Source organism: Accipiter gentilis, chromosome 11 (genome assembly GCF_929443795.1).
Source record: "Accipiter gentilis chromosome 11, bAccGen1.1, whole genome shotgun sequence".
NCBI classification, from domain to species: Eukaryota; Metazoa; Chordata; class Aves; order Accipitriformes; family Accipitridae; genus Astur; species Astur gentilis.
This window is the reverse complement of record NC_064890.1, coordinates 24,430,506-24,574,684: the sequence shown is the minus strand read 5'-3', so window position 1 is coordinate 24,574,684 and position 144,179 is coordinate 24,430,506. Positions and strand designations below refer to the sequence as shown.

Sequence of the window (144,179 nt, the reverse complement as noted above, 5' to 3'; positions counted from 1 at the left end):
GTGCCACCATCGGGGTCAAATGAAATTCTTGGTGGAGATAATTTCATCCACTTCTACTAACCATCTGCCTTTCTAGCTTTGTTCTCCAGCAGTTTTACTCTCATCACCTAAAGACCTCGTGAGAAGCACAGAATTCATTCACTCGGTTTCCTCCTCAGTCATGTGCACAGCATTCCTTATGCGAGCGTAGCCATGACATAGTTTTAAAAGGTAGTTAGAAGTGACCAAACTGTGATACAATATATGGCTGAAATGACTGCTTAATGTACTTGGTCACAGCTGATCTTTATTAGGTATGGGAAAACTGCCCTTTAAATTAAATACTGTGGAGACCTTCCGCTGCTGAAAGCTCAACATTTACCTATACAAATGTGCTTGAAGATACCATAAAACATTTTCCCCAGACTGTGTGCATATGTGTTATCGCTGGCAACAGATGCTTCGTTGAAATTCTGCACGATATCCATTAAACAGCACAAATAAAAAACAATTGGCCACAAGAGGCTAAACTAAGAAAACTCCAGGTTCCTCACTGGGATCACTTGAAACCTTCAAACACAATACAAAGCATGCCTGAGTTACGTTAAAATGCTGTGATCGCCATATCATTTGCTCTGGATAATCAGACATCCCCTGTTCCCTAGCTCAAAAAGTACAAGCTGGTATGACAGAGGGCTCAGTCCAATGGGGGTCTTTGATGCTTGAAAGTGAAGTATTTCTGGATTTACAGCTCTGGGTGAGACACGTAGCTCCCTGAACAGCACGTGAAGAGAACTGGCATGCAAAAAAAACCACAGATGCAAAGCATGGAACAAAGAGAAACTTAAAAGAACAAAACGCTGGGCTAACTTACAGAAAACACAGACAACAGCTTAAAATTTGTCCATCTTCAGGAAGATGCTGCTATTTGTATTCCAGGAAGGACTGAAAACCACCCCTGAAGATAGCTGTCTACAGCTTTCCTTGCAAGGAGCTAAGAAGACCTCACCCTTCGCTCATTGTGTGAGAAGGGGACGAGCCTGCCCACGTCAGCTACAAGGGAGAAGCCGGTGTCATTCAGCTGTCGGATGAGCGCACTGCTGTGAGCAATGCTTGGCAGAGCACAGAGCAGCAGCTGCTCACAGGGCAGATGTCGTGACATGCTCCACATCTGCATTGCTCCTGGTGGTGTCAGCGCCACCGTATAACACCGGGGAGGTCTGAACAACACTTGGAAAGTGGCAAAACTTTGCTCTAACTCCCTCCTCCGTCTCCGAGTGGGGTCGAATCCTGATCTCCAGGGCAGCGTCCTCCTCGCCAAGCTCGAGAGAAGCTGTGGAGAGGCACAATCCACTACTGGTGTTCAATATCCGCCACTCATGGATAGAGTTTACAAAGGAAGGGGAAATCCAGCCTGTTACTTACTGCTCCCTGCGTGATAACTACACTTTGCATACATGAGTATTAGACGTAATGACTACTGAATGAAAAATATACAATTCTGGGAGCAACACAGGACCCCAAGGCTATACTTTTTTAGATCTGTACCTTAGATGTAAATTAATTACATTTCCTCAGGGACAAGGAAAATGTTTGACTTTTGGACTCCTGTAATGACTAAGCCTAAGACAGGCACCGTGCTACTGCTCCATCATGACTGGATTGGTGCCAGGTCTTGAACAAGACCAACTCTAGACATCTACAGAACCTTAAAGTGAAAAAATAAGGTGTCATTAAAGTATAAAGGGGGGATAGCAGCAGCTGAACGTTTTTCAGGATTACAGTTTTGAATTTCAGCACCTACATTTCAGATAAGCTACTTCCGGTTTGACAAACTCTTCAGTGTCCAAAGCTGCACAGCATAAGCAACTAATTTTGAAGAACAGCACGGCCGTGCAAACAACTTCAATTACTGATCTTTAATTAGAATCAGCATTAGAAAGAGTAATATCTATTTTGTATGTGGATGCACCAAAAAAAGGTTAGGAAGCGTGAAAGGAAAGTCCTGAAAACACTCAAACTACACTAGCTACTTTAATTGAAACGATTACACTTTAACTGAAACGGTACTACTTATTTTACTGGTTAACACAGTAGCCCCAGAACCCAATTCAGAAATTTTGAAAGCTCCTAGTACTGTCAGTTTCTCAACAGATACCTATTTACTCCTTCATGCCTTGAAATACATGTTTACTCCTTCATGTCAGTAGTGCTATACTACTGGCCTTGACTTCATCTAAGCGTAGCACAGCTCCACCCTTTGTCCAATACCACCGGTAATAAAGCGTATCACATATGAAAGAAGTCATGGCAATTTAGTGGCCACACACACCATACACCTTTACAGGCACTTTCTTAAAAATACTGGTTGACCGTTGATTACGTATTACTGTGTACTGGTGCGCTCTCAAACCCGATACTCTGTGCATTAATAACAAGTTGGGGTTTCTTTTTTTCTTACTATCTCATTCTTAGGACAAGAGAATCAACAGTTATTTCCTCAGCTTTTGGTTGCAGAATAATGTTGAACATAAGGTTTTGGGAATACAGCAGAGCCAGCCAGAAGTACAAGCTACCACCCCACCAGCAAGCCTCCCTGTTCAGTTCCAGTAAATAAATAAAGCGGACAACCTGAACGATGCCGGCAGGACTCTGGCCAGCTGGCTGAGGGCTTCTTTGACAGAGCCTCTGAACAACTGCCAAGAAGCTGCGACTTCAATGGAGCTGGGGTCACTTTTTTTTTTTTTTTTTTAAAGATAAGCTAAATAAACGTGAGGTTTGAACGCTGAGGTATAAGTTAAGAGCTCGTACATCCCCTCGATGGTCCTTTTTACAATCGCCACCTCACAGCCTATCCCCAGTCACCCCCTCCACCCGCTTCCCTGACTCGCTCCACTTTAGGAAAACAACAAACATAACCCCAAGAGCTTGAAATCTCATTCTGAGAGGATTCTTCGCCTTTCAGGACCACGAGGAGCGAGGAAAGTTTGGCAGAACTCGCGCCAGTGGAAGGAAACCCCGGCGCTGCTGGACCTGGGCCGGCCAGAACCCCTGTCCCGTCCCGTCCCGTCCCTTCCCGGCGGGGCCGGGCCCCCCCCCTCCGCCCCCCGCCTCGGGGGTGCCCGGGAAACCCAGACCCCGCCGCGCCGGCAGCGACGAACGGCGGCAGCGTCGTCCCCGCTCGCAGCCGAGGCCGGCGGCGGAGGAGCGAAGGGGGGGAGTGGGGGGGGGGGGGGGGGGGGTGGCGGCCGCGTCCCCTCGGGCGGGGGCGGCCGGGCCGCTCGGGGGCTGCGCGGCGGCGGCGGCGCACGGGCCCGCGCATCCCGAGCCAGCGCCGTTACCTCGATGTACGGGACGATTTTGCAGGAGAAGTCTTCGAGGAGCCACTTCTTGGTGAGCTCCTGGAAGATGACCAGCGGCAGGCAGAAGAAGACGATGAGGAAGTCCCAGAAGGCCAGGTTGGCCAGCAGGGAGTTGGAGATGCTCCGCATGTAGTAGTTGTGGCAGACGATGCACATCACTGCCATGTTGCCCATGATGCCGATGCCGAAGATCACCACGGAGAGGCACATGACGGCGTAGGCGCCGTACGACTCCTCGGTCAGCGGGTAGAAGGGGTTGCGGAGGCGGGCGCGGCGCCCCGTGGCGTTGCCGCGGCCCCCGGCGCTGCCCTCGCCGCCGGCCGAGCCGTTCAGCGGCAGCCAGCGGGGGCCGCCCGCCGCCGCGCCGGCTGCTCCGCGCTCGCCGCTCCGCGCCCGCCGCCGCCGCCGCCGCCGCTGCTGCTGCTGCTGCCGCCCGGCCCCCGCCGCCCCGCGGGGCGCGCAGCTGCCGCCCGGCCCCGCCGCTCCGCCGCCGGGCGCGGCGTCGGCCCCGCGGGGGAGGGCTCCGCGCCCGGCGAGAGCCGCGGCCGCCCGCCGGCCCGGGGCGAGGGGCGTCGGGGCCGGCGGCGAGCGGGCGCGCTGCGGGGGCGCCGGCGGCCCGGCGGCCGCGGCGGGGGCCAGGGCGCAGGCGGCAGCCCAGGCGCCCAGCACCTGGCAGAGCAGGGCGAGGGGAGCGCGGAGGGGCCGCATGGCCGGGAGCCGGCGGGGCTCACCCGCTCCCCTTCAGAGGCAGAGGCGGCGGCGGCGGCCGCCCCGCTCGGCGGGGCTGGCAGCGGGAGGCATGCCCGCCCGGCTCCCGGGGACGGCCCGCCTCGCCGGGGCGGGGGGGGGGGGGGGGGGCAGCCGCGGTCCGCCGGGGTCCGCCGCGGGAAGCGGCCGGCGGGCGGAGCAGCGGGGAGGCTCTTCGTGCCGCCCGCCGGGCCAGAGCCGGAAAGTTGTGCCGCCGTCTCAGGCGCGCCGAGTTAATGTAGCAAGTGCAGCGCCGGGAGGACCCCCCCCCCGGCGCTCCGCCCTTTCCCGGGACCGCTGCCTCCTCGCCAGCCCTCGCACCGGCCCCGTGCCGCCTGTCGGCATCCTCCCGCCGCCGCGGGCAGTCGGCGGCTCTGTTGGCGAGGAGAGGTCCCTCGTGGAACACGCCTCCCCGGGGCTCCGGATAATCGCGAGCACTAATTCCTCCTCGCCGGCAGCCTCGCAGAAAACAGGTTGCTGCCCGCAGCTTAGGGTGTTTTCGAGGGCTTCGCGAAACTCTGCCCGGGGTCAGCCGCCGCGCCGCCTCAGCGCTCGCACGGCGGCCGGGAGCGGCGAGGACGGCCGGGGCGGCGAAGTTGCCGCCGGCGCCGGGCGGGCGCAGCCCCGGGACCCACACCGAGCCCTGGGGGCCGCTCCTGCCTCCCCGACCCGCGCGGCCGGCGGGAGAAGCGGGGGCGGCCAGCCGCGGCCCCCCCCCCCCGGGCGGGCGAGGGGGAGGGCTGGTCTGCGGCGGGCTCCGCCGCTGCCGCCGGCTCCCCGCGGCTCCGGCCCGCCTGGGCTCGGCCGGGCTCCGCCGCGGCTCCCGGGGGCGCGCCGGGGAGGCGGGCGAGCAGCGCGGCGGCCCGCAGTGCGCAAGCGCCGCCCGGCGGCGCTGCGGGGCCGGGGCCGGGGCGCCGGGGCGGCGGGAGCCGCTTCCCCGCTGCCGCTGCCCTCGCAGCCCCGGGGCCCGCCGCCCCCGGGCGTTCTCTGCAGCCTGCCGGCGCCCCGCTGCCGGGCTCCGGCCGCCCGCCTCGGCTCGCAGGTGGCGGCGGGGCCCGGGGAGGCGCCGGCGCGGGCAGTGCGGGACGGCGGCCCGCATGGCGGGCGGTGGGAGCCGAGGGGGGAAGCTGTCGGCATCTGGGTGGGAGACGAGCCCCTGAGGGCACCTTGTGAGGGCGCGAAGCGAAGCGCAGGGGTGCCGCTGAAGAAGGGGGGGCTGTCCCAAACCTCCCCCCCGCCGCCGCCGAAGGGCGGCAGGAGCGTCTCCACCTGTTTGCAGCGGCTGGAGAGGCAGGTTGAGGTTTCTTTCCTGGTCTGAACGCTTGTGTGTGGTTTTGTTCCGTGGCTTTGTACGCTCGGATAAGCTTCGCAGCTCTTCCTCCTTCTTTCTCTGATTTTTATTTAATTCGGGTGACTTCTTCGCTTGCCAAAGTTGGAGACGATAAATATTTCACTGTCGGCAGCCTGAGGGATGCTCTACCACCCTTGCTTCCTTTTTTGAGACTTTTAGTGTAGCTTACTCCCAGCAGGTTTAAAAGTTTCAAACGTTCCCCATAAAGCAGTTTGAGAAGCATTCTTCACCCCCCCCCCCTCGAACTTAACCCGTTTGATGTAAGGATCAGAAATTGAGTCAAAGCTACCAGAACTCCCCATTTTAGGGACTGAAATCAGGACTGTGGATCTAACGGCCCCCTAAATTCTTTTCTTGCAGGCCAGTTTTTAAAGTCTTGAGATGCCAAGTAGGTGGGATGTGCTTGCGGGTCAGGGCCCCATCTTTCTTCTGTTAATGATCAACAAAGAAAACCGTCTAAATCTACAGTGACAGAAAATACACATCACATACACGCATAAAACCGATCTATCAGCTGCAGTAACACAGACAAGATTAGTAGCACTTTTTCTCGATGGGTTGAATAAAGCTGAAGTGTTGAAAGGATCCTTTCGTATGAATTGATAATTATTGTTTTTATTTAAAAACACAGCTGCACAAATTCACCTAGCTGGCGGAAAAGTAGGCTTCACACGACGGGACTCGCTAGGCTGACCTTGCCGTCAACAGAGAGAGACAAGTGCCTTGCTGAGGTCATTTATCTGATATTAATGTCCAACGTGTGTGGTATAAATTGCTGCCTGGAGGTGCCGTTCGCGCACGTCTACCCTAGAAGGAGCTTAGAAAATTATTTTGGATGAAGAATGTGACCTTTCAACAGGTACAGCTAGCGAGTCCTCTCCCATTCAACTCTAGGTCTAGTGCCATTCCCCTGGCCGTGACCATTACCCAGAAAACACACAAACAGGACAAACGCAAAGCTTTTCCTTTTCCTGAAACCATTCTCTTGCATGCGTAGGTGAGGTGTAATTGTGGGAAACTTAAGGCGTTTCTAATCTTAAGAGAACAAGTGTAATAAATCAGGCACTGCTGTGCTGAATGTCCCCTAATATGTCAAGCCATTTTGTTCTTCCTTAGCAATCTAAGTGTCATCTCATGGAGTCAAATGATCAAGCTAATTTTAAGACTTCCTGATAGATAATGAGTTTTATCTAATAAAGGTATCTATGAATGGAAAAAAAAAAAAAAAAAAAACCAAACCAAAAAACAAAACAACCCAACAAAACCTACCAGGAAAAGAAGAGAATGGTAAATATGTTTAACCATTTTTTTCCTTCTATTTTTCTCGCATTTGTTTCTTCTGAGCTCAGCTGGTGTATAAAAGGAGTTAATGATGATAATGAGCTTACATTTACTGTGCCTTTCTTCCTGAAAAGTCCCAAAGGGCATTACAAACAGATATGATAAATTCACTGCTTGTTCTGAAAGGGTACTGAGGAATATTGCTTCTGGCTTTTATATGGAAGGAGCAGACAGCAGTTAGCAGACATATTGCCCTTCTGCATACTTCTGCAAGAGATATGGATCACAAAGAAGAAGGTTAAGCAGTGTTTGGTTTATGTCACTGATCCTTTAATGGTGAGATAAGAACTGAGCTGTACATAGGTTTTCCAGTGTCAGCATTCCACCTGCTTTATAATAGAGAAAATTGATTTCTAAACACAAAACAGTCTCATAAATTATTATTCTCTGCTTATATTTTGTCACATTTCTCTTACTTCAGTAAGTATTTGGCTCATTACAAAGAACACCACATGCAAAAAAAAAAGAGGATTTTTTTATCTTGTAGCCGTATAATCACCCTGCCTGGAATGGAGGAGCTGCTTGTATTTATATAGGTGCGATGGAAGTGTTCTTCTGGGCTTTTGTCTTGTTAAAACATTTACTTCAAAGGGAATCAGAGGAAAGATACTTCCTAGAGTTTTCTGACCTCATTGAGATGTAGTTTTGTGTAGTTAGGTGTATCTGCACCTCACCATAATTACCTAATTCTGGCAGTCTAAAAAAGTCCTCTTTTGCTGGCGTTAAAAATAGTTGATTTGCCATTATGGTAGTCCCCTGTTTACTATTGCTGCCCTGTTAGATGCTGAAAGTTAGTATCTGAAGATTGTGTTTTCCCAGTTTCTTTGGTCTCAAATATTTAATTGAAAATTTGCTGCAGTCCATATAATTTCTGAGTTGGTTTTCTTTTTTTTCTTTTTTTTTTTTTTTGGGGGGGGGGGTGGGGGTGTGGGGGGAATGTGCATATGTCCTGTGTCTTTCAAATAAATTTAGTACTTCTTATGATAAGATCTTCCTTTAGGATAAAGCTTCTACTCTGTCATATTCTGATACAGCCTCCAGTTCATTCAGGCTTTCACAACTCATAGTGTGCTTCTATTCTAAAGGAGTTGTACATGTTTTGACAGTCTTTCTACCAATTCATGCATCAGCCTAGAAATAGTCTCACAAACTGCAAGCAGACATTTATATTTATAACACTAAAAAAAAAAAAAGAGAGAGAGAAAAGCATTTTTCACTGTTAGCTGAGGGAACTAAAATTCAGAGATGTTTTTGCAGCCAAAATCTATAAAAGGAAAACCAATAAACATGTTCTTACATGAAAAAAATATAAAATTATGAAATTTGAGAGGTTTCCAAATACACTCATTCTTTTTTTGTTGGTGTTCTATGACATTTCAACTACGCTAAAGAAATCAATAGGCTTTCAATGCCTGCAGTGTTGGTTTTCTGACATCTCCAATATTCATTATCTCAATAAGTGATACTCTTAGCCTGAACATGTTACTGTGTTGCAGTAAGAAGGGATTATAGCTGTCCTTTTAACCTCTACTCAGGATTCATATTCAACAGTTCATCAATGAAGAAGAGTGTATTTCTCAAAACAACTTCTGTTCTTTGTTGGTTTTAAACTATGGTATTCTCGGCTACCCTGCACTCCACTCTGCTTCCTCATTTAGCCAAATGTAATAGGACAACTTTTTTCCTATAGAAAAAAAAGACTGATTTGTGTAGGCTGTCTTCTTACATCTCACTGGGTTTTGATACGTATTACCTTGTCACAAAAACTTGAGTTCAGAGAGAACATCATATCTGTGATATGGTATCGTTGGGATTTTTTTTTTTTCAGACGGACCAAAATCCCCTACTCAATGGAAAGACTTTTGTTGTTGAATTCAGTCACTTACGTGGCTGGGTCAGGCTCTGTAATAATAAATAAATATTGAAAAGTTTGAAATTGAAACCCAAAATGGAATCCAAAGTTTAATGATAATATTGGGATTTTCTTGTAATTACTGTTCTGATTCTGCATTTATTGACATCCATTAGGAAAGCTTATGATGGCTCCTGAGTATAGATTGCTATTCCTGTCTAGTTTCACAGTTTAAGTTACAATACTTTTCCTTTTAACCTTTCTCTTTTGCTGAAGTTTGAGTTCTGTTTTAAAGGGTCAGCATTAGTGCTCGTATCACATAGTCCAACTAGATTTGTTGTTTAAGTTATTCTTGTTTTGAAAGGTAAGTACCAGCAACCCTTCTATTACTATTAGTAATAAAAAGACCAGCGATCTGTATTATATGGAAGACTAAGATGTGGTTGGTAGTTGCATTGCTGCTTTTCTGTCCTATTTTATCCAAAAGGCAGAACGATATATAGACTATCTAACAACACTGATCGTTGGAGAGAGAAGTCATCAATTGTTTTTTTATGGTGAATTACTTGGGGAATAAGTTATATTTATATAATGTGGAGCTGTGGGAAAGAGTATCTGTTATTAGTGAGTATCCTTGACAGACCATAGAGTAAAACAATGGGGGTGAAGCCACGTGAGTCATGTCCATCCACATCAGATCATTCTATTTCAGTCTCTCGTGTTAGCATCATCCCTTCTACTTGTGATCATCTTCACAAGTTTCTGTGCAGAAAGTGCCCGAACAGATAAAAGGTTTCAATAATCTGCAATACTAGAGGTGAGATGCAAAAACTTTTTTTTTTTTCTTTGCCTGGCTGTGAAATTCAGATCAGGTTAAAAAAATAATAAAACCTTTCCTTTTTAAAAGTTTATCCAAGATTTTCACTCTGTAGGTCAGTAAGAAATGCAGAAAGGCAGTAAGAGTCTTATGGACGCAGGTTAAACCTTTACAGACTTTTAAAATGGTAGCTGGTGTCAGCTTTCAACCTAACAGCGATTTTTCTAAAGTGTCCACCATGGTGAAATTCTTTTGATCATTGCATTTCAGAAAACTCTTAGGTATTGTTTTGTTTGGTTGGGTTTTTTCGTTTTTGGTGTTGTTTGGGGTTTTTTTACTAGCTTCTTTATACAAAATATGTTTTCCTATATTTACCAGAGTCCCTTTGCTTTCCCCATGCAGAAAAAATGGCCGCGGTCCTTCTCAGTTTCTTGATCTCCAGGTGTGACTATTTCAACTCATTTGGATTGGAGCCATAAACCCTAAAAAGCACAAACTAGTATTCAGAGCTTCGAGTCAGACTGCCCTTGTGCCACAGATAATCACCAGGAACATCGCTCCAGTTAGTCACTACTTGCCCTGGTTTGTTATTTGGTGCAAAACTGAAGCTCAAGGGAAATTAAGACCCGAACTGTGGTGACTTCTAAGTTGTGGTCAATGAACTAAGGAAGATATGTGAGGCCATAGCAAAGGTTTCACAGCTGATGTGGAGAACCTGATGGAAGAATGAAAGCTCTGCCATTTCCATTTGAAACTGTGCTGAGAAATTCCAAAGAGTTGGCAGTAGTTCATAGACCCAAAAGGGTTTGGAAGCACTGCTGTCTTTGGGATGGCCCAGATTGCCCCGCGTAGCAGCACCTCCTCCAACCCCACCTGCAGTCCAGCCCAGACTGGGTGACAACACGGAGCTCAGAGTGGCAGAGGCAGTCAAGTGACATCTCAGTTGTTGGTTTGAAGCAGCCGGTACAGCTACAAAGAGAAATTAAGAAAATGAGGGGAGGGGGAGCTGAGAAGGACTCTGTGAAGGACAAAGAGGGAGACGGGTCAGGAAGGTTGGCAGAAAAAAAAAAGGTCATGAGTGAGGAAGAAGGGATTCTCTTGAAAGAATATGAGGAAAAGAGGCACAGCTTAAGGAATAAAATGGAGAGGGAGAGCCTACGGCGTAGAGGCTGCCTCATCCCTTGAAAGCATGGACCAGACAACTTTAGATTATTTGTCCCCAGCCCCTGTTGTTATCTCCCAGTGTTATGGTCTCCATCTCTCCCTCCTGTGTGCATCTCAAGATTTTTCTCTAGTTTGGAATGCTAAAATGTATTTAATTGTAAACACTTAAAACCTTACGTTTCCTCCATGCACAGAGGATTTTCTGCCTTCCTGTGCCGCATTAAACTAGCAAATATGCAGCCCAAACATACCTTAGCTTTTGTGTCCAGTGAAGTGCACTCCAAACCCTCTTACGTATGCTGCCCTTCGTTCCTAAGGGTAAGTGTAGGCCATTGCTTTGCCTATACAAGATGATAATGTGTTTTTCTACTGTAGGCTGTCCCTCCTCCAGTGCAGTAACTTGCTGCTGGTTTTTTACTTCTTTTTTTTTTTTTTTTTTTAATGTTAGGCCTTAGTTTGTTATTTTCTGCCACTTTATCATTACTTCAACTGTAGTTTCATCTGCAGAGCTCATTTACATGCTGTTTACCTTTTCTTCCAGCTTATTAATGAAGCTATTAAAACAAGAAACAACTTTATACCTTGCAATAGACCTACTGCTTACTTCCCCACAACTTAGTGCAATCCGCTGCCATTTCTCATCAGCCAGTGTTTGTGATCCTTCAACCTGCTTTCAATTTACATGGCAGTGCTTACGTCCAAAGCAATTTGAATTCATTTTGGGAGATTTAGTGAGACACTGTATTAAATCCTTTATTAAAATCATGCTGTGTATCTTTCATCCAGGATTTCTGCAGTTCTATCAAAAAAACAATCACGTTTCCTTGGCGCAACATGTTCCTTATGAACTCATGCTGCTTATTGCTTATCATCGTTCCATTTTCCTTTGAATGTTTAGAGGAGTGTTTTGGGGTTGTTTTTTTTCAGTTTACTTTCTTTTTCCCCTCAGCAATTGTTCTGTTCTTTTGCATTACAGAATACACTTGAAATTAGACTCCTTGTTTAATAAACCACTCTTCCCTTTATTGATGTTTGAGGCTATACTTGCTATGCTATATGACTTTTCAGAAATAATTTTTGAGGGCTTAGTATTTTCAGTGTGTACTCAGGGATGCCTTTAACCTGGACTAATTGGCTGGATACAACTGTTTTTCTTACTTGTGTGCTACCAATAGCAATTTTTTATTTCTTGTTCTCTGTCAAACCTTCTGCTTTCAATAAGAACAAGTAATAAATACATGTATCTGGGAATAATGAGTTTCACCCACCTCTCTCCTACTAAAGCAGCCCTACTTTTGGACTATATTTGCCTTTATTTTATATCTTTTAATGATCCCCTTTGGTATCATTGACTCGTTCTTGGCTTTATCCTGAAAGCCACTGAGCACTTTGACCATGGTCTAACTAAATTGTAAGAATGTATTTACTTTTCATCCCTGAAGTCATCATGCAGCTTTTGGGGGGAATTTTCATACATTCAGGTTAAGCACAAGTTTTGTTTTGCTCTTCCTCCTACAAGTAATCTTCTACAGTTCATCTTTTCCCTGAATACTAGCCCACTCTCTGTATTTTGTTTGCTTTCTTCTTCATAAGTAAATATATCACCCTGGGGAGAAGAGTTATTTAAAACTGTATGATATATTTCATACACATTCTCCCTTTCACATCATCCTTGTTCTCAGTTAAGCACAGATCCAGAGTGTGTTAAAGTTGGTGATAATATTCCAATTCACTGCAATGAATTTGTATCACACCCTTAGTTGTCCAATCTCATATTTTGTTTTAGTTTGGGGTCCTCTTTCCTATTTTTTTTGGTTTGTTTGTTTGGGTTCTTTTCCTTCTCTTTTATTTTTTTCCTCTCTCCCACTTTTATATCCCATGACAAATTGATAGCTTCTGAAGGTTAACAAGAGGGAGATCTACTAACTGCATCTCAGCAGCTGGAAGGTTATTCTTTTGTACATTTTCATGTTATGCTCTTGTGAGGGACATATCTGTTAGCTCTTTTAGATGTAGCTTGATTTTCTGTATTAACATAATTTTCCATAGTCGTTTTAAAGACTGAAATTCTTGCCTTCTATAGCGTTGTTTGAATTTGCCAGCATCTCTTAGTGAGGACATAGTATAAAGTCACTGGTAATGTCAGCAGGTCATTGAGGAGAAGAGGCAATCGGGGATGCCAGCTCTTCTGTCACTGGTCTTATGATGTCCTGGACCACACAAAACTTCTGATGGTGTTGGTAAAAGCTCCCTGTGATCATGTTATATTAGGTTGTGCTTTTTCTACCTAAATAGCATCAGCACTCATGTCTGTTTAGGTGGAAACCTCAGCTTGCTGAGGATTAAAGTCATCTGTGAATATCCTAATTTAAGCAAGCACCATTCTTACCAGAATGTCTCTGTCAAATGAAAAATCATCAGGAGGCACTTGTTAGCTATGCCCATTAATAAATTCCAATGCTTTTTACAAGACTGATGGTATCTTGACATTGAGAGTGAGGTCATTTCCCGTACCAGAAATGTCTTCACTTGAGTGGTGGGTGAATGACTTGAATAGTGGGACAAATTTTTTGCTGTGGCTGTTCTTTGCTAATCAGGCCAGCAAAGATACAGGAACAGAGTTAAAGTAAACTGTCTTTTAATTACTTTGATTCTAAAGGTTCTAAAATCTGCTTTGTGGTTCAGGGAAGCCCACAGAAATAGTGCTCTGGGCTGTTATCTGCAGGCCTCTTTCCTCCTGAGGGGTGTCACAGAGCCATCCTAGGTGGTGTTTGGCAATCAGCAATTTTCTTAAATCAGGAAAATCTCACTCGCCTTGTTTTAGCTGCTTTTTAATATGTGTACTTCATAGCATAAAGGGACCAGAAAAAAAGGTCAAGGATCCAGTCTGGTTGCTTTAAAGACCTTTAGAAATGTGTTATTGAATTCCAAAAGAACTTAATTCCGTGGGAGCCTGAACAACAGAGAAAGCTATATGTTTTCCAGGAGGAAAATATATTATTGGCTGGAAGAGGTGATTAAAATTGTTTTAAAAAATAATAATTCAAAATCCACCAAATCGTCTAGAATCCCCTCTTAAATAGCTATGGTCTGAAAGAAAGCTAATGGCATTTATTTTTCTCTCTAGTTTTACTTACAGGCTGTAAGTTAAGAGTTATTATAGCCTAATCATGAAATGAATGTTATCTGTTTTGATATGCTTATTTTTTTTGCTCCTAGCAGCCACTGTCAAACTGTATTTCGTTTGGGTGCTGGCAAAATGTTAGCTTACTGTAGAGTGAAACACATACACATTTCATGTGAAACATGCATGCATCCTACAGCCTGAGCCTGGCTGAGTTGTACCTCACTGTGAGCTAAGGCTTCTGTTGTGTCCCCTGCAACATTACAAAGGTAAGGGACAGTGGGAGTGCTTTATGTGAAGAATTTTTAAAATATATTTAATTAATATTTTAAAGAGGAAAGGACTCTGCTTTCATGTTCCTGAAGATGCTTCCTTCTGGTTTTGAGACTGAGCCTCTCCGAAAAGCACTCGTAGTTCAGCTCGAGCCAACCACCTGAGCATTGCTTAAAATGAGGGGCTGCTCTTTCTAACCTCTTGCAGGGAAGGCTTCAGCTGGAGCCAGGAAACAGAGCACAACCCAAGCTGCCAGCTTGTTAGCGTGAGAATCCGGCCTTCATTGAAGTCTTTGGATTAATGACTTCAGACAGACAGATGTGAGACTCGGAGGCCATGTGTGGGGGAAGGGGTTTCTCGTCGGAGGGCCCTGGAGTGTTCTTGGTGGCGAGAGTAGCCTTGTTCTCTGAAAAATACAGGGTGATGACTGAGCAACTGTGAAGAAAGGCTGGCAAAATGGAAGGAAAAACAGGAATGTTGCAGGTATCTTTGTGCTGGGAAGTAATGCACAGCAGCTACCCTGAGTCCATCCAAGAAAACCCCGTGCTCTCTTTATGTTCACTGTATAAATCTTGAGCTAAAATGAGTTCCAAACATCTGAATACAGTAATGTTACCAATGCATCGTTGCTAATGGAAGTGATCTGAGTCTCCCATGAGCCATCACTGCAGGAGAACTGATTTCTTTGGGGTGGAAGATTTTATAAAACACCAGATCTGTCATAGCAAATCCATCAAGATTATCCCCTGCACGCTAGCTTTCCTGCTATGCTATCAAAAATAAATAATATCAAATAAAATCTAAATGTCTTCATCAAGCACATATAAATTAGGGGATACCTTCTGGGGCACAAGTCACAGTACGTGCATTTAACAATAAAATATTTACATATTCTGTGACATCTGTATAGTACAAGAGAGTATAATCTCGAATAGTATTTGTAATGCAATTGTGCATGTAGAAGAGCAAATAGAAATGCTACACGGTATTTCATAGAGTGCTTATAAAATTATTATGGGAATATAAAAATGCATAACACTGATATCCTGAAATCCATGTAATAGATTTTTTTGTACAGATTGCATAGTCCAATTTAATATTAATTACATTTTCGTAATATATATGTCACAGTTTCTATTTTGTGTTGTATGTTACTGTTAAAACCAAGAAAGTAGGGGCATATTTTCAGTCTAAATTCATAACACTGGGAATGGATAAATGGGAACAGATGTGATATAGAAGGAATTTTATTCTGGAGGGCTGTCATAACAGAATTAAGCTATCCAGCTGACTTCATATTCAGTGGTAGAAACTTTCAGCAGTGGGTGGTGTATGAGCACAGAGGCACACCATTTTAGAGCTCAGCGAGTAGTTCTTAAATATAGCCAAAGTAAAGCCTGGCGAAAGATTTAGAAATAATAAGCAGCAGCTGATGCAAAAAATTTGCTGGGTGGACATAATGTGTCACAATAGCCCATCACATTGAGAAAATGTACAGCTGCAATGACGTCAACTGCCCTATCAAGAGTCCTGTGATGGCATCTTGGAATAATGCAACTGAATAAAAATAATAGAAAAGGTTCTGTTAGCATATGCAGTGTGATGATAGGCTGGGGACTTTTGAGTACCCTATTGAGGTGCGCGATGTCTGCCAAGAACATGGGTCTTCTTGGGGTTGGGGATGAATAACTCCTGACACATTCAGCTAACAGTATCTTTCAGAAGTTCGCATGGAGCAGGCCCTGCAGCTACAAGGCCAGGAAATATATATCTTGCATCATCAGCATAATGGTAATACCCTGTCCTGTGCTCAGTAATGATCTCACCAAGAGACTTCGTATTTACAGCATGGGAAATGGGAAAGGAAAAGAGCCTTGAAGGGTGCCACATTTCAAATTCCTTTAATCTGACACATAATTACCCAGCAGAGCCAGTTATCTCCCATTTTTTAGACAGCTGGAAAGGCAAGGATGCTCTTATGGGTAAGACCTTGGGAGATACAAGCTCAGTAGCTGGCTCTGAGAGAGCTCTTTTAGTGTGCCCTTGAGCAAGTGCTTCAACTGGCTGCTATTTGGTACCCCTTATTTACAAGAGGATCACTATTTCTGGGCTTCTAATTGTCTTGATATTTCTGGGCCCTTGGAGGTGTGACCGGGTTGCAGCAAAACACCTATAAAGTGTCAAACGCACAACGTTCCAATGCTATTTGGACCTGTGTGCACTACCAAGCTGCAAATAATGAACCGTGAATAAGACTACTGGAGAACAGCTTTAGAAACAGCAGCCATTTCCTCTTGTTGCTAAAATGAAATATTATGGATTAGAAGTGTTATTTAAAAATTCCAGGAAAATCTAAACAATACTAAACTTTTTTTAGGGACAGAACAGCCAATGACACCTATAATTGATGCTGCCCTTCAATTTAATTCCAGAGTTTTTCCATTTTCCTAGAAATCAGCAAAACAGTAGGATTATTTGCTTCAGGCTGAGTTTTTAGGCTATTTTCTTGGAAAGTTTCTGGGTAGAGTATTAAAGAAACATTCTATTGTTTTGATCACTATGAAATGCTGACACCTGTTTCGTTTGGAAGCTTTCAAGAAGCAGCTTGAAATGTATTGCAGAAGGGCAGAGAAAGAGGAGGTTCCCTTTCATTATTTCCCTGAAATGTTATTCCACTTCAGCTGCTTTTTCAGTCTGTAAGATGCCTGGTGTGCATCCTGTTTTCACTGCAGATGCTCCAGCACTCTGACCAAGCCATACACATGCCAGCACCAGTGTTTGTGCGCTGCACTGAACGCTCACCAACCCAAGGGAATAGCGTCAAATCAGGACTTTGTAATTGCTCATCCCAATTGCTGGTGCTATGGAGATGGATCTGGCTGCAGAGACAGTGAGCGAAAGGAAGGAAATACCTTCTTCTACCATTCAGGTTCTTACTAATCTCCCTGCTCTAACCAGAGATCAGAAAAGAATCAGAAAAGAATCTCAGCATCAGAAAAGAAAGGAAGCAAGACAGGAGTTTTGCAGGGGACGCACCTAGGGGCTGGGAAACTGGGCAGAAGGGGACAGGGGTGAGGATGAGGTTGAGGGAGTGACAAATCCTGTGTCTGGAAAAGGGGGAAGGGGGGCAGGAGACTGGGAGCTGACAGATGAAAGAGGAGGTAGGGAAGGCCTGGACAGGGTGGGAAGAGGCTGGGCAAAAAACCACTAAAATCTGGAGCTGAGCTCAGGAATCCTAAATTTCAGCAGCCTTTTGCTGTCCAAAACATTGCTTTTAACCCCCCTTTTAATGGAAAAGCTTTACAGAGGATAACGGCCTTCTCTTACTGCCACTCACCCATCAAACCCCAGAGAACTGTGCCACGAGCGTGGTTATCTCCCATCAAGGTTCTGTCAGTGGAATCCCCCCCTCCCCACTCCAAGGATTTTAGTGTCTTAAAAATACTGTGGACAATATTCAGAGAATTTGTAAGATGCATGCTCAGAAAATACTTGAATGAAGGCTACTTCCCCACTCTTAACCACCTACCGCCTGTGCATTATTGGGCAGCTTAATGTATTTACAGAATGGGGAGCAAAACTAACCTGGCTTATTTTGCCAGCAGCCTTCCACGTTTCTCAAACTCTCTGACCTAGAGGTTTGAAAAGACTCTTTCCAAACTGGATGTACACTTAAATGTGCACTTTCAGAAAGGGCAAACTACCTAAATGATGACTGCCCATCCATGGGTCTACCTGACCATATGTTCCAACAGCCCATTTCTTATGGTAGGTCACTTCTGGAGCTCAGAAGAAGAACCGTTCTAGAAGAGACTCACTTTGGATTTGAAGCTAGTTTATAGTACTCGCCTAGTCTTGCTAAAACTTACAAAACTTTGGCTGGCAGCAACCATACATGTTCATATGTTTCAGACTTTTGAAGCAGTATTTGAAGTGAACTTGTCTTTTAAGCATGAGCAAAATAGAGCTGAGTTTAGCATACCTAGCTTCAGCCACATTTCAGTCAGGCATTTCTGCTCAGGAAATGATGGGACCGTAGATTTTTAGGCTTGCTTGAATCAAAACCTATTCAACTGATTTTGCTTCAACTTTCCAGACTTTCTCATGGAGACAGACCATACAGATCTGAAATGCCAAGGGAGCTTGAGGTAAAGCTCTGAGCAATGCAGGGGACAAGCTTGAACAAAAGCCACATGTCATAGTTAACAATAAGAATTGTTACAACATACACAGTATGGTGTAGCACAAATGCAAAGTGTAGTGGAGGGGCAAACACACCTACGCTGAATGGGGATATGTTCAGAAGGAAGGCATAGTGGTATAATTCATCGTTTGTCTCTCACAGACAGGCAAAGCATCAGAAGATGGAAAAGAAGTGGGGCCTGGACATCACTTTTGGTCACCAATGCAGGAAAAGGGAGCTGGGACACCAGGCGTAAAGGAAAAGTAAGAAAAGAAAAGAAAAGAAAAAGAAAAGAAAAGAAAAAGAAAAGAAAAGAGAAAAAAAAAAGAAAAGAAAAGAAGAAAAGAAAAGAAGAAAAGAAAAAAGAAAAGAAAAGAAAAGAAAAGAAAAGAAAAGAAAAGAAAAGAAAAGAAAAGAAAAGAAAAGAAAAGAAAAGAAAAGAAAAGAAAAGAAAAGAGAAAAGAAAAGAAAAATCTACTGCAGTCCCATGCAAATCTTATACCAAACTGCAGGGGACAAATAGGACCTCCTAAGTCTTAACTCATCCTGTGCCTCTGTGGCAACTGCATCCTCACTCTCTATTCAGGGCTCTGAATTGCACAAGGAAGGCACAAGCATTTGTGTTAAAGAGGTTCACGCAGAAAATGCTCCACTTGGAAATTATTCCAGACAAAAATAGCAGCTGCAGCCCTCCACAGATACAGAAGTATTCCAGAGGCAAATCTCCTCCTGTTTTGGGTCGTTTACTATCAGTGTGTCAGTGGCAAGAGCGTGGTCTGGCTTTCCGCAGCGCAAGAGGGGAGAGAAGAGCAAGAAGAGTTCTTGACCCGAGAGCTTCTGGGCCACGAATACCTGCTGCGGGCAGGCAGCGACAGACCCCCCGGAGCGGCTGGCAGCTGCCTCCGAGCCCCAGCTACCCCTAGAGACCCCCGTCAGAGCCAGCCCGCGCCCTTCGCTCTTGCTGGTGTAAGGGCAGGACCTTGAGGCACTGCGGGCTCTCGGCAGGGCTGCGGCTGGAGTCCTCCCCTCGCGCGCACCCACGGGGACACGTGCTGTCTTGGGTGTCCTGCCCCGACGTACCCTGTCAGGAAATCACTCGGTGTGCCTGCTGGTAACGGCAGCAAAAGTAGCGGTCACCAAAGAGAGAGGAAGAGGGGGTGCAGGTGAAATCAGAAGAGGCGATGCCAGCGAGCACTGCAGCACCGGTAAGGGGTGGGCTGTTCTGTGCACCCTGCTGAAACTGCGAAGGCTCGACTGGCAGCTTCCCCCAGTGGGCCGGCAGCTCCTCTAACCCCGTACCTGCTGCATACAGCGAACACACGCTGAAATGGCTTGTGAGTCATGTGAAATATAAGATCTTGCCCCTTCCGAGCAAAATGCCTCTCCATCTCAGCCATATATGCTGCTAAAGGTCTTTTTCTTGAGTCTCTGTGATTGCTATTCACGGAGTGAAAGAGAAGGGAGTGGTCTTGGCTGCCAGCACGGAGGAGAAGCAGCAGGACCTTGGCTGCGGCGAGAGGTGTTTAAAAATCTGAATGCTAACGTCTCCTACAGCGCTTCCCTGAAACAATGCTCTGGATAAAATAATGGGAGCCCTGCTACTGTTTTACAGACCAGCCTGTTCAATGAGTGACCACCCTATCAATCTAATACATTATTGTGTCTGAGTATCTGTTTTTGATATATTTCTATCCACATATTCTAGACTGCCTTTGATATCAGACTGACATGGACTAACAGCATGGTAGATTCTCAGAGCAAGCAGACAACAATTGAGAAAATTGTTGGTGCCTATTAATACAAGAATGCTAACTATTACGATAATTGTGTGTTCACAAAAGAGCCAGAGGACAAATATATGGTACCTTCACGTAACAAAGTGTTTCAGCTGATGGTATTACTGATTACATTTGAATTCACAGTTTTCAGAGCACTTGTGCTTTTTTATTTATGTGCTTGACAGCAAATTTCTAAAAATATATTTGGTATGCATCCTGGTACCAACTCTACAGGGTCTGCAGTAATTTGTTATCCTAAAGAGTCACTGTCGTGTTGGACAACACAGCTCAGTGTGGCAGGACTTCTAGGAATGGTAATGTCACTTCATTAACACGTGCCCTAGTGCTTTATTTAAGGATACTGCTGACCACACACAAACACACACACACACACGGTCATGAATGCTGCATTGCCCCTGTAGAAATATGTCTATCATATTTCTGCTAACTGTGACATTTTGTGTCACTCTTCTGTGCTGGTACATGGCTCTGTATAACTGAGGCACCAAGTTCCTAGTTTTTCTTGCTGGTTTTCCCTGCTGCATATAATCACAAGTGTAAAAGCAGCTTTTTTTCTCTCCTGTCACCAGAATATTGCTGTTCCTGACATCTTAACATCTAGATGTTGTAAGGGAAGACTAGACAAAGCAGTCTTGTCCTAAGCTGCCATGGTGGGATACCAGTATAGCATCCTCTTCTCTAGAGCTGGGGACTGGAAAAAAGACCTTTTAAACCCCTCATTTTTCAGCGATGAGGTGAGTTAAATAATGACTGTATCCAGTAGATATTTGTGTAGCATGTTTCTAAAATTCTCCAGCAAAGACCTCCCAGCCTCTGTGGGAACAGCCTCAGAAAACACAGGATTTTTGCTTTACACTGAGATTTCAAAGAAGCCTGTTCTGGATTGTTTAAAGGTAAAGACCAAGTAGGGAGAGCAGCCCTGAGAGAACATAATGCTCCTGCAGAAAAGTCTTTCTACCGCACATGCATTTTTTTCTGAGGCTACAATAAGTTGAAAAAAGATGACCTCTCTTAACAAGCAATCAAGAATGTTCAAGGGCTACTGGAAGATGCTCCTACTTGCTGATCATATGCTGTTGACTTTTTTACCTGACATGATTTGGCATGATTGAAAAAAGAAGTAAAGAAAAGAAGTCTGACATAAAATCGCTATCAAAATGTGAAAGGGGGGGCAACACATTCTTCTCTTTCCCTGGGATCACAGCAATTAATTCACAAGGGTTTTTTAAATCCCACAGCAGCTTAGTCAGAATGATAGTGAGAGTTTTTAGCCGTTTCTGCTGAGATGTGCTTTAAAAAGAGAAATGATGTTTCATGGGATACCTTGGCAGTTCTAAAATATACACTCACCTCATTGCAAGACTGATGAAGTTTGAGTACCATTAGCAATAACCGTCTCTGAATATTCTCTAAGGATGCTACTGTTATTACCATTGAAAACTCCCCAATCCTGCTGTAGCAGCATAAAAATTAAACTGATGAGCTGCAAGTTAAGTATTTAACAATAAGATATCAAGTGAACTATTCAAATACGCCGCAGCTTAGCAATTCATAGCTGTAACTAACGGAGAAAGGAACAACAAGTATTAGAGAGATTAGTGAGAAGCATGCAGTGTGAATGCTGGGGAGAGCATAATGGATGGCAGAAGAAATGAAGCAGCAAAGATAGATAATTACTGAAGAGACAAGAGATTTTAGTAGCTCTGAAGTTGACAGGTAGTAAAGCATTAAATGTCTGATCCAAACCGATTGAAGTTGATGATACTGTAGTAGTAGCAGCCAATTTTTCTGTTAAATTCCAATGGTTAAGGTGCTTGGCCAGGAAGACGACTGTTTTCAGACCAGTGCAGCTCTTTTCTTCCTTTGAGTAGTCAGGAATGTAGGAGTTACAGGAACAAAAAGGAAGGAAGAGCGAGCGGCTCCAGAAATGAGGGCTTAGACGCTCATTTTTTGCATAACAGGTTAGTGAGTAGTACCTTCCGCGGGGAAATAACAACCTACGTTGGGTTCCCTCCTTGGGGTCGTTCAGACACCTATCTCCTGCCTACCTCACGTCCTAGGGCTAGGGCTTTCCTGAGATGGAAGGGACCACAGCCCCCGCCTCTGCTCCCCAGGGCATTTCTGCACCTTACATCGCCTACTCACTGAGAAGTAATGCTGAGCGGCCGGGTGAAAGCCTGCGCTGCAGGAGCCCGCTGGTGACCGAGCAGCAGCCGAGCAGCTCGCTGCCTGTCCATCCACTAGCAGGAGGAAGCGCTTCTTGAGCGCTATTGGCAACAGAAATCTTGATGTGGGTGGAAGAGGAAAATTATTTGGGATGGAGCGTCTGAGATGCTTTGTCAGCTGCAGTCCAAAATGGGGAGCTGCCATCCTGGCAGTCCAGAAACCCCAGGAATGACGGAGCTCTGCTGAGCTGCTGCTGTTCTCCTGAGGACCCGAAGGCTCCATTCAAAGACTCAGGTATTCGTTTCTGGCTTGAAGTCAGGCCACTACCTCTTCACTCTAAATGGGCATTTCCCAGAACCAGAAGAACACACAAAACCAAGAAAAGGATTTGACTGATCAGACACTTAATCTGATGCTTGTTTGTTGTTGATATTATTTTTCATTGCCTCCAGCCTGTTTTTCCTGTTTTCACTCAGGCAAATAACCGTAAGGGAAATCAGAGTCAAGCTGTTCAAATTTGGCCAAAAGGATGGGGTTTTGCAATCATATTTAATCATTTGTCCATCTTGTGGAAACCCAAAACTGATGCATGCATATGATTATTTATCATATTGCTGTTATTGCTTTGACCAACAGGAGGAACAAATAGCTCTTCGTACCCAGGTCAAAAAAAGAGGGTCCAGACATAGGTATTAGTTGGTTTTGAAGCTCCTGAAGCTCCTTTTTCTGAGCCAATAAAAACTACAATACAAAAGTGAAATGCAGAGGAATTTGTAACAGTGTATTTTTCATAAAACTGAGTGAATTACAGTAATGCTTGCAGAAAAATACTGTACCAAGGATGGCACATAAATACCACTTTTAAAATGCAAATACTGGTCATGAATCTGTCTTATAAGAATGTAACACGTTTGGGGTTTTTTTTACTCAGGAAAGGCCTTAAAATGTAAGGCTATATCAAAATTATTTCTATATAGGTAATAAACAGAATTAGGTGGTGAACAACATTAGTTCCAAGGCAGAAGCAAGGCATGGTTATTTCTATAGCCTGAAGAACCTCTCTGTGTAATAATAAGCACAATTCTCATGTTTTTTTTCAACATCAATATGTTCAATATAGACACAAACTGAGCTTTAAAGAGGATTTTGCAAGCAATTTATACTGCTGTTTGTAGATGTTTTTGTAGGAGGAGAATTTGCACAGAAATAAAAAGTCTATTAACATCTGTAAATACAATTGCCCAAGAGAGAAAAAGGAGAGAGAAGAGAAGGATGCCATTCAAAATTATGACAATCCCTGTAAAAATTGTTCTTTCTCTATGTTCCGTAACAACCATCGGTCAGTATGAAAGTGAATCTGTTCTTTATTACAATTCTTTTCCTCCAATTTACGTCCAAGCTGTCTTGCTGAGATAGACTGGTGGGCTTCTGGCACTCACATTTCCCCTTTGGAAGCTAAAGAGAAAAAAAAAAAAAAAAAGAATTTTAAAATTATGTTAACATTACAGAGCAAAAATGAGAACAGAGGAAGTTATATTTCAGCCCTACCAGTTTTAACAGCATCTCCCTAATTTGAAATTGCAGTGGTTCTGTGAACTTGAGTCACGTTTGTTTTTTGCTTGACCTTTTGTACGAAGAGGCAGGTGTGAGGGAATATTCAGTCCCCTATGAACATGTTATACTAATGAACACAGTCTTGGGGAGGGAAGGCAAGGGTGGGGGCATGCTATGAACCCTAAGAAGTTATTTTCCGTTCCCTTGTCTCCCACCCAGAGAGTGTTCAGTGTTTCTCAGAAAGTGTTTAGCCAATACAATCTATCCTATTGTGATTTTCAATTTACAGTGCAAGTGATTGACTGATGTTGCTAGTTAATGTAGTGAATATGTTTCTGTATGTGTTTCATCTCTGTGGTTTAGGCTGTGTTGAAATCACATCAATTTGCAGCGTTAACTGTTATGCAGCATAAATAGGGCCTGCACAGAAATTTGAATTGGGAACTAAATGAAAGGAGGCAGAGAAAATTCCAGCTGTCACTATCAATATTTCCAAATGTTTTTTTTAAATGCACACTTCTCCCATTTTAAATACTAGTTTGGGGCTACATATGGAGAAAACAGGAAACCATTTTTTGACTCAGGTTTTGCTCCCCCAGACAACACACAGGTGGATGAACTGATGTACACACAGAGCACAACCAACGTTGCCCACATTCTGACTTGCACAGAAGGCACTTGCTGTCTGCCCTGCAAGAAGCACCTGTAATTTGCCCAAAGAGTTGTGTGCTTCTGATACTACAGATAAAGGCGTTACCAATATGCAAATAGCTTCTCCTTCAGCGCTTTGTGACTTTCCAACTCATAGTTTAAAGGCCCTTACTGCTGCCTCCCTGTGGGGACAGACTGGCTGAGAGGGCACAAAGCTGGGATGGAAATCTTTTGCCAGGTGCCAACAAATAGCCAGGATTTGGTAGAAGAACTATATATATTTTTTAACGTTATATTTCATTTATGTTGGCAGTAAAAGATTGTGGCATTAACACCATCAAATGTGTGCAGATGCAGTTACCTGTGAACAGACCAGAAGGCTCAGCTAAATACTCCTTCCTCCCTAGATGAGGTGGGGATGTAGAGACAAAGCAAGTGGCTGGAACATGCTGTTAGGCTGAAGGTCTGCAGGAAAGAACATTTCCTCTGTTATTATCATCTCTATTTATCTGTTTTAATCTTGGAGGCAGAACAAAACAATATATGTTTCACAGGCATCCTTAGCCTATCCAGCATAGCTGCACTTGCTGCATATTTCTCTAGCACACTGAATGATTTTTACACATCCACATCCTAAAATATGTAGGGAATGGCTCCCTCCCCTGCAAAATAGAAGGTATTGCTGCAAGCTGTAGAGAACCAGTCTTGTACCTATTCCTTACGTTTTAAAGGGAAAATCAGCCTGTTTAATTGGATTGCAGTGGTAAATTGCAATTGCCGATCCATTTGTACAGTATTTCCTGTATACAGAGCATGTACTTTGTGAATTATAACTAGACATTTAGGTTGTAAATTCATTTACAAATATAATAAGAGTCTTTAAGAAACACAATAGAAACAGCTCATTAAGGAAATTCTTCCCTAAGAATAGACAAACTGTGCATGTCTTAGACTTCTCTGACTGGAGAACTTATACATTCTTCCAATAAAAAGAAGATTAAAAAAGCATCTGTTCCATAGTCAGCCTGTAGACAGCATAATAGTGTAAGAATACAAATACTACAAGAACTGCAGATGCTGGGTCAGTCCATCTATCATAATATCTTATCTTAAAAAGTATTTGATGTTCAGTGCTTTGAGAACTGTGTAAGACTAGCATACAGAGAGCAGTCTTTTCCTAAAAAAAATACCCCCCAAAACCCACTTTCCTGCAAGACCAGGGCTTGAAGCTTTAGAGTTAATTTTCATGAATTCTAACATGTCACATGTTTGCAAGATAACATATGAAGTAGTTTAACAGATTATGCATCCTCTGTAAGAGGTATGGCCTAAGAAGTAATTTAATGGGTTTACCAAAGATGAGAATTGTTTTATATAAGATTTTCTGCTTGCATTTGCTTAACTGGTGTTTGGAAATATCCGTACTAATTGGGACCCCTGGGTGCAACAGCAATACAAATAATAAATATAATGTGAGCACTGATCAAAGTCCCCCTCTTCCCCTAGTGCTAAGATTAGAAGTATGAAATTACAAGAAACACTAGAATGGATTTCAAAACATTTGAAATAATATATACAATAATAAACCTCTATGTTGTTATCCAGCAAATTTGTAGAGGTATTTTAATGCTCAACAAAAGGTGCCAAGGCAGATTCAGACCAGCAGCTGAGAGGAGGCTATTTCCAGTCAGAGTTTGGAAATTGTTTTTCTATCTGTCCCTTAGGTCACAAGATATTTCCACATCTGTTTTTTTAAGGTACATCTGATCTTGGAGTGCTACTGATGTTAATAAACATATAATTAAGAGTCCGTTTCTCCTCCCACATGCATTGATTGCACTGTAAGTAGCCCACAGCTAAATTCAAGCCCCTGGCATGCGGTCTGGGGTGGCCAAGAGTTTGTAAGGTGCTAGTCAACTGCTTACCTAAAACCTTTCTAGTTCAGTTGCAATCTTGATCCAGGCTTAGTCCCTCATAACAAAGACCTTCCCAGAATTTCCAATTTAAATGAGAAGACTATAATCTTGAGTATACTCCACTGATACCTGGGGAAGTTTTGCCATTAGCTTCAAATAACACCAGGATTAAGATCCTAAACAGCCAGAGTCCTGGTGTAAATGGGCAGGTCCCGCTGTGTGGCATAAAAGCCTGCCCACCCCAGAATCAAAATGGTCCCCTTCTGGTGTACAGTGGGCAGGAGGAGTGAGACACTTGGATTTTAAAACTGAACAAAGAAGTTTATATGTTGACCTTAGTTAGAAATTAATATGATAAGTTTGCCAGATCGTATGTATTTTGCAGGCCCACAGTTGTAGAAGAATATTAACCTTGCTATATAGCACCTGCTGAAGAGTCCATTATTTTTACTCCCACTAGTATCTTTCTTTTGGTTCTGAAAGTATGATTGTACAGAAGCATTTCTCTACCTTTAGAAATTTAAACATTGGCTTTCAAAACATCCTCCTCAGAGTTACACAAGTGGGAATTGAGTCTGCTTTATTGAAAACAGTTATTAAATGCCAATTTCAGACCCTTTTGCTTGATTTTCTAAAGATAATCTTACAGTGTTTATATGCAACATTCTCAACATATGCTTAATAATAAATAATGTGCAACCCACTAGTACTAAAATGTAGATCCAGACATATGTTATTTTGATAAGAAGCCATTAAAACTGTCTGTCAAATATGAATGTCAATCATTTTGCAGCATTTGATCTGCAAAAAAGCAAGGCATGTTTCGAGCAAAAGCAAACTGCTAAGCTTGTTGTTTTGACCATGATATATGGCACAAGAGTCCTTGTGAAATCCTCACTTTTGCAATTGGTAAAACATGCACATTATGGAGAATTTAGCAGAAGGAACCTTGACTATTTTAAGAACAATAAAAAGATCGTGATGAGCTAACAGGTTTCATCTCTATTGTCATTTCCATGAGAACTGGCTATGAGGCAGGGTGCAGGATATAAAGCACTTCAGGTCTCCACCTGTCACTGCTGACATGTAACATTCTCTGACTTTTCTTTGCTTCCTGACGAATCTTCCCAGATGACAAAGATGCAATAGGAATTAAGATCGGATCAGAGTCATTACCAAATTATTACTGGAATAAGAGAAGTAAACCTGGCAGAATTACTGACATGGAGTTCTTGATGGACTTTGCTTTGTTTCCTTTTCTTTTTTCATCCAGCAAATATTTTAAAACGCACAATTACTTTTTGGTGGTGTTGGTACTATTTTAGTGGGTTGCACATCATATTTCTGGAGTCTGGTTTGTTGGCCACAATATAGGGCATAACATTACGGAGATTGATTATGCTGTCCCAGTTTCTTTCACATGACACACTGGCCCATAGCTGAGGACAGTATGTATACATATAAATTTATCTATAGCTTGCAGTGCTGCATATCTGATCTTTCAAAGATATCCCTTTAGCAAAGACAAAATGGTGAGAATAATTGTTCATACAAGAAGCCAAACCCATTTTATAACACAAAGGAGGTCTTTTTTAAGAAGTTTGAATAGATGGATGGGCATTTAGTTTATTAACTGTTGAATAAATACACTATAGTCCTGTAAAAAAAAGACAGTAATGTCTCATTAAGAATATTACCTTCTTTTGCGTTATAAGAACCAGTGGTAAACTCTAATGGAATATGCTGAAACTTATGAGGAGTGGCTGAGGTCACTTGGTTTGTTCATCCTGGAGAAGAGAAGGCTGAGGGGTAACCTCATGGAGGTCTGCACCTTCCTCACGGGGGGCAGCAGACAGGGAGGTGCTGATCTCCTCTCTCTGGTGACCAGCGGTAGGACATGAGGAGATGGAATGAAGCTGTGTCAGGGGATGTTCAGCTTGGACATTAGGAAAAGGTTCTTCACTGAGAGGGTGGTTGGTCACTGATACAGGGTCCCCAGGGAAGCGGTCACAGCACCAAGCCTGTCAGAGTTCAAGGTGCGTCTGGATGACGCTCTTAGTCATATGGTTTAGTTTTAGGTAGTCTTGCGAGGAGTGATCCTTATGGGTCACTTCCAACTCGAGATATTCTATGATTCTATGATTGTAAGCAATGTGAGCTAAAGGAACAATAGGTACACTCATCATAAAGTTACAAGGAGAATTGTAAACTCTCAACCTTTTTCAGTTTTCCTCCAGATGTAATTGCAAGACACTTTCAAGTCAACTGTAAAAATCTGATAAGATATAGCATCTGACAAAAGCTGAGGAAGAGTATAAGAAACAGTGCTAATGAATAATGTCCTTTGATGTGCCTTAGTGGTTTAGGGATATGCTGTGCCAGAGAGTTCATATTTCTAATTAGTCAAGAATAGCCTGGAAGTAGAAACTGCTAAGCAATTAACTGTGGGCATAAATCCCACCAGGAGTTAAGCACAGGCAAGCTTTTGGTGAAATCCAGCCCTTCTTGAAATTGAAAGCAAAACACACCTATTGATTTCAGCAGCATCAGCAATGTATTGACTACATCATTTATCAGTTCATCAGCCATTTTACCCTCAATCTGTTTGCTTTTCTCATCCTTAATACATCCAGTGTGAAATTCACCTGCCATTTCATGCTAGAAAGGTAGCGTGACCAGTGGCTTTTTTAATTCACAAAAGAAAATGTTGAGAGTTTCAACAGATGGCCTAAAATGATGGCTAAATTCATCTAGTGTCTCCTGAAGTGAGGTGGTGTGGTTGCGGTGGGGTAACACCAACCTTGGCTGCGAAGCAATCTTCATTACTTGTGGCCTTTGGAACTGAAAAAAGTTAAAACCAAAAGGAACAGGATGAACTTAAGAACTATGTCACCTCTGGTGCGTTGCCTGAGAAATCGTTCCCTGTGACACTGCATAGACTAAGGACCCTGTGCTGGGAATAAAAGGACTGGTGGGCTTGTGTCATGACAGCATTCAACTAAAAGTTGTTGCCTTCTAGTTTTTTTGTTGATGGCAACATCCAGAAAGTCCATAAATATTTAAAGGAAAAGTGAAATGTGTTACAGATTTTTCACAGTCTTTACACTGGGAAGAATTATGTGCAACATTAAGCTCAAACTGATTTTCAGTGTTTGAGCACTAGCCTGGACAGTGGGTCTAATTAGTATCTGCTGTTATTTAAATAACAGTATTGAATGCCTGGGTTGCAACAGTTCCCATCTTGGGTTAGAATTATGTTTTGTTATGGAAACTCTTGTTCTTCTGAGAGATGAACTTAATGGGGAACTTTAAACATCGAACAAAATTTGCTTTTGTTATTTAAGCTGTGATAGTTTTGCCCAAGTGCTCAGCTTAGAAACAAGCAATGAAAAGAGAAGCTGAGCCACAGAAAAACCCGGCTGCCATAAAACACATCTCATGGGAAACATAAATCTATATTTATAAAGGGCTTAGATTTGCCATGATCCTTTGTTAATAGGCTTGGCCTTTGTATGTCTTTTTCACCAGCTTTGTGCAAAGCAGGCAGAAAACCGGCCTGAGCGGTTCCTGTGGATCATCAGGAAATGCAGATCCACTATATCCTACATCACAACTCCTTTCTCCATCCTCTGTAAAGAAAGGTATTTTGGGACAGAAAAACTGCTAAGGTGGGGCCTGGGAGGGCTGTGGGTCTCTACTTTATGTTCACCTAAGAAAACAGTCCCATGGGAGCTGGCACATGTTAAATGAACCAGTCGAATCAGAGAAGAAAGACACCTGTCTCCCCTTGTGTTGCACTCCTTAGCCACTACTCACATTTAGAAAAAAAATTCTATGTGGCTATTCATGTGCATTTCCTTTCAGAGTGAGGAAACATGACAGATTTATAACTAAGTACGTATGACAGACTTCTCACCTAATCCTCTAGCTTCTGAGTACCCTCAGTTCCCACTGAGGGCATGTGAAGTGCAGGAGTGATAGCACTTTGCAAATGCACATTAAGAAAGAGTGTTCAGGGGTTCAAGTTCAACAGAAGCACTGACAGAGCTTTGGTACAGGGGTAACACCAGGGATGTCACACATTTTCCTTACGTTGTGGTTGCATTTACTTTCTGAATGAGTCATATTTAGATTTTTTTTTTTCCCTCTCCACAAGTCATTATGGAATTATAATGGTAGAAAAGTGTAATTTCAGCCTCTATGCTTTGAGTGATGTTCCTCTAATTTGCAGTCACTTAATTAAGGTCTGACATGGCTCAGCTATTCTTTACACTTATAGTGGCTGGCCATCTGGGCTTCACTAATAAATAAGCACTTTAATGGCTGAACTACTTAATAAACTTTCAGTAAGAGAAGAGGGAAATTAAGTCAATTCTTTCATTATGAAAATATGCTGTGCCATCTAATTGTTCAAAAGCAGATGTCACTCAAATTCAATTAAGCTGTTTAATGACCTGCGTGCTTATTAGTAACTTGACTGAAGGTTTGACACAGTTAAAGTAAATACAAATGGCTGGTAAAATTTTAGCATCTCGCATTTCTGCTTTTTGCTACTTCCCCAAAATATCCACTTCAATCTGTGTTTTTTTCTTATGATACATGACAAATTTGCACTGTCTGGTCTGCAATCAGGGTTTAAGCAAATTGTTAACAAACATATTTTTCTTATTTTCTCTCCCAAATGTGTAGTTTTGGTCTCACAAAGAATGTGTCAAATGATTCAAATGTAGGGCAATCATGAATGTTGTTGGTTAGATAGACAGCTCCCCAAGCAAGATCTTTGTTTAGTGATTTAGCTTTTTTTTTTGTTAGTGACAGACTGGGAGAGATATTAAGGCTGCTTTTTCTCTGTAAACAATTTCTTGCAATATGCCAAGTTTTAGAATATGTTCATGAAATCTATATATAAATTCCTTCCGGATTATTAAGAAAAAGACATGCAATATTCACTGATCATTAAAATGTTATTCAGCACTTCAGTTTTTCTAATGTGCTTCCCTCGTGCTTGTTTCCCTCATCCTCCTGACTTTTTTAATTAGCTAATTATTGCTTAGTACTTATTGCTTACACAAAATTCAGAATGGATTACCTCTGTTACAAACTTAAATCCCTGTTGCAGATGTCACGGACAGATATGCATTGTAAGGTGGCTCACCCAGTCTTTCCTGAGAGAAATATGAAGTTGTGTTGATTAGATGCAGGTCATCCTGGCTATGCAGTGGTATAGACTTGAAGAAATTCTACAGATGCTGTGCCTCCCACAACAACGTGTACATGTTGACTGTTGCCACGCTGCATAACTTTACCTCACAGTCTTCACTGTCCAAGTCCTTTTCTTGACCTTGCCATGGCCAGTTACAGCTGGGCAAAGGAAACATTTGTAGAAAAGGTCTAGGCATATCAAGTCCTGCCTGGAGGTGGGAGAAGGACTGGATGGCCTTTTCAAATCTGATTTTCCACTGGATCCTATGCAAGTGTCTATTTATTATAAGCAAATGAAGGTTTTCAGATGTGCTGATATTTCAAAAATGGGGACTTAAAACCAAAAAGAAATGCTGAAATAAACCCTACTGCTGATGCTGTGGATGGATGGCTTCCTGCTAAGGAGCAAGAAGCCTATCGTTCAGACATTCGCCTCAGGTCAAGGCACTTTTGATTTCCAGACCCCAGGATGGGAAGCAGATAACCTGGGAGACCTGGAGGCCCAGAGCCTTCCACATGGTGATGCAGCCCTAAAGCAATAGACCCTGAAAAACAAGGCTCTTCAGCATCTGGTGCTGCCAGGCAGCTGGCAAGCCTCCGGCTAAGCATTGTCTACGTTCCAGCAGAAGGGTTTGAATGGAAGGCGTTTCTGCAATATATTTTTGTTTAGGGTTAGTTGGCATTTTCCATTTTACTAAGTAATTTTTAGCTTACTTTTGCCACATCACAGCTCATATTTGTGTTGAGTCAACAACCCAACTTCTGTCCATTTCTCTAGCCTTGCAGGAATATGGGGCTACCTGGAAAGCACTGCTCCACCCTCCAATCCTTAAATGTGTCTGTGTGTTTCGGAAAATAGCCAAAGGTACTCCTTGGATAAGGGCTTTGCCACATAGATTTTGAGGCCACGGCAATTATTTTTTTATTATTATTTTTTTTTTTTAACTGGCTGTAAGCTGTTTGGACTGGAATTCACCTCTTTTGTGTTTTCCAGTGTTCAGAAGTCATCCGTCTCTGTTAGGAAGTAGGTACGTTTATTTCCCTATCAACCTACTAAAAGCAAACTTGTAATTGTGAGGACTTTACAGTTCAGACACGGCTAAAACTTGTGATGTGGAAAATGTTTTAAGTTGCTCTGGAGGAAAATACAGATATTTTAACTTGGAAACGTGAAAGAGCACAGCCAAACCCAACTCACTTGACAACCAAGTACCAGAGATTTGCTAGAAACCCTTCTGAACAGCTAGAAAATGCAACAAATCAAGAGCAACAAATCCAGTAACTCCATCAGTGTACAACATTTTCCTTCACTTTGTCACCTCTGTGGCTACGATCATTGGCTGCAAGTCACAAGCTTTTTTTGGAATGTGAATCACAAGCACGTAAAATGTAATGGTCTCTTTTGCTCTGTCATCTCCTCTGTTTTCTCTATTTTGTACAGTTTATACTTCAGTGAGCTTCTCTCAGGTTTAGCCAATACAATCCTAGTGGATTATTCTAGGACACAGATGCTCCTTAAGAAAGCTGCTTTTCTTTCCTTTTTACATTCTCCTTATATATACTCATCTGAGTGAAATCTCGCTTATATGGACTCATCTGGATGAAATCTCACTCTGCCTTCTTCAGAGTTCAATGCAACAAGGGTCTTTTCCTAGGGCAAGGCTACCCACATCTTAAAAAAGACAATGCTTTCTGCACTAAGTGCTGTAATTATTCAGCAGAGCAGTCTGTCACTTGGGGTATTTCAGAGGAAAAGGTAAAAGTGTCCTGCCAGTGCTCTGAGCTGAATGAAATCCATGTTGGCATAGTTAGTACAGTTCTGAGCTTGGTCTGATCATTCACTGTCCTAACATATTTCTGTGGCTTTTGGCCAGCTCAGAGTAAGGCTGGTGTATAGCCTGTGAAGCATTGTAAAACACTGTGTTTTTTCAGTCTGAAGAGAAGGGTTGATATTATCCAAGAATATTCTTTTTGAAAACCACTCTGAAATTAAGAGAGACAATTTTGAAACTTGAACAAATCTCCAAATGTCCTCCAATACAACAGATTTTAAGAACTAACCAGGAGTTAAACCAGAAAATTAGTATGCATGCTTTGTGGTACGCTAACCAAGGCTTGCCCTATCTACTTTGTCTTTCTAGATGTGGTTACATTTCCCTATATGCTCATCAGCCAATCCAGTTTAAGAAGTTACCTCCACTACTGCTGTTACTTACCCCTACTCCTTAGTTCTTGTAACCCAACTTTTTATGTGACTTCCCACAGCTGCACTTGTGGAATAACATAGACTAAAGTGATCACTTTTTAACATTTCTTTTTAAGGAATTTTTTTTAAGCCAATAAATTTCAAAATTGTTTGGTGAGTTGCCATGCTCAAATCCAGAGGAGATGATAAACTTTCAGAGAGGGGATATAGGAGAACACAGCTGGGTACAAATATAAATCTGGAAATGGATTTTCTGCCAATAAAATAGCAGCTTGTGTGGAGAGAAAGCTGCTTCCCCTTAGCTAGTAATTCACTGTAATTTAAAAATTGAAAATTCTCAGTTAAGCTCTCTTTTCACCAGGTTTTGATGGGGAAATTCTCAAAATTCAGAAAGAATCTGCAGAACAGAACAGTAAGGAAGAGCTGCCAGGCTCTTAATGGCCCCTGGAAGTGAGAAATAATCCAGCAGGTTCTGCTGATGAACGAACCCAAGACATTAAAGATGAAACCTCTTTCTCTGTAGATTGTCAGGACAACCCTACTAAATATGAGTACCTAAGGAAAAAAAGTCACATTTTCTATTCAACAGTGAAGGAAAGTGCACAGATCTTCTAAGTGCTATTTTGCCCTTCACTGTGCTGCAAAGGAGAGAAGAAGAGGTAGAAAGAAAGAAGATTCAGTATGAAGAAGCTAGAAGTCAGAGGCTAAGGACTGGGCTCAGTGAAGAACTTCAGGCCCTCAAGATTAGCTCTGTATAAACACTTGCATTCCCACAATCTCAGCTCGGAATGGCTCATGGTGGGTGCACTGCTTGCAGCCAGCTGATGAGAACCAGGTTATATGTGACCTCCTGCTCTTCTAGTGCAGCACCAAGAGGGTCCTAATCTCTGCTCTCTAGACTGTTTCTGGTTTTTATGTAATAGTTGTTCAATATACATGCATGCATAGAACTAAACTCCCTATTGAACCTAGCTGTAAAATATTTGGGTTCCTGCCTGCAGGTCAACATCTGAATACAAATATTTTCTCTGATATTCAGTATCAGGTTGTCGAGAGAGTCTCTAGCACAGATTTTCTTTTGGCCTACAAGAGAACTCTCTTTTTGTATTGACCAAATTTTCTCTTTATATTGGTGATGATTTTGAGGAGGCTTTTTTTAAGGTATATTGTATATATCTTATGAGATTGTAGAAATTAATTCAGCAATTGCAGTTAGTGAATCTCTTGCAGACATCTGTCATCATCAAGAAAAACACCTTAGCTAGTTATGATATCATGAATAAGCAGCTGGAACAGTAGTAAAAGGTTTGCTCTAGGTTAAAACATTCTTTGATTTTGAAAAGTGACTGTAAAACTGGAATCTTGAAGTTCAGTGTGTACTGGGAGAGGACCTTAAGAGCAGAGATGGATTTATAGGTAACTGCTAAAGCCATTGCAGGACATGGAGTTACTGTGCAATAGCAAGGACAATGCAAGCAGAGTATTTGCCTGCCTGTTATCCTCCAAAATTTATGTTCTTCTCCCTACCTCCAAAATTAAATAGATAGATAATAAAGAAAAGAAAATATCTAAACTCTGTAGTTGAGAAGTGAAAGCAAGACAAGTATAAAGCCACACAAGATTGCTCCCTCAGTTTGCAGGAAGACAACGTGAAGTAAAAGTCTTGAGACATGTAAGTTGCACTCATCTTGGCTATGACAAGTTAATGAGAACAATTTATGGTCATATTCTCAATGACTTTACTGTTGATCAAATCACACTAAAAGGAGAAATCATGTTGTTGCACAGTCTACTGTGAACGGCAAATCTTTCCGGCAACAAGAGGAGGCAAATCTCAGCTTTTTCCAGGAGCTCTGAAGAGCCAACCATTAGTACTATTTCTCCTATAATGGCCCCTGGCTGGATACAGTTTCATAGATTTCTTAATTGCTTAAGTCCTAAGACAGTAATGCTGCCAAAATGGATGGCAGCTCCCTGCATCTGCCTCTTCCCTCCTTTTCTCTCTCCCTGCAAAGATGAGTTTTGAGCTACATCAGGGAGCTGATGAGCCAGATCATGCAACCCTACTACTACCAGCATGAAGGATGGCTTAGGAACTTATGACCAGAGGCAAATGCAGGTCTCATCATTTTGGTAGCATCATGGACTCGCTGGGGCTTCAGTGATTTATGAAGTTGCATCTTCATAAAGAATTGTGTCTGGGCACAGCCTGCTGACGCACAGGGCCTTCCATGGAGATGTTAGAGAGGACAGCAATTGTTTTCAGGATCCAGTGGTAATATTTCAGGGTATCAGTGGTGGTGTCTAAGAGCAAAGCAGTAAGCTGGATTCACAGAACCCGGACGAAGTTCAGAGGACCTACCATCTAACGTTAAACATCAACTAAGCACTATCAGTGTGGGATCCTCGAACCCATGCTGTCCTTCCCAGACCACGAAGTGACTGCTACACTTCCACCAAGTCGCTTCTCAGAGTAAGGCAGCATTTCAGAATGCAGTCGGGTAAATCAGACAGAGGCAGCTCCACAGAGCTTGGTATCAAGCCAGGGCTGTCAGGTCCTCTTGCATTCAGGTGCACCAATTCCATCCATGTTCTACGTTACAGATGAAGCGATTTTAAATGAATTTCTGCAGCAGCACTAAACCTATTAAATATATACACACAAGCTCCTTTTTCTCAAAAAAAGGTAGAATGTAATGGATTAACTTATCTGTTAAAGGGATAAATCTGTTGGATTGTTTTCCATGTACCAAACCAACACATAATAGACTAGAGGGTTTGAGATACAATAGTTGCTTTCTGTATTGGAAAGAATTGAGCTCTAGCCTTTTGCCAATGAAATAAGTTTCAAAGTTCATTTGTCTGTACTGGTATAATAACTATACTTACTTTCTCATTATGATTTTGGTAACTGTGTCACTCTAGCAAGATTAATAATCATAGTCATGAAAGCTTTTCTGTGTGTTCACATAAGGTTTTGTTTTTAAGGCCAAATGTCTAATTAGCAATCAGCTGGAGCAGTCTGAAGCCAACCGTAAATCTTTGCTATAAAGTGCAATACGTTTAGCTCTTCTTTCCATTATCTAGAAAGAGCCATACATTGGGGAATATGATTCACATGAGTGGTCCAACCTATCTGTAGTGTAACTGCTTTAAAATTGCCATAATTACACAAGGGATGAATAAGGCTCACTGAGTTTAAGGAAGCAACAAGAGGACTCATCTCCATATTTCCAAAGATAAAATGTTAAAGATGGTGATCACTCATCAGCATTCAAAGAAGGGCTCAGTCGATCTCAACTCAAAGTCTAAGTCTGCTGGCATAAAAAGATGTCTGAAAATAAAAACCAGTACAGGACACTTTGGGCAAACTTTCAAAAATTGATTCCTGCCTCACTTGGATGTGCACAAAAAGTGATCACAAAGTTGTAAAGATCCAGTTTTTAGCTACTTTTCACACCCACAGAGCATTATGCACAAGATCAAGACTCTGTTGTATAATCCCTGAAGTTAGGAGCTTTTTCTATCTATTGCTTTTAGGAGTATTAGGTGTTGAACTTTAATTGGACTTGGTTTTCTCCACATACAATAGTTTTCCTGCTATATTTTAAACACAGAGGAAAGGTCTATTTCATACTTTGTGCATGAGGCCCTGTTGCTTTAAGTCTGTTTCCTTAGGAAAAGGAATAATTCACTAGTGTTTCACAGCTCTGAGTGAAAGCTTTTACAGAGTTATTGGGCAAAACCCTTGCCACCTTTTCATCAGACAAGCTGAACAGCTCTCAAAAAAGTGCTTCTGAAAATCTAGTTACTTTCTCAAGTGGGAGATGAGCAGTATTTGAAACCTTGACGTGTAGCAAAGCTAAGAACGGAAACTAAATCTCTTGTACTCAGTGGACTTGAAATGGAATGACTCTCCTTCTGGGAAAACGGGCACGATGAGCTGGCCTGTAGCTGCTATGCAAGTTTGTTAATTACACTGTTATCCTGACATCCTTTCTTTCACATCCCCCCCCTTCATCTGTTTATGTGTTGCATCTGATCATAAACATGCACAATTACAACAAATACTGTCTCCATATGCCTGTCTGTGAGGGGCATAACACACATGATACCCAACTCTGGCTGTGGTCCCTTGCTTGACTGGCTTAAAAATAATGTGTATTAGTCAGATGTTTTCTGTCCATAGAGATCAAATAGAAAATACTTCAGATACACTTCTAACAAGATAACATGATTGCTCAGGCTGAGGTCTTACTCTTTTGAATAAGTTAATTACAGTGAAATATGGTTGCTATGTGATTGTCTAAAGGCAATTTTTCTGACTAATCCCTGTTCCCTTTCAGCTCACTGTGTCAACTCATTTTTTCATTCCTGTTCTGTGTTTGAATCTCACTTGATGTTCTCAGCTAAGTTTGAAGTATGACTACAGTGAATTAAAATGCTTCTCTATCACTATGCTGATGCTGGTTAAAAAAAAAGCAAGTAAAAAATTTTGCTTTCCAAATAGTATTAAATCTAACACATTTTTCAATCAGAGCTGTTATTGTTTACTGCAGATATTAGCAATTTCTTCAGAAACTGAGGAAGAGTTTCACCTTACTGCTTGTTTCATTCAACTGTCCTGAATGACTATCTGAATTTACTGGTACACCTTGAAGCTTCTTGTTCAGGTTCACAAAACTCTTTGTATCTCAAGTGGCTGCGAAAGATAATAGCTGAATAAATGGATTGGACTGCCCAGATGATAGCCACCGCCTTAAGAAATACTGCATAGATTTTGTCTTTGGATTTTACCTAAGTGGACACATGGCTAGCCAAATGAATGAGCCTGTGGCAAAACTTAAAAAAAAAGTCATAGTCTTGTTGGACAGTACTGCAGAAGGACTCACAAAAGGCTTACTGGAATTGTATCTATGCTTGTCTCTTCTCTTCTCTAGAGCCAACTTTCAGTCATCATCTTCAATCTGCGTATCTTTAAAATAGGTTTCCCTTTGAAAGCATCTCGATGCAACCAGAACAATAAGAGTAAACAAGAAAAGTTTAAACATCCTCCAGATATATGCCAAAGAGATTTCCATTACAGAATAAAGGCAAGAGTAAAAGGCTCATGCTAGAGAATTTGTCATGAAGATCTTCTTTACATGAAAAGCACTTATTATACAATATCTGCAAATAATAATAAAATCCAGATTAAGAGAAATTCGTGGAGAATTTCCCAATTCCTTCTTTTACACATTTATAAATGAAACAACATTTTCTGTCAGTGAGTACATATGCCTTTGAGGCTGCAGTAGTTCCAGTACCATTAAAAGAGGAGATGTGATAATCATTTGCTCAATTATTTGAAGTCCTTTCCTTCCACTTGCATGTTGCTTAGTACTAGATGAGTTAATGGATAGTAGTGCCGCTGCCTGAAGTACAGCTGGGTAGAAGTGGCAGCAGATTGTCTAATTTCTAAGGGGTTGATTTAGCCTTAAAAATATCACTCTGTTTGTGCACTGTACAAGACAGATGGGTTATCTGTACGATTAGACCTTAAGTGTTAAGTTCTTCTCTTGATTAAAATGCCCAAGTCCTCTGTTGCCAACTACCATTTAAGTTGTGTGCATCTAGTACAGGGAAGAATATACCCTTAAGTGTTTAATAATGTGTTTTTCAGATAGCTGGGGAAAGAAGGGTAGAACACTGCACTTTTCTGTGCCACATTATTTCTGCTCTTCATTTGGGAAGTTGAACTATTTATGGATCATAACCAAACATATTTGTGTTTACCAAAACTGCACGTCTCATCAAGAGCCTGGCTCTGCTCCATCAGTGAACAGGCTAGAATTTGGGGATTAATAACTTTCCACAGTATTTATTATGCTGTCAATTTTTGTGCTGTTCTCTTTAACTAAAATCAGGACATCTCAGCCGCCAATGGCAAGACATCAGAGTCTTAGTCTGTGTGGGCCTGCTCCTGGGCCTACAAAGTCAGACGCTGTGCTGGGTGCAGGCGCTGGTGACGGTGGGGGCGGGGGGCTGCGGGGCAGGCGGCCTGTGTGAGGAGAGGCCGGGGCTGCCCCGTGCTGGACACAGCCGGTTCCAGCCGGCTCCAGCCCGCCCATCCCGGGGCACCGAGTGAAAACGTATTTAACAAAGGGCAAAACGCTGCACGGCAGCGAGGAAAAAAGTGTGAGAAACAGCCCTGCGACACCACGGTGAGAGGAGGAGGCGGGGAGGAGGTGCTCCAGGAGCCGGACCAGAGATTCCCCCGCAGCCCGTGGAGAGACCGTGGTGGAGCAGGTACCCACGCTGCAGCCTGCGAAGGAGCCCATGGCGCAGCCGGTGGGTATTTCCTGAAGGAAGTCTGGCCCCTGGAGAGCCCACGCTGGAGCAGGCTCCTGACAGGAACCGCGGCCCATGGGAAGGACCCACACTGTGGAGCAGGTCTATCCCAGAGGACCGCAGCCACGCTGGAGCAGTGGGAAAGTGTGAGGAGGAAGGAGCAGCGGAGAGGAGCTGCTATGGACTGACCCAAACCACCATTATTCCCCTGTCTCAGGAGGGGAGGAGGTTGAGGAGCCAGGAATGGAGGAGTGAAGTTGAGCCTGGAAAGAAGAGAGGGGGGTGAAGGTGTCTTTGTTTTTGTCTTCGTTTCTCACCATCCAGCTCTTTTTTAAATTGGTATTAAATTAAATTATTTTTTTCCAAGTCAAGTCTGTTTTGCCCATGATAAGTGACCTCCCTGTCTTTGTGTTTCCTATGAGCTTTTCCATCTTTTTTTTCTCCCCTGTCCTGCTGAGGAGGGGAGTGAGAGAGCAGCTGGGGAGGGCTCTTGCAGCCAGCCAAAGCCAACCCACTGCAGCCAGGCAGGGAAATGGGAGCTCCCCACCCGTTCCACTCTGACATCAGCATAGGTTTAAGGTGTGGAAATTCATACAGATGCATATTTGGGTACTCTGTATGCAAAGGTGAATAAACCTCTTCCTTCCTAATTTGATTAAAAAAAAGCCTCATCTTTTTAGAGTAGGGAGGCTGGGTCATCAGGACATTCACTGTGATAAAATCTCACTGTTTAAGCCAAATAACTCCATCTCTCATTTCCACCACCCTCTCCAGTCTCCATTAAGCAATAGTACCAGTCAGACTGCTGTACTGTTTTCAGGTGCCTTTGCATTTGCTGTCAGTACTATGCCTCTATGCCTTATGCACCTCCACATCCACCACTCCAACTACAAGAAGCCTGAGAAACTTTGACGTTTTTTTTTGTTTGGGTTTGGGTATTATTTTTTATTTTTTTTTTTTAAATTTAACTGAAAAGGGTTACTAGTGTGAGACAGTGGGGAAGCATTTGTTCTTTCAGCCAGGACATTACTGTGGGAGACAGGAAGCACTGGTCCATTCCTGGCTTGAAATAAATTTGTTAAGAAAATATGACTAAGTCGTAACGTTGTTGGGCCTGAGTTTCACTTGTCTGCAGCGAGAATGTTGCATGGAGCCCATCCCCCCACTCCAGTCTGCAATGTAATATGGTGGGATACTGGGTAGGCTTATTGAAAATATATCTATTACCACTGATCCCACCTGTTATGGCACCTAGTTCTTTACAGTCTTCTAAAAAAATAAGCTTATCAAGACTCAAACAGTGCCAATTGGCAATTGTTTTCCTCTACTTCCTATGCGAAGATTAGAAATGTAATTTTTTACCCAAGGAAATTGGTTAGAAGTAATGCTTTACCCAAGAAATTTCTTTTACAGCAAAATAACACCTGGAAGTAAGCACAAATTGAAAAGGAGGAATTAAGGGCTGTATTACCACAGTACCACCTGGCATTATGCACGCTCGTCCATACATGTTTTGCAACTGTGCAGACACAGCTATTGTAAGTTGCGATTCAATCTGCTGCTGCTATTTTGAACTTGTCAGTGTTCTCTTTTTGATCACGACCAACTATTGCATTTTTAAATATTCAGGCTTTGCGGATGAATTTGAGGAAAACTGGGGAGTACTGGTATGTTCTATGAAAAGTGATGGTGTTTTGCACTGAGGAGGTGCCTATTCTTTTGGGATCTCAGTAAGAAAGGCACTGACACTCGAAGCTGGTTAGATGATTTATTAAGAATGGAAGTTGTAGAAAAGGTCACAGCAATCTTATGTCTCTCTGGAGGCTGGGAAGCGCAGCTGTTGCCGAACCAGGCGAGCCCCTCCTTGTGGGTCACAGCATGCTGCGCAGCGTTCCAGTCCATGGTGGGATTCACCAGCTCTGTGTTCACTGGCACTCTTACGTGCAGACTCATCAGTCACTGACAGCTGTCAGGTTTGGAATGTGGACTCAGCCTTGATGAGTCCCTTGGACAGTGCACTCCAAAACTCTTGTCTCAGTAAAGGTAAGGTTCCCCAAAAGGTGCATATATTATTTGAAGTGCACAAGATAAGGCACTATACATATAATTATGATTGAGTACATATCAAATATATGCAAATTGCTTACTTATGTGTTTATTATGTATACCTTCATCGGTTATGCTATTGTATAAAGCAGTTGCGTGGTATCCACAGTAGAGAGGCATACACATGAGTAATCATGGATTACTCTGTTGGTAAGCATAGGCTATTCAGAGTGCACCTTTATACGAGAGGTGTCATGGTTTAACCCCAGCCAGCAACTAAGTGCCACGCAGCCGCTCGCTCACTCCTCCCCCTGCCTGGTGGGATGCGGAGGAAGATTGGAAAAAAAAGTTAAACATGTGGGTTGAGATACGAATAGTCTAATAACTAAAATATAATATAAAATAATATTAATAGTAATGAAAAGGAATACAACAAAAAAAAAGAGAGACATAAACCCCAAGAAAAGACAAGTGATGCACAGTGCAATTGCTCACCACTCACTGACCGATGCCCAGTTAGTTCCCAAGCAGTGATTCCTCCCAGCCCCACTCCCCCCAGTTTATATACTGGGCATGACATCACATGGTTTAGAATACCCCGTTGGCCACTTTGGGTCAGCTGCCCTGGCTGTGTCCCCTCGCAAATTCTTGTGCCCCTCCAGCCTTCTTGCTGGCTAGGCATGGGAAGCTGAGAAATCCTTGAATCGGTATAAACACTGCTTAGCAACAACTGAAAACATCAGTGTGTTATCAACATTCTTATGCTGAATCCAAGACATAACACTATACCAGCTACTAGAAAGAAAATTAACTGTATCCCAGCCAAAACCAGGACAGATATTTAAGGGGCACTCCTCATTCCTAGCTGTCCTCTCACGTGTAACTTCTGGCCTATCTGATCCCTTCAAACGAAGCTTTTCAAGCTTTCTTTTCTGCTGCTTTTTCCTGCAAGAAGGACCCAAGCTGCAGCACATTGCTAACAAATGCTTTGACTGACCTGTAGGGGAAAAGCAATTCTTCGCTCTTCTCCTTACTTTTAATGCTAGTTGGCTTACCTGTGACAGAATACAGCAAATAGTGGAAGTGTAAAGTAGCTGCCTCCCTTTAAGACAACTGTAGCTTCATGAGCAGTGAGACCTTATGCCTATCACTGTATGTACCAGGGTACCTATGCATGAGGAGAAACCAAAGGGCAGGATGTCAAGATGACCTTTGACATCTCTTTATACTGTGGATTTATGTCAAACTCAATCACTGCAACTGCTTCATTTTTTTTCATGGGATTTTGCACCTTTAGCATAGTAAATGGTGATAGGAAAAGAGTGTCCTTCAAGATGGAGTATCATATGGATGTATGCTAGAATAACAGCATTATACACTGCTGCCTGGTGCAAGCCCCTTACCCACCCCCTATTAAAAACAATTAAAAAAAGCCCCTCTGGTAATACATATCCCGCCTGTGACTGATCATATTTGTCATTTGAAACATTGCTTCAGAGGGGCTTTGAGTTTCTTAAAGGGTCATTTATAGACAGAAGAAAAAAGAAATAAAGTCTGCACTTAAATCTGTCCCAGCAGCAGATTTCAGTGTTCAGTTTTGCCACTTTTAGTCACAAAATTCAAGCAGCATTCTAAACTGCTGTCATTTAGAGAATTCCTTTTAGTGAAGTAACACCTCCATAATTCAAAGCTACCTGATAGACAGTCTTCAAAATTAGAGTTAAACATGGACTCAATTATAAAGGTATAGCTTGTACTTCACAAAACTGTATTTTTTTAACAGTGGTTGTCCACGGGCTGTACACACACAGGAGAAGGTACAGAACAAAATTATGCTCAAAGCTTTGCATGCAACAGAACGGTTCTGAGACAAAAAAAAAAATTAAAAATCATTTTGTCCTCTCTAGCACGTATTTCCATATTAAGCATATTTCCTCCTAGTTTCCTTGCAAAAATTCAAATTAAAACAAGTTATCTCCTAAAAGTAGATTTATTCCTAGACTTTCAATTTGCTCGGTTTATGCAGACAAATTGTAATATTGGAGCAATTTTATGGATGTACTGCTGTATGCATGTGTTGGAGTTGTAGCAGAAAACAAGAAGGAAAAACATTGTAGCACCATTTTGGGGTGAAGTTCACCCATAGCTTTACCACAAATATGAATAGAGTGTAGTTCTGCTCTACATTTTTCAAGCACTTTGGATCTGGTAATCCTTCATCAGATGGATGTTTCCACAAACCATAGCTCTTACTGGGAATTTCATGTATAGGAAACACTGTGAACAGCAGCTGCAGCAAACAGTCTCATAAAGACTCTCTATTACCACTTCTTGCCTTTGCTACTGTCCTCTGAAACTGTTCTTTCCCTCTCTCTCCATCTTCTGCTGAACATCCTTGTTTCCAGTTCTTAATATTCACCGCTCAGTACACTTGGAATAATGCTTATTTGAAGTAAATTCTTATTTGAAATTTTTTCTCTCCTCTACTGAAGAAAATTTTCCGCAGTGCTCCTATTCCATCTGAAGAACTTGAACATATATATTTGCTTAATTTTTTCACAATTCCATTTCTCTAGTTGGCCTTGCCCCTTATTGCAGTGCCCCAGTTACTGCTGCTCAGTAGCCAAAGGATTAGTATTAAGCAAAGCACTTCAAAGTCCTGTCTGTAAATCTCTGGATCCCGTAACAGCAAAAGCTGATTGCGAAGTTCAGTCACCACTGAACAGCAGGTTACCTGTCAGAAATGCCTCCTTGTTTCTGCAATATAAGTTATTTATTTACATTCTATCTTTCCAATTGAAGTTTCAAGAGAGTGCGAGGCATCCAAGAGCTTAAATTCAACTGACTTTGGAGAGACTTCCAATCTTAAATTTTTAAACCCCCTTAAAACAAGGTCTTCAAGGAGCCCAATCATACAGGCACCCCCGAAAACACTATTCCACACTGTTTTCTGTTTTGTTTTGTTTTTTCCCCTGAAAACTCTCTTTTTTTTAAATTACAATTTTACCACTTTTATGCACTTACTTGTGTAATTGGGGTGGGTGGGTGGGTTCATGTTCCTTTATTGTTCTTTTATAGTTTTATTATTTCCCCTCACAGCTCCTCTTTTACCATCAGATATTCTTTGCCCTTGCCCGTGGTGATGTTGCCGTGTGCTATATATACTTCACATTCCATACATATTTGCCATTTAGCCCACATTTCTAGTAAAAAGCTGATGTTTTGATGCAGTTACCTGAATGCTCGGATGTATGTGGATGGAGGAAGAAGATGAGACACCAGGATGACATACCTGGAGTTTTCATTGGATCTGTGTACCAATGTTAACCTGATCTACTGTTGGTTCAACTTTTGAGTGTCTTTAAATACTTATGATCTATGTCAGTAATTTTTTTAAACTATTAAAATAGACATTTAACCTTTTATTAATGTTTTAGAAATTTAAATCACATACCTGGTCAAGAAACTGACCAAGGGAAATGTGACTTTTCTATTATGGAGGTTGCTAGTAATGGCTGAATGCCATTGATGCCTGAGATGCTCAGCTTTCAGAAACTGGAGCCTGTTCGTGCTGTAAGTTCAGGACAGAGCAATCTCAAGATTTCCATCCATCAGTCAGCTATTCACAGCCCTCAGCATTGACCAGGACAAGCAACTAAAGGTCTGAGTCCCATCTCAGTGACTTCCATTGCTCCATAAAGGCTACCGATGAGACACAGACATTTTCAACTGGCTGTGCACTAATTCCTTTCTGTACAGTGATCTTTAGTATTGCTAAACACATTTTTTAATTACTAAAATTATTTCTATGAATTGTATTTAGAAAGAGAATTAAACATGTACTTTTCAATCCAACAAACTATACAAACATTCATTTGGAACGTTTTGCTGGATAAAGGCTACTGATAACAAATTTTTCAGAGTCTTATGAACTAGGAACTAAAAGTCAAGTACCAGAAAAACTCTGTATTTGGAAAAATCTTTATTAAACATTTTAATACAAAATTCAGTAGTAAAAAAAATCAAGTGATGCATATGCAGAGTTTTCTGGCAGGGATCTCAGACAAGAGATGTAGTGAAATTGATTTATTTTTCACCAAAGTTCAAAACAAATTCTTATTTATTACTTTACAAAGACTTAATTTAGAAAAATGTGCAGTATCAATATCTGAGTTAACAAAAATCTAAAAATAAAAACATTATATTCCAATGTTTTCATACACTATTTACAAGAAAAGCAAAAAAGATCGCCTTCAATTTAACCCCTAGATTCTGAAATCCTCGGGATATGGCCAGTGTCTAAAGTTCTGTAATATTAATTTAACAACTTTGTATAACTATTTTTTTGTTTATGCATTTATTCACAGATTCAGGCAAGCTTTCATAAACCAGTACTGCTCTTTAGTAAACTGCTTGTTCAATTCCAAAGTTGATTTTTTTCATACTATTTAAAGGAAATATCCACTAAGCACTTTTAATATTGGTTCTCCCTATACACCAATCAATAAAGAACAATCTCCTAGTTTATGACAGATAAACCCAGTATAATTTTTTTAGAGTACCAGAAAATTATCAGAAGATATTTAGATGAAATTTTAAATGACAAATTGCATAATCTATTTAACAGCCCTGAAAAATGAATAAATAAAATGTCATCTACTATCAAAATAATAATCTATTTACAAGTATTCCATATTGCTTCTGAACTCCCTTAAAAAACAGCTGTTGTAAATATTAAGTAATTTTGCTCCGATGGAATGCATTTGATTTGTCGGGGATTTCTACATTAATTATCCTCAGAGAAATGTCCTGAATTTGTCCTACAGACTTCTGAATGCAAAGTAAAACCACTGAGTAATTTTTCTACTCCAGCAGTATTTTCAAGTCATGATATCACTAGATTAGTTCTGTATCTTTAAATTTAGTCATGCAATCTATGTAAAACAGAAACAGCAGATCTGGGCAGCGTAATCTGACAGTAAATTTAGCCAGATACATGAGAGCCTTTGAAAACACAGACACAGCTAATAAGTGTGCTAACAACTTTGGTACCCAATAGGGCCACCTTAAAAATCATTACGACCTACCTAGCAAATGTCAATACTCATTTTACAATTTTACACTACCTTACTTTTGTGGTTTGACTTTAATTTTAGTGATAAACATTACATGGTCACATTCATAAGTCCATTAAAATCTATAGTAACTGGTACACATAGCAGTTACCTTGGTATGATTAACAGGAAGAGTTCTGTCTAAATGTACCTATCAGTGCAAAATCAAAGAAGTCTCTAAAAACGGACAACAACCCTGTTAAACTGGCCGAGGAACAGCAACATATGCTTGCACAAAGTAGTCTGAGAGAAAGTTTACTGAAGAGCTCCTTTTCCGTATCTGCTGAGATCATTTAACACAGAAATGAACACAGTAGCATCATTCTGACTATATTTTCTGAGTAAAACTCACCAGTTTAGAGTAACCTCATCATTGCCTTTCTGAAGGACAGATGGATACCAGATTGTTTCCATCAGCCTGAGCCAAGCAGGATCCAGTGAAAAGCTTAGCACCTCCATTTGCGCTCAGATCACAAGGCTGTATGCCAGGAAAGTAGTAAATACATCAAAGCATAATTGCCATTCACATTAATATACAAGCTAAAACTTCATACATACAGGTGGAATTACTAAGAAAGGAACAACGATTTTTTTTTATACAGTCTCTGATTGCCCCAAATTGTATACTTACTGGATTACTTCCTATTAGCAACACATCACTATACAACACCTTCAGCAACTGTAGTGTCAAAAATTTGGTAATAAACTTGATGTGTCATCGTATCTCTGACATTATAGGACTTGATGAAGCATTCCAGCCATGGCAAGTCATCTACAAACAAAATCCAAATTACTGTTTAATACCAATTTCTAACTTTTGTAGGAGAGAAACATAACTTGAGCAGGATCTTAACTAGGATATCTAAATGTCTACAACAGTTAATGGGAAGAAAAATAAATTACTAATTTTAAAATTCCAATCTGTATCTCAAAATTTCCCACAGCATCTGAAATGGTGTTCAGTGACAATCTTTCAATCTTTCTCACCCTCCTTACCCCAGCGCCCCTCCCAAAACACTTGGTACCAGTAGTTGTACCACAGTATAGCACATATAAAGACTTTCCAATAATAAAAACTTATCCCCATGTGTTTCAGTGAGACAATTTCATGGGTCTCAAAGGGAACAACCTTTACAAAAGGGCCACTTTTTGTAAGCATGGTCAAGACTCCAAGTGTGGTTGTGGTGGTCACTGACAGCCATGTACTTAGAGGGAGTACACTGCAGAGGTCAGAGCTGCGGCAGGGACATATAGCTACCTCGGACGTGTGTAGTTTAGGCAGAGCTACTTCCTGCCACAACAGAACTGCTGCACAAAAACCTCTGTGACTGGATTTGGATTAAGGTTTTGCTCAATTTTCATGGATGTTTCCTGTAGCAAGGGATGCTCTAAATCAGCATGTGCATTCAAAAGTAGAATCTCACCCAAAGCATGTGCCAGAAGCTGAACTCCCTTTCAGTTTTCCCTAACGTACTGTGACATTCAGTACGAGGGTGTTTAGGTTAACTTCCATATGAATACAAATGACATGTTAGTGCTTGCATAGACATGACTGTATTCACACATCACTGCATGCTACATGAGAATTTACTGAACTATTACTTTTCTTTCTCAAAAGGGAGTTCTACTATTACAGAAATGTACCAAAACAAATTAATTGGAACTCTCCTTACAGACTCCTGCATTTCTCTGTTCTGAGTTTTGCCCATGCATAAGTTGAATTCTAAGACTTTGCATGTGCAATGGCAGATTGAAAGACGCTTCCCCCGCCCCCCGCCCCCCCCCCCCCCCCTTTTTTTTTAAAATAATGGCAATCTGACCTAATTTTCTTCCTGGAGGACAGAGCGTATTCATGGTCATCTGCATCTTTTGCTGAAGAGAATTATTAGTTAAGATTTCAGAGGCAGGAATTTGGAAAAAATTTTCCTGGAAGAGAACAGAAAAGTATGAGGCATTGGAAGAGGGGCAAGAAATCATTAGCCAGAACCCTGACTGCATGTTCTTTTATCAATTAAGGAACTTAAAGTTATCCAGATAGGCAACACAACAGAAGAACAATACTATTTCTAAAACTGTTCAGATACAGAAGAAAACCAAAGCTGTCTGAAAAAATTAATAGTCTGTATTTCAGTACCCCTGAGTATTCAGGGACTACAGCCACCCAGAAAGCACACATGTAGGTCTGTATACATAACTGGCAGATATTCCTCATAAACCTCTGTAACCAGACAATGTTATGGCCAGAAAGGATGGTCAGTCCTCCTCAACAGTCCCTCGCTGCAGTGAGCAGAACATTTTGAGAGGAACAAAGTCACTTGAAAACAAGGGGGCACTGCAACCTGGCTTCATAGAAGTGGAACTCCCTTAGTTTGAGTTTCATTTTTTGATAGTTTTAGAAACTATGGAGAAAGGCTTATACTGTGGCATACATTTCTGAATGAAGGAGCAAAATAAAGAATGGAACACTGAAACATTAAGTAAACCTTTTCTGTGTATTTTTAAACCATATACAGTAAGCATGACTGACAAAACTCCCATTTTATTCTTTCCAAGTTTGTTACCTGATTTTGTACCTCTAACAGCTCATCATCTTACACCTTGTCAAAGTGAGCTAAAGCTTCTGATAGCAATTTCTCCTTTTTGTTAAAAGATAAAAATACAGAATAATCTGCCTTTGTATAATTTTTGTCTGATACGTTTAATGGAAGTGATCAGAAGTTAGCAGATAATCCAGCAGCAAAATTGACAGAGATAACTACTTTTTCCTCTCAGTCTTACAATTCTTCTTCTGACTATAGAACTTTTCGATTTTTTCCTTCAATGACTTTTCCTATAAAGAGGAGAGGAAAGAAAAGAACTGAGAGCATTCCTACAGAAGTGTGACTGGAAGCTAGTGTAAAGCTGGACTTCAAAGTAGCCCAGTTCTTTCTCAGGTGGTGCTGAAGGACCCAAGTTTAAGGCTTGGAAGGTATTGGCTTGTCTTTGAAGTACCACCAGCAGGAATGCTAGCAGCGGGCACTTCAGAAGAAATTGTGGGTTTTTCTTCTGCAGCTAAGCTGTAGTACTGAGCAGTAGCTGATAAGAATCTGAGCTACCATGAAGTAGAGATTTTTGGAATTCTGCATCAAGAGATGGTTTAAAATCTTCCCCCCCCCACCTTCTTTTTGCAGTTTAGTTTCTCGATATAAAAAAGAAAAAGGACAGTAGAAGGCAAAGATGACTAGCTGAAATGGGGATTGCAGCCTTTGACCTCCTATGCTGCTAATACACCATGTATTTTAAGAAAACACACATTTTTTCCAATATTGTTTTTACTTACAGTCTTAAAATTAAACATGGAAGACTACTCCCTTCAAAGTCCCACTCAAAGTCATTAAGTACAATGGTGGAAAATATATACACATTAAATAAAATTGCTGTGGGGGAAAAAAATTTCCCACTGAATTGTTTCTCTGTCCCATTTTGGACAAAGTTATAACTCTGAAGTGCCACTACACTGACTATTTACCACTTGGGTAAATAGATTACTCCAAACGTGTATTGTGAGATCCTGATATTCCCAGCCATGAACTGCTGGAATAAGAAAACAGACAAATGCACTTATAGAAGGAAAAAAGGTACAATGTAATACTAATGTATTTTAGATAATAATTCTATTTTTTACCAAGTTCTTCTCACTTTTTTATTATTTTCTCTTTTCAAAACGATTGACATACCATCTCAAAATTTAGGATAGTAACTAAAATGTGTGTGTGTGTGTAAAAACCAAAAGAAAACCCCCCAAAATCCCCAAAGGTTAAACAAAATGAAAAAACCCACAAAGTACATAGCAACAGATATTTCTACTGCACGCAAAAATACATGTAAAGGAGTAAATTCACTAAGGAGGATACTAGACTTACACAATTCATATTCAGCCCTAAATTGGAGATGCAGGAAACATTGACCAGCTCTTGTCAGCCAGAAATCCTCCACCTTCCGCATCACAAAAAATTCTTACCCTAAGCATCTTTGTGCATTAAACTGCTAATCTAATAATAAAGCTTATGAATTAGAGTAAAAAGGAAATAAATAATAATAATAAAAAAATCCTGAAGAGTAATTGGTAGTTTACCGTCAAGATAGATGTCCAAAGTGGATTCTGCAGGGGATTGTCCGAAGTCTGGTGATTTTAAGAATTTTCAGTAGTGACATGCTTTATGGAATAGCAAATAGGCCCACTATGTTTACAGACAAAACCAAGCTGGGGGAACCGCAAGTATACAGGAGTAAAGAATTAATTTCTGACAAACTTGAAGGCCAGTAGGACAAAAAAAAAACCCCAACCAACAACCAACCCCCCTGCCTTTCTACCAGATACATGTATAAAATACTGCTTTTAAGCAAACCAAATCAACGGCTCAAAGAATGAGGAATAATTTCTTAAAGCTGAGGTTCTACTCAGAGATGAAGGGATTATACCATGAATCAGTAAGGAAGAAATTAAGCGATCGCCATACTGGTTTATACATATAGAAGCGTTATCTGGCAACCCCTCATGCTAGGGTACTGTTTTAGCACTTTAAGGAAGATGTGGGCCACCTGGGAAGAAGCCAGAAGAACAACAGTGAGGATGGTCAGAGTTTTCAAAGAACTCTGATCTGGAAGAAAAAACTCTGATATGAAAAAAACTCTTATATGGAAGAAGATAGAATGAACAGGGGTTTTTTAGCCTTCAGAAGGTAAAATCATTATACAGTATGTAGTGACAGGAAAACTATCCATTTTTCAGTGTCTCAGGTAGCAGGAATGGTCTTAAGTTGCTTCAGAGAAAACTGAAAATAGGTTAATTCTAAGGTTAGCAAAGTAGTTGAACAAACTGCTTCTGAAATCAAAGATGAATATCTGCATAGCTATAGTTTAGTCCTGTCTAGGTTCAGGGGAAGGAAGGCATCTTCTAACCTCATGGTCGTATGAAACAAAAATCAAGAATTAGTGATTGGATAGATTCTACTGAGAGTTTAAAAAAAAGAGATAATAAGGTTTTGAACTAATGCAGAAGTTAACTGCATAAATCCTGAAATGCTCCCATCATTCACACAGCATTTAAGCTGCACAATTTAACATTGCCAATAAAAGAGAAATTCAGCCATGGAAATGTATAGAAATCTATGGAAATAGCAAATATCTATCTATAAGTTTCAGTTTTGTCTTTATGCTTTGATATTCTGTACTCTGATATTTTATTGAAAAATTACTAAAAATTACATTCTGTGCATCTTAATTGATGGACAGTATTAATAACATTACAGCACTGGTAACTGTCCCTGCAAAACACTGCAGGTAACATAGAATGAATATTTCTAAACATACATTTGCTATTTTAAAAACAAATAAAACCCAAACCCACATAATCTGTAGAGTCTACCTTCACCTGGATTTACTTACATAATCAAAAAGGTATACATTTAGTGCTCCTGTTGCATCAACCAGTGTAAACTTCATAATAAAAACATACTGGAGTGGCACAATACCTAAAACTGGAGAAAGAAAAAATTGATCTGTTTCTTAGAGTGAATATGCAAGACAAACCATAACAACTCAAGCTCGCAATATCCCTCCTTTAATAGTAACTGACTTTGAATACTGTCATTAAAAGTATAAATTGACAGGCCAAAATATACAGCCTCTGAATGACAAAATGTGGTTCTATTTTGACAGCACATTGCAATCTGCCTAGAAACACTTTAATAGACAAGTCTATAAAAATGCAGAAGGATTTTTAAGTACTTATTCTCATCCTAGTAAAAGAAATGCTAATACTTGCTTAGATCTTAGATCCTATATTGGTAGGATCCTCCTACCCTGTTATTTTATCCATGGAAGATTAAAGGAGACTTGCTCTTAAATTCAGTGATAAGACGACAGCATTCCACCTGAAAACATATCTTCTGAGGAAAACAATTTGTTTCATTTGATTTAGTAGAAGCTACCAGGCAAAGTCTTACTCAGAAAAACTTTGCTGGCAGTTCTGAAAATATTCCAGCATAAGTAAATGACTATAGTAATTCTCTCACTGGCAGCAGTAACTGTTAAGCTGCAAACATAAAATATCTTAAACATACAAAGTTAATGCAACTCTGCATCAGTCTCTTTGGGGTACATCTACTTAAATTGGCTAGTCATTTTATGTTCAACTGATCTGATATACTTGCAGGTTATCATTTAGTCTGAAAATACAGACGATAAAAGAATAATATACATAAAATAATTTAAATGCCAGAAAGCATTTAATGAATATTGTTTTCATTTTGAGAATGTCAACCACAGGTGTTGTAACACTGCCAGTTATATATTACTTTACATTTATTTGATAGAATTATGACAATTTAAGAGAACTACTGTATCGCTTGTTATAAAGTCTTTACCAAGCTTAGATACTGCTAGATATTCCAACTTAATGTTAGAGCATGAATTGATAAACTTGAAAATATTCTTTCTCCTTAATATGTTGTAAAGTTTTAAGCTCCATTTTACCTCCAGCATTTGAACGTGTTGACTACATAAAGTAAAGCAAGGAACACACAAAGCATAGAACACACATATATGTTATGGTATAATTCCTTTCATTTGAATATTATTTCTTGCAGACTCTCTAGAATATGCTTAGCATTGATAAGGCTTGCAGGAGATAAAAGTCTAACTTGTACTAGTCATTAAATAGGACTGTCTTTAGTTCAGGTCAGAAAAACTTCATCTTCAAAAGGGAAAGCAAGACTAACTTATAGGACTGCAAGCGTGTACATAGTTTAAAAATGACATCTGCAACCAAAAATTCATCACTTCTGTACTACGATAGGCTTTACTAGTGACACCTATGGTAGAAAGTATTCAACATATAAAATCCTTTAATTCATATTGTAATGATTTCAAAAGTAAATATGTTATTTCAACTAGTAAAAGGTGAATAAATTTTACAGCTTTATACTCAAGTATAACAATAAATTACATGCCTTCTGTACAAAACTGCAACCCAGAAACCAAACTATTTCATATAAACACTTCAGAATTAAGGTACGGAAGTATTCCAGGACAATATCATGTCAGCTGACCTTGTGCTATTTCAGTTGGTTCCCATGATGGTTGTTGTTCTGCTGCAATGGAACTTAGACTCTTGATAGGCTTTGGAGTTGAACACTGCTTGCACCTAGCATTTAAAACAAGAAACTGAGACTAACCAAACACTTATTTATTTATATTAGAAGCTTTCTGCAGAAAAAAAAAAATAATTCTGATTTCCTTAATCAGTGTGAGTGCAAAAATATTTATATCGCTGTTTAAAATAACTATTTTACTAGACACATAAGCTTTAGACCACATCAAAACCCTTAATGCTGCTTTTGTATTATGCCCAAGAAGAAATAAATCATTTTGGTCTGGAAAAGACCACCTCAGTGAACAGAAAGGAGGAAAACTGTACATCAAGGCTGAGAGAGCTGGGGTTGTTCAGCCTGGAGAAGGGAAGGCTGCAGGGAGACCTTATTGCAGCCTTTCAATATATAAAGGGGGCTTATAAGAAAGATGGAGAGAGACTTTTTACCAAGGCCCTTAATGACAGGACAAGGAACAATGGTTTTAAACCGAAAGAGGGTTGATTTAGGTTGTACAGAAGGAAGAAATTCTTTACTATGAGGGTGGTAAGACACTGGAATGGGTTGCCCAGAGAGGCTGTGGATGCCCCATCCCTGGAAGTGTCCAAGGCCAAGTTGGATGGGGCTTTAAGCAACGTGGTCTAGTGAAAGATGTCCCTGCCCATGGCAGGGGCATTGGACTAGATGATCTTTAAAGGTCTCTTCCAAGCCAAACCATTCTAACATCACTACATTGCTAAACATATATTCCTATGTCACTGCTAAACATATATTCCTATGTCACTATTTTGTTGTTTAGCAATACAAACAACATTTCACTTTGTAAAAGCAGGAATGAATCTGAACTTGTAGCACACTCTAAAAACACAACAGGGTTAGAGGAGAAATTTGGCTTTACCTATGTTAAAAAATATTAACTATGAGTTATTAAAACAATCTCTTTCATTACTGGTATATTTACACCAGTAATTATAAATTTTACACGTGACATAGTAAGCAAATGCTGCAAGTGGACGAAAGTACTGAAAAACTGTTTTCAAAGTTGTTCTCATTTGACTCAAGGAGTAAAATTACCGCACGACTGTTTTTTCCAAATTAAGCTTCTGTACTAGTATATTACAATTAGAATTTAAAATAGGCATTTACTGTCTTTTGGAATTACATGCAAAACATGTCATAAAAATCAATTGCACTAGTTCTGCTCAAGTGGTATAAAGGAGTGAAGTTACTTTTTTCCTTTAAAAAACCCACCCAAACTCCAATAAAGTAACTTAACTATGAACTTTGTTTTTTATATGCAAGTGTGTGTGTGTTCATTTTTATATATATATATGAATATACATGCATACGCACACACACATAAATATTTATTTGGGTATTCAAGCTTATTCCTACAGCAAAAATAACTTTGCTTTTCATTCTACTATACAGAATTTTTTTAGACTTTGCTAAGTATACGCTACTGAAAAAAGTGTGTGGAACAGAGCTCTGAAATGCCAACATCCTTGTGAAGTTCCTTCCTAAATATCCTGTAAACAATCACGGAATATCTTATAGAGCGTTGGCTTTTATGGTACAGCCATTTAAACAGAGAATGATGTCTGACGGTGAGTTGTGCATAGCTGGGGAAATACATGGATTATGAAGTGCAAGGGGAAATACTTTGTACTGGTGAAGTTCCAGTCCCAGTAGGAATATCCATATATTGCCTTTATTTAAAAAAGCTGTGGACAGCCATATCTGGAAAGGTCAAACAATATATGACAAAGAGAAAAAATTATCTGTATTTGTTTTATCAGGCCCTTATGGGAAACTTTAGGGTTCACATGAAACATGCAATATTTCTGCACAGAATTTTTCTTACTGCCTACAGGACTGAAGTAGTGCAACACAGTGCTCTGCTTGAACTTATTAGGGCTGCTGAGAGGGAGGACTCAGCTTGCATGAAGTAGACCGTTATTTCTGAGCTCAGTAACTGCATGCTGCTGCTGCTGCGCAGTACTGGGAGAACACACTGCTGCTAGCTCTCACTGAGCAGGAACATGGTATTGCATGGCATAGCACAGATACCAGACATAGATATGTGTACTATATTCCACAGCCTTGAAACTGTGGAATTCAGAAACCCGATGAAGTAATCTCTACAGTGACTGACATCCACAAGCAGGTAAAGGCACTTTGCAGTGTTGTAGATCCCAATAAATGGCAAAGGCTGAGGAAAGGCTGTCCAAAATCCCTCATTTCTTCCAAACCCCAAACTTTCCCAACACCAGGAATGAGAGAGAATGAGACATGGATTGACAGCCTGAAATTATTTTTTGGGTCTCTATTTAAACATTACCTGTGTACAAAAAAAACCAGCATGCATTTTTAAAGCAACATATGTTTTGGCTTTAGTCTAACGAGTAAGACCTGAAAATAGTATTTTTCTGGCCAGAAAATGGAAGATCTGGACTAAATGAGGAAGATTTAGGCATTTTGCAGCCTAAAGAGACTCATATGTGCACTTCCATCTCTGTAGTATATTGCCCTACCCACACATCACAGGCAAGACTGAACCTGGGGTGCTGTGTAATTAAGGACATAAGATTTATAGAGCAAGATAAAGCCCAACTGCAGTTAAGTCCTTTGATATGAGGTAGTAGTATGGCATTTCAATCCTGATCTCAGTACTGCTGATCATGTTATGTATTTTGCATCAAAGAGTCTTTGGGTAAGTTATCCCTTGAGCACTGCTGTTTGAATTACTGAAGAAAATGATAACTATCTATTGCTGCAACTATGAAAATATCAACAAATACTTTGAACCTACCCATAATATTTTATGTTCCCTTGTAAAAGAAAAGGAGCTGAAGGATCTAATAATTCAAGATCATCTTCTGTGGATCTCACAGGAATAACACATTTAAATCTTTTTGTAAGCTTCCAGAGTTCTTTTAGTGTTCCACCTATCAAGAACAGAAAAACATGTCTTTTAAAACTGTAATCAAGAATAAATTGAACAGCTTGCATTTCTTGGCTGATTAGATGTTGATTTCAGGACCTTCAATAAAAATTGAGACCCACTATTGAAAACTGAAAAAATAGTCCATAACCTTCTCACTCTTACTCAACAACAGACTCAATAAAGAATCAAAGATAGGCATTTATCAGAGCAGATGCCTTAATAGCTATCATAGCCATCACTGTAACCATGAGGTTGTATTTTGTTAGCATCACTTTCATTTAATTTCTCCTATGATTTTATTTGCAATTTTCTTGGGGGGAAAAAAGAACAAACTGACCTTTTGTAATTGATCCTAAGTAAGTGTTTTTTCAGCTTTTAACCAGCAGTTTATGAACAAGTATTCAACCACATCATAATTGACATAAGGTAGGAAATGCAGAACCACCAAACTTCATGCTAATTTGAGTGCTAGTTAATTGGGGCTATGCTAGGAACACAGCAGAAATTTGATGTATTACAGCTGGAACCCTGAGATTTTCCGATTCCAGTGACAGGAAAAAGTTTTTTCAAATTTATTAAAAATCACAGGATAACTTGCCTTCAGTCTCTGTACTATGGACTGCAGAACGGATTGCGGATTCTTTTTGACAGTTCACCAGTTCAGTGGAAATGTGGTAAATTTATTAATTTAACACACAGAGAATAGTTATTTGGAAATAGTTCAATAAATTATATGATTGAATCAGCTTGTGAACAACAACTAAAAAAAGCAAGCAAACTGTTCTAAAATAAATATATTCTACAACAGCGTTGTTTACCACTAACTATAACTAAGATGTTTCAAAGACTTTATGACAAGTAATTACAACACTGGATTCTAAAATATTTATTGCATATATTTGTTACTTCTATTGCAGAGGTAACTAGAGAAGAAAATAAAATCAATAAAATTGCATTATTACTGGTGATGAAAAAATGCACAACATGAAACCTCCTCAATGAACTTCTAGTAAAAAAAAAACAGAGGCACAGATATTTGAAATTACTTCCCAAAAAGTTAGAAAACAAAGGTCCTCCAAGTACAGTCACGCAGATAACACATCTCATATACATTTCAACTGTTATTCAAGGGATTAACATACAAATTCAGCATAGTTTTAACTGACATTGCTAAAAGGTCTTCAGAATTTCAACTTTCCTGTAATATGAAGTTACACTGAGCAAATGTATTCTGGCTTCAAAGAGACTGGCATAAAACACAGACAATTACTAGGGGTTGACAAGCAGAGTGATTTCATGCACAAATAGCGAGTATATGCAAGGAGCATTAATCTACTTGTTAACCGTAACATTTCACTCTTCAGTTCAACTAATCTATAGCAATGGTTATGGAATCCTCTCACTCCCTGTTGAGGGTCACATAAAATTCTGTCCGTTATCCAACTACTTCCTCAATTCCAGCCCAATAGATGTCAAACACTCAAAAAGAAGTCCTTGTTTCAGCATAATGATTATGGGGAAGAATAGAGTATTGTGTTGTAGAAGAGCAAATTGCTTGTGTTTAACAAATGAGTAGAATCTAGACCACGTCTGTCTAATAAATGTCATAATGTGTTTGGCCTTTGAAGGTTGTCTGTATTTGGAAAAGTGCTGGGAAGATTTCTAGGGAGACTTCAAAATCTCCACATCCAAAAACTTAAAGGTAAAAATTAAAATAGCATGTAGCTTTGGCAAGGTTCATGATCAATGTTCTTGGAAAGAAGTGCTAAAACACGGATTATGCCTTTTCCTTGTGCTCCAACATGAAGCACATATATCCACATACACGTGTACTGAGCTGCTGGCACTTTAACATCTGAAAAAAGATTTATCAAGTTATATTGTTCAGTTATTTTGGGAAAATAGAGTAGAACTAGATTCTTTTTTCTTTTGTTTTCACAAAGATAAGGTTAGATTGAAAAAAAATAAATCCAGTTTGGAACATGTCAGAAATAAAGCAGCTATTAGAACTAGTTGAATGTAAAGTAAAGCGGAAAACAGAAGGGATTTTGTCATTGACCCTTACACAAAGGACCACCTGACTTACATTTGCTTATTCATACCACTACTGGAGCACAACTGAAGACTTTGTTTTAAACTCAGAATGGTCCTACATGCAATTATTTATTACTTTTCTTCTATGCAAAACATTCCTTATAAGTATTCTTACTAAACTGCTTTGTTTAAAGTTCAGTGGCTATTTCTCTTCCCTGAGGAAATCTGATAAAAACCAAACCAAACCAAAAAAAATCTCACGTTGTGAGCTCTATTAATGTGAAACAACACTGACATCCAGAGGCTGACAAAGTTAATTGTAGGCTTGTATTATGAGAAGCCTTCCAAAACTTTTCCACTTCAATACTAAAAATAGGGTTTTTTTGGAAGACTCTGCGAGTTTTCAAATCAGAACTGAAAAATCAGTAAGCACAGCTTGAACATATTCAGATATTAATTTGAGCAGAATCAACAATAAACTTATTGGTATGTTTTAAAATAGACAGAAGCATCTTACAAGACCTTCACAGATGACATTTTTCTGTTTGCACAACGGTAACTTAAAGTTCTAGCTGAGTTTTTCTTTTCTTTGAACACGCCTTTATTTGAATACAACTTCAACATATCTTAACTTTGTAGATACTTAGAGTGGACACTGTGACATAAGCAGCGGTATATTTGCAATTTATCTTACCTTCTATCATAAGCAAAGTATCTTCAGGCTGTTGAAGCATTTCATCATGCTTTACAAAATGGATAGCTATTTTCCTTTGTTTCTGGTCTTGTGTAGTCCACATTACAGAATCATACCAGGACGTATTGTGTAATTCTGGGTTTGGGGCAGTAACAGCAGAGCCTTGTAAAATAAAGTCAAAGTCATCTCCGTCTGGAACTTCTTGCCTAAAACCATTTCCAAAATGAATAAGTAAATTCTAACAGCTTCTCCTTAGGCAATCTAGCAACAAGGACAACAGTACTCTAAATAAATATTAAAATATAGTCATGAGAGTTAAAGTATATACAGGAAAAATAACTTTGTTGTTATATCAGTCTAAACATTTGGAGCTGTATAGAAATTACGAGAAGATTATTCATTTCCATGTTAATAAATATGCTAAGTAATCTAATCTTACCTAGGAGCAGAGGCAGCCTAGTGGCTCCATCCACACATATGTAAATCCATGGAAAAACAAATACATCAGATTTATGTTATTTCAGTTGGGCCTTAAAAGGGCCACACAACTGCATACCACTTTACCAGAGTGAAAAGACTGTATAAGCTCATATAATTTAAAGTTTTATGTTCTAACCTATTTTACTTTGCATATTTTGGGGGGGGGGGGGGGGGGGGAGGGCGGAAACAGAATAGCTTCATGTATGTACTGTAAAGGGAAAACCTGCAACTCTGCGCTACAGTTTCTTTCCAGTCCTGCTGGAGTGCACCATTTGTGATCCACAGAGAAGTAATGCAGGCCATTCAAATTTTACTAATACTATCAATAACAGGCAAAAAGCCAGTGGTTGGCGCACAAATTAAAAACACAGTAGAATGTTTTCTCCTAAGCAAGACAGACCTGCTGGCTTCAGGTGGAATATGAACCGCAACAAAAAGGATAATGAAAAAAAAGGCAAAAGCTTGGGCTGTTTCATAAAACACTGAAAGAAAGTAGGTGCCAAGCTTCAGAGTGGAGTTGAAGAAAAAATACCATCAACTCCTGCAGATTATTCTGATGATTTCACTTTCAAACCCAAGACCACCTGCTTCCACCAGTGAATAGAACAATTCCTGCCTATGAAACTAAACTTTGATATTATTCTGCTATGACTGTAGAACTGGCACACAATAAGTCTTACTGAACATGAACTTTCATTTTATGAGCTGTTCACATTAACTCTTTTCACCTGTGTTCCTGGATTACTATTTTAAATGCAAAAGCAATGGACCTAATATAACAGGTCATCTTTCCAGATATACCCATTAAACTCTTCCAGCCCCTACAGCCTGCCTGTAGATTTCCCGCAGAGGCAGGAATGGAATGAATTGGCTTGAACTAAGCTACACACGACGACTGAAACTTCTATAATGTGGATACATGAATAAAACTACATACACATATATCAATATTTTGCTATTTACAGGAAAGCTTCCAGTTGAAGTCCAAAAACCAAAAATACATCTCTCACAAAGATTTTATACTCCAAGCGTTATATGTATCTTACTGCATACAGTGTTAAAGGATCAAACTTGCATTGAACTTTGTTCAGTCAGGCTCTTCAGCATATGCTAAAACATGAAACAACTTCTGCCACAGCAGAACATGTAGGAGGGAAGGATGCCCCTAAAGCATATTTCCTTTGTGGGCCTCTTAACTAACTCAATCCAGGCTGCAGTACAGCTCCACTATATTTCACTGATTCCATCCACCTGATGTACACGGTTGAGAAAAGAGAAGCTAAATTTCTGGGAAGCACTGCAAGCAGTCCTATCACTGCAGCAGGACAGTGGCAGTAGTAGTAGAAAATAGGCTAACTAAAGCCTCACAAATCTATCTGGTTAAAAGTCTACCCTGATTTTGAGGCAAAGAGAAGGCAGCTCTATGTGAAACAGGAGAAGACTCAAATGAACAGAAATGAAGATATTAACAAGTCAAAAATATATAAAAAGGCTATAGTAGTCATGGAAAATTGTGGGATAAGGATGAATTTCATAAGGAACAAAAAATTCTATCAATTGTATCTGCTTATTACTATACAGAGTTGGCAAATTATCAATTATGTGACAAAAGTGGCAGAGAGAGTTGGTAATTATCTCCTTTTTACACTTGGTAATAAAGACCACGTACTTGTATGTTGTGAAGATGATGAAGCACTTCCTCTTACATTAGCAACCAAGAGAACGTTATAACATCTGATAAGGACCACTATTTTTAAAGCTGCAAGCATGCTATTTTGCATGCAAAAGCTGTAAGAGAAGGATAGTAGGGGCATTTTCTTCTCTCAGTGATGTTTGTACCTAATAAACCTTGATTGTGCAAAAAATTTCAAAAGGCCAGGAGAATATTAATGTGCCACCTTATTAAGAAAGCAGTACTTTACACCAGTAACAATAAAGCTGTTTGTGTGGGACCGATGCTAGGCTAAGCCAGGCAAAAAAAGTGATACAGGATTCAGATGATCATGAATAAATAGCACTGTAATTCATGTCACTCAGTAGTTTAATCAAAAATAGACCATTTCAAACAAACTTTCTTTCATTTTTAGATGAATATACACCATAAATGGCGTATGATTATTTGACTGAGCATTATTTGATACAATGAGAAACTGTATTAAAGTGGAAATAACAATGCTAAAACGGTCAGCGAACTGGCTCAGGTCAGAAAAAAGACAAAAATACCAACATGAATGGTGTTTCCCTGGTATTTCAGGATCGAGAAAAGATGCCTTCTCTGGAAGATACACTTTAGTCGAAGATATTTTATTCGTTCATTTGGAGACTATCATACCTTTTTGCTTATCTTTTTAAAAAAACTGCAATACAGAAACAGGTACTTAAATACAACTTTGGTGTGAGAAAAAACATACTGCTATATTTGAAAATAAAGAAAAATTATTGTTTTGAAAGCAAAAGGTTCTGTAAATGGAACTCTTCTGATGATTTAAAGTTTTCCTACCTATTACCAGTGAGTTTCAAATCTTTGCTCAAAATGAAATACATTTACATTCAGCTTATTTTACACAAGAAAGGATGAAAATACACTGAAAAATCTAGGCATCCCAAAACATACAGAACAATTTGTAATTACTTTTACTGTGTGAAACACTTACAAAGAGTTGCATTTGGAACAATGAAGTTTAATAGACTGATAGAGCTTCTGGGGTTTATAAGTTCTCAGCTTTGCTCTAATGCGATACTGTTGAGGAGCCGTGCTGTTCAGAATGGTTTTCAGTTCTGTGTTATTCAAATCCTGATGATCTGTTAATACTGCAAAATAACAACACACAGAGAAAAGGCTGTACATACCTATTAAACACCATAATTTTTGAAATATAGAAAATGGCCATAGCAGGTATGCATTTTCCCTTAGTTCTCAGCTTCTCTTTCCTTCCCAGTTGCAGCCTCAGTTTTATCAATAAGTTACTACAGTCTTTAAGATAAATCACAACAGGCCGTCGGAGCATGGTGTACTTGAGTGTACAGAAATTTAACATGTAGAAAAAAACAAATGAAAGTAGACTACATAAATATGCTCTATTCCTTTAAAAATGGAATAAAACCAAAGTAACATTCATAAACTTATACTCTTAGAATAGCTTTTCCTATAATAAGTAGAATATATTATTTCAACCTTTGAGCTGATGTCTCAAAAATATTTTTGTTCTTCAGTAAAAATAAAATTCACCTTGAGGTCAAAATGTTTCCTACCTGTAACAGGTAACTGCTGACATCTCTGCAAGTATGATTCAAGATCTAAAATCAAGAAGAATTTCTAAGTTATTTTCCTTCCTTCTTTTTCTTCTTTATCATGTGCACACAAAACCATATAGACAGGCAGATAGATACACACACAAGCCCAAAAGCTGAACAAAGGAAAATGGAAATCCTAATGTATGAAAAGAATGTAGCAAAAGGGAAAAGCAAAGTAAGCACAAGACAAACATTAGATATCAAGAGTTAACATATTTGAGGAGGAATTAGTGTATACATTAAATAGCAATGCTCATCAAAATGAACACTTTTCAAATGTGTACTGTGAATGATACTGCTGACATAAACTGTATTCATCCCTCCGTAATCCTTCTGGACAAGAGCATCAATACATTATTCTAAAAACAATATGGACTGCCTAGTCCCTCCTCTGAACAACCTCTACTACATATACACAGTGCAGTAAATATGTGCAAAATTCTTTCTAAATTTGCAGTATTATGGTCTAGACATGAAGTATTTATTTATTCTTGACTTTTGCACCCTCTTAGAAAATCCTATCAGAGTATGTTAATAATGTGTAAGTAACAGGATTTAAATGCTAAAATCAAAGATGCAGACTATGTCCAGCCAGCTTTAGAGTTTAATTCGCTTTAGTTATACTTATTCTGGGCTAAAAATACCATCCGAAGAATAGCACGGGATCTGTAGAACTGCCTGTAAGATACTACATTTCCATGGTGCTGCACCTTGCAAAACTCTGCCACTGATACAACCTTCCATCCAATGGCTTTAGAAGGGCTCCTCAGCAAGCAGCTGTTTAGTAGCGTTTTCAGTGCCTGTCTCTAAGAAATTTCCCTTTAAAGGGAGGGAATTATGTCACTCTGCTTTATGATCTAATATAATATGATTAAGAACACAGTGTTTAATAATTTATTCACTGCCTCCTATGAAAGTATTTTTCCATGTATATGAAAGGCTTCTGCTGTGAGACAGGAGGACAGGGTAATGTCAGTTTCCAGTCTAATAATCACAGAAGAATTCTCTAAGGCTTTGTATGTGAAAGTAACATTATACACTTAGAGAAGCAGTTAACTGTGACCTTATCTTGACCATATATATATTAGAAGAAAGAGCAAATCAGCTTTCAATTGCTCTTACCTGTAACATTGTTAAAAGTGCTGTCTAATTCCACTGAAGACATGCTTTCCGTACTCTGACTGTCTGCCAGATCCACAGATTCTAAGAATCTAAAAATAAATGACTAAATGTTTTATAACCTAGAGAAGTCTTTCATATATATACACACACACATATATATGGGACTATACATACACTTACATAAAACCTACTGTTTATCAATACGTAAGTATAATGTTCAGACATAAATTTTCCAGCAGACACATAAAACTCAATTGAGCCAGAAGCTGCAGGAGTGTGTACTAATGATGCAGATGAGACACTCCTCTTCAAATCACTTCTGGGACTTTAAACACGGTATAGTGCCAAAAGAAGTCTGTACTACTGGAAATGGAATTCCTGATAAAGGAATGTGGACTTTGGTTACTTAGCCTTTCCTACGAGGAAAAAAGAGAGTTTATAACCTTTGGAAGAAGGAGTGGGCATCTTGGGAGGACTACAAGGACATCATGAGGTTATGCAGGGAGAAAATTAGAAGGGCCAAAGCCCAATAAGAATTTAATCTGGCTACTGCCGTAAAAGACAATAAAAAAATGTTTCTGTAAATACATCAGCAACAAAAGGAGGGCTAAGGAGAATCTCCATCCTTTATTGGATGTGGGGGGAAACATAGTGACAAAGGATGAGGAAAAGGCTGAGGTACTTAATGCTGCCTTTGCCTCAGTCTTTAATAGTAAGACCAGTTGTTCTCGGGGTACACAGCCCCCTGAGCTGGAAGACAGGGACAGGGAGCAGAATGAAGCCCCCATAATCCAAAGGGAAATGGTTAGCAACCTGCTACACACCCAAGTCTATGGGATCCAGCCAAGGATACTGAGGGAGCTGGGAGAAGTGCTCACCAAGCCACTTTTAACCATTTATCATCAGTCCTGGCTAACTGGGGAGGTCCCAGTTGACTGGAAGTTAGCACATGTGACACCCATCTACACTAAGAGCTGGAAGGAGGATCTGGGGAACTACAGGTCTGCCAGTCTGAGCTTGGTGCTGGGGAGGGTTATGGAGCAGATCATCTTGAGTGCCACCACATGGCACATACAGGACAACTAGGCAACTGGGCCCAGTCCATGTGGGTTTATGAAAGGCAGGTCCTGCTTGACTAACATGATCTCCTTCTATAAGAAGGTGACCTGCTTAGTGGATGAGGCTGTGGATGTTGTCTACCTAGACTTTAGTAAAATTTTTGACACCATTTCCCACAGCATTCTGGAGAAACTGGCTGCTCATGACTTGGATAGGCCTACACTTTTCTGGGTAAAAAAATAGGCTGGACGGCCAGGCCCAAAGAGTGGTGGTGAATGAAGATAAATCCAGTTGGCAGCCAGTCACAAGTGGTGTTTCCCAGGGCTCAGTATTGGGGCCAGTTCTGTTTAAGATCTCTATCAATGATCTGAACGAGGGGATTGAGTGCACCCTCAGCAAGTCTGCAGATGACACCAAGTTGGGAGGGAGGGTTGATATGCTCATGGGTAGGAAGGCTCTGTAGAGGCATCTGGACAGGCTGGATCGGTGGGCCGAGGCCAATTGTATGAGGTCCAACAAGGCCAGGTGCTGGGTCCTGCACTTGGGTCACAACAACCCTATGCAATGCTACAGGCTTGGGGAAGAGTGGCTGGAAAGCTGTCTGGCAGAAAAGGACCTGGGGGTGTTGGTCGACAGCTGGCTGAATATGAGTCAGCAGTGTCCCCAGGTGGCCAAGAAGGCCAACGACATCAGAAATAGCATGGCCAGGAGGACAAGGGAAGTGATCATCCCCCTGTGCTTGGCTGTTGTGGTTTAACCCCAGCCAGCAACTAAGCACCACACAGCTGCTCACTCACTCCCCTCCAGTGGGATGGAGGAGAGAATTGGAAGGGTAAATGTAAGAAAACTTGTGGGTTGAGATAAAGACAGTTTAATAATTAAAGCAAAAGCTGCATGCAACGCACAAAGCAAACCAAGGAATTCATTCACCACTTCCCAGCGGCAGGCAGGTGTTTAGCCATCTCCAGGAAAGCAGGGCTCCATCACCTATAACAGTTACTTGGGAAAATAATGGCATCACTCTGAATGTCCCACTGCCTTTCTTCTTTTCCTCATGGTTTTATATACTGAGCATGATGTCACCTGATATGGGATACCCCTTTGGCCAGTGGGGGTCAGCTGTCCCAGCTGTGTCCCCTCCCAACTTTTTGGGCACCCCCAGCCTACTCACTGGTGGGGTGGGGTGAGAAGCAGAAAAGGCCTTGGCTCTGGGTGAGCACTGCTCAGCAGTAACAAAAACATCCCTGTGTTATCAACACCGTTTTCAGCACAAATCCAAAAGAGCCCCATACTAGCTAAATGAAGAAAATTAACTCTATCCCAGCCCAAACCAGCACATGGGCACTGGTGAGGCTGCACCTTAAATACTGCGTTTGGGCCCCTTGCTACAAGAAAGACATAGAGGTGCTGGAGCGTGTCCAGTGAAGAACAACGAAGCTGGTGAAGGGTCTAGAGCACAAATCCTATGAGGAACGGCTGAGGGAACTGGGGTTGTTTAGCCTGGAGAAAAGGAGGCTGAGGGGAGACCTTATCGCTCTCTACAACTACCCAAAAAGAGGTTGTAGTGAGGTGGGGGTCAGTCTCTTCTCCCAAGGTACAAGCAATAGGACAAGAGGAAACAGCCTCAAGTTGTACCAGGGGAGGTTTAATTGGATATTAGGACAAATTTCATCAAGTGTTGTCAAGTGTTGTCTTCAAGGGTTGTCAAGCACTGGAACAGGCTGCCCAGGGAAGTGGTTGAGTCACTGTCTCTGGAGGTATTTAAAAGACGTGTAGACTTGTCACTTAGGGACATGGTTTAGTGGTGGACCTGGCAGTGTTAGGTTAATGGTTGGACTCGATGATCTTAAAGGCCCTTTCCAGCCTGAATGACTCCATGATTTCTTATGCATATAACGCAGTTCAGTAAAGCATTTATATTATAAGCTTCCTTTTGAACATCTTTAAGTCTCACCATTTCCAAGTAACACATATGCACATACTTAAAATGTGCTCAGTTTATTTGCTTAACCTTAGCTTTTATCTTTAAAAGATTATATGCCAGTATAAAACTGAATAAGTATGTTAATGTGGCCAGGCCTTATTATTACAGCACTATAAAAGAGAACTCTAAATCCCTCCTGTACTTTAAATTTGAAAAATTAGCCTTTATTTACCTATCCCCCAAACACTTACTCTCATCTTAGTGGTGCTGAAGACATATTCTGTTCCAGAGTTTCTGGTTCTTACATACTGTCCTGGTTTGGGCTGGGATAGAGTTAATTGTCTAGTAGCTGGTATGGGGCTGTGTTTTGGGTTCAGTATGAGAAGAATGTTGATAACACTGATGTTTTCAGTTGTTGCTAAGTAGTGTTTAGACTAAGTCAAGGATTTTTCCGCTTCTCATCCCCAGCCAGCAAGAAGGCTGGAGGGGCACAAGAAGTTGGGGGGGGACACAGCCAGGGCAGCTGACCCAAAGTGGCCAACAGAGTATTCCACACCATGTGACATCATACCCAGTATATAAACTGGGGGGGGTGTGGGGCCAGGGGGAACTTCTGCTTGGGAACTAACTGGGCATTGGTCAGCAGGTGGTGAGCAATTGCACTGTGCATCACTTGTATATTCCAATCCTTTTATTATTATTATTATTGTAATTTTAATATTGTTATTATTATCATTATTAGTTTCTCCTTTTCTGTTCTATTAAACTGTTCTTATCTCAAACCATGAGTTTTACTTTTTTTCCCCCCGATTTTCTCCCCCATCCCACTGGGTGTGCGGGGCGGGGGAGTGAGCGAGCAGCTGCGTGGTGCTTAGTTGCTGGCTGGGGTTAAACCACGACACATACGTTTACAATTCTAAACTGTACAGTTGTTACATTAGCCTAGAGTTTTCCAGAATCATCTCGGAAAAAAACCTACACATAGAACTTACGCTTTTAGTTCCTTAACATCCAGGTTACTTTCTGGTAAGACTCCTATTCCTCGACCATAACAGGTGCCACCATGAAGATGAAATTCTATATGTGAGACATCTTCATCAACAGCACTTGCTTGTTTTGTATGAATACTGTAAATTCTCAGAAAACTTCCAATCTTAAAGAAAAAAAAAGATAACACAAAATCAGCTATTTACTTGGAAAAATCTAGGCCTCATAAAGCTTCTTCACCGGTTTCACTGAATCACAGAATAGCTGACATTGTCAGGGACCTCTGGAGACTGCCTAGTCCAATCCCCATGCGCAAAGCAAAGTCAACTAGAGCAGGTTTCTTAGGGCTGTCTCCAGCTGGGTTTTGATATTTTCAGAGATGGAGACTCCAAAACCTCTCCGGGTCACCTGTTTGTTTTGCTTTATCAGACAACATTACTAGCAGCAAAGGCTGATTCAGAACCAGCATAAGCCTTCTTTACTAAATCTGATTCTCAAGCAGACTTCAGAAGACAGATCAAACGAGCCAATATATTCCTTTCCTGAGGGCACAATTTGTCTTCTATATTCACAACACAGCCCTCCAGAGACTGACATGCTGTGATTTGTCCATGTATGATTGCACTCAGCAATTGACCTCATGTCCATCATCATGCATGTCATATTATCTGTTTATGTACACACATAAACACATCTGCTTACCAGATTTGTTTATCATATCTTACTCTTACATTACAGTTAGCATTTTTTCAGCGCCAGGACAAAAGGCAATGTGTGTTAGAAATTCAAAGATTTTGGCACTGTTCCTAACGCCTGTTAGATTTCCTCCTCAGGTACATGGAGGATATGCTTCTTGTTTTGCTTAGAATGTTTTTGTGTTCTCTGAAATGGTTTTGTCCATTTACACAAATGGACTTAGGCTAACTTATACAAGTACCTATTAAGAAAGAAGTTATGGAGTGCTGAACATTGAACGCATCTTTCAACTTTGCTTTTATTTCAAAATACCACTCCTATTATCCCTTCCCCCCAATGCCCCAAAACCCCAAACTAAAACCAAGATTCTAAAGGTAGATAACCTGGAGACTTAATTATATAGTTAATTTCCCTTTGATGTGTTTTAAAGGCCTTTCAATCAAATTAACTAACACCCAAATATTTTTTTTTAAAGTATAATCTAAGATCCAGCTGATAGCTGGCAAGCTACACACATTCAATAACCTGGATTTATGTTCACACTAAGTATCTTTTAAATAGCCCTATATAAATGATAAATTATTTTAAATTGACTTCAATTAACATTAATATTACAGCAGCCAGTCTGTTAAGTCTTATTTCAGCTTCAGCTCCTGCTTTAACCAGTAGAAACCTAAATCCTATTAGACTAGATTGGCCAGGTCTTAGTACAACACTTATAAATGTATGTATAAATGCAGAAAAGCAGATAGAGCAGCATCCTTACTCTAGAATCCTCCTCTGTATCAAGGAACAGACTACAACTATATAATGCTGGTATCAAACTGCTCTTTTAAACAATAATCACACATGGAAAAAGGCAGCGTATTTTCAAATTCAGGCACCAGGGACATAAAAAGTGCACTTCAGGCTGCACCTATTTTGCTCCTGGCATGGAGCTCTCACCAGAGTTTTAATTGATATGCACTGTTAGAGGGCTGGTCATTTTGTTCATTTAAAGCATATCAACAGGACAGGTTGTGCATTTAGATGGCAGTTAGACAGGCTTATCAGGAGGCTTTTTTTTTTTCTTTCTTTCCAGATGCTAAATTTCACTTAGTTATGTTGAATATCCAAAAATACAAGCGACAGTCATATTATAAAACTAAACTAATGACTATGACAAATGCTTTTGGAGAATTTTTTTTTTAGAAGTTCTTAGCTAAGTTCTGCTTATCGAATTACCTTATATAAATATAATGGTGTCAAACCACTTTTTTTTTTTCCCCAAGAGTAATTTGTATATAAGCAGGAAAAGGTTGATTATAATTGAAAAATTTTTTTCTTTCGAAAACAATGTATGAAAAAACTAAGCATTTGCTATAAGTACAAACACGAAACATTAAACATGGGAAAGGAGAGCCCAGAAGCCAAGAATACAAAATGCTGGTTGGGCCTTCTAAACTTGTGTGCTGAATTTCATGCAAAACTCAACTGAATTACATGTTTTAGTGCAACACTCAACTTCCCAACATTTATGATCACTATCTTCCTATATATGCATTTTATTAGATGCCTTTTCTGAAAATTATATATTTTAATATCACTTAGAACGATACTAAACAGGTCCATTATAATCGGCATTGCCAAATACTGAAAAAGTACGGCAGGTTATGAATGTCACCACAGACCTGACTGTGCAAGGCGGAGTGCAATTTCCGTGAATTCCTTTGGGAGGCAGCATTGCTTACTGTTAACAGTGGCAAGCAAATGGGGCTGTTAGGCTAAAAGTGTTACTACTGTATTTCTGTTGTTTACAGAAAGCCTGCAGACCGAGCACACTTTATATAGTTGATTGAGAAGAAATTATAATCTAAATTAAAGTAAACAACATGATTTACAGAGCCATCACTAAAATCTCGTACAAAACCAGCTCCTTTCTTGACTCTACAGCAGTTTTGTTTATGAGCTACCTACCTCATTCAGAGCAAGTTCATTCAAAATGAAATTAAAGCTATAAGAGCACGTCTTGTAGTAATATAAAATATACTAATACACTATTTGCAGTCTAAATCAAATATGACTATTTAAAAATACATATTAAGGCTAAAAAGAATTAAAATGAAGTTACTTATGCAGTTCCCTGGAAACCAGCCAACTAAACCAGCTTTTTAACATAGCAAATTCTCAGTTATTTCAAAACATACAGGATTCTGTTCGCGTTTAAGACACTAATGAACTCAGAACAGTCATTTATCATAGCAGTTAAATGTTCACGTTTGGCCAGAAAGACACTCCTGACAAGAGGCTGTCTTGACCTACAGGAATCACTTAAAATCATCTGTACTGATTTTATGCCTATTTTATGGCTGATGATATTAAAAATGAGATTTCTTTGTCATGATTTTATCACATCAACAGTCTTATTTTACTGAGTAAACTGTGTACAACTTTTTGCAAATGAGAGGAAGCATATACACAACATTTGGGTATGGTCCTTTGGAATAAAAAATACCAACTTAAATCCGTTAAAGGGTTTGGAGGACTTGGGGTGGGATGGGGGAGTGTTGTGGTTTGTGGGTTTTTTTTCCCTTTTAATGAGTACAAAGACAGAAGTGGGGAAAATACCACTGACACGTCAAAGGAGTGCTACCCAGGCCTCAAAAATATAAGGCTAGATCTTACAGCCATGTAACTCTTAAGTTGCAGGTTGGAAATGTGACTCAGACACTAGAAAAATCAAGCAAGACTTCTCAGTCCAAACTACTATAAAAAAGACAGGACATTGTATACAGCAGGAGGAACAGCTGAAAATATTCAAATTCTGCATCTGAAGATACATAACGCAAAACAAATACTGTGAAACTATGGAGCAGGACTTGTATGCACGCTCAGGGTTAATTGTTTTAATTGTAAAATCCAGAAAATGCGTGGCAACACAAAACTGATGGTATCAAGCCATAGGAGGAATGCACAGTACCACATATTCAATGAATGACAGTATATAAGGAAATCTCCAACCAGCTGTGGACAGCTGGATGCCTACCGTGCACTGACTGACCACTGATGCTCTCTCACCTTGATGCTTACCATCTAGCAAAATACCCCAGATGGAGAAACCCATGTCACCAACCTATTCCCGAGTTGTACGGCAAGGTCTGAGCGAATCCTGAGAACCTCTGGAAAAACTGGAATAAGAAGGGCTGAAGAATAACAAACTATAACCTATAGGGAGCAACTGTACTCTGGAGAGTTAGTTGCAGGCTAGGGTTCCTAGAGTAACATGAAAGCCTCATGCACCCCAGGTAGCCAAAGGAAGAGGGAAATCCGAGAAAAAGCAGTGAACACCATTATCTTTGCTTAGTTGTAGCTCTTGCTTGTGTCTTTATGCCCCAGGAAATAATCTACTTCAGAGATTAGACTTCTGAAAATTCAGTTTGTGTCCTGCTAAGGCAGCAAATGCTGAAAAGCCACAATCTTACCCAGCAGGAAATAGAGCCCAGTAAATATAGGGGACAAAAAAGTCTAGTTATGGTATCAACTGTAGCATACCTTCAATATTACTGAAGTTCTCTCCATTGAAAATTGTAAATAATATTTGAATGTCTTGGAAAATGGGATAGAATGCTCATATCTTCAGAGTTCTCTGGACAGAAAACCCAAACAAGGAGCTTTTAACAAACTTTGCAGGAATATCCCTGACACTGCGCTCCAGGATTTGCTAAAAATTCACTGTAATACATTACCCACTTTCTCCAGACTGTAGTGCTTACTCAGAGCTTCCTTGTCTGAACATGTGCCTACAGATACAATTTTAAAATAAGAACAAATATTTCAGGTTTTTTTTTTTTAATGTGCCCTTCTTGGTATCAAGGCCATGTGAAACAGATTGTTCCTACATAAATCATTTCAGAGCTGCAACTGTCATTGCAAATGGTACATGACAACATGGGTGAGTATAACTTAACAATTCCATGACAATTTACATTTAAAAAGGCAATTCTAAGCTACTGTCAAATGCAAAAGAGATGCCTGAAAAATAGTGCATTTTTTTGTTTCTGAAACCATAAGCTGGCAAAACATCTAGTACAGTTCTCTGTACTCTACACTCTGTACACTGTTCTCGTGTTCACACTCAGGAAGGTGCACATGCATACACTAAACGCTCTCCAGTTTTATAAGTCTACATAAATTATTTTTTAAAAAAAATCTTTGGATAACAAGAACCTGAACTAAATAAAATATTGCACAGATTAATATAGAGTATTTCAATTATACTTTCTTATGATATGGCATGATTTCCACTAGTATTTAAAAACAAACCTTTTTTAAAATCTTCCATTTTAGGAAGAGTCCCACAAAATTTTAGTGTCTTTAGATTATTCTCTGAAATAAAATTAATTGTGTGTATTGCAACCTGAACTTAACAAATCCTCCTGAAGTTTAACTGTTATGATATCAGCACTTTTTCTTCAATAACTCCACTAAGACAATCCACTAATCTAACTTAAAACTTCTGCAGCTTGCATGAGTTAAACTACTGCAACTTTGGACATAGCCAGAAGGAAAAATACAGCCCGTGTTGCTCAGTGGGTCAAACCAGGCTTCCTAACAGTTTCCTTGGACGTTAGAGCTTCTGCTGCACAGTGCAGTACCCAGCAAAGGCACAGATGCTTTAGAGATAAGAAAGGAAGGGCTTACAGGAAGGAAAAAAAAAATTGAGAGCTGATGAAGACATCCAGTGTACCACATATTCAATAGGAATTCCTGAATATAAATAAGAGAGAGCAATAAAGGGAGTATCATCAGCTACTCAAGAAAATATGTTTTATTAAAATATATTTTTCCCTTAATTTTCAAAACATAACTGCTTCACTGGAACATCAGCAGTTATTTGTATCAATAGATTACACCCGTTAGCAAGAGAAAAATTCTGGAAGAAAACCTGTAAGTAATGAAATACTTCTGTGAGTAAGTTTTGTTACGAATTCATACACAAAGGCAAGTAATTTTGCTATCTGCCATTTACTTATGAGCAGGCATTAATACATCAAATTGATTTCATGTCTGCTGATAGCCCCAGCCTAACAAATGGCTATCACTTACCTTTATTTTCTGGTAAACACTTTCTTAAAAACGATGCTTGGGTATAGAGGGCAAGGCATAAAATGAAAGATGTATTCTTTGCTAATTTACTGTATTCAGAAGCAAGATGGCAGTATTGCTGAAGATCAAATGTTTAATTATGTTGTTGTTTTCTCTATCTAAGCATAATCAACATTACTGACCCACTAAATGAAGATTGCACTGCAAATTGTAGAAGTTTATAGAACAGAAAATCTTTTATTGACTTTAGAATTACAGGCCTTTAATGGGACTACAAGTTTAACCCCACTTTATGTAATTTAAAAAAGAATTCTAAAGTATAGAATACATTTTCTGAGTGCATAATTTTCACAGGATTATATATGATATTACAGTGTCTGGAAAGAACTGCTTAATTTGGAAGAATTTTTTCGGGGCAATTTTAGGGTAATGAGGCTGTTTTACACGTGTTGAAGGAGTTTTGCTTTCAAATAAAAGGTATGGGAAATGCAATGAAAGCTAAAGAGGAACATTTGAAACTAATTAACAGCAGAACTGAATTGATACATTCTCTGAAGTGAGTTCTAAGCAGAAAATAGGCCACAAAATGAGAGTTAGAAATACTAAACTGTGCATTATTACCTTAAGTGATTTTGCCAGTTGTACATGGTTATCATAGACTAGAACGTCCACTGTTAGATTTCGCAGCTGATGAAGAACAACTTTTTCTCCTTCCAGGTCTCTTGCTTCCACAGGCACCTTCCATGTTGGGTAGGGACATTTTGTGCCATCCCATACCTGCAATGCAAATGAACTATTTCAATATGCTCAGAATACTTTAGATTGAGATTTTAAATAACTTTTTTTTTTTTTTAAAACAAATTTGCTGTTTATTTAAAAATCTTAATTGGAATCTCAGTCTTAAAGTCCTTAATCCCTTTTTTTGGTATTTTTATTATTATTATTCCTTACAGAGTATAAAATAACCTCTATAGAGAATATGATCAAGTGTTAAAACCTGGGGTTTTTTAATATTTAAAAAAACAAAAAACCCAAAAAACCAGCACTAGCAAAACCTCAACTCTTTATCCAGCAGTTACAACTATAAGAATTCACCATATGCAGAACTGTCTATATTTAATATTTTAATCCTGCTATAGGTTCTTTTTAACATTCCAGCCACAGTATGTGAAGACTGAGTACACAGCATATACTACCTTAATTACTGATGATCTCCTACATCAGTATACACTGCTAGTTATCCAGAACGTATTACAAAAACATCAGTATTTAGCATATACTTAAATAATGAGTATTCTAAAAATTGTTTGCCTAAAGCTAAAGTTCTTGATACACTTAAGTACTGAAATATCAATAGAATTATTTTTGAGCTATCAAAGTTATTGTGAAAAAGTAACATTACCAACAGACTTAGCACTTTGGAACCAAAATCTTACTACTGAAACAAAACATTAAAATTTCAGTGATAGCTGCTTACAATATATTCTGTAAACTATGGTTTCCTGAGTTCCTGAAGATACACTCTTCTCAAACACAACAGAAATTATGGTCTCAAATACTGGCATAGAAAAAGAAAAATCTAGAGGCATTTCGACTATAAGACTGAAATGCTGCATTTCATAGGATTTCATGCATATATGTTCAACAGAAGCTAATTTTCAGAAAGTTTGTGATACCAAGGCATTTTGTCCCAAGTTAGGCACTGCAGAGGGGGAGAAAAAAAAGACACCAAAGCTTAATTTTTAAAGGGTTTCTACCCCTTATGCTTAACAGCTGTGAATCAAAGAACCCACAAGAAAAGATCTAAGAATCAGCAAAGCCATGTGTAAATACACTGAGAATAACTCATGGTTGAAATACTCATCTCAAATCAAGAGATAAAGGGAAAAACTGTTCACAGTGAAAATGACCCATAATATCAAATTAATGTTCCCAAATAAGAGTGTATTCTGAAGGACCCAGATAATGACATGGTACATGCTGCCACAGGTTAAAGAAAAAAGCCTATTATCTTCCGATCCTGTACCATGAAATACTTAAAACCACCTTTGGAAGAGAGGTTGCTCATTGCTTGAATTATCAAACCTTTTCCAGACCTGAGCTTGAGAAACAGATTTAGTACATATATTTTATGAATTTAGCCACTTTATTTTGTCAAAGAACCTCAAGTTTGCCAAGTTTCCCATTTCTCAATTTTTCAGCTGGCTTTACTTGGGATACGTTGGTAGTTCCACACTTAAGAGATGTCTCTGACAAATGCATTAAAATAACCTGAATGCTCCCTGTCACATACAAGGATGACTACTTAGCTTTAAAATGTCCTTTGCCAGAGGAACTAATGGGACTAGTGTCAGGGCACCTTTTGGAGGAATTTGTAAGCCAGTAAGCTTTCTTTACAAGAAAAAAAAAATAATCCTTAGAATAGCAGTTGCTTTTGTTTTTCATATGCATAAATATGAAACCAGATCAAGCTCTCTACCTCAGGAGCTTGCCAGCCTCACTTTACTCAGATGAAAACACAGAAGCCCTGGTTTCAAAAGCCAATACTTGTCTAAAAAAACAACACTGATTAAATTAATTCTGGATAAGAAACAGCAAATGGTTCCATTACTAGTCATGAATAGACTGGAGCTAAGGGTTAGTAGCAACCCCTGATCACAATGGTCAGAAAAACACTGAAATGGGAGACACAATGAAACCTGTTTCTCTCTTCAGCAGAGTATGGCACTTGTGTGACATAGCTCAACATAGACAATTTAACTAACAGACAGAAGGAAAAAAAAAGAATAATAGTAAAACTCCTGCGAAAGGCATAAATGACAGAAAAACTTCTAGTGTGAGTTTTTTAGTCTCCATCAATTTGAATAACAAAATTATCAGAAAAAGGTAAGCACTAACAAGTCAGTGATAAGGTCTTTATGCCATGTCAGCCTCAAGTGCTGTACATATCCCAATTAATTTATCAAGTGTAATATTAAAAGTTATGCTATGGGTGATGCACAAAATCACTGAAATTGATTTTACTTGTATTTAAGCAATCCCCACTAGTTACATGAGCTCAATGCTTAAAATAATCATTATATTTTATATTATAACCAACCATTAATATAACTAATACACTTGGAATGACATGATTCATTTAAATCATTATTATAAAACATATAACCAAAATATCATAGTCACCATCACTCCACTTGAGCTGGCATTGAATTATTTGTTTGTTTAGTGGATCAACAAAATAATCAGAGTTCTGTCTACAAATTTTTAAAAAGGCTTCTCTTCTATCACAACCAACTTTTCATATGAGAAAGGGATTGTGCCATGCTTCTAAAATGGAGGAAATTAGCAACAGCATATCAATGTTAATCTACCATGTTTAAGCTTGTCCGATGTATTTTAATACAGATTTAAGTATTTAGTATTTTATACTACTAAAAAAAATACACAAAAGAATTACATATCAGAAAAACTGATCTACTATTATTTGATTTCAAACTTTTACCTTCCTAAATCTATCCTAAATTTCCCCCCCCCAAGTCATTATCTTTACTATACAAAACCGACAAAATCGACTTCAGACCTTAAAACACAGAAAAGAGTGTAAAGAAATATTAATAATTTAAGAAAGTGCTTGTCTCTGTCCTTGCAAAGGGTCCTTCAATGCTGAACATATAGTTATTAATGAACAACTTAATTATAGTCCACAAAGTTCTGAAATTTTACTGGGTGTCATTTGACATCTATTTCACAAGGGATAATTAAATGGAAATATTTGTAAGAGCTGCAAAGTATATTATCGGATGACAGTTAAGGTTTGTTTCTGTGCAGTGCATGCATTGTTCTGCACAAGAAAAATCTTTGCTGCTTTAATGAAGGAATAATGCAGTGTGCTGTATCTAAAAATGTTGTAACAATACAGTTTAATACAGTAGAACCAATAAATAATTTTATGAAGCCATAAAATGGAAAATAACAGACTGTTCATCACTCACATTTTAACAATCAACTTATAAAAGAAAGAAAAAGAAATACAGAGAGTTTCAGAATAATACCAGACTGATACATCTGGAGCTAAAACCAGGAGAATTATGCAGACCTCCTTTTTATTTAGCTGATGTTAAGGATCACCCTTGGAAACTACTCTCCTGTTGTGTGGCACTATGCATTTTGTACTTCCAGTGAGCACTGATCCCCAGAGTGGTTATGTATAACTAAAATAAGCTACCTAAAATCCGTCAAGATAGATAAAATAATCCATTCATTCATTTTCTAGATAGTCCTACTTACTGCATTAATTATATCCAGCAGATCTAGAAAAAAGAGCAATAATTGCTAACTAAAAAACAAGGTTAAAATTTCAAACTAACAATATTTTTCAACTTAAGAAATCTTGCAATATTTATCTACAACTGTTTGTGAAACGAAGATCCATGCCAATGCCATCTTATAAAACTTCTCTAAAGAAATAAATCAGATGAAAAACTTTAAAGAGAACTGGGATTTCTGTTTTGTTTTCATAGAAATAATTTGGTCAAGGATCATAAATTTGCTTAACCTCAAAATATTTACCTACGTAACATTATCATCATTTAAATCAATGAATATGTTTGTTTCAGCAAAAACTGCATCACAATGTCTTAATAAATAAATCTAACAAATTACTTTAAAAAAGGAAATCTACCTTTAGAAGAAAAGAAGATCCATCCACTTTTGCTTTTCCTACCAGCTGGCAAGTGAGATCAAAGTACAGCATTGGCCTAACACCAGACAATTTTGCTGCTGGTCCAGAGATGGAAAGATTACTGGCTGCCCAAACACGCAATTCTTCTATTGTTTTCTGTTCTTCATCCATGAAAGTGTATACTTTGCTAGAGGATCGAGGAACTACTGGTGCTCCCACAGTTCCATCAAATGTCAAGGATGCAAATCCCACACCGGTAATTCCCTGCATCTGTCCATTGTATTCCCTGATCTGTAACAAAAAATGGGGGGGGGGGGGGGGGGGGGAAATGGTTGCACTGCATCAAAATACACATACATTTCTGTTTTAACATATGCATGAAGAATGGACCATTTATCATTTTTGTTCCTGGTGCTATTAGAAGAACAGAGTCAAAATAAAAACAAAACAAAAAAAAGGAAATTAACATTAACAAAAAAACAAAGTGAATAAGCACAAAATATAATGCAACACACAAAAATTTTTAAAGAGGCAGACTGGTACCTACCTGTAAATATACAGCATCAGTGCAGAGTATTTTATTCACAAAACTCAAAATGTTTGTGTGGGGAACACATCAGGATTGCTTTTACAGATGGGGAAACTGAGGCACAAGAGAAATTAATTTTTAGGGGTCACACAGCAGAGCTATGGCAGAGCAAAGTTACTATGGATTCCTGTTTTCTGCCTCTCAATAGCCTCATTTCCTGATATGGAACGTAAAAAGAAAATATCAGTTCTAGGAGGTATTTTTTTTTTCTATAAAGCAACAGTGACCAGCTTTCATCCCTTGAATTATGAATACAGCTTTCATACTCTTGTGTCTACTGCCCTGCACATGGCAGGTCCCCTGTATCCTGCTGATTTAGCTGCGTATCTGCTACCATATAAAACACAGTATTCAAAGTCTGAAGCATTCCTTCAAGGATCTAGTCTAGTCTTACTGTTCCCTGCACTTTATATATATATATCGAAGCATTGCATGACTCATTATCCAGCAATCCCAAACTGTCTGCTTTGATCCAGCCTTTTTTAATTAAGATTTGCTTACAAAAAAAAGCAATAAGACTTCTGAATATAGTGTTTGCGAGACGATCTAGTTTAGGATTCCCAGTACTCATTTTTCAAATGGTTAAAAATCCTACCGATTTAAAAGTACAGAAGCTGAAAAATGTGACAGTAGTTCTAAACAGCAACATTTTTTTACAGATGTATTGCCAATGGTTTAGGCCTATATTTTATAAACACACTGAAATTTAAAAAGCACACAAATTAAGTATTCCTTGGAAATTCATAAACAAGGCAGTTCAGTCTTGGTGACAGGAACTCCTTTAATCCCTGATATTTTGACATAATGCATAAATGCACTAAGGATCATCTCTAGGATAAACTTTCATTTACTTAAGCATTCTCCAGACCTGATCAATGGAGCACATCAATTCATGATGTAGTTGTTCTTCATTGTAACACTGAAAAGCTTTAGTCTTTTAACGTTTAGGCTTAAATATTGAAAATACAAGAAAACCCAATGGACAAATCAGGAGAACACATAGTTTCATAATCAATTTGTGCCCATTACCCACGATCTGGAAAGAAATGTTCCACTACGACACTAAGATGTTATTTAATATAAATACACAGATTTACTTCAGGTGCTGCTACTGGCATTGTATTCCATAGCTTCTCAAAATAGGTAATATCCACAGGGGAGAAAACCTTACTTATTCATCTGCTATCAAAAGAGACTTCAAGCATATTTTTAAGTATCTTGTCCAATGTCAAATTTTTCTCAAAGTGTTTTAATTTCCAATTTACTTATTTATTTATTTCTCCACTAATTCTTTTAAATCATCATCAAAATATCTTGACTTCTTCCTTACTAAAAATTCTCTCCTAGACCTCTAGCCTATTTATGACGGCTCTAAATCTTTCAAGAAACCAGTTCAAGAAACTACTTTGTCTCCATGGGCTTCTACTAATATTTCACCAAAGACTATTTTCCCCATTTCCCAAATCCTTTATGTCATGTTTTAACCATTCATGAGGCTGTGCTTGAACACGCTGTACTTCCGTCATCTCTTAGTACCCTCATTTAGTGGATTTGAAATCAGCCTTAATGCAGCAAAAGGCAGTTATAAAATAACAAAACAAATAAAACACATAAGAAGGTAAACCTGAAGCGTCATGATGAGAAAATTACCAATGATCTTGAAGCAAAACCAAATGTCCTTTGGCATAAATATGTGGAGAAGCCACTGAGTAGTCTCAAAGGTAAACAGCATTCAACAACATTATTTAGTGAACAACAGAACAAACAGGAGAACTAAATGTAGAATGGGTTATAGAACAAAATATTTCATACCTGGCAAATTACTTGTGTCAGACCCATAGAACAGATGATGGTCAACAGAAATTCCCTGGGCTTGTTCTTTAAAAACAAATCATTACTAAAGTGATGAGGAATCACTGGAGTGTAAAATGAACAAAATCCATGGGCAAACGTTGTTACATTATGGCACTTTTAAGTAGATCTCAGATCAAGTTAAGCCGTGATACCGTAAACTCGTTATATTTTCCACAAACAAATGATTTTGAAATTGAATTAAACTTAGGGAAAAGAGCTAATCTGAGACTTTTGTATATGATGACAATTCCCCCTCAGTAGATTTTGTGTCATTTCTAGAGGCCTTGGAGATTTTTTTAAAAAATCAGCCTGGGAGATCAGGGCGGGGGAGAACAGGGAAGGGGTGCAGATGGCTATCACTTCAAAAATTCCGTGAGAATTTTAAATAAATTCAATAAATAATGGTTGCTAAACAAAAATATATTCTGGGACAAACACAAAGCAGATACAATACATTTGGCTTGTTCTAAGCAGGCAAGTAAACTCCAATACATATTGCAGCAGCCTTTGGCACAGTTTTTATAAACTAAAGAACAAAAGGTGAAATGCCACCTCAACAAACTGTGTGGACAATAAACTCTAGTGGTTTCTATGGGGCACAACTCTATCCTGAATATGAAAAAGAAGCTAATCTTGAAATATTTATAGATTTACAAGAACCTAAACCATTTACAAGAACCTAAAAAATTTTTTTCATTTTTTTAACTGAAGCTGGTGTTATTCACCTCAATGGAAAAGTGTGATAGTGAGCAGTGTATAAAGCTGGAATAATAGCATCTCCAAGGTAGTTTTCCATCAAACCTAATTGTTAAATTACAGAAGGAAAGGACTATTATGAAACCACTGCAGTCACAGATCATCTTAGACTATCAAAAAATGCCTTGTAAAACAACATATACTAAGCTAATGTACACGTTCTTACACTAAGAAGGAAGATTTCCTAAGTTAAATTTAACTATTGATTTGTGGAAGTATCAGGAATTCAAGATAATATTTTGAATCATGAATACATTAAGCTTAAAACTTCTTCATTATTTATACATAGAAAATTCTTTCAAGACATCAAGTTGTGTTGTAGTTTGTTTTTTTGTTACTTGAATTATTGCATCATCTGAAATGTACTGTCCAAACTTCTATTTCACTTTGAGTATACGTTCAGGTGAAGACCTCACTGTAAGGTATCTTTTACCTAAGCAGAAGTAAAAAACTTATGATCCCTGTGATTCATGGTTAACAACAAAAATAATAGAAAATCAATGTTCACATGCTGCTACCCAGCCTTCCCTTAACTGCAGAAATGTAGTATATGTGAGATGCTAGTGAAAACGAAAGAAAGAGGGCAAAATTGTCTACAGGCAATGTATCTGCAAGAATTACAGTTACTGTGGCGAGCAATGTATTCCCCTCAGTTAAACACATGTATATAAGCACACGCCACTCTGTATGACACAAACAGGGTTCAGCTGACACAGCAGCAGTGACAAAAAAAATCCCCTCCTCCTCAAACACAGAATCTGATCACAGGCCTCCAGGAGCAAAAAACTTTATGAAGGTATAGACGGGGTTACAACTGGCTGTCACAGAACCATAGGAATTTTGGTTGGCGGGGACCTCAGGAGATCATGAAGTTCCATCTCTTCTTCAGGTAAGGGCTGTTGTCAGCACTGTGTCACATCAGGCTTTGGCTAGCTGAGCCTTGAAAAATTCCGAGCATGGAATGAATTCCGAGCATTCCAGAACCTCCCCAGGTAACCTCTTTCAATAACACACTACTCTTAGTCCACAACCGTCCACAGAAATACCCCCTTTGCCATACTAAGTCTTATCATGTCTAGATGCATAAGGCTCCCCAGCACTGATTACCAAGTATTTTGATTTTATTGAATGTTTAAAAAGATCTGTAGGAATTTGGGGAAAATACCTAACACATGGATTATATTTCAAGTGAAACTCCATGCAAAAACCTAGACAAGAACTTGGGACAGTGCCAAAAAAAGAACACAATATACTAGGTGCCACACACTCTTCTAATTTGTTCTTATAAATGATGGCTACGAAAAAGGATTTCCTTCTAGAAACTGGATAAAAAATTTACCTTATGCTAGGGGATGGGGGTTCCAAGTCACAAAGGGATGCCCTTTATTTCTCCCCATTCACTCACCACCTCACACAAAGTTTTAGAGACAGATCACTGCAATTTAACTTGAAAAATGGTCTAGAATAGCTGGACCAGACACTTGATGGGAAAACACAAACAAATAAAACATAGGGTTTCCATTGTGTCAAGACAAAAAATTAGTTCACTTAGGTATTCAGCTTATTTCCTTGGGTTCTTTCTTTTCTATTTTTAGCTGCACAGGTAGCCAACACAGAATGGAATAGCATCTAAGAGCCACTGGTCCAAGACAGCATGGGTTTCAGACCTGTCTGAACTGAACCACAGAGCTTTTAAAACTTGGAAACACTCCATAAGTATTGTTTGCCACCTGAGCAGTGATGGGTTATAAACAAAGGTTGCTTTCTCCTGTTAAATGCTATTACTTTTATCAGTGGTTCTGACATTTTAAATAAAAAACAAAGCAGAAGCAGGCTGAGAAGGTGTCTTGTTAAGAAATTATGTTTATATGCTGCAAACTAGCTGAAAAAAAATCCCAAAAGAACTGTCCTGAAGTCTTCAGGTATAAAAAGCCTCAACAATTTCATTACTAAACATCCTTTCTATTAAATGGGAGTTGCTCCTTTGTGTTATGGACTTCTTAGAGAAAAATCAAAGTCTTGGATTTATGATGATTTGTCCATCTCGGAGACTGTAGCCACTGAATACAATACACTGTATGTCCAGCATCACCTACAAGGATATTAGTAACCAATCCCCTTAATCTGTCCCTGTTCTACTGCTGCTGAAACTCTTGAGGTTTATTAGGAATGGCACAGGGCTAAGAGGCTAAAAGTTAGAGTAAGACCTTTGGAGATGTTTCTCACTAGCCCTCTCCAGACTTGGCAGCATGAGAACAACTTCAGTCCTACAATGTGGAAACCTATATTTTTAAAACTAATCTGGAAACAGGAAATGCTTGCTTTCCATTCTGAGTGTCATGCAGTGCACGAGGGTGGGATGGGATGGAAGGCAAAAAACCCATCACAAACACTGATGACATACTTCCAAGCTAAAACAAAGTTGCAGATCAAGCATTTGAATGATATACACATCCCATAACAGAACATGCAATCAAATACTCCCAATACCAAAAAAAAATGACCATGACTCGTTAAAATTGTTATTAATAACTTATTGCTAAAAAATACGCTAGACAACTGAACTCGAGCCTTAATACTGTATCAGATCCAAAGATTAATTTCTTTGTAAAAGTTTGATGACTCTCACTGATGCTGTTTATATGGGAAAAAAAAGTTTCCTGTCAAAAAACCACCCAAAGTCACTTGGTATATTTCCTTATATCTTGTAAATGTTTTCTCACATTAAAGTAAATCACAGTCTAAACAACTTTGGATAATATGGTATGCTGAAAATATTTTCTTGTATTTAATAATGTAATCCTAGTGTATGTGTACCTCCAGCTGTATGAACAGAGAGGTAATAATGAAATAGAGAAGCAATTTCAAGTAACTTAGTAAATCTCTGTCCTTATATAAATTAAACCATTTTGAACATGTTTAAATATAACAAGAAAACTCAACTACAAAAATTATCTGCAGGCACCTTCCAAAAGAAAGTTAACAAGGCTAGTCATATGGAAGTCAAATTAATTTTTATGAAGACATGAAAAATACACCTAGATATTAGGACCGTAAATTATAGCTTATCATCTACTATTCCTGAGAATTGCTGCCTGCAAAATAAGATTATCAGAAACATCTGCAGCAATAGAAATACAAATTAAAGAAGAAAATGAACAATACATTGTACATTTAATTTACCAGTTCACCTGAACATATTGTAACTATTTTGTTGGGAAAAAAATTGTATGCAAAAATTGTATATAATTAAATCAGCTGAAATAATTTGTTTTGATAATAATTTTAAAAAGCCAGCAGGCATCGTAGTACTGCTTTAGAAATATTCCTCAGAAAAAGTGGCATAGTATATTTGAGAAAATTCTAGTAAAGTAAAAAAACTACTATTTTGGAGTATTTCCTACATATTTAAGACATGATCAGGTAACTTAACCACAAGTACTCAGATGAAAATTTCAGAAAACATATGTGCAAAATTCTAAGACTTTGAATTATGGAGAAACTCTATCACTGTCTACAGTCAGTATTTCCTGACATTATTTACTTTAGGACAAATACGTGTTTCTAATTTGAATTCCATCAAAACTTCAAAGTGAGTTGCATGCCTTACGTAATTTTTGAAGGGAAACCAAAAGCAGTAGTAATATTGACATCTCTGAGAAAAATGTTGGTTTCTCTGTGTTAAAAAGAATCTCATAATTGTTTAGTAAAAACATTTTAATTGCCTCCACTCTTTAGATCAAGAATTGGAAAACAGAGTTGCAATGCTGCAGACAACATGTTCTTTTTAGCTAAAAGTCTCAAACCTAACTTTGGCCAAGTTTTTATGTTTTGGATTACATATACTCAGAGGACACTAGAAGTCTGGCAGCTAAATTCTGGCAAAGTTTAATGTTCACTCAGTATGTTCCATACCTAAGCTCCAGACTTTCCCCTCTCATCCTTATCAACCTGACAGCTATGGCCAGAGCTGCCTAGGAATAAGAAGTGAGCAGATACTTCTCCTGTGTGTCTCTCTCAGTGCCTTCCATATTGCATCAAGTAGAAAGAAAGAGAAGGAATCCACTTTCATGGGACAAATTGGATTAAACTAAAGGAGGGAATACACAGAGACAAGGAAACCGCTAGCAAAGTGCAGAAGAGTGCTCCTAGAAATAACAGCAGACTGGTTTAAAGATCAGAGTAGGTAACCTAGAGGAAAAAATGCTACGTTAAGTATTACTAGGATAAGGAGAGTGATGCACAAAAAGAGAGACAGGACAGAACTGGTAAGGATAACAAAAAAGGGAGTGTGATTGAGCCTTCTATGTTTTTATGATGCCACGTTCCATATGCTTGATATTCAGATTCCCACTCCTCTGTGGACAGACAAACAGCTTAGAAACTCACTAGCAGAACATACATCTTATACTCATCAACTGACTGATCTATGGAGGGAATAACCATCTATCATGACTATAAAGTACTTATGCTCAAAGCAGCAATGCATTTCTATTGTAAATCTAAAGAGTTTGAAGCAGATGAATATGCAATTGTTAGCATGCAAGAAATTTGTGGTGTTTTTTTTCTTGCTGTTTTTCTCCATTTTGTTATTCTAAAGGTCTAGGATGCCGTATCTAACTGCAAAGCTAAACCACTAGAATTATAAACCATAATTATTCCAAAGTTAGTAGATGACACAGTTACTGTTGTCTATGCAAATACAGTTCAGCTCATGGTACATTTCTATCATGATACCCCATTCCATTACCCTGGTTTTCTACAGGACATTTTCCTATTCAGTGCACGACTTGAGAAGTGCAGTGGTGATGAATTAGTGCTGTGTAACAAAGAAGCTGTCATCTTTAAGACTCCTACTTAATTTGTTACAGCAACTGGAGCCTATGTAAGGAAGGAGTTAAGGCATGAAAATAAGAGAGAATAGCATCCAGATTACTATGACAAAAAGCTAGAGAATTAAGACTTTGTAATTGCTACAGAGATTGCATTATGCTGAGGAAGTCATATAAGTGAATTTTATGAGAGGTCATTTCTTTGCTTTTCATTCTCCAAGTGTTCCACATGAGTCTCACAGCTCTATAATGCTGTGTATTCAGGAAAAAAGACCCATCAAAATACATTCTAGACAGTGATTGTATCAGACAACTACAGTACGCTGAACAAGACGAACACCTAAGTAAGAAAGTGCTTCACTTTTCTCCAATTCTCAAACATTAAAATGGAAATCAAATACCAATTCATTTCACTGGGAATGAGGAAATAAATTCTTGTTTGCAAATCACTAAGAGGTAATCAGGAATACTAGTGAAAAGCCAATGAAGAAATTAACAATCCTGTCATCATGCAGGGTTTGAGTAATACAAGAAAGGCAGAATACATGCCAAAACTCCTAAGTCAAGTGAGGATAAAATATTGCAGATTCAGTCAGTAGCAGCAGGTTGCCTCTTCCCTCTCTTTAACAGCTTAAACATTAGGCATTAAGTCTTAAGATATTAAGATCATCCACAGTGAACCATAAAAAAAAATTCCAAGAAAACTCCACTTGAGATAACTCCTTCTTTGCCATGAAGATAGAGGGAGGCTAGACAATTAGGCCTAGCTTTTATATTGGGGTTGGGAGGATCTCCCCCATTATCTCTGCAGAGCAGTGACTGCAGCTGAAGGCCCAAATACAGTATTGCAAATCCCTAAGTACTATAACTCACAAGAAATCATCATAAGTAGTCATAAAAATGCACTTTAAGAAATATTAACAGAAATTTAATTAAAACTGGATAATCTTTCAGTTCTGTTACTAAGACACTTAAAATTTTCATTCTCTGCAACAAATACTGAGGAAATAAAATTATTCTCTATGCAGAGTAATCCCAACAGAATCCTCTCCATTAAGTTATTACCTCTGAACCATCAGACCTTGCCAACACCTGTGTTACTATGATGAGAAGTTATTCATTAGCAGCTGAGAGTGTAGCTGGGGGCAGTCATTTTTAAAACGTGTTTGCTATCAATGTCAACTGGACATTGGAAGCCTCTCAAAAGCATATTTGGGACAGGGAAATGTGAATACACACTGTAAGGACTATGCATATCTGTCATCACTGGTAAGCACAGCTCTGACAGACCATGGGCTCTGCTACTCTCGGCTGCTTTCCATTCAGCAAACTAAGAGAAGGTGATAAGGCCTGAAGACAAAAGGAGAAGAGAGCAAAGGAGGAACTGCAGACAGTTTAAGTAGAACTCTAATTAGAGCTGATTTATTTTTTTAATTGAAAACTGTGTTAACAGCAATCACACACACTATGCTGGCTGCAGGTGAAACAGATGAAGAGGTCACCCCCCCTCCCAGTTCACTCCCAGCAGTTGGCACCAGGCTTGTACGTCAGATTTTTACCTGCTCAGATCAGATAAGAAAACTTCCAAAGTAACTGTTTGTTAGTAACTCTTTGGGGTAGTCAAAATATTCCCATGCAGAAAAAAGACAACTTAGTGACTCTAGCTCATTCTGACTTAGAAAGTAATTAAACAAGCTGTCAGCTTATGCATCTGAGGAGATATGGATTGTGAGCAGCTGGAGGTCAGTTAGGGCTGGAAACCACTTAAAACAGCTCAGCTGCAGTAAAAAAAAAAAAAGTGTATTTGAGGAGGGAATTAACAGACCCTATCTTTAAATACTGAAACATCATGTTGGAGAATGATGAAAAAACAATTGACAAAGATTTTAGAATTATCTCCTCAAAAATCTGATGCCAAATCAGGAGAATGGTGAGGTTCCTTACATGTGATATATCAATAGGTTTCCTTAATAAGTTTACACTGAAGATAAATAGTGGAGCTGAGACACTATTATGTTTGCATAAATTGAATACATAACTTCCCTGACAATGGTCTTGTTTGTTTTTTTAACCTGTACTTCCCACATCTCAAAAAAAATCCAATATTAACCTATCGCAGATGTGCAACTTCTCAATTCTTTTATTTTGACCAGGCTCCTTTCTACTTTCTCTTTTTTCACACATATATTATAAAAGATGTATTTTGATTTCAGAAGCAATAAACATGTTTCTACCTCCACTGAATTTCAGAAATAGGTATATCTGTGTAACACCCACCCTGCTGGATTAAGAGAGAAGTTAAAATACAGCATAAGACTATCTCATCTGAAGTCAAATCAATGAACTTCCAAGGCTAACAACACATCTCAGGTATTGATTAGCAACACAAGCTTCAAAATCTAAATACATTTTCATTCCACTCTAATTATACATAAGGATGACCTTATGGAAGCTTTATACTAACCCAGAATAGGTTAGCTAATTTCTCCCTCAACGGTAAATATTTATACTATACAGGAATAACTGAAGACTGTTTCTGAATCTTAACAAGTTCTTTCTTAACAATCTCAGTGGTACAAATTTCAATTACTGGATAAATCTTACCACTATTTACATTTATTGTCATGGTTTTTTAAATTTTGTTCTCCTGCTACAGCGTATCAAAACATATATGCTTAGTACTACTCATCTTTATCCCCTTCATCATCCTTTTGTACAATCCTAAATTTCCTAGATCTCTCAAGAGTGTTCAAATATGCAAATAGTTTTTTTTTTTTAATTGGCCTCTTTCAGGACATTTACTCAATTCTGCTATAATTATTTTAAGCAAAAAAAAAAAATTATGTATGGTTATCTTGCAAATTAATATGTAACATGGTATAATTATGTCTTTGGTACTATTCTATACCTCTAAGTATGGTCCAGCATTACAAGACTTCCATTCTGTCTCTGTAGTGTGGTTCCTCTTCCCTATACAGTTGCAGCAAGCATAAGAAAAACATCCAGCAGAGGCAGTGCCAAAGCTATAAACACTGTTTCCTTCATGGCCTTTGATACAGATAAATATGGGGTAAGGCAGGAAAACATCAAAGAAGCAGCTAGAGCATATTGCACACTAACAACCCCAGGTAGATTACATTTATTTGAGTAACTCTCCATCTGATCTAAACTGCTCCACAACAGAAGGTCTAAAGAAATCCCTCAATTCTATTAGTCTGAAGAGAAATAAATTGTGCACATTTATGTCTGTAAAATTCTGTTCATCCAGAAGCATTACCACGTGATTTTTGCCAACTATTTTAACAAATATTCCAAAAAAATAATGCTGTTCTGGAGTTGTCATAACCACATCTAACACTTTTTTAAAGAGAGATATCAGCTTAGTGCTCTGTTTTTGTTTAAAACATTTGATAGTTTATTTCCTCTTTTTGTCCATACCATACCATAACCATAGCTGTTTTATCAATCAACTCCTTTATCCAATGTCTCCACGTGTTAATTTCAGTACATGAAGAATTAAATTACTCCTACAGTCCTCTCACTGAAAAAGAGCAAGCACATAAACCACCCACATTGTAGTACATACCTTTATTCTATGAAATCGAACAATATCTCCAACTTTGTAAATTTTTGGTAGGGAATCTAGATTTCCATTAAAAAGAGTGCACGTTAACTTCACATTTGATGGATCCACAAGTGTTACAACTGAGCAATAATCTGTAAAATATAAAAGTGAATGAATAACAGGCATTATGGAGTCTATGGAGTCATTAATACACAGATATTAAACTTGGGATGAAAAACCATATGGCCAATTTTTTTCTGCTATGATGGGTATAACTCTTCCAAAGTCTATTTAGTTACAGCAGCATAACAACTGAAGCGTGGCCCATCTTGCTGATAATTAGCCCAAATAACTGAAAATGAAATGGGTGATTAAGCACAGGTCTGTGTGCCAGGAACACACAAAACTTTTTCTTCCGTCTGCAATAGGCATGCTATTTTTTTCAGGTTTCAATTACTTCCTCTATAAAATGGGGACCATATGTACAATCTTGTACAATCCTTTTCTAAGATTTATTTTTGCACTGTCTTCTGAAGAGGTAAAGAGTTCTACAACTTCTAAAAGGAAATTAAAGCATAAACTACCTATCTATTACTTCAACACAATATGCAAGATATATACTACAAGGATACAGTCACACTGTGGTAGTTAGAAAATATAGTTAAGAATCTGAAATGTGCCCTTCTGAAGTTAAACTTCATTAATGGAATTTTGCTTCTATTAATGACCTAAAAAGTAAATTCAAAACAAGACACAAATATGACAGAGCAAACCAGCCCAGAATAGAGCAGTATTTGCAGATGACATAAATGAAACCTGTGTTTTCCATTTCAGCTTACAGAAGCACGTGTGCTCAGATACCTTACAAATGTAAAAATGGAGTGAGAGTAAACTTGCTCTTTCACAGCATGGTAGCTGGTTAACCTGCCTGACAACTTTTCAAATACCCAATATCAACTTGGTTGTATGTTTAGAACCTCAAACATCCACACATCTTGTCCTAGTTGCTTTTAATCAAGATAGAGGGCTTCTGTTTTCTATACTTATTATGCTAGTATTTACTGAAAATTAAAGTTCAAGGGTGAATTACAACTTTTTCAGCGGACCAGTAGAGCAATGACATCGTAACCTATTATTTTTACCTTGATGACAACCTTGATAAATTTACGTACACAAAATTTTGGCTTTTAGAAAGAGTTAGCAAGATCCGCAAGCAAAAAGCACAATTTTTAGGCATTAAATTAACATTACTCAATGATTTATAATTTAAAATTTCTAACATTTGAACTCTTGCAATGGTGAACTCTCTGTTGGTTTTCCATTTGAGCACACCATTCTTAGATGTCAGAATGAGAAAGCACAAAACCAGTATTGGCAAGAGTAGCAAAAAATTTTAAACCAAATAGTTTTGTACTTTTCCCCAGTAGTATAACACTGATTTACTATTTCTCTTCGCATTTTTCTGTACTCTGAAAAGAGCGGATATATCTAAACTGTTTGCAATGCGCACAGTGCTTTCAGACTGGAATCATGAATTAAATGATTCTGCTATTATTCATTCTGACTAAAAAAGTATAAATCACTAGATCTGAATTACCCAAAATGCATCAGCAACTCTCCATCGTCTTTAACTCACGTTTTTGCTCTCACAATCCAATTTTAAGAATGTAAGTTTTCATTGTAAAAGTTACTCACTGCATATAAAATGCAGACATACAGTCTAGAAGCAGGAATAGCTCCTCTATGTACAGAACCCATTTATTCCTGCTATAATCTCACTATTGTGGACCCCCATTTAAACCAAAAGTTCTCTGTCAATTTTTGCATTGCATTTTGGTAACAGCCAACAACAGAATCTCAACTCTGTAAAAAGAGAACAGTTGTAATTCTTAGAAACAAAGCTGCATGAAGACTTATACCCATTCTCTTGAGGTACCAAGAATGTGGACACTGTTCAAGATATAAAACTCTCAAAGTAACAAGCAAAGACATGATCATAATTCAGCAGGCATCGAGTCAACAGTAAAGCAGCAAAATTATCAAACAACAAATAAACCTGTTTATTAATTGTATTGCTGATATTTGAACAAACTACAGAAACTGACTATATAAAACAGAAATTTGAAACAACTGACCAGAACCTTCTTGTTTGACAGTGTGAGCTTTCTCAACCAGTGAAATTAAACACTGGAAGTCTATAAATGACAGTCAAGGTCGAAATAACTGTGGCTTGTGGGTAAGCCCATGCCACAGCAGATACGCCCACAGAAGAACTAAGGCCCATGGAGGAACCCACATTGGAGCAGAGGACACCACTAAGAAGGAAGGTACAGTGCGGGAAGGAAGGAGAAAACAACAACAACAACCACCACCCAGTAAGGAACAAGTAGCAGCAAAAAGAAACAGCTACCTACTACCTACCCCAGTGTCCTGTGCCACCCTTTGCCCCATTAAGAGACACAGCATAACCTGCAACAATAACAAGGGGAGTGGAGACTAGGAAGGGGGAAGGAGAGGTGTCTGGAGTGAAGCTGAGCCTGGGCAAGGTGAAGAAAAGGTGTATTTCCTAAGCATTTAAATGTTTCTCTTCTTTGTTTCCCAATACTTGAAACAGTTATTAAATGTTTATGTTAACTGGCAGTGAATTAAATTCCCCAAGTCAAATCTGTTTTGCCCATGACAGACAACTTCTCAACTCTCAAAAATAAAACCCCAAACAAAAAAGCAAAAAATCCAAACAAATCAAAACCCCCAAATTCCCTTAGCTATAATTCTACGAGGCAGTTAGTGATAATGACACTAAACCAGAGTTTACATGTCTGGGAACTGAACAAAGGTGTCATAGCGCTAAAATAAAGTCAATAAAATCTCCATCATGCATTTTATAAACATACAGACACATAAATTGTTGCTAGACAGCTTTGAAAGAGAATACTATCGACCTACTAAAACTGACAGATTTGCCTTACATAAAAACTACAGGAAGGCAGTCAAAAGACGACAATCGTCGTATGTAAACTCTGTGAACAGATTCCCCCCCCAAACATGAAGACAAATACATCAGACTGGATTAAAATCCATGCTTCTATGTGCAACTGCCTATGCCCTCAAAAGAAATATTCTGCTGTTTCCAGCAAACACAACCTTAAATTTAACTATCATTTAAACTTAAAAGTTTAAATTCTTTAACGTTTTGAGCGACTGAAGAGTTGAAAAGAAATCCAGTGATGGCTTACCAAGAAAAATAAAACTACTTTTCCTACAGATATAAAACCCTATAATATTTCTATAAAACCACTACTTCTCTTCCTCCCCAAGATTTTTACACAACCTCAATAATGATAAATTCTCATCTACTGCACTCAGAAGTTACTAAGCATCATTCCTTTGCCCACTCCCACCAAAGGCGCAAGGTCAAGTGTCATATGAAACCTATTCTGACATTCTATGCTAGGATAAGCAGACGTGAATAAAGTCTAGTCAGTAGCTGACAAAACTGCAAGCATTTACTACTGTAATCCAAAAACGGATTGTTGTATTTCTTTGGGTATGAATTCTAGAGGTTAACTTAACAGCTCAGCTGCAAAGCAATATGAGCAAAATGAGCAATTATGAGGAAAAAAACATATGGTTCATAGAGTTACAATCCTTTCAGGATACAGGATGACATGTTACAGTGCAATGATATAATCCAATATACGAATCAAGAGTCAAATAACAAAAACATTCCACATTAAAATTGTGGTTAACCTTTGAGGCTGTGATTATATAACTTAGTCAGCTTCATGCATGTGCAGCTGCTTATTTAAGGGGGAAAAAGTTAACACACTCCCTCCATTTTCTGTGCAATTAGCATACTCAAAAGACTAATAATCATCCTACTCAAAGTAGTATAAAATATTATACTTAATTTATATAGTCAGGGAACACTTTCTACATAACATAGGTTCTCTGTCTGTGATTTTAGACTTCCATTCTTGACTATCACCTCAAAACATCACTTCTACAAAAAACCTAATTAAAATAGAGCTTTTCAAGAACAAAGCATGAAGACCGATTTTCTTTTAAAGAAATCCTCATCCAGCAAGACCTTTTTGAAAGTAAAAATTAAAAAGCCACCTGTCTTTACTCCTCCAGCTGGAATGTGAAAATTGCTTTCTGCTTTCCATAGCCGCATTATAGTTCAGTGATTGAATCACTTTTCTATGCAAGTCACAAGTCAAACTCTAAACAGAATTGCTGAATTTAAATAATGTCCCAGTGTTATAGGAAACAATATAATAAATGTGATTGCTCAAACTTTTGATTTTTCACAATATACTTTCCAATGAAGCAAAATCCCTCAGTTACCAAGCTAAAAAAATTAATGAAAGTTTACATATTGGAGTAAATTTTCCTTTACTAGATAAATTTACTCCACTGATTAACTTTTCTTAAAGAAGAGAAATTTTACCACTGGTAATTTTTACTTGTAATACTCTGGATTAAAAATATGACATAATGGATGCACAGCTCAGCAGATTTATATACTAGAAAAGAAAGTTTTTAATTACAAACTAGATTGACTCAGTAAAAGCACTGGTTTTAGGCTGATACTACACAGAACTCCGAACTGCACATTTATTTATTTTTTTAACATACTTTATTATTACTATTATGAAGAGGTATTTCCACTCAGGCTTAACATCATGGGAGGGACCACCAGCAATGGACAGCTATCTGTAAGGATGCTTGTAACACCTCAGAATTGGTGTTCATGAAAACAAGCAGTGAGAAGTGACATCTGGTTTAAATGGAAGTATGGAGTGATGTATGTCTTACATGCTTCTTATATCCTTTCAGACTAGTCCTTACTGTTCTTTAAAAATAAAATTACTTTAACTTGTTACTTGTTTTTTTATTTCATCTCATAAAAACACCACAACTATTTGTTGAAGCAGCTTTTTAGAAAAGAAATTTATGCAACAAAAGGAATTCATTATTATTGCAAGGACTATATTATAATCAGTAAAATTCCAAGTCAAGATCAGTAGAAGGTTACATTAACTACACGGAGAATGCTGATCTCCAAGATTCTAGGTCCTGACTTTAAATAGTTTGAAATATGAATGTTTTGTACCCCTGTAACAGTCACTGAAAACCTGAAGTTTCCTCCACTGTGATGACAGCTTAGGTTCATTCTTCAGGTTATAGCTTTCTTTTTATAAATGGCATAGCATTTCCACTCTTTTATGGACTCTTACATCAGTCATTAGCATGCTCAGAAAGTCATCGTCTCTCCACAGTGTACAGATATATATTTAAAAAAAAAAAAAAACAAACCCCAAACCCACAGCTTCACTTACAAATTCATTTTTCAGTCATCATAAGAAAACCAGAATTACTACAAAAGCTTTCTAGATTAGTAGTTAGTGATGTCGTAGGAAGGCATTTAGTACTTAATGATTAAACATTTATTTTAGTTTTACTGAGGACTTCAGCAGTTCCTAACAAATACGCTTGTATAAATTCTTTTGGCAGAAAGCACCAATCTAATTACGAATCTCCTTTTGGGCAATCACATATGTATTCCTGACTAACATTTAAGTGGTAAACCCACTATCCTGAATCAATAACTTTCCCCTGCAAAGAGATAAAAAGGTTTTTGGCAATGCTGTTGGCAAAGAGGGCCTCTAATTAGAGATTGCCTTCTGTTTCTTACATTTCGATACACACAAAAACCGATTGTAACAGATTATTCTCTTTTCAAAACTACACCAAACATTAATACTGTTTTCAAGAATTACCGAGGCCATTCAACAGACAAGTATCTTTGTACTAAAACCAAGCAGCTGAACTAGCTAACTTACCAAGTATGTTCAACAAAACACAGGAAGAAAAATAATACAAAGGTACGCACACTCCTATGTGTGTGTGCATATGTATATGTACATACAAACACAGATATTGCAGAAGCCCAAACCAAAACCTCTAAAAAAAAAAATCAAACTGAAGAAGTTTTATTACAGCTTGTTATTTCTAGCATGGCAATATGCTTAAGAGATACAAACATTCAGTAACTACCAGAAGCAGCTGGCTAAACAGATGCTTTAATGCCATCATTTGTAAATTGTAGATCATAGTAACCATCTTGAGATTTCTTTCTATTAACTATTTATTTAACTGTTTAATTTTTCATTTCCTTTTAAATTTTTTAAATTTTTTTTTATCTTCAGTATTAGATGATAGGAAACGGCTATTATTTAAAAAAGAAACCCATACAGAAGGGAAAAGAACATTACTCCCATCTTTAAGCTTCAGAAATGAAATCACTATCTTTACCTCCACAACAGTTTTTATTCTGTTATGCAAAATTTAAATACACCCTCAATATTTTGATTTGGAAGAAACAAAATGGAACACAATACTTTAAAGAACAGAACTACCGCAGACTTAACTCTGAGTCTGCTTCCTCCCAAATAGACCATCAGAAACCACAACAGCCTGTGCTTGGTTTGTTTTGCACTCTAAAGTTGGTTTGCTATTACTTACTAAAAATTGACTTTTAACTGAAGTTGCCCACATGCTATAGTTTAAAGTAATGTTTTTTCAGCTACATAGTTTTAAACAAATTCTGGGCTAAGAACGTTGATGAACTTGGTTCAAGATCAAATAAAAATTGAAAACAAAAATAAAACTTAGGGCTTCAAAATACCTTTAAGAATCTGATTTATGGTTCTGTTTGGGCATGAAGAACTGCTGACTTGGAACTGTTCAAGGTTTTTATAAATGTACTTTCTGAAAATGCTACCCTTTATTAATTTTGATTCTAAGAAATATTTTGTAAAAATAAAATAGTTACTCTCCACATGTGTGTCTAGGTAGGCTAAAATAAGATTTTAATTCAACACATAACATATGAATATACTGCATATATCTAAGAGGACAAGCTAGGCGGAGGTTTCCCCAGGAAAACAGGGCATTGCTCTTATGCCTTATTGTTAACCAGCAGCAAGGATTCTTCTTGACATAATTCTTCCCTGCACTATGGAAAACACTGACTGATATCTGCAGGAAAAAAAGAGAAAGACTTGGGGAAGCAGTAGCATCACATTGTAATGTCCCAAAACTTTCATGGTCAAGCACATAATCTCTGTAATTGGACACTACAAAGACAGAGGCTCTTTTTCTTTTATATTTACTGTTTTTACTCAGGCTAAATACTTGAGATGTCCTTGGGCTTAAGGGAGGGGAAAGAAGAGAAGCATCTTTGTTAAAAAATTTAAAATTTCTAAGACTCTTAAACTATTCAGAAAAGAAAGCTAGAATACAATTTTGAACACTTCCAACAGACCTTCCAGCAGACAGAAAACCCATCTGCCTGTTGTACCAAGCAGGACCTGAAGTACTTCCCTGAACAGTTTTCACAACACATAAAATTTTGATGTATAGGCATTCCAAACTACACACCCTGAGCTGAAGCATGCTCAGTTAAAACAACTTTCTCTGGAATAAATAATAATTTATGATCATACTGAAAACCCACGTCATTCATCAGTGTTTTAACATTCCTCTAATGCAGTAATCAAAATGATGAATATTTAATTATAGATTATATAAACTGACAAGGCTAAATTAGGTACCAATTGCTTTCAGTGTGAACACAATGCAAAGCTTCAGCCTTAAGCTTTAACATATGTAAGAATGAGCAGTATCTCATATCTAGGGGCCTATCTATATAGTGAATAAAGACCCATATGGATTACATACAGCGGCTCCACTACCCATGCTTGTGGCAGGTACCAGCTTAAAGCTATATGATTCTATTAACACAGTGTCAGAAAGAGAATGTATTAGGGCAGGATTGTGCCAGATCTAATGCAACTACAGAATTTTCTGACAAGAGCCATTTCATGCCCTGCCAATTCAGAGCAATCATTGAGCATTTTGCACCCTCTCAAGCAGACATAACTCTGGATTGTGTAAAAAACCCCAAACCCAACACTGAAATATTTAACCGAGTAGTGAATATTTTTACACTAAAACTCAAATCAATTAAAACTGTTCCAGAGATTTTCATGATAAAGTAGCAAGTGAATCACAACTATCTTCATAAATAAGAAACTTTTCAAATTATGTTCCTGATCTCCACTGATATTGTTGATTTTGTTGGTTGGTGGTTTTTTTTTATATTTCCAACCGAAAATATATAGGGAAGATATATTAGAAAGTTATTAATGACATCTAGGCAAGGACTCATTAAGTGAATCATCATTTTCCCTGCTAAATTTCTACTATTTATGAAACTGAAGTGATTAACTTGACAAATAACTCAGTTGCAAAAATCTGTCCTAGTTGTTTCAGAGACTTATTACCTTGAAAGTCAGTGCATTTAACTTTATCATTTTTACATATCTGGAAAGAATGTCTCTTAGATAAACACTGATTGCTGGAAATTAAGTATGGTGTTCAAAGTCCCTAGGTGCCCAAAGTCTTGTTAAAGCAGCTGGACAAATGACAAATCAAGAACTGGTCTTTCATGATTTACTCAAACAGTAAAAGTAGTACTTTCTACATTTGATTCATTTCCTTCTTACCCTTTTTGTTGTCATCAACGTGAACAAAGGAAACAAAACCTTTAAAAGATTTATGGGGTTTGTTTTGCTTGTTTCTTTGCTTTTAAGCCCGAGTTTTAAACTTACATTAGTTTTTAAGAGGAAAGTACCTCCATTCACCACTGGCAATATCTTGAATTATTACAGATAAAGCTAATCTTTTCAGTTCCCTATAAACACAGCAAAGAAATCTATTGCTGGCCGAGAATATTGGCAGGAGCCTGACTTTTCAAATATATATATCTATATACTATACAGATATTGTAAGACTGATAGCTTTTGACCAGGTCTAGCATAAGCAAGCAATCACCAGACACCACCACAAAATGAAGAGTTTGAGAAGCTCACTACAGTGACAGACAGATATTGTTTGGCAGCCTGTGAAGAGAAGTCCAAATAGAGTAAATCAATATTGAAATAATTTATCAATGTTTTACATTAAAAACAAAATACTGTTCTCTGCTCTGTACCGGTCTAGATTATACTTGCACCTTTACAATGAAGTCTTTTACAGATTTTAGTGGCACATCAAGCAGGAAATAATATCAGTGATGAAATCTCCCATCCAAAGGAAGTGTGTTGTAAACTTTTTAATTTGGTCCTTCCATTTGGGAAAGCATAAAGACTATGTGTTATTATTGTTCTTCTTTTTAAGTTAAAGAGATTTTTCATTCTCCTGAGATTCTTATCTTCAAAGGAAACTTGTTTCTCAAGGTCCCTTCTCCAGATTTATCCTCATTTTATTATAACCCAAAGAACAGGAAAGTCTGAAAAACCTGGAGAGTTCTAGCATGTGTGCTGGGGTGGCCTTGGCTGGCTACCAGGCACTCACCCCGCCACTCTCTCACTCCCCTTCCTCAACAGGACAGGGGAGAAAACAAGGTGGAAAAGCTCATGGATTGAGATAAAGACAAGAAGATCACTTACCAGTTACCATCATGGGCAAAACAGACTCAACTTAGTGAAGATTAATCTATTGCCAATGAAAATAGGGTAGGATGGTGAGAAACAAAGACTAAAACACCTGTCCCCCCTGCTCCTTTTTCCCAGGCTCAACTTCACTTCTTCATTCCCAACATCTCTACCTTCCCTTTTCTTCCCTCGAGCAGCGCAGGGGGATGGGGAATGGGGGGCTGTGGTCAGTTCATAACAGCTCCTCTTCTCTCCTGCTCCTTCCTTGCCATACTTTTTTCCTGCTGCAGCGTAGGTCCCTCCATGGGCTGCAGTCCTCTGGGATAATCCTGCTCAAGTGTGAGTCCTCCACTGGCTGCAGTGTAGATCAACCTGCTCCACCACGGGCTCTCCACGGGCTGCAGGGGAATCTCTGCTCCGGCGCCTGGAGCACCTCCTCCCCGCCTCCTCCTCTCACTGTGGTGTCGCAGGGCTGTTTCTCACACTTTTTCCCCCCTCACTCCTCACTGCCGTGCAGCATTTTGCCCTTTCTTAAATACGTTTTCACTCGGTGCCCCGGGATGGGTGGGCTGGAACTGGCTGGAACCAGCTGTGTCCGGCACGGGGCAGCCCCGGCCTCTCCTCACACAGGCCGCCTGCCCCGCAGCCCCCGTCACCAGCGCCTGGGCACCCGCACCCAGCGCAGCTTGCTTTCCCATTTTCGATCCTTTTTTATGCCTGCCAGCCCCAAATCTTCTCCTTAAGCCCCCAGCAACCTAACACCACCCATTCACTACTATCTGGGAATCTATCTCCAACCTTTGAAGAGCTCCTACTGGAGTCTTTCTCGGAATTAATACTTTTTAAATATTAACTGTAGCTAAATCACACAACAGTTCCATAAGTATTCAGCTCTAGGGGCAGAATAATTTTTATTACTGTTACCTCTAAGCTAGCAGTATAACTTGATCTGCTATACACACAGCAACCACACACACACTTAATTTAGTATTTTATGAATGTTTGCATTTCTAATTAGATGCCAGAACATTTTTCTGTTTCTAGTCTAAATGCATTGAGTTCCTGCAGATACTTTCACTTACTATTATTCCTCATCTACACCTAGGAGTATCCGTTGTGTTGTAACATTCATAATGTAAAAGAATTGGAATTTGTACTTCTCCACTCTTACTGGGGTACAGTATTATCAAAACCCAATTATTTTATGAAATAACAGTGACATCCAACTTTTCCACAGCTTTCTCTAACAACTACCACTTGCTTTTTCCTATATAAAACAATATTTCATCTTAAAGATCTGCAATTCATTGTTTAGCAAAATAACTTTAGTGTATCAATGACTATGTAGAATATGATAATATACATTTTAATTTAGTCTCAAGAGGAAAAAAAAAACCCAAACACACACTATATTTGCTATAAAACCAGATGGACCATTACTGGCTCAGTTCCCAACTTAATGACTATATCTATTTTTAAATGTTAACATTTGAATTAGATTATCCCATAATCTTCAGACTTATTTTTTTGTTTATGTTTCAGAGTTCTTTTGAGGAATGCTACTGCCTTTACAACATTTAGTGAGAACATAGAGCGGAAAGGTTTTCTAGGGGCAAGCCTTGTCACCTGCTATAATAAACACCAATGGGAATACATTGCGACAACTAACTGCAAGGGAAGCACAGAACTGCTCTCCTGCAGGCACCAGGTCACTGAGCCCTAGTGCTGCGGATACCTTGTTTCTTCTGTTGACACGGTCAAGAGTATGTAAAAATGCTGCTGAATTCCCAAAAGCTGTCCATTAGCTTGTAGACTCAGTTAATCTAATATATTCTTGAAAAATTCTACCTTGCTCTGCATAACTTAACTATGACTACTGAGTGGGATGGTGGCTGCCTTCAGTACAGCTGACACTCGGTGTGTGATAGCCCAGAGAACAGCACACACATCATCTCTTTTCCGTGGGCAAGCGTTTTTAGCTACAAGTCCAGTGAAGCCACACTTTAGCTACAAGCGAGAGCAAAATTTCCTGTCAATAGGGTCTTTCATACCAGTATGTCTATCTAGAAGAATACTTACATGCACCAAATGGAAGTAACTAAGCATGCCCACAATACAGATTATATCAGTATGGTTCAGTTGAACATACCGAAACTAGCATACACACATTTGCACAGACCTCCCAGATGTTCCTCCCACTCATACACTCTAAACTGATTCAAACAGAGGCTGAAGATTGCTTGGTCTTCAAAAAGTGAACCCATTAGTTGGACCTTACTTGGACTTGGAGCTTTTTTGGGATGTACCACCATGTTTGCACACCTTTCAGCTATTTCACTTATGTTTCAAGCTACCTAACTGTAAACAAACCTCATTCTGGAAGCCGTGGTACTGCGGGTATAGCACTGTGCTCTCACAAAGGCATTTACTGCCTTGTCTTGAATGCATCACCTTCAGACTGCTGCTGGCAGTTTTTAAGCGAGTAAGATCACACAGATCTGTTTGCAAAAGGTTTTGCTGACAAGCCACTAACTCTTGTTTCTGATTTAATGCTCACTTCTTAAATTTCTGTATTTAGAAGCCAAAAATCATGGCTATTGACATTATTCAGGAAACTTGCATGCATAATTAAGACCACAAAAATCAGTCACCATCATAATCTTTTCCTTTTTGTTTGATTAAGAATACATTTAGAAGGGGAAAAAACCCACCAAACTTTAAAATGCACAGTTAATTTATAGTAAGCAGAAAATACTTTGATTAACTCTGAATCAGAGAAGAAATTCTACTTAATCAAATTCAGCAGGAGCATCACCTAGCTGTATATTTACTGAGCACCTAGTGAAATGGTACAATCTTCTAGCAAAACTAGCTCAACAGTAAGTGTTCACCTCACAGACAGAAAAAATTATTCAGTTGTTGCACACTTTCTACAAGTAATAAATATGCTTTCACCACATTTATAGTGTATCATAACACTTACTGTCAAAATCTCAAGGAATAATTGCACACAGGTACACAACAACCCTTTCCCACAAGTACAGGTGCAGGGCTTTTGTACATTTTTTTTTATTTTTTTTTTGTACAGGTCCTTCTCCTTGTTTTGTACTGATAGTATTAGCTTGATAAATACTTTCTTCATTTGCTATCTCCACCAGTCTGCCTAAACCAACTCTGATACCCCTTACCTATTCGTTGTTTGGTTTCCTTGATGTTAGCTGAGAACCATGGTCAAAGGACAACCTGATTTTGTTGTTCTCATTGATTTTTAATAAACATAGTAAGAACAGTTCCGTTTGGAAGAGGAATCTCTTGAATAAAGTACATACCAGTTCCTTTGCTTACATATGGAGGCTTGAAGAATTTCACAACGCCATACAAATTCACTATAGTTCCATCTTTAAGATGATTCAGAGGAGTATACACATATTTTGGTGCAACAGACTGGAAAGGCATGATAAAATTAGGGAACAAAAGAAAAATTATTCAAACATTCACACAGAATTTTGTCTTTTAACACCATCCACCCTCATCTTAAAATAAAAAAAAGTTACCTATTTCTTTCTGTCTTATTCACTTTAGATTCTAAAGCTACATATATATACATATATTCACAGACAATAAAGCACACAAGACTTATTTCCATTTCTTTTTGTGATTGCATCTTCCTTATGATAAACTAACCAGCCAGTTCAAGTAAGTTTTAATACATGAAACAGGTGAATAAAAGTAATTATAATAAAGAATGATGGAAAGTCATTTTTTTACTGATTGATTTTAACATGTGCATCCAAAGGGCTTTTGAAAGCACATACATAAAAAATTCTGTAATTCTTATTGGCAGTGTCACTGCACAGAATCTCTGTCTTGGGGGGGGGGGGGGGGGCTGTACCTCTCAGCCATTGACTAAGTCTTCCTATTAAAAATACCACACTTGTTGAAGTATTAGAGGAATGAAGGATTACCTTCTACTGTTTAAGGACTACTCTCCTCTTATCTTAAGGTTACATTGTAGGCTGATTAGTCTCTTTTAAAGAATACAAGTTCTGCCAAACTGACTGAAAACTGTGGTTTTCAATTGCTATATCAGGGAAAAAAAAATGAAAGTCTTCATAAAATGAACATGAAGCCCAGCTGTATCATCTTTGGTACTAAATCTTTAACCTTATGATAAAGAACAATAAAATTTCATACCAATTTCTATGCCTTTAATATACTGTTTCCTGTAGTATTTTAATTTAGATGCATAAAGGCTTATTCCAAACAGTCATCAAAAGAAATGTTAAGACCAGTACATGCAGTCTGATTCCAAATCAAAGGAAGATTCATATTTCCATTTTTTTAAAGCACAGGCATATAACCTTCTTTAGAACAACAGTTACCTTTCTGGTTCATATTTCCCAAACCAACATGCAGCCTATTTTGAGATCAAGATGGAAACTATATGGCAAGTATAGAAAAAGTACTAGTTTTTAGTATTTTATCCTGTTTTGTGGGAGTATTATTTGCAAAATTAAAAGCTAAACAAATGACTGCAGGGATGAGAGTATGGAAGTAAAATAAACAGAAAAGAATTCCACACATTCTTATTTACATGCAGTTGGACTCACATGGCTTAAAAACATCCCAAACAAACTCACCAAAGATGCAGTTTCTGGAGCAGCAGTTGTTCTTGGTTTACCATAAATCTGAGGACACAAAAACATAGCAAACTTTCTGAGTATAAAAGTGAAGGCACTGCAAATACAACAACATTTGATAACTCTAAAGCAAACATAACTCTATAAGCAAATACAAAACAGCACTATAGATGCTTTAGCTATGTGAATCACCTCTGAAAATAGTAAAATTTTATCCTACAGAAAAAAATAAAATCATATTTACTCCAATTACACTCAGACAAAAGCTACTTTAAATAACACACACATTTTCTAAATTAGAAATGCACTTAGTTGAATGTAAGTCAGGTCACATCAGTAGAGTCAGCATTTGAAAGTCAAAGGCCACAAATTTAAAACTGTACTTGCTTAACAGAGAACTTAAATGGGTTTAGGTTTTGTACATGTTAATGCTTAGAACAGACCTACTTTCAGTGACTCATTACTCTCCTTTGGTGTAAAAAAAAAAAAAAAAATTAAAAAAAAAAGGTCAAGGCAAATTCACCAGAATAGGATAAATTCTATTTAAAGATAGTTCCTAAGCTTTTAGACCCATACTTACCAAGCCAGACTTATCTTTAGTGTAAGGTCTTTTAGAGAACTAATTATGATAATTTGACATAATACAAACACATACCCACCTTATCAACAGATAACATCATGAAACAGTCTGCACTATAATTTTAATTCATTTTGTTTCTTATTGAGGTGCATGTCAATCTTTAATTATCTACAGAGGTCAATTCTGGAAAAAAATGCCTTTCCGAAAAAAAAAAGCTTTTTTTCTGAAATTTAAAATTATTGTCAGACAAAATTATATAGACAAAAGTTCAAAACTTGTCATTGGCACAGAATTTATTTTAGTAAGTCTCTTTTATATGTGATTTTGTGTTTAATTTTTCATAATTATTTCTAAGTTTGTTTCAAAATCTGGCTGACAGGTTCAAAGCAATCACCATATTGTATAAAGTTATACCGTTCTCCATGGAGGTGCCTTTTCCTTTTCACTGACTACAGAATGGAGTTTACAGCATCATCACAGAGAGTTCAGTTCAGTGCTATCATCCCTTGCTTTAACAGTAGCAGACAATTACAGTGATTAAAAATTTACAACATTTTCTCACCAGATGCCCATAACTGTTGGGGTAATAAGAACTATTAGAAATATTCCACAGAAATGTCCAATGAAGTTTTTGAAAGCTTAGTTTCATTCCACACCCAGCCCCTCTCCCCACCTAACTACAGGTTTCCAAGTGTAGAATAATATCCTAAATCCTTAGGTATTTAAACTTCTGTAATTTTTGTTAACTTTTAAAATACTAATGCTTAGGCTTAAAAAGGGTAGCAAATGTTTCTTGAAGCAAAGACACAGGGGCTTCAACAAACATGTACTGCTGACGCATTACCACAGACAAATAGAAGCAGCAGCAGAACAGGGTATCTCCACTCCTATACCTCAACAGATGGAAGCATTTAAGATAAACAGTATTCAGGTGAGAATAGTATAAAAGAACAAAGGAAAACCCCTCAGAAAAAAGGGGTGTAATACTCTTCTAAAAATTAAGAATCTAGGAAGCCATGTATTTTAAAAGCAAAGTGTAATGATGTGAATTAAAGCAGTACAAAGTCATAGACCAGAGAAAAGTAAAAATGATAGACCTAAGACCACTCATGCACCCTCTACCTTGTCTGCATTACTGCATTGTGTTATGCATGAAAATGGTTTAAACAGCTCTAGGGATCTATCTAAAGCCAACTAAGGTCAAACTTCTGCACTCAACGAGTAGAAATTTACCTGGGAGGCCTGACATAATTTGGGTCTTGCATGGTTAGGGTTATTATAAAATTGTATACATACAAACGTGTCCTGATTGTTTCCTGATGAACATGCGAAAATAATCTGTAGCACTCCAGATTCTAAAAGATTGTATTGTGTTTTTTCTGCTGTAAAGCAAAATTTTAATTGGAGATTTAATTTGGAGAAAAAAAAAAGGTAAAAAAAGTTGGGTACCCACGTACATAAATGGCCGATCCAGCTTCTTCAGACAGCTCTAAGTGGCAACCATGTCTACCATCCAGTCCCGCTGTAGGTGATTTTGCCAACTTATATCCTGCAACTATAAAGGTGTCCTATGGAGACAGGGTGATAAACAGATGATTACATAGGCTGTATCACGAACTCTTATTTTAAGAGTATGTGATGTGAAATTTCATCCTAAAGTCTCAACACTTTCAAGAAACAAAAATCCTGAACAAATTCTAAGCACTGCCTTTAAGTTTCTCTTTTTAGTTTTTCTACCCATGGAATTCATATTTCCAATCAATGCCAGCAAGCTTTTTTTTCAAATTCTGCTAAAATTGTCACACTCTTGATGCTACTGTGATGGAGTGCTAATTTTGACAAGGCCTAGAGGGGAAGAGTCACACTGAATAAAGCAAAAGAATCATTACCCTTCAAATATCCTGAAGACTGACTCCTTTCTGGGTAAGCTTAACTAAGCTAGAAAAGGAATCACACATCGGATCAGCAGTGACAAAACAATCTTTTCTCAGAGCTTATTTCTTACTGAGTTACAATTGCACTTTGAAGAGACTCTCCTTGTAGATACTTTCTGTTTTGGTTGGATCAACATCTTCCAGTTTCTTCCTTAAGGGTCAAATAGGTAAGTCAATCAATAGGTAGGTTTCTGGTAGCAAAAGAGACATTACAAACTTCCCTGGAGTCACTCCTGAGATTCTGGCACAGGAAGCAATTGCATTCACAACTGCACTTTTACTTTGGTATAAAGTTCCTCAGACACCAGAAAGTAAACAAGCAAAGGATTATTTAAGGGATAAATGATTTAAGTCTCTGCAGCAGCTCACCTTTTCAGTAGTAACCTTACAAAAAAAAAAAAAAAAAAAAAAAAAAAAAAAAAGGTGGGGGAGGAGAAGATCGAAAATACATATAGGAGATAGATATGATAAGAAAGGTATCTGACCAAACAAAGATAATGCTGGGAACTCTGATACAACATAAAGCTCCTTTATAGTCAGCTCCTTTGGTACCAGAACTGTATAGCAGGGCTGTACCAATGTGATCCATTCCAATAAACATATTAGACTCGGAACCCCATTTCTATTCAACCTTCTACCAAAGGCACTTCCATAAGCTTTTACTGAATGACTTTTGTTCATGTGTTGATTGGATTACAACAAATAAAGACTGTTCTGATTAAAGTTGACAGTTTTTGCTATTTCAGCAATATAATAATGCTACTCTAAATGATTTAAGATACAAAATCTTAATGTTTTGTGCAAGAAAAAGAAAGGCTGCTAGCTTAAGTGACAGTGATATATTTAGCTATTAAAGGATTTGCCAAAAAAAAAAAAATTACTGCAGAAAACATAAGTTTGATCAGACAGTTTAATACACAACAAAACTACTTAGGTCATCATGATTTTCAGGTAGTGTCATAAATGGGAATAAAATGTATATTTTGACTAAAAGATAATATGTAAATAACCTACATGTAAGCCATACACAGAGCTAAGTTAAAATCGGTCAAAATGATTAGACAACTCAGCATTCCTTGCATCTGGAACCCACTGCCCTGCTAACATACATTAAAGTTGTTTCAGTCTTTCCAGATACAAACACATGCTTCAGGAAACTCAGCTATTTTGCAGAAGCTATGTGTTAGCACGTCTTTCCTTTCACTGTTGCTGATGCTACTCATGGTGTTCCTTCAAGAGTGCAATTAACCTTCAGCTAAAAATCTATGCCCTACTATACATTATTCCCATTTCAGCATTTTATGATTGCAGGCTGCACACAACTCTGGGACTTGGTTGCTGAGTCAGGGTTGGAGCTCTGTACAGCTGACTTGACTTGTCCTGTTCTCCTGTGTCAGAAGGAACTTTAGAATTACACAAACTAAAACCTTTACACAGGTTGATAACAAATGGAAACTTTTTTTGTGTATAATGTTAGATCATTGGTGATTACTCTTATGTAATATGCAATGTGTAACATGGGACTCAAAACACACCTGTGAAAGGACTATGCAATTTCAATGAGGAAAAAAGACAGCACTAACTCAAAATCTAGTTTTACACGTAGAAAGAACAGGTATAGTCTCAGATTTGTTACAAATCATAGTCAACTTTGACAGGTTGTGACTCACAGTTTCTAAACATGTAAAAACTTAAACAAGGTTTGCACAGTGCTTTGAAATTTAATGCTATATTAGTTTTCAAAAATAGATTAGTTTCCATTTCACCTTTAGCTAAAAGCAGTTATTAGAAGTTCTCTTATAATTGGCTTAGGAATCAAAGCAGTTTACATAAATTGGTGGATTTTCATGTCAACAGACACGTATTATATTGCATACATACACAAACTGTATGAATCAACCAACAATTTTAAACAGCAAAAAGAAATCCTACTCCCCTCATTCAAAAGAAGTGAGAAATAAAGGAAAGAATATTTTCCCTATGGTTATTTTGTTACAGAACCAGAAGACTCTCAGGAGATAACAACAACATCGTTATTCACATTTTTGGGAATAGCCTGCTCCTCCCCCCAGGCAAATTAGCTGAAGTTGTTACAGTATGGGAAGTACGATACGGAAATCTACAAAACTGTGAAGTTTGAAATTGTAAGCAGCAAACAAAAAGTATTGGACCTTACTGAAGTAATCCTTTAATGGATAAAACTTTGTTTTTTTAAAAATTAAATCTACTTCGTAACTGCCAAATTGCAACTCTGCTAGTTTCAGAAATCATTCTGTTCCCTCAGATTCTTCCAAAATTAAAATCTCATTTGAGACATGTGGAAAGTACCATGAAGGTTCAGTTCACTGGTGAAGACCAAATACTGGTTTCAGCCCACTCTGGCTGCCTAAGGGTTGTTGCCTGTGGCTTGTGGTTTCCTACTCAGCTCTTTAGTACTGATCTTTCTATCTTCTAATTGCTGCTTAGGGCCTTGTTCAAGATTTGTATTTTTATCAGGACAATAAAACTGGTTTGTTCTTTGATTCTGCAGCTTGTATATTTAGCAAATTAGTTCAGGAACTTCCCATCCTGGATTTGCTGTCAAAATTCTGTGGAATTGAGAAATTTGTATACTGTCACTTCTTATTTTATACATATCTGACAGCTGTAAAAGATAATTCTGCCCTAAACAGACTAAACAGATTTTGCTGATCTTCAAGACATGTTTCTCTGTTTAACATGGCATACGACAAACACTAAAACAAGGCTTGGATACAGAGCAGAATCCAATATAAAATGGAATACTCTGACCTACACACCTTACCACCCAGTCCAAAGCCCCTCTGTGTTGTTCCCTCAAGGTCACATGTATCAAAGAGCTGAAAAGGGCCATGCACCAATTTTGAGGTCTAATTAATAGCACAATCTCTAAACCGTCTCTACTAAAAGGATCTAGGTAATTTTTATTCCTTATGGCTAAATTAATTTGAACGAATTCTGTGACACCTTTCCTTCACAGTCAGGAGGTGTGACTGACCTTTCCTTCACATAACCTATGCCGGTTGGAGGAGACACTAGATGTAAATAGAGGAAGATGTCCTATAGAATTTCTTTTTCCTCACACCGAGACTTCTATTTAAGAGACTACACACCACAGATAATGTATACTTCCCAAGACCTACCACCATGCTGTCAAAGCCAGCACCTTTTGCTGGAAAATGTTTCTTATACTCAGTGATTTCTTCAAAAACAAAGTTTTACCCTGTTCAGTTCATGACACATCTACTGATGGAAGCCATGTGGTAAACGATGCCAGAAAAAAAATCCTCAAAGTACAAGGAATCACATTGCTAAGCAAGACTTCTGAAGTATTTTACATATTCATTAAAAATATAGCATGCATTTTAATACATATTTAATTATTATTGTTAATATTATTTATCATTATTAATTCAATATTTAACAAAACAAATTATGTGACTGGAAAAAAGGCAAGGTAAGAGTGACAGAGAGAAGAGTCTACAAAGATATATCCCAGCATCTTTTATCTCCATGGGAAGTTTTCACCTCTACATGATCCTGCATTTTTTTTTAAATGCTGCACTAGGTGACAACTATAACTTCAAATAAATTTCTTCAACTATTCACTAAACATTTATAAAACTGGTATTTTTTTAGCCTTCCTTTTTAGGGATAAATTTCACTCTCAGTCAGTCTGTCCAACATGTTCTGTAACTTCCAAATCTCTTTACTGACTTCAATTAAAATTTGCAAAGTGATAAAAATCTCAAGACAGTTCATGTGTTGAAAAGAGAGAAACACTAAACTTTTTTGGGGGCAAGATACTTTTATTTTACCCATTTGAAGAGGCAGCCAGTGTATGTCACCTGCAGTTTGAGGATTGTCTACATGGTAAAAGCAATAATTAAACATTCAGTTCCTTCTCTCTCACTTATACATATTCATCAAATCCATATTAATTTAGTCAGATTAACAATGTTGAAGACACAGGGATACAAAAGTTTTCAGTATCTCAATATTTATAAGCACATAATTAGCAGCTTTGGTCCCATACACCTCGAACTGATGCATGCATCTTTGAAGCTGATACAATTCAGGGTGTAAGCTAATATCTAGAAACAGCAAGATCACTCTCAAGGAATATAAATAGATCTTTCCCTCTAAAAAAAAACCCCAAAACCCAAACAGCTGGGAACCAAGCAAAAGTCATTTAACCTTAGGTAGAATTACATAAAAAGAATACACATGTCTCTGAACTGAAATTAAAATGTTCCATAAATTCAGAGCAACTTGGACTTTAAGTGATATTTTGATGACACGCCCTGAGGTCTGCTATAATTTTTACCTTTTTCAACATATAGATCACCAGAGTTCAGGTGTACGAGTCCATTTCAGCTGAAAAATCCTGACAGAATTCTAACTAAGCCATTGCCATTACCATATTTACGAAAGCCTTTAACTTTTGTACATAAAAAATAATTCTAATTACATGAAAACAAAGCCCTATTTTCTCCACTAAATAACTTTCCATCTTTTTCATGGAGAAACACTTTTTACCAAGGCCCATAGTGACAGGACAAGGGGCAATGCTTTTAAGCTGAAAGAGGGTAGAGTTTAGATTAGACATAAGAAGAAATTCTTTATGTTGACGGTGGTGAAACACTAGAACAAGTTGTCTAGAGAAGTTGTGGACGCCACCTCCCTGGAAGTGTTCAAAGTCAGGTTGGATGAGGCTTTGGGGCAACCTGATGTAGTGAAAGATGTCCCCCTGCCCATGGCAGGGGGGTTGGAACTGGATGATACTTAAAGTCCCTTCCAGCCCAAACCATTATATGATTTAGTGTGAATTTATATAACAAATGAAAAAGCACTAACATGAGCTCATAACATATTGTACACTAACTTTAATTTGATATCTGGCTAATATTAAAATGTCAGCAAACTGACATGCAATCTAATAAAAAATATTAAGCTGAAGTAATTGTTTTCAGCTTGTTTTCCTTCTTTAGTTGCAACACATTGTCTCACAAACTTGTAGGGTGACTTGTTAACGTCCTTTACCCTGGTGCTAATCAAACTAAGCTCTTTTCTCTAATTAAGCAAGACACCAGCACCCAGCCAATAAAGAAGACTGTGTAGGTAGTTTTGAATTAATTTAAAAAAAAAAAAAAAAAACAACAAAACTTTCAGGGTAACTTTTTAAAATCGATTTAATTCTAAAACCTATCTTATCAAATGGCAATAGACATTCAAATTATGAATATAAATGGATGACACCTTGTCCTGGTCTCGGCTGGGATAGAGTTAATTGTCTTCCTAGTAGCTGGTAGGGTGCTATGTTTTGAGTTCAGTATGTGAAGAATGTTGATAACACTGATGTTTTCAGTTGTTGCTTGGTAGTGTTTAGGCTAAAGTCAAGGATTTTTCAGCTTCTCATGCCCAGCCAGCGAGAAAGCTGGAGGGGCACAAGGAGTTGGGAGGGGAGACAGTCAGGGCAGCTGACCTGAAGTGGCCAACGGTGTATTCCATACCATGGGACGTCCCATCTAAACTGGGGGGAGTGGGGGCAGGGAATCACCACTCGGGGACTAACTGGGTGTCAATCAGCAGGTGGTGAGCAATTGCCCTGCACATCATTTGTACATTCCAATCCTTTTATCATTACTGTTGTCATTTTATTAGTGTTATCATTATCATTATTAGTTTCTTCTTTTCTGTTCTATTAAACTGTTCTTATCTCAACCCACGAGTTTTACTTCTTTTCCTGATTTTGTCCCCCATCCCAATGCGGGGGGGGTGTGGGGGGGTGGGGGGGGTGGAGTTAGCAGCTGCATAGTGCTTAGCTGCTGGCTGAGGTTAAACCACAACACACCTCTATCATCAAGATTCATACATAAGCAAATACTTTTTGGGTTTTTTCTAGTTCATATTTATAGAATTGAACTGAATGAATAGGCTACTTCTAATTTTGGTGATAGCTATGCAAAGACAAGATAAGAAGTCAAAATACATCCGTGGAAAACAATTCCTGAAATAAGAAAAAATATATATATATTTTACCCCATGGTGTATAATTTTTGCACAATCTTCTGCCATTTTTCCATGTATTAAAATATTGATGCTGTTGGTCCGTGAACACAAGTTATCCAAACCTAGAGGAAAAAAAGCAGAAGCGATTCCAATCACCATACTTTCTCCAAAACAAAACAGCAATGGGAAGAGTTTTCCAAAATAAATTTATCTACGGAGTCTAACACTTTTCATTCCAATTAATCTACAAACAGAAAATCTTTTCAAATAGTTATACAACTGCTTTTATGTGCTAACTATAGGTATATCAAGCAGAATATTGTTCATAAGAGGACCATTTGAGATGTGCACGTCGTACATCAGTGTACATCAAAAAGAAATGACAGTTTTCCGCTTGGACAATTCAGTGTATAGTGTTAGGAAGGAAATATTATCCAGTCATATTTGATTTTTTTACCTTAACACAGATCATATTGTGGAACTACACAAACTGGAGATACTCCAGTACATAGACATATCAATAAATAGCCTTCCAGGAGGACTGAAGCAGAAATTATGTTGTTATTTTTAAAAAGTTTTCTACCTTTTACTGTTTCAAAAACCATGCTAATGATTTAGATGCGCAAACTATTTTTTGAGGCTGTGGAGAATGTGCAGAAATTCTCAGCCCTCCTTAACAGCCACATGAAATTAGCAAGGCTCAAGGAAGTTTTGCATCCCTCTTTGGGAACCCTGAAACCAGCAAGGAAACTGATGCAGGTCCCATCAACTTCATTCATCTGTACTAACACCAGTCACAAACAGGTATCCTCAGGTAGGATCTGTATCCCCCCAGCCTGCTATTTGGTCACAGTCACAGAATTTGTAGAATCAGGAAGGCTCAGAGGGAGCAAGTGATGATTATCTAACCAGTGTAAGGAAGGAGCTGAGAAGAAAATGGAAAGAAATAGAAAGTTCCTCAAATCCAACATAGATTCCTTATTAGTGACATCCTCCTCCTTCCTGGCTGGAGGGGGTGATGAACTTTGGACTTAAAAGGGACATATTATTTTTTTGTATCACTTATTACATGATGAACAAGTTAAGTCTTTCAATGTGTGTCTACTGATACTCAAATACCTGAGCAATCAGGTGAAATTCCATTTTTTAACTGCTTAGATTAAAACAGAATGAAATATGAATATTTTGCTCCTAATCAAGATACTGACCTATATTAAACGTCCAGTTACACAGGAAGTGTATATACTATGTACACTATATGCATATACTGTGTATATTATATGGTAACTATTAAGTGTGCATTTTTCTTAGTCCTTCTTTATGACAAGCAGTTTAAAAATACACCATTAAAGCTGTACATATAGCTAATGCATTTCCAGGACAGTATTTTAAAAGATTCAGTCTACTGAAATATAAAGACTGTATTGTTTCCATTACCTTACCTGGCATAAGTCTAAAATAATCTATTTTTGTAGAGAATGAACACTTTTAAAGAGTATTTTAAACATAACCTTTTACTGAACACTAAAAAAGCAGGTACTAGTGACGTAATAACATGATGTCAGAAAAAGTGTCAAGAAGTTCAACAGAATAAATTTAAAATGTATACTTAAATGCAGTACCTTGAAGAACAACCTTGAAAAAGTCTGTCCCATCTCCAAGCTTTGTTAGTGGGTAGGAAAGAGCAACTATTCCCTAAAAAGTAAAAAATAAATAAATAAATAATGTGAACTAAGACTACACACATCTATGTTACTGAAACACTGATAACGGCTAAAACACCTGTAAGCTAAAAAAAATGTAGAATTGAAGTGATAAGTGCAAATTACCATCTGAATTCTTAAAAAAACCCAAAACCCAAAAACCCTAACCAAAACTGCTAAAGACAGCATTGAAGAGCAATATTCTTAGGATACAATAAAGGTAATATTACATGTCAATACTACTTAGATGCTACTGACTAGACGTTGAGCTTAAACACTGAAATAGTAGTTACAGAAGTACCTTTTGCTAGTTACAGTAAAAGCACAAAGGCTACAGTTTTAGCACAAAACCTGAAAGGCAGCTAAAAAGGTAGGGTCAAAGGTCAAAATCTTAAAAGATGCAGCAATTTCTCCAGAAATATTGGCAAAGGATTACAAGATAAATATCAAAACAAAATCATCGTCAAGAGATAAAAGATGTATATGAAGCTAAATAATCTTCTCTGAAAATAAAAAAACTGTACAGCTGGGAGAACTGTATTACAAAGTTTTGAAACTGTAGTAACCAGTTAGTTTGTCAATAATACAAATGGTCTAAAAGATGGAAAGGTTCTATTAATTATGTAAAAATACTCCCTTTATAGTGAAGTTAAAGTTACAATGAAGCAAAAATCACAGGCCAGCACCTTCAGTTATGTTAACACCTCTTTGGCACAAATGTGTTTTGTTAGAATGATGATATCTCATCAGATAAGGTTCTCCTTCAACAGTAGCAAAAATGTCAGTCAAATATATTCTTCCACAGTATGGCAGGTAAAGCACTGTATCCTTCTCAAGGATAAAAACACAGAAAATGGTTCAATAAAGAAAAATACAAAAATTTGAAAACAGACTCTATAAAGTGTTGAAGAGTACTACACAGACAGCACAGAAAATAAAATAAAAGGTTTCTTGTAAAAAGACAGCAGAAACAATCTGTCTATAAATGCCCAAAAGCAACATTAAGAGGATTGTCAGGTAAATCATAATGATTTTACAGTACACTATTCAGTGGGAAGCTTGACTTAAATGTTAGTAAAGACCTCTTAAACCAAATTAGGATAAAATAAACAGCAGTGAATTGTTACTGTAGAGAATTTTCAGAGTAAAATTAGTCCTAGAACATGTTAGCTGAGGAGGAATCTAAATCAAATTCAACAATTTATTTTACTATCTGTTTTATAAAGAAATACTAATACTCCACAAATCATCCTTTTCCAACCCAAAGTATATTTTAATTTTATTACACTAAACAAATAGCCATGATGAATTAAATTTAACATGTACCATACTGCTTTATTGCTTTCCAGACAAATGCTTCATTTAAGACCAAAATGAAGGTCATTCTAGGACCATATGTTTTTAACAGGCAAGTTCCTCCTTCTCACAGGGAAGACTAATGAGTTTTGTAAGGAGACTTAAGTATCAAAGACTTATTTTAACAATCAGCATCTGCAGAATAATGTTCTGAGATTTGTCCATGAATATTTACAGAAAGGTTTGTTTTCAAAAACCACAACTTTGTTTAAAATTTCAAGTATTATCTACAATCATTATTGCTGAGATTGTTTGTCTAGAACTGTACTCACAGGTAAATCAAATACTCCAGAATTTTTCTTGTAATAAAGTCTTTGCAATGAAACAAAGTTACCTCTGTATTTACATATATATTTCTTCTTACTAAAGAAATTTCAATCTGCACAAGCATGCTATTTAAAAACAGAATAAACCGATGAGGTAGAGACTCTGCTTTCTGACCACTTTTACTTTTTACTTTTCTTTTTACATCCTGCTATCTTCCAATGAGTTTTCAAATTCTTCACTGTAACTGTCTGGCCCCATCACTTTCCTTTGTATCCCAAAAACCTACGCTCTAGTTCTCTTCCTCAGCAGAAATACTACCCACTGCTTTCTCAACGTACCTGAAACTCTTGAGCTCCAAACTTCAACAAAACCCACCTTAGCAAAACCTGCTCACATTCACTCTTCCCCCAGAAATCCTGCACTGTTCATTGAGCCCATAGACAAACTTCTTCCAAAACCCTCCCCATTCCATATGCCACTAGACTCACTCTAAAACTGACTATGTGGAATTCCTCTGGTGAATCTGTCTCCTTCCCTGCCGCAGCCTCATTCCTCAGTCTGGTCCAACAGCTGATTTTCAGATTTGGTTGAGCCTTGCCACAGCAAAATCCAGAGGATGATGAATTAATGGGAGAAGGCATCAAGTTCAGTTAATGGACATCGTGACTGAGGATGTACGGATGTTGCTTGTGCTGTCTTCCCACAAATTTAAATTAAAATTTGTATTGTTCAGAGGGATGCCAGCAAGCAAATAATTTCAGAAGAATGAAAGGACTGAGGCACACAAGCCAGACAGAAGCATCCTGGATGTTTTTTGTTGCTCCTTCCCAGAACTCACTTCAGAAAAATCCTCCTCTCTCCTTCCTCCCTCCTAAGAGTAGGACCTGACCCCTATTTTGGCAGGTCTAGAGTGACCAGTGTGCTGTGCCACCCCTAAGATAACCTAACATCAGTGCATTCTAAGGTTCGCTTCAAGCTCAGCCTGCAGAACTGGATTTTCCTACATATTTAATGGTGCATTAGCACCAGCTTTATCAGCTCTCCAGTTGTACTGTTTTTATGCCAAGCTGTTTTAGTCACCTACTAATCCATGTCAGCAGCAGCATGAAGTTCTCTTAACATAAGGCAGAAGTCTGAGAAAGAGATTCTATGCACTTTCAGCAGTCAGGTATAAAACTGCATGTATGCTTTAAATCATAGCCTGGTGATAATTGTTCTGCTTTCCTAATGGAAACATTTATTTTGGCAGAAACATTTTCTAATTTATAATCCGTTTTTGTCTGCTTCAACATTTCCTTTGTGAACAAGAAGCCCTGTTCTTCCATGTCAGGGGTGCTTGCAGGCATAGCTCTTAAAAGCAGGAGAGCCTATATGCCCTGCAGGTGAATGGGGACAGAAAACTACACCCTGAGGAATAAAACCAGTCTTTACTAGCAGCATTGGTTATTGATGTTTCCATTTGATCCATTACAAGACCTAAGGGAGGCTGGATCATTCTCAATCAAATCACCTCCTATCACACTCTACTGCTGCCTGCTTCCAAAAAGAGCAGTTTTGCTCCTTTGCTTTACCTAATTGCACTACTCCTAGCATCTATTTGACACCATAATGAGCCAGTTCAAAGAGTGAGAGCAGCAGAAAACTGCCCTCTCTCCATCAATATGGATAGTCTTCTGCCAGTTTATTTCTCATGAATGGACTCAATTGCAGGGTCAGATAACCACTAGAGCTGGAACTGGGAATATACAGCTGGGGAAGCAAAAATGTTTTTTTGGATACAGAAAATAATTAGGCCAGTTCAGGTCATATTTTTAAAATATTTGTGCCATTTTTTAAGGATTCAAGCCACCTAATGTTTTCTACAGAATTAGCTTACTTCCCTTCCCCGCCTTTTTTTTTGGTTACAGACTGAAGGCAAGACTGGGATGATGTTCATTTCCTGCCACTTAAGTGTCAGGGATGATTAAAAGGATTTTCAGAACCATTCACAAAAAAAGTTAAACAGGTTAAAAAAGAAAACCCTCAAGAACTGACATTGCATTTTACAGAGTATACTTGTTTTAGGGATGAAAAAAATATTTCCGCATTTCACTAGTACACTAGGATTGTACTTCCAATCTGAAATATATTTGGGATGCTACAGTAAAATATAAATGCACACTTGGTAATGATAAAAACCTAACTGTATCCTGATGCAGGCAGTTGCTACAGAGTCCTCTCTTCATAAAACTGGATACTGCATTGCTTCATACAAGAAAGTAAAACTGCTTCAGAAGTCATTACTCTGAAATCCGATCCTTATCAGAATGGTGGTGCTTATTACTATTTTTTTAAAAACAAAATACCACTTAACCTCCCCCAATCCTTCCATTTTCAGCACAGCCTTCTGCATATTAATGTGTTTATAAATGGGCCCACAGTTTAGAAACTAAGAAAAGAAAACCTCTTATAAAATTTAAGTCTGGCAACGTAAGAGGAAGGGGCAGAACGGTCAATCAATGAAGTCAATAGCAACATGCAACAAAGTTCAACAGGGTCATAATTCTGTGTTGCTTAAAGACATGCAACAGATGCACAAAGAAACACAGCTGCAGCAAGTCACCAACTGAGCTAGAATATGGAGGTCCCTTATAAAAATACCATGAGCTATTTCAAAGTAAACCAGAATTCTTTTATTAGTAAGTTACCTGAAAGTATTTGTTGGTATGATCAAAGCCTTCTCGCAAATGCTTCAAATCCTCCTTCTGCAAATGTCTTGGTAGTAGAGTCTCAGATTTTCCTTTACCTATGTTCAGCAATTGAACAGGCATAGCTGCTTTATCTAAACAAAAATGATAAACAGAGTCCTGAAGCTACTGATCTTATTGAAATCAAGAGTTAATAGAAGCTGCAATTTACTCAGAAGGGCAGTATTCACCTATTTCATAATAAGAAAATTTAATTACGCAATACTAAAAATTTTCAGAGGGATTGGCCTCATCTCTTAGTACCATGAATAGCAGGAAGAGAGAAAGTAGCATTTCCTTGGCAATAGACAACCATCCAAATGAATGCAAACATTCCAAAACACTGCAAATGTCAACAAAATATTACTTTATATATGAATGCAAAGGGTAATGCAAACAATGTGAATATTATATGTACAGAAACGCACATTAAAAACCAAGCAGAGACTTTGAATGACTCCTTCCCCAGCATAGGTCATGGATAATCAATCTCCATATTCAGCTGTTTTCCCTATAAGACAACTTGACTGCATCAAAGTAAAACATCTGCCATTTTAACTTATAATGAACAAAAAATGCTTACGTACAGATTAAAAGATTTGGATTGGTATGTCAAGTAAGGAAAAAATAATAAAATAAGATGGGCATCTACAAATGCTAAACACTGAATGTACTGGAAAAAAGCTAAGATATGTATGACTGTTGTCTACTGTTTGTTGTCACCATGCTAAAAGTCAATGAAATAAATCCTTGGTGATATTTGTTAGAACATTGAGAACTAGAGAAAGGAAGAGTAGTCTATTATAGTGAAGTTACACATTTGAGAAATATAAGTGATCTAGCCGTAAGTAGTTATTGCTATATTTTTTCATTACATGGTCATCTCGTTCTTCTTCAGGTATCTTTTTGTTTGCTGTACAATTTTTATTTAAAGTAGGTATCTATAGAAAAGTCACAGCATTATCAATCTTCTGTTTTCAGTAAGTTTTCATAAGCTAAGCAAAAAATGCTTTCTATTTTCTAAAAACCCAGCTGGCAGTATTATAGCCACAGTCCTAATTTCACACAGGTTTAGCAATTTTATATGACAGTTAAGAACAACAACAACAAAAAGTACTTCCTATACTTTTGGGTGGACATAAGGACATAAAAACTTGGTATCCTACTAACTAAAAGCTTAAACTGTGATTTCATTTCAGTTCAGAAGTGCTTTTTCAGTGCTAGGCAGACCAAATTCTTACAAAATATTCACTTACAATTAAATGGAAATGGGAAGCCATTGCAAAATGGAAAGACCACAGACCATAAGTTATAAGTCAATGCATATAGGTGCAGACACTCAGCAATATTATAGATATTATTTTAAAAAAATAAATTTATTATTCAGAAAAATAAAAATTCCACCTTACTGTCACTCCAGTATCCAAAGATATCCGACTTCACTTATTACTCATGACTATTTCTCTAGTTGTGAATGACCATTGTTTCTTCCTCCCCATACTCCAGGAAACTCCCCAGTGATGTTATTCTTGTCTAACAGATATTGTCAAAAATTCACATTCACTAATGAGAATTCTATAAAATAATATACTTTGGTTCAAGGATCTCTCAGCCAAAAGGACTATACGTAGGATGACTGGCTTTTGTTTTTCTCCTAGTTTCCAATGTACATACCTCTCTTATCGCTTGTTGCAGACAGTGCCTTTTACTTTGTCATATACAGTAGCAAGTGAAAGTTGGCCATAATATACATTAATTTTAAATCTCCAATTCTTAGAAGACCAGTTAACCTTTCACTAGCAATATAAGCTTTTTGTCTTAACATTTAAGAGTTAAAAAGCAGTAATAGCAAAAGAACCTGTGGGTTCTTAAGCTATTTTATCTAGGCAGTAAAGCATGTATTTGAAAGCAAAATATATTTCAGCAAGGCTGATAAAATATCATACCCCAAATAGGAAAAACAGTAGTGCCTAACTTGAGGGTCTTATTTTAAATTGTAGCTTAGACTTTGAAAGCCAGTCCTCATCTACTCCAAAATACTAAGCAGCCCCAAGAATTCATGAGACTCAGGAGCAGGAAAGCAACAAGGCAACACTGCCAGGCATCTTGCCTGCTTACAGTGAATATTCCCCTACTTTACAACGTAAGTAAACAAGCAACTTGTTTCTCTGTAACTTCCTTTCCAGTATGCATGAAATAAGGAGGCCTTACGACATTCAGAAGACACAGAGGCTCCAGGAGGCACTGTTACTCAAAACACCATAGATTTTGAGCAAGAGACATAGCTTACCAAATACTGATGAATAAATTTAAGAGCTTGACTACTAAGAGACGACTCAAAAAGTTTATTACCTGGGATAGGTGCAGAAAGAACTTATATAGGGACAGGTAACTGGACAAGAATTAGCTACAGTTACAAATTATCAACCGTGACCTCAGCAATTATCCGTGTACCATGTTAACCTGTCCCAATTGCAGAGTAGAACACGTTAGCTTACACCTCGAACGAATGACAAGCTTACACCTCAAACAAACAACAAATTTAAGCCTAATTACTTAAGCTTTTGAGAATCTTTTGCCTCATTGAGAATTTTGCTCTTCTGAAACAAACCCAGAACACACAAACAAGATCAAGAACTACCTGGAATGGACAACAGGGAGCTTCAACACATCATAAAACAGAAACAAAATCTCACTTTTTTACTATGGTAAAACTGAAGTATTATCAAATTCAGTTACTTGATATAAACAGTAGATACTAAATTCTTACAAATCTCTAACTGGAATCTCAATACCCTTCTCCTTCATAACATCCAATGTCCAAGGAGCTAGAAAGACATAACATCATCCACAAAATTCGCCAGTAATGTTGTTGACCAAATTTGGTTTCAATGCTGGTACATATTTTTTTTTTGGCCAGGAGGGACTGGAGGGCACAACACATTAATCAAGGGTGAAGCGTCAACATGCATGACATGTTCTTCAGTCCTGCCATAACCTCACCAGTGAGCTGTAAAGCTCCTGTCCAGTGCTTTATACCTTCTGACTGCCCGTGCTATTGTGGTGGGTTGACCCTGCCCAGCCCATAGGCATCCACAGAGCTACTCACCCATCTACCCACAGCAGGACAGGGGAGAGAATGAGAATAGTGAAAACAAAAAAATTCATCAGTCAAGTTAAAGATGGTTTAGTAAGTGAAGGAAAGATGAGGGGGAATAAAACACCACCCCCACCCCCCCCCGCCGAAAACAGGAAAAAAAAGCAATGCAAAGGCAATCACTCACCACCTCCCACAAGCAGGCCCTGACAGTCTCTGATCAATGGCTCCCTTGGAAGACAAAATAAAAAAAAACCCTGTTTTTATTGTTCAGCATGACTCTATATGGTATGGAATGTCCTTTTGGCCAGTTCATGTCAGCTGTCCCAGCTGTGTCACCTCCAAACTTCTTGTCCAACCTCAGCTTACTCACTGGGGGAAAGAGAGGAGGCCTTGGTGCTGTGCAAGCGCTGTTCAGCCACAGCCGAAATACTGGTCTGTCATCAACACTGGTTTAGTTACAAATCCAAAACACAGCACCAAGCATGCTGCTATAAAGACAGCTAACTCCATCCCAGACAGACCCAGTCTATATCTTTAAAATGTATCCAATAGGATACGGTGACACCTCACATACATACTGGAACAGCTTGCAAAGAACTGCAGCCTGTGGGAAGAACCAACATTGGAGAAGTTTGTGAAGGACTGTCTACCGTGGGTGGGACCCCACGCTGGAGCAGGGAAATAGCATGAGAAAAAAGGAGTGGCAGACGCAAAATGTTACGAACGGACCACAACCCCCATTCTCCATCCCTCTGCACTGCTCAGGGGGAGGAGGTATAGAACTCAGGAGTAAAGATAAGCCCAGGAAGATGGGAGGGGTGGGGGAAAGGTGGTTTTAGATTTGTTCTTATTTCTCATTATCCTACTCTGATTTTGTCAGCAATAAATTAGTTTCCCCAAGTTTGAGTCTCTTTTCCCTGTGATGGTAATTGGCGAGTGATCTCCCTCTCCTTATCTCGACCCATGAGCTTTTTGTTGTATTTTCTCCCCTGTCCAGTTGAGGAAGGGGTGACAGAGCAGCTTTGGTGGGCACCTGGCATCCAGCCAGGGTCAACCCACCACAGCACAGAGCTGGGAGGTACAACACGAGACAGATTTCAATCTCTACTTGAGCTGAAAGAGAAGCAAAAGCCTGGTGCAGAGACACAGATGCTGTTCCATCTCTGTTGACTGCTTTAACTAGTGAAATATTAGGAGTTAGAATTTCTATAAAATATCACTAACTGATGCTAAAAATGATGCCTTTATCTGTACGTTTTCAAACATGAACCAGAAGAGCATTATCATTAGCTTACTAGGATTTCAAGCCTTTTTTCAAGTGAAAAGAGCAACTAGAAGTCTCACAAAGCTTTTCACAGTATCTAGTTCACAGTATATTCCAGCAGGATGAGAAGCTGATCTATTCCACCTATAAACAGTCAACTTTCAAAGTTAATCAGCAATATTGATCTTCATCCAGCAACACTATAATCAGCTAGGGAGATGTACAATATAACGGATGAACACTTTTCTTTTTTTTTTTTAATTTCTGTCTGTTACAGTACTTGAGCAATTAAATAGACTTTTCTGGGATTTTTTTTTTTTCCCCACAAAGATGTCTAACATGCATTTTGTTACAATTCAAGCATCATTGTTAAAACAAAACAAAGGAAGGAACTGGGGTTTAAAAACTCATCTTTCTCTGATAACTACCCACAAATTCTGCAGCTTCCTTGCTTTTATTTAAAAAGAGCCTCTGCCATTTATTTCAATGGGACAAATATTCCACATGTGCCTTCAAGGTTACAAAGGAAAATTTCTAAAAAAGAGCCATAAGTAGGCTGATGCAGTGGGATCTGCCCATATTACTTACTTACTGACTGTAGAATCCTACAATTTAGGACATTTGTGTAAATAACATTCAGGTAGAAAACAAGATTTTTTTTTTTTTTTTCCCCCAGATCTTAAACCTCTGTACATACGAAACGAAGGTCATGCATTTTAACTGCTAACCACTGAAGCTCCCAGATTCTTGTTCTCTGCAATTAAAAAACAAAGACATGAGTATCCAGCTCTCAGAGCTATAAAAGTAAATTTTCAAAACCAAACTCATAACAGCGCTGGCTTCCCAAATGTACATGAAGCTATCTTTAGTGCTGTCCTTGGTGTTGACAGCTCTCCTGAATAGCAGCTAAGCGAAAATAAGTCTGTCAAGTATCTTTGTTGTTCTCAAAAGGCTGACTTCATAACACTGACAAGAGTCATTCCAACTTGAGTCTGCTGCTCAAGAAGTCTGTATGTGGCGTAAACAGAGCTATTCATAAGGATGGGTGGTTAAAAAATAAAGAGGGTGCAAGAAAGGTAGACAGCATCATGGGACACTCCTGGAACAGGAGGGACACACAACACACACACAGAGTAGAAGGAAAAAGGCAGTGAACTACAAATACCTTTTGCCTTCCAGTGGCTGAAAGTGACAAAAATATGGAGAGTGACGAAAAAGCTTAATAATTTTAACAAGAAAAAAATTATATGAAAGGATGTACACTGTATGAGAACCCACAAGTAACACCCTGGAAGAGAAGGCGATATATATCACTTGCTTAAGCAAGTGAAATATAACACTGAGGATGACTATACACTGAACTTTTATGTGTTGCTCTGCCCTATCCTTGATTTTCTACCTATGAATTTTCTAGGCCTTAAATTTCTGACAGTGGAACAATCTACTACAACACAGTAGTTTTATCTTTATTGCCTACAGAGTATTAACATGTATTCCAAAAGCATAAAAACCATCTTAAACCACAGTACACCAGAAAACAATTCCCTAGTAGAAATGGTTTTGAGCAAGGGTTAACATTCAACAGAAATAAGCAGTCATTGTAGATTTTTTTTGTTCTGGAATGAGGACTTTATTCCATCAAAATATTGCAGTCACAGAATGGCTCTATCTCTAGGTCCAGATGCAAGACAAACATTCCTATAATATATCTGAAGGACTTTACCTCACCTTTCTCACTTGCAGCTTGACAGTTTAAACATCCACAGACCTGAACTGGGCAGCTAGGTATGGTCTGTGGTGCATGCACAAGAAACAGGAAAAGCTTTCAGGCTCACAGTCTTTTCATCAGCTCACACAGAAAGCAAAATAATTAGCATTTCAATTTAGGTGCAGCACACCTCAGATACAAGCTCTGAGAGCCTGGTAACTTCAGAGTTTAAGACAAAGTATACACCCAAAGTCTTATGCACTTACAGAATCAGACAGTGGCTCTACAAGAGGTTTAAAGACTGTAATTTTTGAGCTTTGCACTGAAAAATAGTGTAGTAGGAAGAACCTGACCATTAAAGTCTTTTTGTGAAAGCCTTGCATCTTTTTTCACTAGGTTTTTTAAACTTTCATTATAATTAAAAAAAAATAAAAATCTTAAATTATGTTTGGAAAAAAACCCACCAGAATTTAAACTCTCTGATTAGCTGTATCACCCTTCAGTGCACACTGAAAATCATTAAGAAACCAGAGGCTGTAGTTGCAAGTGAAGTTACCACCACACAGCCACAAACAATACAGAACCTTTGACACGAACACCAGCGCAACGTGACTGAAAGACAGGAACAAAAGAAAAATAAGCCACATAGGAAAGGCAAATTTGTTCTTATCATCAAGACAATTCATCACTGTTCCTCCCCTTCCTCCATGCTTCTCTAAGCAATATTAAATAGCCAAATTTTGTTTAGCAATTAACATAGTGAAGCAGTACAAAGTTTCTAAAAGATTTCAGTACAAAAAGCTGCAGGTAGCAAGCTCAGTATGCAAAAATGTTCTCACAGGCTGTCAATGTTAAACTAAAGATACCAACATGACTTATAATAGTCTAAAGCCCCAGGGAATGTTCTGGCCGTGGAAAATATCTTATTAGCCATGACTGATGGACCAAGTCAACCTCCTGTTAGAACCAGAAATCACTCCATGTACTTTCTGAATATACAAGTTACTGAATTCTTTTGAACAAGGAGAACCTCTAGGATTCAGTGAAGATCAACTGAACTTTCACAGATTATAACAAATCCGAAGAAAACTCATTTTACTAGTAATGGAGTGATGTCCCATAGACCTCATATATCCGAGGCCACATGAGGAAAAGTAATGTAAGGAAAACAGGGTAATGACAGTCAGAGTTAATATCTTGGGTTTTTTCCTCCCAGATCAAAAGAAACAAGCATTTTATGGAAAAGGACAAAGAGATCACAAAGCAAGACTTTTCCCTATTGTCTTTATTTGATGGATAAATCCACCATATTTTTCTTCCATCATGTCTAGTTCTCTAAAACATTACAATTCTGCTATTTCCTTCCAAAGAAAATCATCGAGGCGTATGTAAAAGGCAAAAATAAATTAAAAAAAAAAAACAACAAAAAAGCCTGAGCCCCTAATAGCACCCTAAATTACAAGTAAGATGCAAGACAAGCTTTACCACTTTTAGTTCATACTGCCAAGAAATTTAAAATATGAACGAACTACTCTAGTTCTTACTACAACAAATGGACTATTCTTCTGTAGCCTCCTCTAGAACACAACTTTTCTTCAAGAACTAATGAGAGATTAGATTTGGAGCAGAAAAGCAAAGAAAACACAAGAAGTGAGGGTTAAATTGGAAAGATTACTCCTTTCTCTACAACCCAGAAATACTTCAGTGACACATGAAAATGACATAAAGGGGATTAATGTCAGTTTGGGAAAAGGAAGCTGTAGCAGTCAGAGGCATGAGGAGATTCCTTATCTAGCAAAGCAGATGCTACTTGAAGAGACATGTAAACTCATTCTCCAGATCAAAGAATAAAACACATGATTGTGTAGACCTCTGGAGGAAACCTCACCAAAGTTTCATGAAGAATGAAGGAATAGCCAAAAGCATCAGCACCTTATTGATTTAGTCAGTCAAAATGGTGGCTAACTGAAGCCCCTGTAAACACAAACACTAGGCAGTGCAATATTTGGGCTAACTGCGCAAGTTAAAACAATCATGAAATAGGTAATGTCTCACTTTAAATGCACACACATATGTAGACACAGCCATACACTCTTTGTATAGTTTATGCGAAATTTTCTCATAAGAATGAACATTCACACCATTGAACAAAGCAGACAGTACAGAACTACCGCAAACTCAACCTGCAATCATTCACAAGAGAAAACTTTTGTCATACAGCAGTCTTAATGAAATCAAGAGGGCCATTCATAAAGAACAAGACCTGTAGTCTACAATTTTTGTAATAGTCTAATCTTGTAACTTATGATTTTCTTGAGAATTCTCAGGAGGAGAAAACACTATGTCAGCTAACTAAAACAGAAGGAGAAACTGAGTCAGCAGCGTGACACATCTCATTCCCTTATCTGCAAGGCTTCAGCTGCTGTTGCTGCAGATCTTCAGGCACTTATCTTCTAGAAATAAGTCCTAGGCTATTCATACTCTTAATACCACAGCTGGTACTTATTTTCACTAGAACACAACTAGAAGTCTCAAAAAGCCCGAACGCAACCCAAAATCTCCTTTACTAATTTCAGGTTAAAATTTACTAATCTGATATTGTGCAAAGGAGGCCACAATCAAGCGTTACCTGAGGAAAATGGATTCTTACACTGCCATTATCTCAACCACATTTCAGCTCTAGAAAGCAGTCACCCACTGCAAAACAGACCTCAGGAAGAGAGTGCTACAAAGCAGATCCTTCCAGGAGGTGAACTGCAATCCCTTCAGAGAGCCAATCCAGCAATTACAAGAAGCTGAGGCCTTTAAAGCTTAAGAGCTTAGATGTGTTAGCACAGGCGTATTAACAACAAAACTTTCTTCTCAGTACACTCGGTGCCTGCAAAGGAAAGGGAAGGGAAGGTCAGGTCATTTCTAATGCGGAAAGCGCTGTGTTTGTCAAGGCGGGGACTCAATTCCCGTAGCAGAGACCATGTGCACGGTAGCTCAGGGAGGGAAGGAAGGACGGCGCAAGCCACGACTGAAGGTCTCACAGTGCAAAGCACAGCCTGGCAAAGCGCCGGGGCGGCCCAAGGCAATGGCACCGGCTCAGCTCGCCGGGGCGGCGGCGACGGCCCCGAGGCCAAGTCGAGGCGGCGGGGTCTCCGAGCTACGAGAGACCCCCTTTCTCTTCCACCGCCGGACCGCCCGCCCCCTGCCCTCAGCCCTACGGAAGGAGCAGAGCATCCCGCCACGCCTCGCTCCTGTAGAGCGGCCGCCGGGGCCGCGGAGAGCGGCCCGCAGGCCCGCCGGTACCTGTCTCCGAGCGCGGGGCGCGGACCCACAACCGCCGCCGCGGCCACCACGACCACCAAGCTCACTTCCGCCCGCACTGCTCGCCTGCCGCCCACCGAGCATGCCCGGGCGGCCCGCGCATGCGCAGCGACGGCACCAGCCACTGCGCCCGCCCGGCCGGCCGTTGGCCCTGCCAGGGGGCGGAGCGAGCATGCGCTCTGCGGGGGCGGAAGGCGCTGCCCTCCCCGGCTGCCCGGGCAGAGGCCGGACAGGGAAGGGCCGGCCGCCGGGCCCGGCCCCCTGCCCCGCGGTGGGGCGGCGAGGCCCGCCAGCCGCCGTGCCGGTGCCGGCCCCGGCCCCGGCCCCGAGGGCGGCTTCCTCCCGGCCTTCCCCCACCTCCGCTCGGGCCGCCGGGGAGGGGAGGGAAGGGGAGGGGAGGGGAGGGGAGGGGGGAAGGCGCGGGGTCAGCGCCGTCTCCCAGCCCTCTCGGAAGGGGGGGCCCGGTGCCGGCAGGGCCCGGTCCGGTGCTGGGCAGCCGGCGATACGGGGATGCCGCGACCCGGTTGGGGCGCACTTAAAAGCTGTCACCTGTAGAAGGTTAAAAAATACGGGGCGGGGGGCGGAACCTGCTGCCTGCCGGTGTGTGTTTGCTGTTTCCACGGCAGGAGGCATCAGGCCAGGCTTTGAAAACCAGTATTCATCGCTGTCAGAGGGACGGGGTCCCTCAGGCTCGCTGGTGTTTGGATGCTGCAAGTTGACGCACGCCAGGATGCCGCTCGCAGTGCTTGCCAACCCAGAATTGCAGCAAACACGGCTCAACATCGCGACAGCAAGGCTTCGGCCTTTAGAGATTCCAGCTTTCTCCCTCCAGTACCTCAGAGATAAGTCGTCTGCCAGCCTACTCTCGCTCTCTCCCCTTTCTCATCTCTGCAGTCCTGGATATCTGGGACAGCTTTCCTTTTCTTGTTTCTCGTCACTTAGTGGCTTTTTAAAAAGTCCCACTGGAAATAATTTTCTCCTTCCTCTACCTTTAAATCTTTTCCTTCACAACCCTCCCCCTATTTTGGAACTATTTAGTTAAGTCTCTGAAGTGTTTTAGTCACACTTTGAATTCGATTCAAAAATCGGAATTTAAATCCATCCACGTTCAGGAAGCCTCTGGAGGGGAATTCACTGACATTTATGTTTTCTCCTCATTTTCATTGTAGACAACCTTTTCTGGAACAGGTTTCTTTTTTTTGATCATCACTCTTCTCAACAAAATCTAATCCTTGTACCTTCCATTGGGTATTAATGTAGCATGCTTGGTTATAAGCAAAAACATTATTAGGATCTTGTTATACAGGCATGATAAAAATAACCCACAGTCAGAACTAAGATGGAGCCTGCAATTTAAGCACGCCTGGTTACCTGGAGGACTGATGATGTGGCCATCTGAAGAGCCAACTACAGCAGAGCAGATAGACTGAGGAGATTGGTGTCACTTGCCCATGTCCTTTGTTGCCATCAAAAGGTTTGGAGAAATCAAGCTTATTTTAGACTATTAAGCTCTGTCAAGCAAGCATGTCTGGTCGAATATTGTCTGTCCTCTCTTACAACCTCTATTTTTAAATCTACATTTTGAAAACAACAGTTTTGATCACAATTAAAAATTTATCATTAGAAAAAAAAATGATAAAGCGGTGAAGGATACAATCAGGAATGAAACATTTTTAGAGCCCCTTATTGACTAAAAAAAGACCTCTGGAAGATTTGAAAGAGTGCAAAGTGAGGGTATTCTGCTTTAACCCGCTGATGGGCTTCTCTTCTGCTGCTTTTTTCATGTCTGTAAAAGATCTGCTTAGCAATTGTAATTATGGTGAAGTGAAATCATGGAAAGCTTATACATTATAGATGAATTAAATTAAAATCTGCACTCTTGAGTAATTTAAATGGTTACTTGATCTTCTCATCTTACTTCTCTCATCTTTTGCTGCCTCTGTCCCCAGCTACCTTTTCTAAATTTACTATTAAATTATTTTATAAAGTCATCTCAAACCTAGAGGACTGTGAGTTTTGTATGTGCTGTCCTGGATGTAATCAAAAGAGAAGAATGAAAGCAAAGCTGTATTTAAGCAGAATTTTGATTAAAGAAGATAGATCCCAGTTTTATGTGTTGACAGAACAGTTGTTGGGTCTGTTAGAAATTTAGCCTGAAATACAGTTTTCTTTAATTTCTAATACTGTTTTTTTTTTTTAATGATAGTCATCTTTCTCTTCAGTTATTCATTTTTCTTCAAGAAATTATCCAGTTTCTGCCAGTAGAATATTACAGTCAATATGAGAAGTTAGATGAGCAATATATTGAATTACATCAGAAGGTGATTTTTAATGTTCAGTAAGTATATACAGTATGTTCTCATGCTACATGCAGTAATCTTGAAATGTGCTGCAATTTGTACGTACCATAGTAGAAAATACCTCTGCAGAGGAAAAAAGAAACCAACCATCCCCCAAAAAAACCCAGAATTCAGATCTTAACATTGTTTTGCTGTATGCCTTTCAATAAATCCTATTTAAAGCTTTTACTGCTAAATGAAAGTTCATAAATAAATAACAACATGGTAGCCTTAATGCTTGAACTTGTGTTTTGAAATGGGGGGGTTGCAAAGAAGGTCTACAGGTAGCAGTTGCCAGTGCTTCTAACCAGTTTGAAAGTCCCAAATACAACTGAAATTCTGATCCCACTGAAAATAATTAAAATGTTCCATTCACTTCAACAAGACCAAAACTTCCCCCTGTGCACTGAAAATACATGTAACGTAAGACATTGAATCAAAGTTTTCAGAAATAGAAGCCTTATACATTAAAGCAATAGCTAGTCGCAGGAGCTCCTGAAGACTGTTTTGTTAATGAGGCAGGAAACTTACTAGGGGTTCAGGAAGCTAGCCTCAAGCTCCTGGTTTTTTTTCAAATTTTTGGATCCATTTGAAAATACTGGGCAAGATTTTCAAATGTGTTTCGAAAAACAGACGTTGCAATGGCAGTCAAGTCCATAAGCAATACTGAAAACTCTATCGGTTCAACCTTATTTTCCTCCCATATCTTAGTGAACAACAGCAGGAGAATTGTCCTATAGGAATACAGGCTATCTACGTTAGCAGCTGTCCTAGTATAAGGTTTTCCAAGTTCAGCAGGAGACATTTCACAGGCTGCTGATACAATGTTAAATACGAAGTATATACTCAGATTCTAAATCATGCAGCTCTCAAAAAGGATCAGCTTTCATGTGAGAGCTATTGTAAAACTATTTCCAAATACCTCCACAGCTAAAGGCAGCCCTTTTCTACTCCTTTAAATTTGCTTTGATGACAGTACTTGATTTTATAGTAGACTTTTATGGGTACAGGCCAAATTCAGTCAGTTACGGGGCAGAGATCCTTTGCAGTATATCCAAAATGATGTGTTGCTTGTTAGAACTGATAGGCTAATAGAAATTAAAAATCCAGATTTATTAAATTACTGAAATTATTACAGTATATATGTTTAATAATTTCTAGATGCTTTCCAAGAATGCATTTTGACTAATGGCATCCTTATATACATGGTTTATGTGCAATGAATCAATAAGAAATCATATGATTATGGCATGCTTCTCACTACAAAGTGCTGTGCTTAAATGATTTTCCTTCTGTAAAGTACAGTCAGATCCACGAGTTTTTTTGTTATCACTGATAGCAAACCTGAAATGCAGAGGCCAGAATTAGAGTGTTCTTTAAATAAGTATATATGAAGTACTAAAATAATTAATTCTCCATTATTTGTATGATATTAGTGTTCTATGTATTTGAAGCTCACTTACATGGATATAGCTTATGTAAAAATAAAAATAACATACATTTGATAAGTATTTAATGGGTACATTATGATAATTTAAGACGCAAGATTTGCAGGGGAGGATAAACCTTTTATGAGACCAAATATTATAGGTTATAGATTGTACAAGTTATATGATAGCAGTGGAACACTTTCACAGACTGTTGCTGCTATTTTCAGTAGCTTGCTCACAGAGCAGATTCATGACTAGACTCCCTGACCAGAAGAAGCCAGCTTTAAATAAATCAGCAAAGGAGTAGTGGGTGAAGAAAGACTCATTCTGGGCAAGAGACAAGTTTTTCCTATATTTAGAGGATAAGGAAAAGAAATGGGAGAGGATCCTGGGAAAAGCAAGAGACTGAATGTAGGCAAGGGAGTGCAGAAGGTCTCCACTATGGTGATTCTGGAGACACCTCTGCTTGTGGCAATTCAGTAGTTCAGCAACTCTAAAATATGTCTGAAAATCTCCAAGTTTTCTTGTAAAAGAAGTTGATATATGATACGTGGAGTCTTTCACAAAGGAATAGTTCTTGTGCCTACTGGCTACTTCAAAACTTACTGGGGTTTTGAGCATTAATAAGACAGATGCTAATAGAATATAAAGAGTTATTACAGTCAGTGTAAATTTTGGAACCTGACACAAAGCTGTTTGAAGTCAATGTTAGTCTTTCCATTGGGTTCAGGGGTTTCCTATTCATTGAATCATCACAGATACTGCAGATAGGTTTTTATTTGCCAGTATTAAGTCTGTTTCTTTCTTTAAAACAAGACATTTTTCTTTTCTAAATTTAATATGCTCAATAAGTGTGCTTGCTCTGTGGTTATGTTCTTAGCTAATTTGCTTAGCAATAGGATTTTATTTTCTAATGAGTCAGCTACCCAAAAACCTTCTGTAGAAATCAACAATAGTGGATATTTGTTATCTTTTTGTGTAGTAGTTTTTCTATATTTTAAATGAAATACTCCCTAGTTCTAAGAATGTTGAAATACTGGTCTTTATTATAAAACCTTAGCTGTCTGACTAGCTACAGAATTTTGTGCTCCCTTCACCGATGCTGATAAGCTTATACTGGCTAAGAAGGCTACTGCAAAAATAAATCTAATTTATATAATTTCCTAAGGAGTTGATGCGTTAGTGTGACACATATCCTGGGAGTAAGATAATGAAAACAAACCCCAAGACTTCAGAAGCACTGGATCTTTTCTTTCATTGCAAACACAGGAATAAAAACAGGAATATCTTAAGATATTTCTGCAAGAAAAGTACAACATTCATAGGTACATGGTAATTAAAACCAAAATGGCATCACTGAGGTGTTCAATCTTTTAAGTGCTTGTACTTGATGTTGGAGCATTTGTTTGTATGTCCATTCATTGCATGTGAATTTTGGTAAGTGTGCTGCAGTTGTAGACAACAGTCAACAAGAACCTAGCCATATATTTTCAAGAAAGTCATTAAAAGAGCTTATTAAAGGGTGCAATTGTGTGAGGACAGATAAATAGAACTATTTCTATAAGAGTTATTTAAGTATTACTTGTAAAATGGTAACGTTTTTCTCGCTCTGTTATTTTCATTAACTGAAGCAATTGCTTTTCTATGATATATACTAAAAACTGAGAAATTTTTTTCTGATTTTTTAAATAGAATTCTTTATGAACCAGTTTATTTGGAAAATTCAAGTTCTTCAGTTTCAGGAATGAAAGTCTAACTATGGTTATTATCACAGGCATCATTGTCCTCCCAGTGAAATCTATTGATGCCATCAAGAACTGGAATCCTTTCCTGTTTAACAATGCCACGGCGAACAAAAAAGCCCGTCACCACCCTGCTAGGTTTATAGTCAAAATACACTGAGACAATTAGAGCTGGAGTTAATTCATAATGTAGTGAGACACTTACTTTGAAACCAAACAATACATCAGGAAGTAAAAGGAGACTTCGGAAGAGGTGTTCCTGAAGAGCTACACTTAGCTTTCACTAGTGTAATAATGGTGCCAGTTTTCTAGATATCATTGCATTCTCCAACGTGGAGAAAACTTCGATGCATAGAATGAATGATAATTTAAGAAAACCGAGACTTTTTGGCACATATGAGATACCCCAAAAGCACAAAAAGCATTTGTTCTTTTTCTCAAAAAAACTTTAGCTCTTAGGGCTCAATTCTGATAATTCGATCTTCATGGACTGTGGTGGGATTATTCTATATATATATATATATATACACATCTATATCTTTTTTTCCTGCCTTTTTATATTTAATTCTCACTTTGACTTTGCATCAATGTATTTATTTTTTTTTATTTCTGTGTTTCTTTTGGCTTTCAGTAAGATAAAAGTAAAATGAAAATTAAATGAAAATCAAAACTAAGTAAATAAAGGAGGGGAAAGACCCGTGGCTTAAATAGAATGACTTTATCACCAGTCATGTTCACCTCCTATCCTGAGATATCCTGAATATTTTCTAAGAGGTCCTTAATTCAGGTTTTAACTCAAAAGGCTTTAAGTCTTTTTCAGTACCCTGAAGCTAAAGCATCGGGCATCCAGTGCTCTTAACCTCTTTAGCTTCAGTTTTCTGTGAAAAACTGAAGTTGTTCTACCATGAATGACAGACCACCTTATTTCAATACTTTTATAACTTTGAAGATGGTTGTCTTTAATCTTCCAAACATTTTCATTTGTTTATTTTATTAGGCTAGATGATTATTTTTTGAAGCTTCTGTATTACAGAAAAACAGAAGCAGCATTTTCCAAAACATAGTAAACATAAACATTTTTTTATGTTTGGAAACAGCCAAAATATTCAAACTTAAGCAAAATATGCCATTTGTTTTTTCACTATGACTGAAATGAAAAAGTGTCCTTCAGTAACTGAATAAGGGGGAAGCACAGGAAAAACTTCTGACCTCTGTGATACTATTTGGTATAACAGTTTAGTGATGATTTTGCACTCATCTTTACTTCTAGAGTTTGCTTAACTCAAGAGTGCTTGTGATTTCATCCATTACTGGCCACATTTTTTTTGAGTGCACCTGTGTGGTACTTGGTGTCTTGCATCTTGTGGACTTCAATGGGACTTAAAGCCACATGGAATTTTGTGGAAGTAGCTGTTCTTCAGCTGTGTTAAGACCTTATTTAACAGACTGCTGAGCTCTGGATAGGTCCTGCATGAGCAAAATTTCCATAAAAGTGTTACAACAGATATTCACGACCTCCAGAATTATGAGGATACGTTGGTATGTTCCTACAATCTTGGCAATGGAGTTGTTGCTGTGGTCTCTAAAATATAGCACACCTGGGAAACACAGTAATCTAAAGAAAGACTCTTAAATAATATCAGATACTGAGGGTGTCGATTCTTTGTTGTACTACAAAAATATTCTGTCAAACTGAAAAAAATGGTTTTAAGAAAGTAAGATGCAGTCAACGGGGACAAGCAAAAGACACTGCACTTAAGCGAAAGTAGTCAACTGCATAAATACATGAGGGTAAACAATGGGCTAAGTGGCAGGTCTTCAGAGAAAAACTGAATGACTCACAAGCTGATTGTGAGTCAGCCATGTCATTCTGTTCTGAACAAGAACAAATGGCATAACCTGTGAGATACATAAAATAACCTTTCTGTTCAAGAGCTCTGATAAGCTGAAGTAATGTGTTCAGCTTCTGTCATTAAACCAAGAAAAACATAGGTCAGTTGGAGAGGTTCTGAAGGACATCAGCAAGAATGATGAAAGGCTTAGGAAACATGACCTCCAAAGATGGATGGAAAGACCTGGGGTTATTTAGCCTAAAGTCAAGAGTATGTTTTTCTCATGTGGAGTCATGTGGTATATAAAAAAACAGAAGCAAAGAAGAAATAATTGGTTTTGTGTGTCCGTGGTACATAGGAGACAAAGTAATAAGCTTAAATTCCGAAATGAATTATTCTTATTAGACAATAGGACAGACTTTCTGAAAAAAAAAACAGAAAAAATGTTGAGGCATGGAATAATTTTTCTGAAATCTGCATTACTGAATGGATTTTTTTGGACCAGGTTAATAAAATATTTAGTTTAACTAGCTGATCTGTCTCAGAGTAGATGGATGGATAAGATATGTTCTGAAGGTCATTTCAACTCTATTTCTCTATGGTTCTATAAGATTTGGTATGAAACTTTTACTTACTTTAAATTTATTCACTTCTTAAAGATGTATTATTCTCAGTTAAGACAGCATTATTCTAAGCTCTTTATGTGAACCCAAAGCAATCACTACTCAAGGATGGAAGTCTGTTCATATGCAGACTGTGAAATAAATATTTACAATTTGTTGCTTTTTTGTGGCTTAGTATATGTTCACTTTATTTGATTGGATATGGTTAATACATGCTTAAAAACTGTCTTTTAGTTTCATTTTACACAAACTTGCATGATTGTTCATTGCCACATTTTCATGCCGCATTAGTTCTTTGTTCTTTTTTGTATATTGACAGTGCCATTCAGTTTTGTGGTTTGTGTGTTTTAGTGTTATTGGTTTAATTGTCATCTTTTAGATAACTCATAAAAATCTAAGAAGTGCTAAGTGGTGTCAAAAATAAAATTTAAAATTTATTTGATAATTTGATTAGTAGCAAAAAGGAATAAACATTGTAAACACTGTTTTCTGATACATCATAATTACACATGCATTCAACTGAATTGACTAAAACTAGGTGCTCGACCAAGCATCTAATTATTTTGAAAAATTGCAGTTGGATGCTGCATTTGAACTGAATATAGACAAGGGTTCCTGATACTGATTTCTGCATTTTTAAGAAAGCAGTCAAGCATGAGGGAGCACGATAGCACACCAAATTTGGAGCTTGCGACTCTTGCTAATACAAATATTCTTTTCTTAGAGGAGAAGGTAAATTTATTTGCATATGATTATTAATGTTGATATAATTTATAGCTTTAGAGAGGTTGTCCAAGATGGCATTTTTTTAAGAAAACAGGACATTTTTCCAAGAGGACACGTTAGGAAGAGTCATGTAGATCACATTTTTCTCAACCTTGGTGAATATGAGTATATCTTTGCTGGTTTTGTGTGAATCTTTTGTGTGATTCTGTTCACAGGACAGCGTTACAATTGATCAAACGCTACATACCTGAATATGTCTTCTCAAATGTGAATCTTTCTCTGAAGTATTTACAACAGTGAGGATTTCAGGAGTTTTAGCTTCTCTGTCTATTCAACAGATACTGCTATGCACTGATGAAGATAATTTATCATTTGTAATGTCATCCAGCTCTAAATTTCTCTCAGGGTAGGCAAATTTTATTCTTATTTATTAGGTTTATTACTGTAGCAAGAGGAGCTTTATCAAACACTAATACCACATTGTCGTGAGGAGAACAGGCGCTGACAGTAAGTGCTTTCAACCAGCAGAAGACAAGAGAAGGCCAGCAAGGTAATAAGGTCAGCTTGATGAGAGGTAGTTTTAGCACAGCAGCTAATTAAGCATTGCCAAGGTCAGCAGTCCAATTTCATGGTGAGTCATCTGTCCATTTTCCTGTTGGTCTGACAGAAGCCAGTCTCTATGTGTGAGAAAAAGTCGAGGGAAAAAAAGCCAGAAAGCATGAACTGTGGTGGACAAGATTTTAAAATAAGGATCAATAATGAACAGTGTAGATCATTACCTTCACTGGAGAAATATTCAATAACCATGCCAGAAGATTCAAATATCCTGCAGCTAGTGTATTTGGCTAAATGATAGTAGAAATGACAAACAGAGATAATTTATTAAAAAAAAGGGGGGGGGGGGGGGCAAAAAGAGGCTACAGTAGTGATTAAATATAATTACTTTGTACATCTCTTAAACTCTGAAAATGCCATCACTACCTATTAACTCTGCCTTTTTTCTCATCTGCCCTTCTTCATAGTAGTTTCATGAAACTCTTGGGATCAGAAGAAGAAAACAAGGAGGTGAGGGCTTCTGTATTCTGTGGGTCAGCACCTCTGGCCCCTATGGAGAGGGCTTTCTACAGAGTTTTCTTAGGACAGTGGTACTGCAGTTTGGCACATATCACAAATGGGAAGATACAGACGTGACAATCGTGAAGGTCATAGGCAACATAATCGTAAGACATTGATTAACTCTAAAGTTAATAATCACTGAAATATAAAGTAAATTCCCACATGATGTGCTTGCAAAACAAAGTATCACACACTGCTCAAAATATTAAAAATCTTCCTTTCTTATATTGATGTCAGGAGTCAGATTGTTCTGGAAATGTTTATCAGGTGGTACTGGTAAAATGGAAATTTTATCAGCACTGCCTCAAATGATAATGTATGACAGAGCACAGCTTCCACTGATATCAATAGGTGTTGCATGCAACCATCTGAGAATTGATGGAGACTCTCTATATAGAGTGATGCTGCAGAAATTAATGGATATTTATGGAATGTCATGAACATCCTTATATGAATTATTTAACTGTCATAGGCATATCTACATAGAAAAACAGGGAAAGGTGATATGAAGAACTGAAATGGAAAGCAAGATAGAAAAGGAACAGAACGAGAAAAAAGAAGGCTATAAACCCAATAGAAGTTACATTTACCATTTTACCATCTGTCCAGACATCTATAACTTACTGTAAATCTATACCATCTCCCTTAGGGCATAAACTAGGATTGTGAAGAACTCCAAGAAAGGGGAGACTAACAATTAGGTCTTAGGTTTATTGATAGCTAAGGAGAAGTATCCCTACAGTAGACTTTAAAATTTTATAAGGCTCTTATAAAAGCCAAAGGATGTCAGCTATTGGTGGGTCTTGTGAAACACCAGAGCTCATCAGGTAGGGCTATGAGTCTGGCATAATGCTTGTCCTTTAAATCAATGCAGTAATAATTACACTCTTTTCAAATACTGCTGAAAACTGTTCACAATTTTCCACAAAAAGGGGAAGCATCCTCAGAAAGTAAGAATCAGTAACTGCTATTGGCTGTTCTAACTGTAAGAACAGGAAAACAGTCTGCAAAAATAAAAATTGGTCTGAGAGAATAGAAAACATGATCATCCGTTGGCTGTTCCAGGTGAAAAATAAAAATAAACTGCACCTATTGGCTGCTCGAAGTAGGGGCGTCCTATGCCCTCTTACGTTTCTACGATATAAAAATGAGTTAATGTTACCCCAAATGGAGCCTCTCTCTGAGAACTTCCCATGCCACGCATACTTTTCCTTTCCTAAACAGGCTGAATTTTCCACACAAACTTTCTACAAGATCTTGGGCTCTCACTGGGGATGCCTGCCTGACTCCAGACTCTATGACACGGATCATCTTTGCAGTGAGACTCTGTCTGTTACTCTGTTGGTCCCCCTCGGGGCCCACGCTTTTGGGGTCGGTTCAGTTTGTCCTCCCATCTCTGGGATGGTTGGTTCCCCCGCTGGGGTGGTTTGCCCCCTTCTGAAATCTGTCCAGTTTGCTTGATACAGGTATTAGATATCCATATAAGTAGTCTTTCATAAGTACACGAGCATGAATGTTATATTGTTGGTAAGTTTGCTTCACTAATGATGTTTCTAGTAATCTGAATACTACATACCTACTTGGTTGTTGCTGTTAATGGTTGTTGCTATTATATTGGTTGTTACTATTTTATTGATTCTTGCTATACAATTAATTGTTGCTATGCTATTGATTGCTGCTATTATTGACTGTTACTATTATTGATTGGTGCCATACCATTGATTGATAGTGTATTACTGATTGCTGAAAATAATTTGTAATAGCTCGATATCTCTCTCTATATTTTATCTTTATTAATCACATGTATACTGGCTAGTGGTGATTTTTGTGGTACGTGTGGTAATCCATAAGAAAGTAGAGAAATTTAGAGGAAAAAGCCTCCATGTCCTTGTCTATTACGGACTCCTAAGAACCCACGGTCACGATCTCTACACACCCACAGACTGGGTAACCCTTTGGGTTGTGACAGATGACTGGCTTGGAGGGTGAGGGGAGACCTCAACAAGCTGGAAAAGTGGGTCGACAAGAACCCAGGAGAAAAGCCATTTTAGAGTGAATTCATGAAAGGAGACTCACCCGAGATCTCTGAAGGAGTCTGTGGAAGAGCCTGTCTCTCACCCCTGGCTGGGAAAGGAGGAACCTGCATAGTTTAGGCTCTCTTGCCTGAAGTTACACTTTGTGAGTGTGCACCATTTAAGCAGCCAGCTTGTAGAGCCCTAGCACATAAAATCAATTTGACAGGAAGGATATTTTCTATCATATGACAACTGGTTCTCAAGAAGTGGAATACAGAGCTGAAATGACATGAGTTTCCTCACCATTGTCACTGTTTCACTCCTGAGTAGCGCTACCCGGTGCTTGTCCAACCAATGTCCTGACAGCTTGTCAAAAAGGCTCCTTGGAAATTGCTTTCACATGATTTACTGCATCAAACAAGCTGTCTTTACATTCCAGTTCAGGCTTGACGAATTTGTCAGTTTCTCCAATCTTTTCACAGTTCATAAAGTCAACATTTCTGTGAAGCAACCTATTCTGAGAGATCTGCAAGGAAACCCCTGGTGATTGCATCAAGTGTGACTAATTTAGAAATAGTGTAAGATATTTTTAAATCTCAACAAAAGAAAGGAGCTTGGAAGGTAGCAGAAGGGCTTCGTTAAAAATTGTCTAACAACATCTGAGAGTTTGCCGTGCAGCAAAGATTTATTTCAGAAAATTCTCACTGGTCTACAAAAACTCAGTGCTTCCCTCGAGGAAGTATTTGGTCCATATTTGTAAGCTCTTAGAGTGCATGTTATAAAAATGATGAGGATACAACCTTTAAGCACTTGGATGAGCAAAAAAACCCCACTTATTTTGCTGGCTGGATAAACAATTTAAGTCCTGTATTCCTCAAATATTGTAATCCTTATGAAGTTGTGTTTGCAAAGAAGTTTTCCACTTAATAGTTTTGCTATTTTTATTTCCCTATTGCAGTGAAGAGCAGGATATTAAGCTGTTACAATACAGATGGCAGTAAAACAAAAAAAAGTCAGTTAGAGCTTAATAGTTCTCTCTCCTGCTTCCTTTTCACACATGTGATTTGTGTCATTCTAGTGAAATTGATTTTTGCCATGTTTTAACAGATGCCACAAGTTAAAAGAAACAAAACTATCTAAATTACTAGGGCAAAAGAGAGTGAAGAGGAAAAATAAAAATGCAAACATATAAACCAATTTTGACTGTATGGAGTTTTAAGCTGGAATTAAGTTTCATTCACATCATTGTACTTTACAAATGATATAGCCTATTCACAGTAGCATTGCATGATGCGATGTGGAAATTTTGAGGGATTCAATTTTTTTTACTGTTTTTCTGTACCAGTTTAATCTCTTGTGTGAAGTGGCGAGATTAGTTCAGATTTTTGAAAACTGCATTGGCTTTTTCTGAGTAACAAAGCAGGCTCTGATCAAAGACACAGCAGATTTGTTACTTAGCAGAGCAACGTATATGGTGTTGCTTCAGAGGACAAGAAGTGGTCTTTCAGTGCTGGCCAAAGCAGCAGGACTCTTTCAGTTGTTAGCAGAAGTATGAGCTCAATATTACTTGAATGTGTGGGCAGAGATGTGTAATTGATACTCACAAAATCACAGAAGTCCTTGGAGGATTTACGGCACAAGCAGGACTAGAAATGTGACTTTCAATCCTGTATACGATTGCTTCTGCCTCACAGTCTCAGCACTAACCAGCGTGCTTAGCTCTGCTGTGGCAGTTACATGTCAGAGAGCCCAGGGTACTAACAAACCCCTTTTGTTCTTGTTACATGCGTGAAAACATTACTTGAGGTAGTTTGATTTGTGCTACCGCACCTGACATTTTCTCTGTCAGCAGAGAGAACTACCAAATCTGACAAATAGAACGACTCCTGCTCGAAACACTTTTCTGGAAATCAATTTGACTGTTCCACCTGGCAGGTTTGTAAATTCCCCAAACCTGATGTTCTGTCCTCGAGATGAAAAATGCTTCAAAATACGAGAATGGTTTTTGACTTTCTTTGGGTCCAAGACATTTGTCGCAGCCTGCAATATGTGAAGCAATTGTTCACAAAGCCTTCAAGGATTTCTTGTGCCCTGAGACAGTGTTCACTCTGTTAATCTGGAAACAGCTACAGGAGATGATCATGGCCGAGTTTGGCCAAGAACCAAGTTCTCCACAAGCCAGTCTTCTCCTTTCTATTTTCTGTTACCAAGAAGGAGTGTTTGGTAGTCTCCTGCAATAAGTTTCCTCTGCCTGAGGTCATGATCTGTGCATTCAAAATACCTTCCAGAGGCTGGACATAATAGAATAGGTCAACTGCAAGTAGCCAGTGCAGCTACATAGTTCAAGGCAGGTTGGATTTGGTTGAAGCTGCATGGGAACAGTTTTATTTGTCTAGTCCAGCTGTGCTCCTTGCATACATTTTTTTGCTAACTTTGCACCAACAGAGTTTTCCTAGACAGGGGAAATTCCCTGTTTCTGTATGTTATTGTAGCTTATACTTATTGTGGAGCCTCTTGATCGGTACTGGTCATCAGCTCCGTATATTCCAGCCTTGCTCATGTAAGGTGCTGTTCTACTGGATGGCAGAAGGGCCAGCTGAACCAGCTTGTGCGTGCGCTGTGGTCATGACGCAATGAGTTAGAGGATTTTCTGAAAGCATGGCAGAGCTATAAGCAGTGTCAGAAGATACGTGACAAAAGGAACGTGTGCACTGCAGGCATCTCGCGTTTCGCCTCCGTGCTGTGCTCGGTGGGTTGTTTCAGTGAAAATGCAACTGGTTCCCTTGCCAGGGGACTGTTAGCTGTAACTTGGGGCAGAAGAGCAGTGCCTGAGATCAATAGTGAATAAGAAAACTTAGCATTAGATGAACCCAACGTAAGGACATGATGTAAAATAGAATCAGTGATGATGTAAAATTGAATCAGTGTGGCTAGACATAGTGTTTGCAACGGTAACATATGCAGGAAGCCACAGGAGCTGTTGTCCCATTATAATGCTGTTATAGCATTTATTTTTTATATGTTTATTTTATGTATATCTAAAATTTCATATCTATATTTCATGCAGTCCTAATATTGGACACAAACTACTAGCTCTTTATGCAATGTGTAGTGCTCTTTCTGAGTGTTGGAACGCAACTGTCTACGCTAGTAAGCTTTTAGCTTTTTAGCTAGTGTTTTTGGCATGATTTTTTCATGTGCCTTGAGTAACTTACCCAAAGAATTCCTGCTGGAGTTGGAAAGTTCCAGTGCAGGCTGCCAATAGACAGTTTGCCTGCAACCACCCAATTTCCCAGGATAACAGTGATTACTGGCATAGTAACC

At 38.6% G+C, this 144,179-nt stretch overlaps 3 protein-coding genes across 11 annotated transcripts in view; 1 reads left to right on the top strand and 2 right to left on the bottom strand.

The window, feature by feature from the left end:
* GPR37 (G protein-coupled receptor 37) overlaps positions 1-4,206 on the bottom strand; it is a 15,155-nt gene extending 10,949 nt beyond the window's left edge. The window contains exon 1 of the mRNA XM_049814254.1: positions 3,321-4,206. Within this exon, the coding sequence (XP_049670211.1) occupies positions 3,321-4,049 (729 nt within the window). The 5' untranslated portion in view covers positions 4,050-4,206. The remainder of the gene's footprint in view (positions 1-3,320) is intronic.
* LOC126044612 (transcription initiation factor TFIID subunit 4-like) lies at positions 4,141-5,406 on the top strand. The gene has a single exon (XM_049814526.1). The coding sequence runs from the start codon at positions 4,141-4,143 to the stop codon at positions 5,404-5,406; it is 1,266 nt and encodes a 421-aa protein (XP_049670483.1).
* Positions 5,407-45,881: 40,475 nt separating this feature from the next.
* POT1 (protection of telomeres 1) lies at positions 45,882-129,117 on the bottom strand. 9 transcript variants are annotated; one of them, XM_049813909.1, is made up of 21 exons: positions 129,015-129,085; positions 128,431-128,598; positions 119,610-119,743; positions 115,219-115,291; positions 113,627-113,718; positions 107,090-107,200; positions 105,053-105,100; positions 103,742-103,856; positions 90,928-91,058; positions 79,311-79,601; positions 75,251-75,406; positions 68,854-69,014; positions 64,879-64,967; positions 63,715-63,759; positions 63,117-63,273; positions 59,983-60,188; positions 57,120-57,255; positions 54,269-54,363; positions 52,605-52,696; positions 48,998-49,103; positions 45,883-47,949 (listed from the first exon to the last, which is right to left on the bottom strand). In XM_049813909.1, the coding sequence occupies exons 3-21, from the start codon at positions 119,730-119,732 to the stop codon at positions 47,837-47,839; spliced, it is 2,340 nt and encodes a 779-aa protein (XP_049669866.1). In that variant the 5' UTR covers positions 119,733-119,743; positions 128,431-128,598; positions 129,015-129,085; the 3' UTR covers positions 45,883-47,836. The 9 variants fall into 9 exon arrangements, with proteins under 9 accessions (XP_049669870.1, XP_049669869.1, XP_049669871.1 ...); XM_049813915.1 differs by lacking the exon at positions 128,431-128,598 and adding an exon at positions 115,986-116,127 and having other exon boundaries at positions 119,610-119,707; positions 129,015-129,075; XM_049813913.1 differs by lacking the exons at positions 128,431-128,598; positions 129,015-129,085 and adding an exon at positions 128,350-128,360 and having other exon boundaries at positions 45,882-47,949.
* Positions 129,118-144,179: the final 15,062 nt, after the last annotated feature.

Bases quoted from the DNA above. Each gene is read 5' to 3' on its own strand.
- LOC126044612 (XM_049814526.1), top strand. From the start codon at position 4,141: ATGCCCGCCCGGCTCCCGGGGACGGCCCGCCTCGCCGGGGCGGGGGGG.
- POT1 (XM_049813908.1), bottom strand. From the start codon at position 117,563: ATGCCTTCTCCCATTAATTCATCATCCTCTGGATTTTGCTGTGGCAAG. The intron at 63,274-63,714 runs GTAGGAAACATT...GTTATTTTGCAG, and splicing joins TCAGCAGTTACCTGTTACAG to TATTAACAGATCATCAGGAT. The intron at 54,364-57,119 runs GTAGGTTCAAAG...TTTAAATGCTAG, and splicing joins GGGAACATAAAATATTATGG to GTGCAAGCAGTGTTCAACTC.